The 144179-nt window shown below is 45.0% G+C and overlaps 2 protein-coding genes across 7 annotated transcripts in view; one reads left to right on the top strand and one right to left on the bottom strand.

The window, feature by feature from the left end:
* The first annotated feature begins 36480 nt into the window (after window positions 1-36480).
* zfhx4 (zinc finger homeobox 4) lies at window positions 36481-127187 on the top strand. Of its 5 annotated transcripts, none has more exons than XM_037456115.2 (12): window positions 36481-36533; window positions 70759-73306; window positions 73545-73763; window positions 74220-74514; window positions 76202-76743; window positions 89617-89851; window positions 108565-108663; window positions 114846-114979; window positions 116100-116300; window positions 116621-116747; window positions 116904-122291; window positions 122819-127187. In XM_037456115.2, the coding sequence occupies exons 2-12, from the start codon at window positions 70805-70807 to the stop codon at window positions 124381-124383; spliced, it is 11307 nt and encodes a 3768-aa protein (XP_037312012.2). In that variant the 5' UTR covers window positions 36481-36533; window positions 70759-70804; the 3' UTR covers window positions 124384-127187. The 5 variants fall into 5 exon arrangements, with proteins under 5 accessions (XP_037312012.2, XP_037312009.2, XP_037312011.2 ...); XM_037456112.2 differs by lacking the exon at window positions 36481-36533 and adding an exon at window positions 45287-45432; XM_037456114.2 differs by lacking the exon at window positions 36481-36533 and adding an exon at window positions 45455-45514.
* A 14252-nt stretch (window positions 127188-141439) lies between these two features.
* The window catches only part of pex2 (peroxisomal biogenesis factor 2), a 7192-nt gene continuing 4452 nt past the window's right edge, over window positions 141440-144179 (bottom strand). For both annotated transcript variants that reach the window (XM_037456422.2, XM_062559326.1), the window contains exon 2: window positions 141440-142967. In XM_037456422.2, coding sequence (XP_037312319.2) covers window positions 141997-142967 — 971 coding nt within the window. In that variant the 3' untranslated portion in view covers window positions 141440-141996. The remainder of the gene's footprint in view (window positions 142968-144179) is intronic.

The raw sequence follows: 144179 nt of genomic DNA, 5'->3' as shown, positions 1-144179 counted from the left end.
ATTATTGCACATGAAGGTCCATTCTGATTTTGATTATTTTTATTCCAGGGGGCTCACAAAAGGCCGTTGGTGAATATTCTAAAAGGGCACAAGGCTGAGATGGGCTTGATGGCGGGCTTTGATTTCTGGCTAATAGCCACTTCAAAAAGGCCTGGACGGCCTAGAGACAGGGAGGAAGATGACGCTGGGGCTAAAGGACAGAGGGACACGGGACGCACACACACAGCGGGACGCCTCACGCATCTCACACAAACGGAAGGCGTTCAAATGTACTGCTAAAGCATTTAGCTGACCCTCAGAGACCAATCTGCACAGTCCAAGTTCAACTAGACTAATATCAACTAATCACATATGGCACATACAGTACATGTAAATACATGTATATGTCTGACTAAAGGTCTGCACACTGTGCTGCCTGCTGCCAGCTAGTGTCATTTAATGCTTAGACGTTAGTGCACAGAGCTCTTCAGGCATCGGCAAACCAGAACAAGCAATTCATAGACACACACGATTCATCAATTCATCGAGTTGCATTATTCAAATTGCAACAATCGCCCACATCCTAAGGAGAGAGAGATTTTATATATTTACCATCGACACCTAAGAGCTTGAACTTAGAATTGGTTCTTGAAGGAGCAATGTGAAAGATGTGGTCATGCTTTGTCAAAAGAAGAGCAGCGACTGTAGCGCCGCCTGTCTCGTTGTCACTGAGATCTGAGTCCATGACATCACGCTGTACATGTAGATGCCTCCCGGACCAGACATATTGTTTTCTAATAAGTTGCTTTCTGCGAACCAAGTGTTGCTCACGCAGGTCAAACAGGTCCAGGTTTACATCCACCACTCATAATGGTGTTGATCGTGGTGCACGTTTACTCATGCCTCTTGTGACACTCATAAACATGTTACTTTGTGCAGACTATAAGTAGACAAAGTCTGGATCACAGGCTGAATTTAGTAGAGCAAAATGATTCCCTCCGCCTACAGCACACAGGAACACAAATAACCAACACAGTATAAATCTTCCTTAAGATCCATCTCCACCCCCTCTTCATCATAACGGCCTCTCATTCATTAGGCGCACACCAACATATACACTTGCACACACACATACACACCAACAGGGATTGGCACACAATCTGCGGTAGCCCCAAAGCCACAGTCCCACTCTCTCTCTCTTTTAATTACAAAGAATGGGCCTTGGTAGGTCACACAAAACAAATCAATACCTCTAAAAGAAATATTCAAATATGACCTAGAAAACCGGGCTTATCATTGATTTTCGACGCAAGGCGTTTTAGTCTTTGAGAGATTTTTTTTTTGTTTTGTTTTTGTTGCGTGCCAAACAGCACATAAATATTTACTCCAAAGATGAAGCACAAGTGCGAGAGAATGAATATTGAATTCGGAGGTAAGCATGTGTGTATGATCCAATATCCATCCAAAGAGAGGCTGCACATTTTCTCAGTCAGCAGGGCAATATAAATATAAGCATATTCGTTAGAGGCAGGGTCAATATCTTAAGGTGGATATGGCTTGCGCCTCTGAGGCTGCTTAGAGAGATAGTTTGAAATCGATGGTGTGTCTGGCACAGAGCTCATTGTCTGATTACTCTTTTGTTTCTTACAGCTTACAGTTTATTTCGTCGTTCAGATTCAATCAGGGTGGAAGATTCTCTCGCTCTGTTTTAGTTACACTATTCATTCAAAAGACACATGATGGAAGCTATGTTTACCTTTTTCAACCAAACCTGTGGACGTGCCAACACAGATACACCTAGGGGCCCGCTTTCCTTTGTCATGCCTACTTCTTTAACCTTTAAACTGCTGTCCTCGATAAAACAATTTCTTTTAGATAGTTGAAAATGCTTCAGTCAGGAGGGGTGAGATTCTTACAAATTCACAACCTCTTCTGGATACTACCTGGTAGGTTTTAAATAATGATCCGCAAGCTCCACTTCGGGAATAAGTTGAAACATTTGTGATCCAAACACATGAAATGAAATCCAAACAATTAATAGAATTCCGCTAATAAGGTTGTACGGCCCTTCAGTGCAGAATCAGCCATGATGGATGATGGTTTAAGGAATGTTTTGGATTGAGAACACACGGATTACTTTCTATATGCGCGTGAAGCTGCAGAGTCAGCTGTTTGTGATGAGTTGTTCTGGGCTTGTCTACTTGTCGGGTTATGTATTAGTACGTGTGTGTGTGTGTGTGTGTCAACGTGCATTTTTTTGTGAGTGAGAATGAAGGAGAGGATTTAAGCCTGGATTAAGTTCAGAGGATGATTTCATCCTTGTGGGGGGTCCCTAAACGGTAAGAGATGGATGCAAGGTGACCCTATCTGGACGCACACACACATGAAGATGGACTCAAAAAGAAACATGCAATCATCGCGCACTCTGCAACAAACACACACATACAAACACAAGGGCAAGGACTCACAGGAAGAAAGGCTCTCCAAGAAACATGTAATCATCTCTCTCTTCCACACACACACACACACATACAGGTGTGTGGTGATCCACAAATAGGGATTATATAGTGCTGATGTTAGAAGAAAAAGAAAGAAAATACTGCTTTAGCAAAGCTTCCTCTTTATTGTCACGGTGATAACACTAACAGTATTGACAGTGGAGAGAATCACACCTTCAATAACTTTTATTTCATCCATCTTCTTTTTTTCCAGGGGCCCCTTTCACTGTATCTAAGTTGTGTGAATGATATACTATGCACTCGACGCAGAGCTAAGAATAAACATGGCAGCTCAATTAATTGAGAGGTCTTTCAGCAGTGCATGATTTTTTTTTCCTTGACTTCTTTACCCTAATGTTCAGGAAACCAGTGCAATCATATAGCAGGCCAGCATTGTGCGGTTAAAGCGCAAAGGAGCAGGTGAACAAGAGAGAGAATAAGAGAGAGGCGGAAAGGGTGGGGGTGCCCTCTGTCAATTTCATCTTTTCATTTTCCATACAAGTGACGGCAGTGTTTGATGGAGAAGCCGATTATTGCGGTATTGCTCTTTGTTCTCGACCATTAGAGCTCAAGATAAGAGGCGAACAAGCAAATGGAATTTTCTCATTCAAATCCTCCTCGGCCATCTCTTTTTCCACTCCTTCCTCCTTTATCCTCTTCTCCTTCTGCTCATTTTGCTTCCTCCTCGTCCTCGCTTCGCGGCTCCGTGTCCACGTCTTGAGTCGCGGTTCAGATTTAGCCCTTGAAAATGAGATTTCAAGGGACTCAGTTCATCACACAATGCTGAGCGTGACCTTTGCGTTGTTTCTGTCTCTGTGTCTGTCTTCCAACATTTCTACAGTATGCACACGCGGGGGAGGGCACACACACACACACACATTCACACAAGCACACAAAGGCACATATTACTGCATTTGGGCATATGACACACACTCAACACAACCTATTGGGGGTTAGAACAGTGTGAGAAAAGAACAATAACAGATACAAAGAACACAATGTGGAGAGAACAGGGAGCACGTTTTAAACTGGCCGTTTGCCCTTTGGGTCTCGACTTGGTCTTTGAGGCAGAAGTGTGGGTGTTAGGTCTGATCAAAAGAGCAGGTACAAACTGGGGTTCCCTAACATGCTCGCACAAGTTGTTAAATAAGGTGCTCTAAGGGAAGAACTCGCATCTTGGTAACTTCTCGTTAAAATGAAGAACGCATGAGGTGGAGGTTGATAATAATTGAACTGGTTTCTATGGTCACCTGTCCCTTTTAAGTCTATTTAAGATAGTCTTTAACTTTCTTGGGTCCCTGTTCTGTATCCCTCCTCAGCTGCTAATATGAGAAATAAAAAGGGCTGTATCCCACTTTGGCTCAGCTGCTTCACCTTGAAGAGCATCCCCCCCCCCCTCCCCCCTCCCCCCACACTTTAAAGAATCATTCCAAACAACTATTTCATTCAGGGATGGTAATCAGACAGACAGTCACACACATTCGCACACACATAATACACACGGTAATGGCAGTAAGTGATTAGGTTCACAGATGAGGGATCATTTTTGCCCATTTTCTGGGAATCGGTGATTGCTCACCGCATTCATTAGGAAATCGCAGAGGTCAAATGATTCAGAGGCAGAACTCGCTCTTTTAAATCCCCCAAGCACAATCCAAGAGGAATAAAATGAGACCGCAAATTAATAGACTTACATCTAAACTAGTTCTACAGATGAAAAGGACACACTGTTAGGATGTCCTTGATGTCTCTGGAAGGTTTGGTAAAAAATATAAAAGCACCAAAACAGCATTTTTCATCTGGAGTATGAGTGTTAATTACAGGAACCTATTTGAACGGCTCCGTGTGTGAATGCACCGCTGAAACGTGTGCAAGCCTCCAGCAGCCGGGGGAGCTGTGCGCGATGGAGCTTCATCACGGCCTCGGCAGGAGACACGGGACGAGTCCAGAGTGAGAGAGACGGACAGAGACGTAGAGACCGGGAGAGAGAGAGAGAGGGGGGAGGAGGAGAGACACCATACTGACAGTATGAATGATACATCGTATGATTGTCTCGGACAGAGCTGTTCTCTCTGACTGCCTGTACTGCACTCTCCAACGGTCCTCCATTCCACAAGCCCTGGTGGACTGATTTATTACTCTCAACAGAAACGCTATAGAGCAGACGCGGCGTTGCTGCCCATAAGTTTTCAAACTTTTTCCCAGGGGGGGGGAGGGGAGGGAATTTCCAGAATAAGTGAACTTATCATCATTCTTGTTTTCCCTCAAATATTTCCCCAACAGCAAATAATAAGTACATACGGTTGGTTGTTCTTTTGTCCTAAGCGGTGTAAAAGTTCACTGCCGTTACTCAAGTCCTTCTGAGGTTTGGAAAGGATTTGTTGGGGGGGGTTTTGTCTTTTTTTGCCTACCGCTAACAATAATAAGATGAAGGTGGCATATCAGGAGAGGAGATACCATAAATGCACTTTTGTTTCATCTACTATCAACTTGTCAATAACGATCAATAATCTTTCCCGTTCCTTCCTTCTCTGCCTCCGCTCGACAAGCAAAGGGCCAGAATAAACACGTGTCATCAGTTGGATAACAAGAATGGTGTGTTTGCGGGATGTAGGTTACATTTCAAAGGTTTGAAAGGCCAGAGAAAGCTACTGTCTGTGAATTATTGAAGAGGTAAGGGATAGGATGGATGAAATGAGTGAGTAGCATTTAGAGTTCAGAAGAGAGAGACGGCCGGCTCTCAGTGAAGTTCCGTGTGCGCGAGTGCGAAGGGAAATCCATACACGCTAACCTTTCTTTGTCTGAAGTTTTATTGAAATTGACCGGTCCGAGGGACGGTATTTCATCAAAATGGTACGAAGTGGAATTCAGTCCCTCCCGATTCCAGGCCTCTTTCACTCCTCAATTTACAAACTGTGTTTGCACTGTATGCGGATGATGAAATTGTGTAATATGTGAGTTACTACTTCACAATTCTTATTGGAACTCCTTTTTTCTGCTTGATAGAAACTCACTCTCCCCATCATAAAAGTGTTACACTCAGATGTCTTTTTTTCAGTTTTTGGTTCAAAACCACTTATTTTTGTTTTTCTAAGGATGTACAGTACTATTCAAAAGTTTCACCTTCTCATTCTACTTAATGTGAACATGTGTCCAACTTTTCTGTATGCCTCACAATCAAGATATTCAAATATCACACAATATGGCCATAGGTTTGCCAAACACCTTTGGAACAACATTTGTTTCAGACCAAAATATTCAATTTTTCCCCGGCACTTTTTGCTTATTTTCTAAATGGGACAATTTGCCGTAAATAGAGACAATCATCAGAACTGACAACATATGGAATGCAAAGAGGATTAGGCATAAACATCGCCCATATCTCCTCCAGCCGCCCCGCTGAGGGAGGGCAGGTCGGCAAATAGGCTTTTCACATTTTAGACACCCCAATGTCTCTCCATCTCATTGCAGCATCCATTACGTGCTACCTTGGGAATGAAAGAGAGGTCCATGCTAAGAAGCAGGGCAGAAAATGGCCGCCCGAGAGGAGGGGTAAAATGGCCAGCGTTATTATTCCGGCTCCCCCCAGGGGGAATTGGCCTGAATATAGATATGCAACATTATAAAAAAACAGGTTATTATCAGGGTGCAGGGTAACGGCCTCTTGCCTCTCTCTCCCCTATGACACCTACGCACTGATAAACACACGTGCGCACACACGCGCGCATAGCCTTCACACATTATAAAATCTGTGTGCAGTATGTGGGGGGTGTAGCATACTGTGATGATTGCAGCTCTTCTGGTGATTGAGAGATGTTTACCGCCCTTATTGTTGCCATTTGTCTGTTTCCAACTTGCGTCTTTGTTTTTTGTTGGTTTTTTTGAGCATTTTTTGTGCTTCTTTTATTTACAGAAAATTTACATCAAGCCTCCCTCGGCTCTCCCCTCTGCCTCGGCTCTCCCAGTGAACATAATGTAATTTTATGGTGCAATGATATTTCCGATTCCAGTAATGTAGACGGCAGCTTCATATCAGTGAGCATTATTCACTTATGGGCTGCTTGCTTTAAAACATACTATTGCTTTGGTAATAAATGTGTTATTTGAGTCGATATCTCTCTGTTATTTGTTTGTGTGTGTGTGTGTGTGTGTGAGGGCGCGTGTGTGTGTAAGGGTTGCAGAGGTTTTACAGGATACACCTGCCATGTTTAGCCATGTGTAGATATTCACCCTCACAATGAATTAGCTCTTTTCACAAATGCACACACGGACAAATGGACATTTGCTGCTATCTCTGCATGCAGCATAGGATTGACACTGGCAATTTAAATTAGGAGCAAAGCTACTGCCACCCCTCTCTACCTCTGTCTCTCATTCATTTTATGTCTTCCTCTTTCTATTTATGTTCTTATCTTCCGCTCCTTCCCGGTATCTTCCTCTCTCAGACCGATGTTCCTCTTTTCCTCCTTCCTCTCTTGTTCTAAATTTCCCTTTTTCGGTTGATCTTTACTGATTATGGCCGCCTTCTGTAGATTTGCTCCTTCTTCCCAATGCTTTTCATACAATTTAATAGCTCTCTCTTTTCTCTTCCTCCACCTCTCCCTATCTGTCTATCTGGCTCCTCCAGGTCCACGTTAATTCCCTCCTTTATTCATGAACCTAACCCTGCTGTGTATATACGTGTGTGTGTGTGTGTGTGTGTGTGTGTGTGTGTGTGTGTGTGTGTGTGTGTGTGTGTGTTTGTGTGTGTACGGGAGGAGAGGCTGACAGTAAATAGGAATATGAATCTTTAAGGGCTTGCTGCTACTGTGGCTGAAATGACTTTTCAGAGCCGCAGTGATTTTCCAAGAAGGATGTTGATGAGAGCTGGATTGCAGGAGATGTGTATACGTGTGTGTATTTTGGTTACTCTGTGGTGTTTTTGTCTCCCTGTGAATGAATATATAAATATAATAAGGTTTTCTAACATTCTCCACAGTCTTTTGAACTTCATTTGTCACCAAAAAACAACATTCCCAAATATGGATTGGGGAATAAAATGGCTCCTACGTCCAATTATGAAGCAGGTTTCGAATCATTTGTGTTCACCTTCCCGCCCGACAAAACAGTATACACTTGCAAAACGTAGATTAACATGTCTAAACTTCAAAACTCATAAACTCATGTTTTTCAAATTATTTTTCATTCAGATTTTCTAAACCCGAGCTCACAATTCCCCCGGCTCCCCGTGGATGTAGCAGCCAGAGTGTGGGAGCTAAATAGCTGTTTGAGCACCACAGCCATGTGTCCTGTGCCCAACGTGTCAGGCTGATTACTCACTGCTGACCATGATGAGTCAGCAATAATTCATTAGCGGCCCGAGAGCGCTGTTGGAGGAGCAGAATGGGGTCAGGGCTGGGGTTGGAGGTCATTTGGGGAGGCACTGCTCACTGAATTAAAATAGGCGCTAGCCTTGGTACGTATACTATGAAAATATTTGACATTTCGTGGAATTCCATTGGGACACAAGAGTGCTGAATGTTGAAGAAATAGAAAACATTTAATTAAAAGGCATAGATAACAGTGCTTTTATATAAAGTTGCTGTATGTGATATGATGTAAATTTCAGCAACATTTTGCCAATAAGGAATGTTCTGCAAAGATCAAGAGAGCCCCATCTGATATATGAGTTACGGGTGATTTTCTCAGATTGATGTGTGATTTGTGTGTCTTTATACTACACCTTCTCTTTATTGGTTTGTGGACACTTGATTATATACTGTATTTCAGTAAGGGAGACATGCATTTAAATCAAGTGAAGCAAATATTGTGGTCATAATGCACATTTTTTTCTCTTTGCAAGAAAAACGAACGATCCCTTATTTTACTTTTTAAATGAACATGTTTACTGGCCTCCAAAAGAGGCTCAACATGCCTCACGTTGGCTCATAAGCTACAACTGTTTTTACATTAAATTAGATTTGGCTCTAGATGGAAAGCTTAGAAAGGTCAGTGGTTGAGATACTCCTGTTTTATAAACTAATCAAACTTGACAACCCCATCACACAGGTCCGGGCAACTGCTGTCAAATTTCAAAAGAAAATTTGAGTGTGTGTGTGTGTGAGTCTGAATGTGTACATTTACGTCTTTGGTTTTGTGTGTCCCCGGCTGTGTGGATTTGTACCTGCTAGAGTGTGCTTGCCACTCTGGAGTTTCTGTCACTAGCCTCCATCACATTACCATGCAGCCGTGACATCTCTGGCAGCCTTCTGAAGCCCTTAAATCTGATAAAAACAAAGATAAATCTGATCTCTGATCTTCCTGATGAATATGATAAGACCTGCTCCGGGTTAATAGACCTTGACACCCATCAGGGCCCCGGGAACCACTGATCCTGGATCAGAGGTGGAAGAGACTGTGGAGGTGGAGTGAGTGGGGGGTGAGGCGATGTGGGGTGGGGTGGGAGTGGGGGGGGGGGGGGTTAGCAGAAGCTGCCCTGGAGAGGTGCTCGCAGGCTAGGCTTGGCTGACAGCCATGGCTGGGTGACGGTCCAAAGCTCCATGCAAAGCCCCTCTCTCTTGTCTGTAGGAGAGGCGAGGGGCTCATTCACACACACACACACACACACACACACACACACACACACACACACACACACACACACACACACACACACACACACACACACACACACAACTTTCTCCCTCTCTTTTCCTGTATTTAATTCTCACATCCCTCTCTTCTCTTGACTCTCTGCCGTAGTATTCTTGTAGAGTCTAACTCTCTCTATTTCTGTTTTCTCTCTCCCGCACACGCTCACACGGAGGAGGGATCTGGGGGATACATAGGGGTGTGCTAGAGCTGGTGATGGGGCTCTGCTTTGATGCCCGGTGGGAGATTACGGGGCCAAGAAGCAGAGATAAAAGTACAACCCGAAACACAGGTATCTGCTCTTGCTTACGCCGTACAAACGCATTTGCAACGTTCGCTTACACACATCCATAACACATGTTCCAAGTCGACCGAGGACTCAGGCGCATACCTACATACACACTAACATCTAATGGCTAGTCAGTGACACTGAGGTCTTAGACCCTGTCTGCCAGTCCTCATTTGTTTCCCCTGCCCCGCCTCTGTGTGTGTAGCAGTAGCACTTGCTACCGGGTGTCTTGTTACTCCTGTGAAGGTCTATTGATTTAACTCTTGCCACAATCTATAACACTATTGTCTTGCCTTAAGTGTCTCATCTGTACAATTCACTGGCAGGAGTCTATACATCAAAAACCCTGCCTGCTTAAGGATATTGGTATTCTGCAACATGCTGGGAATTCTTTTTTTTGTTTTTTTATTTCTCTCTCTCTCTGTGAATTTCACATTTCTTGCCCACTCTACCTCCCTTTTCTAAAGCAAAGATGCTCGCAGCTAATCATAAAAATGGCTGGTATGGGTTTATTTTTACATCCGTTGTGTTTGTGAAGTCAATATTTGATTTCACAACATCATATAGCAGTGGAGTAGAGCAGGATTTGTCAAGAGCGGGACATAGATGAGGTATTTGGCGTTGTTGTGGGATTTTGACTTATTGAAGAATAATGACATCCTCTGGTTGAAATATAGCGGCCTGCAGTTGAGGAAATGAAAGAATAAAAAGGCTTAACTTTGGGCCTCAAAAGTTCTTCAGGTATTTTTGTAGGTATTTTAGGTTTAAATCCTAAATACACTCACTTTGAAGTGCCATTCTGAGAATATGTATCCTATATGCATGCATCTGAACACAGTTTGATCATTTTTGTCTACCTAAAAGCAACCCCCCCCCCCCCCCTCTAATGGCAGAAGTCAATGCACTGATATGTTTGGTCTACCCTGGAAACAGTCTGAAGTGCTTTACAATACTTGTAAGCCCTGTATGGATATTGCTTCATACTGAAGCAACAGTAATTGAAACTATTCAGAATGTCAGTGCATTACAGTCATTCAGTTGATACACAATTTCTTACAATCTGTAGCCCACATGCACGTGCGCACATTTCAAGGTTACCTTTCAGAACCTGGCAAGATCTTACAATGGATTCCCTTCAAGTAGCAACTCCCTCCGAATTGTTGACAATGGTATGTGGCCTCTTCTGAGCGGTTTTAATTGATCTGGTAAGAATGTCTAAAGAAGCAAGGACGGGTGGCCTCTGCAGGTGAATGGCACAGATGTTGAATAGCAACATTAAAAATAATGCACTTTATCTTTTCAATTGTGCAAGCTTTATGAAGGGCTTTACTTCGAGGACAAATGTTACAGTGTTGTGTGGTCCATCATCTAAAGCTGTACTGCCTGCAACATTGTAAGCCGCTAATTGGTATCATAGCAGTGGTTTTATCCCACAAGAGTAACTGTACCATACTCAAAACAACTGTTATATATTTATATGTATTGTAAATGTGAACATTTACAAGTCTGATAGTACATCTCACAATGAATCTATTTATTGCATTGAGATCTTCGAGCTCCAAACAATTGATTAATGGAACTTTTCACCATATCAAGGCAACTTATTACAGTCAAGGTGTATGATGAATAATTCTAAATGTCAAAAACAAAATGTTATAAATGAGAGTTGCACGCCTACACCATAACAGCGTTGTATAGAGTATTTTTTTCTCATGTCTCTACCCTTCTGCAGTCTGCTTCCTCTGTCCATACTGAATTAGCAGCTTCAGCTTTATGATCTGAAGCTGATCTCCATCAGCCACTACCTCTATCTCACCATCTCTTTAGGAACCTAAAGTCTCACAGAGATCTGGTTGTCACGGTGAGGGCCTCTGTCACCCTGGAGACATCAGTGCTGTAATCCACGGGAGGTACATGGACCTCATTCTGGATACCGTCGTCAGGCCCAGCAGGATATGACACAGGCCCAGCAGGACGTGGTAGTGATTAGAGAGCGACATGGTTATGGAGATGCCATTTTACTGTGAAATGAGCAAATGTGTTTCATTGGCAGCCACAACACTATCTATTCATCTATCCATGTCATTTTATCACTCTATACATCGTTCTATCCATTCATCCATCTTTGTTCTATCCATATATCTATCTATCCATCTATCTAATGACAAATAGTGATGCACATGTTATCACAAATAATTCATTCTAACCGGTCCAGAATAATTACACTGGAAATCAAATTCTGTTGTTTTTTCTGCTGCAGGCATGAATAAAAACATGAGGGTGATTTTTTTCCAAGGCAGAATAATGTGCTGTTGGTGCCTTCTCCTCCGGAGTTCCATTGCCCTAAAATGAGGCTGGTCAGAAGGGGAGTTATGGCGTTCCATGAAGGTATTATACGATCACCACCTACCGGCGCGCCTCCTTCACCCTCTCCCGGCGCTCCCTCTCTATCGCTGTAGCCCTCCCGCCTCCTTTCAGCCTCACCCCGGTGTCCAAATTTTAAAACCACCCATTTCGGATCCGCATCACGGTCACTCCATTATGATGGGGAGCATGCAAGCGCGCACGCACATGTGCAGAGATCACGAATATGTTGGCGGTAATGCACACACAGCCACACACTGACACTGTTTCACAATGGTTAGATCCCCAGCAAAAAAAAAACATTGTAAAATCCACTGTAATAGAAAGTTATTGTAGCTACTCAGCGTTTTAGCAGTTTTAAATGTCAGTATACAGCACAGCTGGAGTTGAACATGCTATACTTTGACTCCTCAGGACTGTTGCAGTAGGGGCCTAATTGGACCGGTAGTCCAAATAGAGGAAATTCATATGTGTGCACTATCAATATATCAATATATCTCTATATAGACTACTGGCACCATAAATATGATAAAATATTTAACGTATTTTCACCTTACAAATGATGTGTTGCACTCCCTGTGCATATGGTTGGTCCTGTTGTCCTTGACATCTTTTTTTTTTATGTCTTTAAGCCATCCATATGTCTCACTGCACATTCAACATTCCTGCTTTATATGGATCTTATGAATTCTAATTCAGAGTCTGTATTGAGTAGGCAGTACATACAAGCCTGACTGTTCATTTATCCAAGCTGAAGGATTTCTTTCTTTTTTTTAATGTTTCAACGGGCTTTTGCAAAGTAACAGTGGAAGCAGGAACTTGATCCTTGGATGATGGCTGTGTTAAGATGGCAGATAGGGAACAAAACCCTCCCCAGCAGGGCCTTCATCTTTGATATGCAGGCCCTGCTCACATATCGATTCCTCTGCGAATATTTCACACTTTTGTTTATATATGTTTATACACACATTTTTATTAAGGGGTGTTATGGCTCTGAAATGTCATGGTTAATTTCCTGGTAAGGAGAACTAGTGAGACAAGAGGGCAAGGCCTGCAAGAAGGAGAGGAACGTTGTTTTCAACATTGTGTGTGTGTGTGTGTGCCACACATGTCTGTGTTGAACAATCCTACAAGAGAGGACAGTAATCTATGTAGGAAGAATTTTAAAAACTTTATTTTTCACAAGGCCGTGTTGCAGTTGTTGAGATTTCAGAGGAGAGAGGGAAGGGATTTGCACGCACTATATTTTTTCTACATTTCTCCTGGTAGAAAAAAAAAGAGAGAAGGCAAAATTTTTGTTTCTTTATTTATCCAACAATTCCAGTCAAGCATACAATCAGGAATCGATTACCAAGTAACACTAATACAGTCAATCAACAAACAAATATTCATATGAATGCAGTCACCATAGTAACACATTAATTAGACAGCTTTTACAAGATAGTGAAGGTTTAGACACTTTAGCAAGAAAAAAACGAAGAAAAGAAATTGAGCTAAAGATAAGCTGGATAAAACATGTGCCATTCAGCTAAAAACTGTACCTTGACGTGCACAAACAAAGAATAAAGTGCATGTTGTTGTTTCATTTTGTGCCCCTGCCTTTTCTGTCTTTCTTCCATCCAATTTACCCTCTTTCTTTCTGTTTTGCAAGACATTTCCTCCTCCACCTCAAAGCCAACGTCATGTTCAGAGCTTTTCTACATAAGTGTTTCATGTCACTCCTTTTTGCCTAAAATACGTCTATTCCGTGTGCTGGTCTTATATTTGGGTTCGAGAGTGGATAGGTAACATTAAAGAGCCATCACCTTCTCTGTCTGTCATTCCCCTTCTTCATACACCATTTGATCTGAAGCCAGATATGGCTTTTAGGTGTGTGGATGCGGACACACACACACACACACACACACACACACACACACACACACACACACACAAACACAAACACTTGGATGGAATAACTGCATGCACACGTGCACGAGCGCTAAGAAATGTGCACATACTGTCTGACTGACGGATAAACTGTTTGAGGTAACAACAGTACATGCACACTCAAACATGTGCAACAAACACACCTTCATCTCTCATTTCACTTTGTGTATTTCCTCCTTACGAAATATCAAAAGGCGAATAGCATCTCACATCACACAGACAAACAACAATATTACAATCCTCAGTACTCGACAATGCGTTTTTCAACCCCCCCCCCCCCCCCCCCCCCCCTCCACCACCTCCACCGTTGACAACTTGTGGAATGTTGAAGAAACGAAAACAGATATGAATACACAACAAATACCACCTCTAGCCAATAAAATATGCATGGCAGAGGACGAGTGCCTTTGAACTGACTACTGTCAGAATTAGTAACATGCACGCTGACGGTCTTCCACAGGTGTTTGTCTGCTTGTCTTCACACTCCATCCTTTCCGTGTTCTATTTTTGCACCTACCTCTGTGTGCATTTTAGTGCTCACGGATACAGCTCAATAGTGTGATGTCAAAATGCGTGAGGAGCTCACATTGTTAGACAAGTTGCACCCGAAAACATGCGGCATGCATTTTTCATACTTCTCACACTTCTTCTGCTTCGTACAAATCTTCATGACACGCGACATGAATAATTATAACAGCTGAACAGAATGATGGACTCGAGTACAAAATGTTCTGAAAGTCAAAATAAAGATCAGATTGTAAGAATGTGCCTGTCTGAAAAAACCTTGATGTGTGAGAACCCAATAACTCATCTTTTCTTTCACTCCCGCCTTTGTTCTCTCTCTTTCTGATCTGTAATGGAAAAAGCATTCCTTTTCCTTTTACTTTTCACCGCTATCCAAAGTCCTGTCCTGAATCCAAAACACCAGCCAAGGGGTTAGCCTGGTCACCTGGCACCCACAGGCTCTCTCTCTCTCTCTCTCTCACACACACACACACTCGCACAAACAAACAAATGAACACGCATCTACAAACCTGGCTTCCGTGCTTCAATAAACTGTAAATTCTACCTCTGTGCCCACCATAGCCAAGCTAACCCTTTAAAAGTCACCCGCCTCCACCTTGTAATGCATGAACACACAGACACACACACACACACATACCAGCCCACAGTTGCATCCAACAGACGAGCCCAAACACACATAAAAGACAACGCGGCTTAGTGGATGGTATCAAATTCAGTGGCTACAGGGATCTGGCCAGGGTCGTAAATCTATATCTAACATGTGAGAAAATCTCTACATGAATATCTGGAGACGGAAAGAGACAGGGAAAGGAGAGACAGACAGCAAGATACAGAGCGATAGGAGGGGGGGGGACAAAGGGAAAGAAGCAGAAAGCAAAGTAAGAGAGCCGCGGACAAACGGCATTAGTGGGAAACGGGAGGCTGAGGGAGGAACGGAATGAAATAAACAAATGCAAGACGGTCGAAGAAGCTGAGTGGGGGACAGACGGAATAAGTAAGAGAGATAACCCGACAGAGGGAGGGGCAGGTAGATAGACGCAGCGAGAGACTCACAGACGGAGACAGTGAGAGAGATATGTGCGGGAGAGAGAGAGACACATGACCCGTCTCTCTCTAACAATGGCTCTTCATGTGGTGCCCAGCTTAGCAGGCGAGCCGCTGGAATCAGGAATGTGGAATGTGGGATTTCAGGCTTGGAAGTGATAGCTACTGTCTGTGTGTAATATTTAGGGCCGACGCAGGGAGCCCCTGGCACGCCATGAAACACACGGACGCCGCTGCTTTGTTTCTGCCGCATGTCTTTTGGATGTGTGTGTGTGTGTGTGTGTGTGCGTACGTGTGTACGAAAGTGTATAATCGTTTGTGCACATTGCCGGATACATGGACAACATTGTGGATTTTTTTTTTATTACACGTCTCAGAAAAACCTTTTTTTCTTTTCGCGGATTGCACAATTTAGTGAGTTTGTATGACATCTGGTAGAAATGTCTAGAACTTTTACTCAAGTAAAAGTTGCAATACGTTGAATAAGGATAAATTAAACAAAGGTATAAAAAATACAAATGAAGCCAAATCGTCCCCTTTTCAAGTCTAATATTGGTATACATATTTTTGTTATTGGATCAAGATTATTGATGCATTGTTACGTGTGTGTTGATGAGGTTGACTGACATCACATAATGTTAATAATTAAAAATATAGTAATGCATCATGCTATGGGTCAGTCTACAAAGTATCAATAGCTGTGAAATGTGTGTGGAGGAGTTCTTTTTTGCCTCTAAAGCGTGGCGGACTCCCGGTGTAGCAGGAGGAATGCTACACGCGGTGCCGTGCTTTGGTAACATACCGGACTAAAGGTCCAAGTGGTCGCACGCTGTGTGTTGTCACTCTTTGTCTCTCACTCGCCGTCTCCCTCTCACACTCTCGCCCCGCTAACAGGGGAGACAGTTGCTGCTGGCCCGCCCCGATGCCTGTCATGGCTGTTAGGCCAAATCCCATGAATTATGGCTCTTCCAGATGTAAGAGATTTCTAAGCTGCCTCCGACGGCCTGCGGTCTGTGGTGAGAGGTAGAGGGAGAGAGAGAGAAAGAGAGAGAGAGATTTGGGTTCATGAGAGTCATCCAAAAATCCATCTTCTGTCTCCATCCTTCATCTTTATTATCTTGCTGTATTCTATCAGTAGAAAAACTGTCATTACCTTTGGACAAAAATATTATTTCACTCATCGCACATTTTAAATTTCTTCGGAGTTTGTGACTTATGTCCGTGAGAAAGAGTGAACACCTTGCCCCCTTTTTTAATTTATTTTTTAAAGTGGGCTGGAAATTGGATATTTTCGGGGGAATATATTTTTCCAGCTGAATGATGGTGTTTGTGCGATATAAATTCACGACACATTAAATATTTCAGATAAATTCCCAATACATGTTGGGGCTTTGGAGGGTTTTGGATGGTAAAGGACAACGTTTCATTATCCTTTTACGATCCCTGTGAAACAAACAAAGAAAAACGCCATGGTTAATTATCACACTGGTTATCAAAAAGAAAAAGTAAAACTACCAGTTGCTGCAGGATCGTTGACACATTGATCATTTTGTCCGACCACTGCAATTATCTTAAACTCCCCGAATGCACGTCAACACTTAAAATTCAACCCCCATCGCTCTCTTATTTAGTTTGGTCTGCTCTCACTCTTTCTCTCATTAGTACTTCGTAACCAGACAGTTTATTTGAAATTATGAAAGCATTACACTCTCTGATGTAGCAGTTTAAAAATCAATAGCTGAAACCCTAGCCGCCTCACTTAAGCCCTCTCCTATGGCAAAGGGGATGTCTCTTTCTCCCTCTCTCTTAAATGGTAATTTCATTTGCAGTCACTAAGACCTCACCGATAATTACCAGTGCCCTGAGAGAGAAAGGCGAGTGAAAGAAAGAAGGGGAGAGATGAGAGACAGGAGGAGGAAAGAGGAGCGATGGATTAAGAAAGGAGAGTGAATGCCAGTCATTAGAAAAGCTTTCCTTTCTCCCTCCTTTGATCAGAGTTAAGAACACATTGCCTTCGCTCTATCGCTCCCTGACACCAACCTCTGAAAAGAAAAGATGGAGCACAGGAGGGGTAAAAAAAAGGTGAGCGAGGAGGAGACGGACGAAGAAAAAAAAAAAGGATCCCTGAAGTCTTAAATAGCAGGCCTTAATTTCTGACATTGAACCCTCTCTGTTCTTGGGTTTCACCGGGCCATCCATTTTCGGAGAGCCTCGCCATCCATCCCCCACCCCCCCCCCCCCTCATCTCTCAAATGAACTAATCAGAAAGAGGAATATGAAGTGTCCTGCAGGATCCATTTCTCTAGAAGCATATGGCAATGATTGATGGGGGACAACTTTGACTTTCTCAGGTCATCCTCCTTGCACACATCTGGGAACATGCAATAATTCTCTTAATTTTAGACCCAGTTTCTTCTTTCCCCTTCCTCTTTTCCTGTCCTTTTTCAAGTAACTTCAATTTCACTTCTGCAAAAAAAAATAAAAAAGCCTCCACTCAGCCGATCCCGACGCTTTCTCAAGGCTAAAACGGCCAGTCGCTTGGGCTGAAATAAAGGTACCGTAGTGGTTGCCAGATGTTTATAAGGACGGTTGGGGGCGATCCCCATGTTTTGTTTTTTTATGGCTCCCATGAATTTTCTTGCTTGCTTAAAGAAACCTTAAGAACCACTTATGTCATTTAGCCATGGTAACTGGATATACCGTATGTGTAATGTTAGTTGCAATTTCATTATGACAAATACTGCCAAAGAGCCACAAGGAATATGAGTTACCTGCGTGTATTGTTTTTGACTCGATTTCAGTGTGACAGCAGCTTCTTTTAGTAAAAGTCACGCTTCCAGAGATTTATTCACATCCAGTACAAAGCAGGGGAAAAGAAAACTGAAGATGAAGATGAACAACATTATCTGGATTGTTATTCAAACACATTTAAACTCCCAACACGCTTAAAGTTGTCTGTGTGTGTGTTTGCGTGTCTGTGTGTGAGTGTGTGTGTGTGTGTGAGAGAGAGAGAGAGAGGGGGGGGGGGGGGGTCGAGACAACTATCCCGTTCCTCGCCGACAGCAACTGGGCCTTGTTAGCCGCGCATTGGAATCATCTTGGACTTCGGCTGCACGATAACAGGGAGGAACTTCTGACCACTAAATGCTTTTGGGAAACCCGCCCGTCCTCCTTCTGCCACGTAATGATCCCACCTCTGAAATATTCGGCACCATTAACATTCCGATGGGTATCATCCCCTTTCAGACACAATTCGCTCTGCTTTTCAGACCTGTTGGCGAAGGGAGAGGCGTGGAGCAGATGCTATCTTTTCCCATTCTTCACTAGATCTCTTTTCCTCACAACACAGTCTTATGGGCGTTATATTTGGTGCAGAGGAAAACAATACACTGACAAATAATACAATAATATCATTTCAAAGTTGTGGTTTTCCTTAAATGTTGGGGCTTCCATTAATCAAGGAGTTTTACAATGCAAGTGGTGTCCTTCTAGTAGGATGTCTCTACTTCCCCTTGTTTCAGGAAACTTAATTTTGTTCCTTAGATAGCGTTCAGTTATCTTTAAATACTTGAGTGTTATTGCCCGATAAAGCTGAGTGTTGCTCTTAATTGCCAATGATGTGACTATGCGGGTAAATTGTTTTGCCAATCAAACCCCCCTCGAGTTACAGCTGCTTTTATGTTGTCAAGCATCACAGTTGAGCTGCCCATATTAGCTTGTGAGTGTGTACGTGTGTGTGTGTGTGTGTGTGTGTGTGTGTGTGTGCACATCTATAATCATGTCTGCTTATGTAAGAGAGAGAGCACCACACTTTAAGCACAATTAGCCAGGCATTTAGGCATCTTAATTGGTGACATTCGATCTCAAGCTCTTGCTGATGAACCACTTAGCAGCAGACTTATGGATCGGCACCCGGCGGGGCTCTCCATTCTCAGATGTAGCAAACAGGTCCGGAATTAGTGCTCTTAACCCCCGCCTCACAGATGAAGACAGCCGTATTGACAGGCGGGCAAAGCTACCGAACCTTCCAGTTTGCTTTTTAATCCCGTCCTCTCCTCTTATCATCTTCCCGCGCCAAGTGTTCCCTCGTCTTATCAACCCGAAGCAAGCGTTTGTTTAAATTTGGATTTTCAAAGCGCCACGTTGGCAGGGGGCCACTCACATTTGGCCGTGACAGTATTTGGCGTATTGTTGTCATGGCGCTGAAGCTGTCTCAGTTGTCTGGGCAACATGCGCCGGGGCTCATGGGAGCCTCATAAATGTCATGTATCGACGGAACCGCTTGGGAAAGCAGGAAGTCCTTTGCCAAAAAGAAGACAGATAGTGCGCCACTGGTGTTTTGGATGCCATGTTGCATTAAATCCTTTTTTCACATGTTAAAGCAGACGTACACGTGCCCACTATTTCAGATGTGCATGCAACAAGGCATACGAACACACTGACATTTGCCAACATCTGTGCGTGCAACCGGGCAGATATGCATGCAGTGGTCAGCAACAATAGACCCATTTCTTTTCACAAACTCTCCCTCCTCCCTCTACTCCTGCCGTCCCTTTTTAAAGTAACCCGTGTTCAAGGAGCCCATTCGGTCGCCCCCCCCGCCCTCTGTAGGTGTTTCACATTTTTGCCACACTTTCCCGTCCCCAGGTCATTGTCATGTGCCTGGGCCGACCGAGCAGAGAGGCTTTAAACAGGAGAGACAGCACTTGTCTGTTAGATTAGCCAGTCCTTGACGTCACATGCCTCGGCCTGCACACGCACCACTTGTCTGGAGGTGCCTGTCGAGGTTCATTAGAAAATGCCGAGATTCTTTGTCAAAGTTGGACAAAAATCTCTGAGATGCATGTAATGTTTTTTTTTCCCCCTGAATGTGGGACGGTAGATTTGATTTTTATGTTTTGTGAATCTTGGTATGAAAATACATTTTTTTTGTGTTTTATTAATAAAAATGCCTTTTGAAAATGTTCTTAGATTAGAAATAGATATTTCTGAGCCGACGTCATTATTATTCAACGCAAAAGCCATATTCCAACCAACAAAGCAAATCCAGACCGAGGCGAAGGCCAGCCGGCATTTCAAACGCCCCTGAGATTCCTGATATTCTAATACCGTGGGACCTCCTCTCATATTTATTGTGGGAATCAGAATTTATGATGAGTAAATTGGGCTTCTTCATCTGTGTGCCGGGGGGGTTGCAACATGCGGCCGAGATGGCTTGACTTATTGATTACAGGGAGCAGTATGCCCCATTTCAAAGGGAAGGAGAGCCCCCGCCACGCAACTTCTGAGAATTAATTTGCCCGGCATGGGCCTTCATGAGAAACACATGTCCGTACATACACACAGAAACGCGAGCACAGACACAGACAGGCACACAAAAAAACCAAAGCCTGCAGGTAAAAACACACACACACACACTTAAAAAAGAAAAAACGCTGCACATGCATGCTCCCCTCTTACCTCCCAACACACATGCATGAGACCAATTTTTGCAAAGCTCCAGGTGACAAGACAAGGCCATTCTGTTGTAACTGAAGATTGTGATCATACTTGCTGGCGGAGGAACAAACACACGCTCAGGCATCTCAAACATTCTCCCACTATCTGGTCAAAAAAAAAAAAAGAAACCTAGAAAGATTTTTTGGAAACATTATTTTTATTTTTACACAAAAAGGAGTAGTTAATGTGTAGCGTTTTCATGGTGTTCGCTTTAGCTGTTAAATCTTTACAGTTATTCCCTATTTTTGAAATTCCGGCAAGGAAAAGCTATCGAGAAAGGAAAATAGAAGAAATACAAACCCTGTTAGTGAAACGTGTTTTAAAAATATTTTGCGATCTTTTCAACCTTTCACATAAAGTACCATCCTGTGACACTGTAACTGTACTGAAAGCAAATACGACTCCGACACGGTTCCCTCCAAAGCGTTTCTCCAGATCGAGCCACAGCTGAACTATCAGCGGTTCATCCCTGGCATTGTCCACTGGATCGCCCTCTGCACTCAGACACCAGCTCCTATTTCACCAGCAGCACCCGCGCTAATTTATCACCATGGTCCTGACAGACAACACATCTGTGTGTGAATGGATTGAGTGAGGACAGAAGGAAGTGAAGGAGGGACAGCAGTGAGAGTGAGGGGCGGGCGGCGAGGGAAGAGTGGGAGGAAATGTGGCAGCGCCGAGGATTCCGACCGCGCATTCGCCCTTTTTTTTTTTTTTTTTTAAGGGTCGTATTTTGTTTGAAGGGCCCCGTCCTACCCTTCGCTCGACCTCTCTCTGCGCCTCCCGCCTCTTCCCTCATAGCCGTCAGCCGTGCCCCTCGGCGACTGGACAACTCGTTGTCTTGGGCTATCTTATATTGCAGGCCATATACTGCAGGTGTGATTTTGGAGCAGCATTAAAGAGCTTACGGAATGAATTGAGAATGTAGGTTTACGGCGCCTTATAAATATGTGGCTTCGCGGGCTACGAAAGGTCAAATCCATGACGACCGCCTCCTCGGCCCTGGTCCGGTATGGAAGGCTCTAAATACATTCAGAATGTATTTATATTTTATATATTACACGGTGGGCTGCCACAGCATGGCCGAGCTGAGCGGACGTTCTAGTGATGGACAGATAGTAAAGGAAATATGGATGGACAACAGATGGGAAAGAGAGGTGGAGGGGGGGGCACACACCCGGACACACACGTGTCTCGTGTTCACATGTGCAAGCTCATATTCATATACGGAATTTGTGTGTGGTTGTGCGTACATGCATGCATACATGTCGAAACAGCAGGTGCGCGCATACATGTGCTCTCATGTGTGTGTTCAAGCAAGCATATCTGTTTACTTTTGCTCCCAAAAACCCACTCACATTTGAATGCAGGAGACAGAACACATCTCCCTGCTCTGTGAGCCGCTAGACAGCTCAGTCAGAATATTTTAGAGTACACTCACATGCCGCATACACACGCGCACACACACACACATACGCCTCCCTGGGGTACTCCATATGCGGCGCCTGGGGAGTGCAAAATGGAACTTTTTAAAAGCCAAAAACACTTCTCCTGAACAAAGTAGTCTCGCTTAATAATACCACACCCGTGTTTCACTCTCCCCGCTCACGACAGCCAGTCATTATCTACAATGGGCGGGCGTTTCAGCTGCTTTTTAGGGAAGGTCCTGGTTGTTGTTTTGGTGTGTGAAAGGATTGCTACATGACATGGAAAATAGAACATAAACTATTTGAAATCCATGCATCAACAAATACATTTTGGTATGGAAATGGAAAAGGAAAGAGTTTGTGGATTTAGCTTGAAGCTACTGCAGCTCTGCAAACTCCAGAGACTTTTGATTCGACTGGATTGCTTATTTTGGACTTTCACTACATGTACATACGTATATATTTGATGTGCATTATATTTAGGAATCAAGAAAATCTATAGTGTTGAGCTTTTTTACAGACAGCACAGGAGGAGCAAGGTTCTTTTTACTTGTGTTGAAGTAAATGAACTCATGTACACACAGACTCACAAAAACACACACGGACTCCAGGCGCACAACCAGTACGTATACGGACAAACACACATGAACCTTCTGCTCTTATGAAGATAAATATGGCAAGGGGTAGATTTTCAACCGCCCCGACGGAACGGGACACACACATTCATCTTTGCTGTATTTGGTGTTTTGGGGTATGTGCATGGTTGTGTGATTGTGTGTGTGTGTCTGTGCCTGCAACGGGAGGGGGGGCACACGTTGGGGCAGCAAGGATGTGTAAACCTCACTGCTGCTTCAATGTATGGAAATGTATGTGCATTTTTAAAGTGAGGGAGGGGGGATGGAGGGGCGCTAAATTCATTTCTCTTCCCCACATGTACCCTTCGCCCCTTCCCCTCTCTCCACACCTCATTCCCGCAGCTGATAGAACTATGGAGGCATGATAGATGGAGAGAGAAGGAGAGCGAGGGAGATGGAGGGGGGTCTCCGCATGGATGCATACATGCGTGCATGCATGGATGTATATACACCCCCACGCCACCTTTTCCTCTCAAACCCATGCCATAAAGCCACTAACACACACACACACACACACACAAATACACCCCCCCGAATGCAGGATCCACGCGCATCCCAAACATAATCCATAGTTTTACATAATGGGGAGGAGGAAAGAGGAGAGCCGAGCTGGCTCCTGTAGCTGGGTGATAAAGATAATATGAATCATGACTCCTTTTTTTCTCTGTGTATGTATACACATTCACCTAGGGAGATGCTGATATGCTATAGGGGAATATAATGAGATGTGGAGAAGGTCCCCCCCTGATCGTCAAGAACACATGTGGGTCATATGTGTGCTTTGTGCAATTTTCACAATGTCTAAGGATTATGCTTCACGGTATGCAGAGATTTAAGGAAATTACTCCAAGTGCAAGTCACATGTGTGTGAAATGGCTATTGCACCATTCGCAGGGATTGCATGAAAGCAATCGCTTTGGGAATGCACAATTGAGTGCATTGTTTTGATATAAAAAATGCTGGATTTTCTGCAAGTTTGTATAATAGTATGTATATACTGGGAGTTTGTTTGTCGCTGGAATTAATTAAGCAAAAAGTACGCAACACAATCTACATACAAACAAAAAGAAAAGTCACTGTTAATTATTCAGAGAAAGTTAATTTTTCTGAATATAATTAAAGGCATTTAACCATCAGGGACAGTGTGAGATCAAAGATGTATATTTGATGTCATGCAGATAGCATTTTTAAATTAGCAAACCCTCTTAACTTTATAATTATCTGGGAGAACTGAGGCAAGAAGTTCTTTTGTGTTCATTCCGGGTCTGAAATAGTCTCCTAAGAATTAGATGAAAATTAATTAGAAATAATTGCAGATAGACATGCAGATTGCATTTACTATGCAAATAAATCTTAGCAGAGCAGGACTAAAGTTTATTTTTTGCCAGTGTAATTCTGAAAAAACAAAAAATATATAAGGTGACTATTTTTATTCAAATACATTTAAATAACATACCATTTTAAGTGGTTTTTTTTAGAATTTAAACATGGATTCCAACTATAAAGTAGTTAACTAAGGGTCTGTTTTAATTAAATAATTTATTTTCTAACTATATTTACCTTTCTTATTTCTAGGAAAGGTTCCATGTTTTTGTATTTGTGTGTCACAACTGCTCCCTTCCATGTTTAAGCCAAAGCTGACACACACAGATGTCCATCCATCAGGAAAGAGAAATCAAAATACGGAGGGAAATGGGGTGCGGTGTGTGTGTCTTTGTGTGTCCGTTGTTTATTTTTTGCGAATGTGTGTGTACGTGTGAATGTGTGTGTGTGTGTGTGTGTATGAGAGAGACAGAAACAGAAATCAGTTGATTTCTATCTCCGAGTATCAGTGGCCCCACAGAAAAATAGAATTGTTTCCTCCATATTAGGAATGAAAGCTAAGCCCGGTGTTAGTGTGTCCACCATTTTGACTGCAGCCGACAGACCTTGAGGAAGCAGGTGCACTGGGATGAGTGTGTAGGTGTCAGTGCATTTTATTTAGTCATTTTCTATTTGCGATATTTGCAGCTCAAAACGCACACGTCTGTGAATGCAATTTTTATGTGTGTGTCTTTGTGCTACTCTCACATGCGATGATGTGGTGAATACGGGCGAGCGCGACCACGTCTCCCGCTGCAGGTGTCTGTGCCGCATGCATTTATTGTCCCGGGGAACGGTTGACCTCACGAGCCCCCCCTGCACAACCACACTGTGTTTCTAGAGGACCCTTGAACTTGACCGTGGAAGGAGAGGGGCGAGGCTTAAAACAAACCCCTCTGATGGACAACAAAGACAAGGGGGCGGGAGGTGTTGGCTTGGGTTGGGCGGGGGGCGCCTAAAGGTTGAGATACAAGCGGGAAGGTCCCCAGGGTGCATGCGTGTTTGCTTGGTGTGTCCATATGTACTTTATTGTGTTTTAGAAATCTGTTGCGGCCATCCATTTATTTTCTTATTTGTTGCTTTTTAGACAAATGCATACAAAATGTGTTCAGTATTAAATGTTTTTTTTTATGATAACCAAGAATTTTTTTGTACCGGTTAACATGGAACTACAACAAAACCTTATGGTGAGGTCAAGAAGCTAGTTCATATCAGCAACATGTGTGTGACATGCACTCTGTATGTGCTGTGTGTCCACGCGTATAAAACATGTTAAATATGCGCGCACAGTGATGCTCATGTTTATGTTATTTTTTGTGTGTCCCAGCGTGGTCATCCATGTATGGCGATGATGGTGTTTTTACGATCGGATTTGATGTAGAGAAAACATTAAAAAAATTTGATTATTTCTGGTTTCATGAACTACTAAAATATGAGCAAAACACTACTAAACTAAATAATTAAAGCGTCACAAGATGTGTGACACATTAGGAATCCAGTGTTTATGTGTGTGTTTGTGTGTGTGTGTGTGTGTGTGTGAGACCATTATTCCAAATAGATGTGCGGGAGATGAGTTTGAAAAAGAAGCCGCAGGAGAAGATGAAAGGAGTCAGACAAATGGGACGGAGAGAGATTGAGAGGAGGAGGGTAAACATGGAGGAGGAGGAGGAGGAGAAGGAGGATGAAGAACAGGTGGGGCTGGGAGGAGGTTGAAAGAGGTCAGGGAGCATAGCATCTCTTGGTGAGGAAAATAAGGAGCGTATGTGCATGTCTGTGTCTGTGTGTGTGTGTGTGTGTGTGTGTGTGTGTGTGTGTGTGTGTGTGTGTTTGTGTGTCTCTCCCTAATTGTGAGTAGAAGGTGAGGGGTGAGGTCTTGGCACGCTTCTCGCAAAAACAGCAGAAAGAGATGGACAGTCGGCAGCACTGCATTGTGTGAGTGTGCGTATGTGAGCACATGTGTATGCATGGATGTCTGCGTACTATGTCTGTGTGTGTGTGTGTGTGTGTGTGTGTGTCTGCGAGTGTGATTTTTAATAGCCACAGTCAGAGAGCCTCTGTCAGACGGTCAGCTAATTGGCCATCTTACAAGTACAGAGGAGGCTGCTCGCAAATTGGCAAAAAGGGCAACCGGCTTCAATCTGATACCAAACTCCTTTGTGTCACGATTCTGTCCATTAGACAACAGCTTAAGTCAGGGAAATGGAACAAAAATAAAGAAAACAGAATACAAAACAGGGGGAAAATAGTGGTGTAATTGTGCTTTGGAGACTTGCGTTGCTGTGCTTGACCCGAGTGTAGCGAGACAACGCGGATCATGCCAGATTTAGCTTAAATAAAAAAATTGGGGGGGAACGTTGTCAACGCTGTGCGTGTTTTTCGAGTTGTGTTTGGGTGCGTGTACGCGTGTGTGTTTCCCTGCTGCAGAAGCCTCATGTATTTAAATCCATGTAAAACTCCCAACTGGGTTCCAATTAGGAATAGGTTCCCTAACACCCTGAGGGGGAATTGATAATTATGCTGTTGACTGTGGTAGTGACTCAGTGTGTTTGTGAGTTGCTATGTGTGTGTGTGTGTGTTTTCAGAAGGACACAGTGTAGGGTTTTATTTTTTATTTTTCTGCACTGTTTACAATGCTCAAGTTGTTAGTTGTCTCAAATGATTCTTCATAATTAGACACAATACGGAGATTCAAATCCTCTTATGTAAGTTGTTTATCATGAGAGCTAAGCCTAACACACACACACACACACACACTTGTGTCATGTTGTGCCTCGAATCTAAGATGAAAGGACACTGGCAAATGTGTTGGAGTGTATTTGTTTCTGGACATGTAATCACACGTGTTGTGTGTGTGGTTTAGTAGTAACAGTAACTTATTGTATTCATCTCTCTGTAACATTTACCCTGCTGATGGTGCTAAATAAACTGAACAATTCATCCTAATTGGGTACGAAGAAGAATCCTCTTAGTTCAGCTGTTTACACACGGCTTTAGGAATGACATTTGGAGGAACAGCAGCCATATTCATTTAGTATATAGAAATAGATTTGTATATCATCTTGGAGTCTGTCCGTTAATACAAGTGCATGATGTATTGTGCGCGCGCGCGTGTGTGTGTGTGTGTGCGTGGCACTGTGAGTGGGAAAGGTAGCCGTGCCCCAATACTCCTCAACTCCTCGTTCGACGTCTAACCTTGAAAGGAGGGAGTGACGCTGATGTAGTGGACAGCAACACCTTTCACATCTAAACCTAAATGTTGAAAAATGTCCCCTCAGATAAAATGGATGACCCAACTGTTAAAACCCATCTGTATAAATACATTGTTTTGCGAAGCTGAGCTGAAAGCCCCAAAAAAAACATTCTGTGGATGGTTTTCTGCTGTTTTTATTTCCAGCACGGCAGTGTTTTCAGGGATGGTGGGGCCATCCTTACTGTATTCATGAACTCCTATTGTGGTTGCCACAATTTCCATATCGTGTCGGCGCAAAAAAAACGCCTCACAGAGAGGAATTGAATGCGAGATATTTACAGTGTTTCTCTTAATCCGTACAGATAGACGTGCTGGGGGATGTACATGTCGCTATAAACTGTTGTAGACTTATTCACATCACACGAGATTCTGGGAGGGGGGGGGTGGGTATGGGGGTTCGAATCCAGCTCCAATTTACAAATCTGAGATAATTTTCTGCACTCCCCTCTGAAGATTTCTTTACGGGGGACTGCAGGGAGCGGAGGGTTGAGGGGGCACAAGGAATCTTTTGAGACTGCAAAACAGCATAATTGTTTTTGCTATCCAGTCGGGTGTTATACTACACATAATATATGGTTATTTCATACAGCCCCCAGACTGCCAAGATGTTTTCAATTTGGCACAGCCCTGCGATCATGATATCACAGAGAAGAGAGAGAGAGAGAGAGAGAGAGAGCTTCCAGTCTGGGATGGCCAGAGCAGTGAGAGGGGGGATCATTTTGCCAAACTCAAAGGCCCCCCTCGGCCTCCCCCTCCCGTCTCTCTCCCTCTCCCTCTCTCTCTCTCTCTCTCTCTCTCTCTCCCTGGGACGAATAATTCCACAGTTGCTGAGGCACTGAAAAAGCAATCTGCGGAATACCCCAGGGTCATGTCTGTGGCCGGATGATTTGTGTGAAATGTCATACATTAAATATAAGTTTAACATTCAGCCCGGTGCACTGTAAAACTGCCCCGTCGTTGCCACAGTCCGCCATTTCCCTCTGCGCAGGAAGGGTTCGGGTTCAGGAAAGCGGTCACAAAGGAGTCGGACACACACGCAAAATGCACACGCACACGCGCACACGCACACCGCCCCCTGTGTCCGCCCAATCTTGCAGGGAGCGGGAGCGAACAGGGTTGTGGACAACGGGGAGTTGTGAGACCATTCGATCCACAGCTGCATTTCATTTACCAATGCGAGAGCCTCAACTTTCTTCTTGAAAAATATATCTATATATAATTTCTTTTTTTTCCTTCTTTTTTTTCAATTTCCTCTTGTATTTTTCCCAAGGAGGTTTTAGGGCGCAGACATAGAGTAAAAAAGTGTGAGGAGGGAGGGGGGGGGGGGCAGACAGACGCACAGATGGACGGACAGTTTGTCTAGAGGCAGGTGTTGAATTCGCGTTGGGGCTGAGATGAGAAAGTAAGAGGAGGAGGTGAGGAAGGAAAAAAAAGGGTTGTAACTAATTCATAAAGTTTCAGGAAAAACAGCAGCTACACAGTGGAAGGGAGAGAGGAGTGAAGGAGAAAAAGGTGTCTCCAGGGGCTTCATTGAGGCAGTCATCCCAGAGAGAAGGAGAGACGGGAGATTCTGTCCATCCTAGCAGATGAGAAAGAAATGACAGAGAGGGTACAAAGGATGTCATCCGCCAGATGGACAACTGATGAGTTTTCTCCTCTTTTTTGTTTTTTTTTCAAGGCTTGTTTGTTTGGGCTCTGGCTGAGCCTCTGGAAAGTTTCTGTCTGAGTGACTACAATATGATCATGTGTTTGATATGTAAAGGGGAAACGTTGTGGAAATCTCTGAAATGGGAAATTCATTGAAGATCGCCAAGTTTGGTGATGATCAAAAGGGCAAACAATGGATGTTGCGAGCTCAGGAAGTATAAAACACTATATCTGCCCTGATTAGGGACTGACAGACCCATTTGATATTGTTCATGAATGTAATTATGTACCTCTGCGCTTTTTCAAAAATATTCTTATCTTCTTAGCACAGTTCAATTTACTTTTTGCCTGGTGATGTTTGACAACATTTGCATGTAAAAAAAAAAAAATCCATGCACCCCTTCTACAAATTCTGCTTATTATTGCCATGAAAGAGCTTACTACCAGATTTATCAATTTCACCTTGAAGGTGTTGTACTCGCCGGTGCATTTGTAAGCAAGTCGGTACACTTTGAAGACGAACGCGGTATCCTACAATCTGCAGCACCCCCCCCCCACCCTTTGCCCACCCTTCTCCTCCTTTTCCACTCTCTACTTCAAAGCAAAAAGGCTTAGATGAAGGTTTGGAAAGAAATGGAAAACAAATTGTTCATTTGTATCTGGGAGGAGACTAGACACTTGAGTAAATTCTCTCTGCATTCTGTCTTTACGCTGTAAAGTTGTCCTAAGGTAAGCGCGCAGGAGAGCCGGTAAGAGGCAGGAGTGGAACGATCGCTCTTTTAAAGTCTCAGGCAGCCGATCAAATGTGTAAATCGGAGAGAAGATGGTCGATGAACACCTTCAGGAAACATCCCTACAGAGATATTAGATGCAAAAACACTCAAAAGAGAATCACGCACGTGTTGCATGTTTTATTTCCACTGCAGTAGGAAAGAACTGTCTAACAAAGGCTACTGCAAGAGCAACTATTTAAATGTATATCAATATGTGTTGAATTAGTTAATTAAATGCTCCACTTATAAAAATGACTGCACTAGTGAAGGTTCAACAGTAAACTCGCAAATAACTTTAAGTCATGATAGTTGATTGATGTTTTTTTACTGTTAGTTTGAGTCTATCAACATAAAATAATTCACAGAATTTTACAACAATGATCAGTGAAGCGTTGCATATTTGGCTCTGCTATAATTTCATAGAACAACAAATAATGTGCACTATTTGTGCACTTGTGAGTGACCCATCTGTACGCTTTGACTTAAATAGACCAAATGTAGTGAAATAGATACTCCACGCATCTTACTCTGCTTTACTCTTAGAGATGATGCTGGAAGCCCAAATTCAAACCATCTCAAAGATTGAGAAGAAACTGCTGCACACCTAAAGTCACCTCTGCATCAATTCACCGTGTCAGCGTTTGAGTGATGAGATGAGGGACGATGACGCCCAACTAAATTGCAAAGGCCTTGTCTCAGAGTTAACGGCTTCCTTTTTTAAGCACCAGTACGGGGTATCTAGGGAATTTACACCCTTGTGTTTAGTGGAAGTTCACTGGGATTGAAAACCTGAGTGAGTGCTGTACTTTAGTCCAGTTGATAATACAATATTCATACATACAGTGCATCCCAGTCCACACCTCCTAGGGCTGAGGACAAGAGACTCATACCATAAAGGTATATCTCAGTAATTCATATATGTTTTGAGCTTGAGGCCTATGATAAGGAGAAACGGGTTGATGGGAGAAGGCCAGACTGCGGCTCCTTGGCCATTATCCACAGGCAGGCAAATCAAGCCAGCAAATCAGGAACAATGGAGCCCTCAAAGAGCAGAGTGGGGATCAAAGCAGCACTAACTGGCCATTGCAATCCAATTGAAATGTTCACTTTGCATCTCTCCAAAGGTAATGGATGTGGAGAGTGGGAGGTGAAAAGAAAGAGCTGCCCGCTCGCATTTGACGTAAAATTATGGAAGGTAAAAAGAGAAAAAAGGAGGGGAAAAATGCACACGACAGCCCTGGCCTTCTCAAGTCATCTACTGTAGAAGCTTCATAATGTCCCTTGGTTATTTTGACTTTGAATTTGCGACGACCCGTTTTTTCTCTTTGCTTTTTTCCTTCCTTTGAACCTTGCAATTGTAACATTATGATGATATATGAGATGCCACACTAAGGCCCCTGTGCATATGGAGTAGGATTGTGTCGGGCTATTCCTTAAAGTGTCTTCCTCTCACTCATTCCCCATGTCTCCCTCTCCCCCAAGTCCTCCCATCTCTCCATTTGCCTGTGTTGATCACCTGGGGAGATGCTGCCTTAATGCTGACGCCCAGTAAAAAGCAGAATCTCCTCTTTATTTATCTGCACTAAAATTCCTCCCAATTTTTCCAGCACATTTCACTCAATCACGCAACTCAGGCCATTCCATTAGCCACACAGGGGCGTTTTACCTCATTGAGCACAACACGCCCCGCGCTTCTATGAATATAGATTCCCCTAAATTATGTATAATGCGAGTGCTCAAATTTTAGCATTTTTAGTAAGAGGGTTTGAGGGTGTATGAGTTGTTTCTGCGGATTTTTAAGTGCATCCTGAAATGCAGCATGTCTGCAAGAGACTGGGGATGGTGTATTTGCTTCCTATGAGTGTGTGGATTGTGAATGGAGTAATGTCAGTGTGTGTGTGTGTGTGTGTGTGTGTGTGTGTGTGTGTGTGTGTGTGTGTGTGTGTGTGTGTGTGTGTGTGTGTGTGTGTGTGTGTGTATGTGAACATCCAAAGTTGCCAATAGGTCAAAGCAGAGTTCCCTGTGTGTTTGACGATGGAAGTAAGGTTAAACATAATTGTCCAGGTTTTAGATGCCATTCCTTGGTTCCAAACTACCATTGTGGTGCGACTAGGCCTTTTACTGTTATTAATATCTCAGAAGTTGGACTTATCTCACAAAGCAACTGCCAGGTCAGGACCTAGGGACTCTGAATTTGATCTCTTGTTAGGCTGAATATTTTCTGCTCCGAGGGCGAGCAGTGTGCCTAATTGGATGGTAAGTAATTTTAATTCACATGTTGGCAGTTGGTGTCCATGTTGCTCAGCGGGAGGGAGGGACACAGCTGAGCAATATCAACAAACAGGCCAGCGGTTCTCTAATCAGAACAAAATCAACATCCTCATTACCGACGCGGAGCTGCTGCCTACATCAAAACGGGCATCAAAACTCTTTCGCCTTGTTTTCGGGGAGTGATTATGTTCGGTGTCAGGCCAGACATATCAACCTCTGGTTTGCACCGAGAGACGCTCCCCAGAATACTAACAACCTACCGGGGAGATAAAGTTGGACGTATTTTAATGTGGTCCATATTTTGGCTGTTCATTTTGTGCAGTGCTGTACTAACATGCCAAGTGAAACACATCGTAATTGTTTCATGTGTAGAATGTGAAAGTGAGTGATGGATGTGCTGGACACTGGCTTTTTTTTTTTGGTTTGTGTTCTTCTTAGCCATGACTGTTTGAAATTGAGCAAGCAGTTCGAGGGAATGAACCTTCAACCTCAGTCACATACAGTTTAAAATAGATGCATTTCCTCATATTCAAAAATAACCAGAGGGCTAACTATCTTTCTGTTGTCCACGCAATTTTTCCACTTCTTGGAAAACTGTGGTTGAATGGCTGAGCAGCAATAGCAATTATGTACGCTCGATGTCCCCCTTGACCTTTTTGCTGTCAGAGTGACCTTCAGGTACCTGTGGTTTTTGATGGAGCAAGGCATCTTTTATAGTTCCACCACTGTATTTAAATCGATTGCCTCATTCGCGATGTCAAAAATATCAATTAAAAAAAGCTGTCGGCCCAAGACACAGAGGTTCTATTCTTTATGTGTTGCACGAATCCACCTCCTCTGCTGCAAATGCAGCCAAGCTGCCAGATACATTGATTAGTTTGAGTACCGATCAAGTCCGACCCAACAAGATGAATCAGAGCCAGACCTCATGAAGCTTGGCTTCACTAACAGAACTCTCTGTGCTGTCGCACTATAATAAATCCTCTAATATTACACCACCGTGCATATTTGCCTTCGAAAGTTAAGGCCAAAAGGGCCTCCTGCATGTTTCATGAACATTGCACCCGTGACACCTATCAGATTCATGCTGTGGAAATCAGACACAGGTTTGAATCTTTTTCGGAAGGACCCTTTGCCGATACGCGGTACGCCGGCGCTATGCAGACGAGAGCCAGAAAAGGCTGTCAAAGCGTTTTCCTCCTGCGGCTGCACCGGCCCTCTGACGCTGGCTGTCCCTGTCGTTAGAGCGTAATGGACGTGTCAGCCCCAAGGAAAGGCTGCTGGCATCTTGGGTCGCCATGCCCTTCAGCGCTTGACACCCCCCGGTCGCCGATGTGACAGGAACATGCAAAAAGCATGCAGACACCATGGCTAATACATCTGGGTGTGTGCGTGTGGGTGCATATGCGCACAGCTGCGTGTTTATTGATCTGTTATGTTTTCTAAAACTGTATTACGGCCCTAAATGTTGTTTTCCAACGTCTAATGTGTTCAAGCTAAGATGTAATTTCATAAAGAATTTAGAAACACTTGCGTGTTTCGCTTAAGAAACGGCCGGCTGATGGAAATGTATCAACGCGATTCAGATGGATCGCTTTCATAAAGCCTGATGTTGCTTTGGAGGGAGCCAAATATAGTAAGTGTTCCAGTAACTGTATGATGCCTCAGCACACACATATGCACACCCACACCCACACCTACACACACACACGTGCGCACTCATACTCATATAACCATACGACAAACACCTTCTCGTATACAGACGCATACGCACCAACACTTGTTATCGATCCCACAGCTTAGCTCATGCCAGCAGGTAGTCCAACTCACCGCTTTATTCTGAGGAATTGCTTTCAGCAGCTCTAACAACACGCACACCCACACACACACACACACACACGTACACGCACACACTACATGATTGTTTCCAGTGGTTAAATCTACACAATTTGTGCACGACCAACTCTTAAGACACCATCACCTCCTCTTCACAGATCATGGGTTGCGTTTGTCGATAGCACGCGCAAACACAATTGCACCCTTATAACGGACACAAGTTTAATGCACTTTAATACTGTTGCATAGTTAGAACAAAATCCTTTATCTAGTCCTCCCATTCTTCCCCCGTCTTCTCTAAATATTGCTTTTCCTCGATCTCTTGTCATAGTCAAGCTTTTCGAATTCTCTTTACGGCCGATAACACAGTTTGGAGTTTAAAGCGTAAGGGATTACAGCGTTTTGTGTGAGTATATGTGAATGGCGTGGGCGTACTCGTGTGCGTGTGTGCATGTCAGGTTTGTTGCTGGGCTCTGGCCACTACCAACGTGTCCCCTTTTGGAATCTAATTTGAAAGCAAGAAAGAGGAACACGAAACAAGCGTTTGGTACAATGGAATGTTTCTCATTAAAGTCAATTAGCCAGTAGACAACAAAAGGACCTTTCATTGAAGAATATGAAGTGAAAATGAAAAACAGGGCACCGCTTTAGCCGGCACCCTTCTCCATGTAATATGTTATGTGTGCCGCCTCCTCCTCCTCCTCCTCCTCGCCCCAAAACCGTCCGTTCTTTCTTGAAACGGATCAAATTAAGATGTTCAAGGATCTTTTTTTTTTTGCCCCTTCTTGCTCCTCTGAAAGGTCATGAGTCTAATGTAATTATAGCACATAGCGGCAGTAAGGGGAAAACACATGCCAGGAGATGATATGAACAGAGCAGTTGTAAAGCGTAACTTTCTCCTCACCAAGCGCAATGTTGTTGTTTTTTATGGCTGAATCAATATCCTTAACTAAGGCTTGTAAAGCAGCCCTGTTAGAGACTTTATTTAGGCTTACCTCTGCCTGACCTCCTCTTACTATGCCTTGACTTTCCCTGCACAAGAGCAGCAGGAAGCCTTGCGTAAAAACCAGGAGGCATTACGTACTGTATATAGGAAGTTGCCTTGATGTGGTTCATTTTCAGACAGACGTTTATTCAATTTATCGTGATGTATGTACTGTTTCTGTGTATGATTGTGCTCAAAATGACTCTGCATGCATTCTCTTTGCCACGTTTGCATTTTCAAAGTGTATGCAATGTATCATTTAGAATATTAAAGTCAGGCCTTTAAGGTTCACTAAATGTTCACAATAAATGTTAAATAGTATTAAAAAATGTTTTGCACTCAAGATTTCATTTTAAAATGTTCTGTCTGTTTGCAACGCAATTTTTCCGTCCTTTATTCCATGAGTATTAGAAAATGAAATAATTAATGGAATAATTAGTGATTTTATAAAAAAATATACTAACAGTGTACTCAGTCTCAGAAAGCCAAAGTAAATACAGAATGTAAAGGGAAGTAGTATACATGTGGTGCTGCATATAGAATAAATTGTTTTTCTTAATCTAGTATATCCATTTCACGAGGCTTGAACCTCTGCGTCTGTGCACTCTCCACTGACCACTGCAACATACAAGGTGAGTGAAATGTGACTAGTGGGGGGGGGGGGGGGGCGATAATATTACCACTGTCGAGTTAATCTGCTAGCTTGTCCACGGCACCTGACCGCTACTGACTGAGCTAATGTTACCTATTGTTGCTTAAGAATTAATACAACGGACACATTTGAGTTGAAAAATGATGTTTGCCCACTTGATCATCTCATCATTTATGAGCACACTGCTCTGAAACCAGACTGTATTACAGACACTGTGGCAGTAGTTCATTTATTTAGCTGTTTGCATGAATATTCAAAATGCATGTAATATGATTGGAGGGAGGTCGGCATGCTTCAAGTCTTTATTTTGATCATCCCATAAAGTTACAACTAAATTCTTATTAAAATTAGTTTTGCAATATTTTAATCACAGTATGTGAATAATAAATTGAGACAGACCTCAAGCAGTTAAATGATCTTTTCCTCATTTATCCCCGCCCCAGTGTATCCTCACCCTTCAAGTTTAACAGCAATGATAAAGGGAGCATATGTTTTTATTTCGTTTATTATTAATTTTTTTTAGTAGTCCGATATTAATTCAGGTAATTTATTTCATCAAGACATAGTATTTTGTAAGAACACCACTTTCATTGTTTCCCATCACTTTGCCTCAGTCTCTCCTGTCTAACGGACTAACACCGTGTCTTGAGATCCCCGTTTGGATGCTTTGTGCCCGGCTGTAATTCTTTTCCCAGGCAAGACAGAAATAGAGAACAAAATCAAGAGGAAAAAAAGGAACACTTTTAATAATCATAATAATCAGCGCATTGACTAACCAACAGAGAAACAGGTGTGTGTGTGTGAGAGAGAGAGAGAGTAGGAGGATGGAGGTGGCAATGCGAACATGTTCTCTCTGTTATTTACTCGGTAATCAGCCAAACACGCTACAAGTCTCCTGCTATGATTTGCCCCCCGTGGTGTCTCCAGTCTGAACGCCTGTGAGTAAGTCTGCGTTTGTCTGAGCCGACGTGTGCTTGTATTCATATTTCATGGACATTGTGTATATCTGCTCATGTCGGGGTCTGTGTGTGCCGTATGTCCTTGTCTGTGTGTTTGTGCATCTCAGGATTTATATTTAGTTTCCTGTGCCTTCCTCCCTGCTGTGGGGTATACCTTGACTGAGGTGTACAGCTGGCGTGCGTGCGTGCGTGCGTGCGTGCGTGCTTGCATGTGTGTGCAGCCTTACTTTGCCGGATGGGAATACAACTCCTAGGACATTTAATCTAGGGTGAATTTCACGCTAGTTACTGCTTGTCATCAAACGTTTCTTGCGTAAAATACTGCAGCGATCTTTTATTGCTGGATGTTCGGGACGAATTCACTGTCAGACCCCTGAGTGCCCTGCTGCCCTCCAGATAGACTCAAAGTGTGTGTGTATAAGTGTGATTAAGAGACAGAGGGAGGAAAAAGGAGGAAAGGACTAATCGTAGGCAAAAGTTTGGTGCTTCCAATGTGCTGCTTTCTAGTTGACACTAATTAGTGCTGTAAGTATGTATGTAAGAGTTTCATGGTGCAAATGAAAAACTTTGTACCGCAGAGATATGAAGACATAACGGGTTTTTTTCTTCCTGCATATATACACACACACAGTCACTCACAGATGTGGTGCCAAGCTTAGGGGAGGAAGGATCCAGTGTAGCTACAGTCGTATGTGTTCACTTAGCAAGGCCCAGCTGCTAGTGCCATTACTACGATTTCCTGTGTGTGTGTATGTCTCTCTGTCGATCTGCTCCCTCAACACACACATCTAAGGGCCCTATCCAAATGGGTTTTAGCGGAACACATATTTTACACCCGCCTGAGTCGCTCTGATGTTCAGGTGCTTCACTGTAAAATGTGACCCGGGTTGTCTTCTAATGCATATCCCAGCCTGAACAAAAAAGACGTATTCCCACGAAAAACCCTTTCTAAAAAACAAAGGAAGGAGCTCAGAACCTTAACTTTGCGGCAGAACAAAGGAAGGAGCAATAGCTCTTTTTTGTGCCTCAGTATTAAAAGCTCTCGTATTTAAACGGGCAATGGAAAACAAAGGACACATTTGTTTAATAGAATAATCCTTCCTGTGTTCAAGATGACTTCAAAGCATTCAAATTTGAGTATTAATGTTTCGACAAGCTGTTCAATCAGTTGTTTTTTAAGGACATCGCAAATGGCAGGCTGTCTCTGAAATACGTTTGCTTGTTTTACCTGACCCACTTTTCCTTCGCTTCGCTGTGTGTGTGTGTGTGTTTGTGTGTGCGCGCGCGGTCCCTCTTTGCTCAGAAGGTTGTAAATGTAATCTTAGACACATGTTACTTGGGCTGATGTTTTTCAGATTGATGTCAGTTGCGATTAGCATATCTCCTGCCAAGACACAGGAGTGCTCTTTAGAGCCTGGCCTCATACACACTCGCTCTCTCGCGCGCACACACACACACACACACACACACACACACACACACGTACACAAACCGTTGGGTAAACATAGCTCAGCTGCCATTTTGAATGATTGCACGATAATTATTTGATGCAGTGATTTATTTTGAACGCAGCCCGTAAGTAAACTGAGGCGGGAAAGGATGAGAAATCTGACTGACAAGCTCCAAAACAGAATTCTACCCCGGGACAGTGTCTCGACACTCCTTTCTCAGCAACATATTATTACATCTTGGCCACAAAAAAAAAAAAAACACATTTTAACTCTCCCCGGCCTCCAACTCCAACTTTAATTTCACCCTGTCTGTTCCTTAAAATGCCGTCAGCCCGAGTGCAGACATGTAAATGCGGCTGTGACCATATCACTCCGGAGCCGAAACTGTTTCATTTACATTCATCTTGTACCAGGGAATGGAGAATTCCTCCTTCCATGTAAGACGGCGGGGGAACTGTGCAAAACGAATTTTTCTCACCATCTCCGGAGAGCCGGACGATATATAGGGATTCAGAACACACCCTTCAGACAATGGAAGAAGACATGGGGGGGCTTTTTTTTCTCCCCCCCCTCTTTCCAGTGTCTTTCCACACCTCCCTGACCCTGCCTTCCCTCAACCTGGCCAGCAGAGTGAGAGAATAAGTGTAGCACCAACAGGAGGAGGAGGAGGGGGAGGGCGGGAGGGAGGGAGGGAGGGGGCAGAAAAAAAGTCAGATGAAAGTAGTTAAAAGAGGGTTGAGGGAGGTGGGGGGGGGGAAGAAATAACAGAAGAGTGACTGACCAAATACCCAGCGACAGAACTAGAGGGGAAGACAGATGCAGAGAGGGAAGGAGAGAGGGGGAGAGAAGATGAGAATATATATGCGGTGGCCAGTGTTGTGAGACAAGGCAGGTTGCTGTCACTTTAAAAATGACTGTAATAAAAGTGACCGTCGGAAGATGGATCTGGTGATTTTGGCTTGCTAATCAGTCATCTGTGAAGAGGACCACAGCCCAGATTCAGCGGCCGCCTGACACCTCTTGATTGATGCCTGTGCCCGATAAAAAAAGGCCCATTAACTGTCCTCCTATTAAAGTGGGTGAAATGGCAGAAAAAAAATGTTCCTCTCTCCCATTCTCCTCTTCCAATCTCTCTTTCATTTAAAACCTTCATCCTTTTATGTACCCCCCCCCCCTTATCAGCTCTCTGTGCGCTCTCTCTACACAAGGTATTTTTTTCTTGTTACAGTTATTATTGAGATAGTGAGAGAGATGTTAATCAGCGAGGCCTGCTTGTGTTTGCGCGTACTTGTTCGTGTGTGCACAGGATGTCACATACTGTACTTCAGTACAGTCCTCACTCCTGAAAAGTCAATAAATCAATAGGTGTCCAAAAAGCACACCAGTCAACGCTTCAGCTGGTACCCGCGTCACTAATTCTTATTAAGTATGCAAATGAGGCCGCATAATGAGTGACTTCCGGCCACCTTTTAACCTCGTGACATGCGTCAAAAAATAAATAATAATAATGACCCCTGCAGCTGAATCTCATATCTCCTCATCTCGCCATCTCTCTCTCAGACATGTACACAAACACAAACACACACACACACACACAAAGATTGCCTGCAATAATAATAACCCCACAGACGACAGCTTCAGCCCCCTCCCTCCCATCCCCTCACCCCCACCTCCCACATACAATCAAACAAAGCCTCTCTCTTACCTTGCGCATGACCAATCCTTCCATCTCTCCCTCTTTTTTTTTTTTTTTTTTTTTCCTCCACCATTCCATCTATGCATGCTCTTCCATTTCTGGAAAACCTCACCACACCTAACAGCAACACCTTACACTCCCCCTACCATCCCACAGCCTACAGCGCGGCACTCACACCCCCAATAAATACAGCCCTGGTCTGCTGTTTTCCCATCTATCCCTTTTTTATCTGCCCCAGTCTCTTTACCCTCTCTCTCTCTATCTCTCTCTCTCCCTTCCTCTCTCCCTCTGTCTTTCCCTCTCCCCTCGCTCCTGGCTGGTGCTGGTGAAATATCAGGGCAAACGGATTCCAGCTTTTTTCTCTGGCTCAGAGGGGTTGTTCTGTGCGATTTGGCCCTGGGGTGCATTTCAGCGCTTCTGATGTGAGGGAGAGGGCGAGAGAGTCAGAGAGAGAGAGAGAGAGAGAGAGAGACAGAGAGACAGAGTGAGAGAGAGGGGGCAATGGAGAGATAGAGAATGGAAGTGTAAGAGGGAGAGGGAGAGAGAAAAGAGACATGGCCAGGGTTTATCCTTTCTGTCTATGGGGCAGTCAGGTTTCAAAATGACGGTCTTTTGAGCGGCGTTGCACCAGCAACTCAAGGTGTGCATGCTCCTCCTAGCTTACAGGGGCCTCGAGGTGATCTCCATACAGAATCAGGACAGTCCACCTCCATGACAGGTGCACGGCCATCTTGGAATCTCTCTGACTAAGGCGACTGGGGCAGAGTGTCCGTGTTCACGGACAAGATGAACGACTGCAGCACCCAGTGGTTAAATTAAAAGAAAGAAAGTTGAATTTTTCACTAGGTACTTTGTCATTAACACTGCGCCTGGGATTTGATTTAATTAGATATTTCCCACTAAGCTGCTTCAAGACACACATAATATCAAATACTTAAAAAAATCCACCTGTTTTACTGATTGAACTAAACTAACTAATTAATTAATTATTATAAATGAAAAAAATATATTCATCTGAACAAATCGGAAGAATATTTTAGTTTACTTTGAATTAACAATAGGAGTTTGCGGTATTTTTAATTTTTCAGGCCCGTTGTGTTTTCTAGAAACGTTTTTCAAGGCACATCATTTTGTGGTAAAATTTACTTGAAATTCTCTACAGCTGATTGTGTTTTACCTTCTTTTTTGTGTGTCCATGCGCATGCACTTTGCACAATTTCCAACGTGCGTGCACATGTGTGTGTGTTTATGTTTCCTAATCTCAGATCTCAATGTGGGGCGTTCTAAAAGGATTTGTCATTCTCAGCTCAGTTGGGCTGATTGTGAATTAAATTTATTTTTAGCCACCTTTTTTCCATCCTTTTGTGAACCCAGTTAGAATTGAGGTCAGGACACACAAACAGACATACATGCAAGCACACGCACAAATGCACACACCATCTCAGAGAAGGACACATAGCTTTCAGAACAAATCACTGTTGAACTAGCCTGTGTGGAATGATTCTGACATTTTGTTTGGGAGAAATAGCATTTAATTGAAGGGAGGGGCGATACGGATGGCAGTTATGCAACCAAGGGAAAATGTCTACATTTCAACCCAAATTGAAAACATAACAGAGTTTGTCTGTGCGTGTGTGTCTGTGCATGTGTGTCTCTCTATGTTACATTGCCACGTAATCATTTTGCTGTTTAATTATTTTGTCCTATTTTTTTTTCTTTCTCTTTTTTTAATGAGCTGTTAATATGTTGGAATTGTCTTAATTATTGAATTTTCAATATCCCAAAACAGAAAAGATTTCTTCATTGTCCTCGTTAACTTTCACACACATTTGAAATCTGTTTGGGCCTCTGCTGTTTCTTAATGTGGCTCTGTTAACATTAATTACATTGTTAAATGTCCAAAGGGGGGGGGGAAACGCATGCCTTTTGCCCCGAACACAGTAAGGTCAGAGGTCAGACTCATCCGCAGAACAAGCGTCGGGGAGCAGGGACTGACTCAGTCTTTCTCTCAATGGCACTTCCGCACGGTGGATGCTTGCAGAAATGGCTGCTTGAACTCAGGTCATCCGGTTTAATGACGGTCACAAGGAAAGGAGGTTGAAGAGGCCCCATAAGGACTCTTCCACTGTAGTGATGAAGCCAACAAGCAAATGTAGGGGTCACTGCACAACTCCAAAATGACGCCTCTCTATCTCCCTTTCTTTCTCTCTCTTTATTCTCTCTTTCGCTCCAAGTGTTGCCAATTTGTCCGAGCCGCATCCGCTAATCCGTGCGCATTTACGCATTGGTCATTGCGCCTCCGGTTGACTTGGCTGGCTTGATATATGATGGCGTCCGGGCAGGAGACTGACTGACTGTACAAGCACAGCGCTTGTGTTGGGTGGTAACTCCTTTCTTTTCTGCCAGGATATAATGCCAAGTTACAAGGCGTGGTGAAAAGAATGTCTACAAACAACACGTTCAAATCATTTTATTATTTTCTGTTATAATAAAATGTGGTCAAAATTACAGCCCAGCCTCAATATAAATTGAGCATTTTTTAAATAAGAATAATACTAATAATTTTATTTTTTTAAATACACATTTTGTTAAATTATAAATATTTTCAATAGTTAAATAAAAATAATTTGGCAGCTGCGGTGCCACTGTCTGCTATTCAGGAAACGTAGACCACAGTGTACTGCTTTTATTTCATAATATATTGGTTTCTGAGCACTGGATACGAGACATTTCTGACATGGATGTCGAGATGTCAATCTGTTGCCATAGAACTCCCTTCTCGGTACTTCCCGGGTTATTTGCCGTGTTGGGATGGCCCACTGAGCGTCAGAGGAAAAGAGAGGGGGTGTAGGGGCCTTGGCTCCATGATGGGGTGGGAAGGTGGAGGGGTGACAGTCCCCAGGAGAGAGGGAGAGTATAGGGGATCCTGGAATGGACCTCTCGGACCACTAAATTGACATGTTGAAGCTCCTGGGCTGAAAAAGAGAGCACTCTAATAAGCCATGTGACAACATGCAGCTGAGCAGTCTTACTTTCATGAGGCCATTAAACAGCAGGCCTTCTGCTAGATTTCGAATCATGTTATTATTGCTGGAATTTATTCTAAGTCAGGTTTTATTGTACAGGTTTAGGCCAACAACTATGTTCATATTATTACTTCATCATTGTTATTGCTATTTATTCCCTGATATGTGGTATTTTACCTAAATCTCACAATAGTGGGCTAATGTGGGATTTGAATAAGGCTGCATCTTCAGTTTATTTTTCACGATTTGATGCAGCAGTTCTCAATATTGTGTTATGCAAATTGCGGTTTAATTAATAATTGAGAGTCACTCAAGTGATTTGGATCAGCATTTCTGATACGGTCAAAAAATGTCCTTTTATTTGATACGCAGCACACACAGGTGCTATTGTTCCCAACCAAGGCGGCTTTACGGGTCTGTGAGAGTATGTGGATCTGAGTGATAATCAATAGAATTTGGCGTTGAACGGGACTGAGGCAGGTGGCTGTGTTTTGTGTGATGGGGCAACAGAGGAGGCCGTTTCGGGGAGGGGGACTTTTTTTATTCTTCTGTCCATATATGGAGGACACTCACTTGACGCGTGTCTATTAAAGAGGGATCAACAATGAGAAATATCGGAGGACTAAAAGGGCCAAGTGGGAGGAGGGCAGCCTGAATGGAAACAGCAGTAGGGGTTCGCGTTGCAATGTGAGAGGGACGCATATAGGGGGTGCGGGGGGGGGGGGGGCGGCGTGTTCCCGAGAGTGTGCGCGCACTTGTACCGAGTAGATTTCCTCACGCGTACGCGGCCGAAACGCGGTGCCACGACGTCTGCCAAGTAACCCACCTCCTCCAGTCCCGTTTCTGTTGTTCCAGTCCTCCTCCTCCTCCTCCTCCTCCTCCTCCTCTTCCTCCTCCTCGTTTGCTCACCACAACAGTTGGTCCTCTTCGGGAGCGATATCACGGCCGCAGCTGCCCCGCCTGCGTCTGGGTAAAGACTTTACAGTCAGGGCCGATCGATGGCTCTTATCAAATAAACAGAGTGGCACCGGCCGGCCGCACGGACCCCCAAAACCTCCACCCCCACCCCCACCTCCACCCTCATGCTCCTGTCTCCAAATCTCAAATCCCCCCGCCCAGCCGCACCTCCTCCCTGCTCGAGAGCCCTAGCAGCTGTGGCCCCATGTAAATTTTACATGATTGGCACCTCTTTATTTTACCTCGCCCCCCGCCCCACAAACCCTCCACCTGTCTCCATTCCCCTGTTCCCTACCCCTCTCCATATCGTATCATGTTGCATATTAATGCGCAGTTTATGCACCATCTCATCCGACAGGGAGCACCGCTATCCCGTCCGTGGCTTTTCTGGAGAATCTGCATACCTGATTGCCTCAAAGTGCTTGATTGTTGTGATGTGCTGCTGAAATGGGATATTTTGGTGTGTGTGTGGGGGGGGGGGGGGCGCTTCCCCTTGACCCCTTGAAATGTAACGTATTCCCGTGCGGCCCCGTTTGATTGGGGCTATTTTCTGTCTAATTGTTGTCATCAGGACTCGCGCTATCACTCTGCATCTGGAAGCACTTTGACATCCGAGTCAGTGGTTCTCAACAGTGCGCGGTTCAAGAATCGTCGGGGAAATGAAGAACTGTTTAATTTCACCGTGATTTCATTAACATCAAATTATTCCAATTAGAAACACGTGTGTCTGAATGCACGTTTGAGACACGCGTCACGCGCGCGTAAAGCAGGTTTACAATGCCGTTCTAAATTGATAATAACACTTTAAAAAAACATTTTGGGGGTCCTGGTGATAGAATCTAATTAAATGGGGACCCTTGGCTTAAGGTGTGTCCATTTGGGGGTCCTTGACATGAACATGGAGGAGAAGCCCTGATCTAAGTGACTGAGGCAAAGGGTTGAATTGACAGTCTTTGTTTCTTTTTTTCCCCTTCTCTGCCCCCCCCCTCTCTCTCTCCCTCTCTCTCAATCTCTCTCTATTTCTGCGTAACCCCCCCCCCCTTCCTCTCTCCTTTAAAGGGAACGGAAGAGTGGGCTGATACTGGTCTCATGTTGCGTATAGATTTTCGTTTATATAATCGATCGAAATGTCCCAATACATTGATTTCGGGTTCAGTGTTTTACAAACAAGCGTTTATGGGTCTCGATTTTATGTTAGGGATGATTCCAGTGTGACACCGATGCGCAAAGAAGCTGGATTTGTTGGTTTTTAAATACATTATGAATATACATACAAATACATATATTTATATATATACATTATTTAATGTATAAAAAAAATTACAAAAACTGAATCGGGGTGGGGGAGAGCAAATAAGAAGGAAAACGGGGTGTGTGTGTGTTGGGGGGGGGGGGGCACAATATTGTGCTGTCTCTCCCCTTAATCAAATAAAGTGGTGTAAAAAACACACACACACACACAAAAGCATTTCCTTCCCTCTGAATTTCTCCTTGAATTATATGCCATCACTAGTGTGTGTGATTGCGGAATATTAAATTAAAGTGGGATAAGTCCGCACCGAGGCGGGCTGCGTCCAATCCGCAACTCATTTCCCCTGTTGTAGCACCGCATCACTGCGCTCCTCTCTTTTCAATGACAATGTGCCAAATCTGGGCATTTTGAAAACACTTTCCATATGCTATTATCGGATCGCTACTGAGCAAGAGAAAGACAGAAAAGAAGGAAAACGGAATGTTTTATACCAAAGGTACCGAGAATCTACGTTTTTATGTATCATCTTTTTCAATGGCTTATTGTACTTTATGCTTTTTTGGGGAGATTTGAAAGAGGTAAGAGGAGGGAAATGGGAAGTTTTTACAACGATTGCATATTTATGGGGCGCTGTTGTTTGGCTTTAGGGCTGAAAGTGAAAACGTCGATAGAGTTTATGTGGAGCATATGAGCAAAAACTTGATTTTGATTCATTGTTTTTTTACCATGTTTTCCTCTTTTCTTGCTAAAGAGGGAATCGTCTTTGCTTGAATCTCTGTGGAGTGTTTGTCAGCAAACAAGTATGTGGTTTTTCTAAGACGTTAATTTCGTTGAAATCACAGAATTTATTTGCAATTTCTTGATTTTGCGAGTCTTCGCCTTAATTTAACACAGATGTCAACTTACAAGGGACATTACATTCCGACAATTTTGTCTCTATTATTTATTTGATCGCGGTGAAAATATAATTGTTGTTATTGACTTTTTGGAAATACCTATTTTTAAGTCCATTCTTTTATGGATAAATTATCCTGACGTGAGTGGTAACGTCTTTTGTGGGTGGCATTCGTTCAAAGAGTTACACGCAACTTCTTATTGACCGTTTTGTGGGATTCTTTTGTGAAGCTTTATTTGTGCATGTGTTTGCTGGACGAGAGTGGGCCAGTGGGTCACTGTGGCAGGTCGCGGGTCAGAGCTGGGGGGTTTTGCGTGTTTTTGTGTGTGTCCTGAGGAGGCAGAGGGGTCAGCCAATGCAGCCCCATGAGGGCGCCGACGCACAGGACAAACAAGGTATTGGGTCTGTATGCAGAGACCGACAACTCCGACCAGGTGAACGTTTCTAGTAAATATCACCAAGAGCAAAATCATTTACTAAATTATTCCTATTTGTTTAAATTATAACAGAATCTGACGTCGAATTAATTTGGATTTTCGGGTTAATTTCCGAGAGTATTGATGGATCCTCAATGGTTGCATCCCATGTGTGCCAAGGTAAATTCTCCGGACGATTCAAAGTTATTGATCTACTCAAGTGGCATCGGATCATTGTGGGTTCGATGCTACCTTTCATATGTCTGCATGCATTATACAATAAAACAAAATGTCTTTAAACCACACGAACATTTCAAAAGATGCCACTTCGACATTTATTTGCTTAACACAAATTACGCGCAAGCTCGCGAGCACTCGCAGACACACATATACACACGCAAGCAGTCACACGCGGACACCAGACCGGAGTTTAGAGATACACATCTATAATTAACTGAGGATGCGGCTGATATGGAAATGGGGCGAAATATTAGTTAACGCGGTCTTTTGTCAAGCGGTCCTGCGGAGAAAGAGCATCGTCTGCTGGGAGAGAGGGAGGGTGGAGACCCGGGGGGGGGGGGGGGGGGGGGGGGCGAGGGTGTGGGTGGGGGGGGGGGGGGATTTACAACATACAGGAGGTTAAGATAAGCGGCAGCCGATATCAGTTCGCCAAATCCGCTTTGTACTTTCTATTTTTCGCATTCACAACAAATTAAATAGCAAACGCAACTCCGTTGAAAATTTTAGCAGCGCGCACAAATTTAACCCGAGAGAGAGAGAGGGAGGGAGAGAGATGGTAATTAGTATCCTTTCACAGAAATGGTACAACAAAACACCAAAATCTCGTTGAATTTGATGCACAGCAGTGCTCCGGTAAAGATGCATGAAGTCGCAAATGACAAATCCACTCCAGTCCACTCCCGTGCGCAACGCACGGACCCGGTGGACTTTTTTTGTTGTCGTTGCGCGTCCGCGGCAGCAGCGGGTTGACTCGACTCTCCAAGCCGTCTGTGAGCGACGCCTCCCATGGCTGACAGGCTAGAAAACCCCCCTGGAGGACAGGCAGGCAGCTGCAGCAGCAGCAGCGGCAGCAGCAGCAGCAGGAGCCTTGGATCCGGGTGAAAAGTGACGCCTCTGTTCCTCACCTCGACCCACCCACCCCCTTTTTTGTCAGTAACCTCTATAAACTCCGCATAAACAGCCCCGGGTCGGGTCGGACTCGGATCTCTTGGCTTCTTAAGGATCCAGTTGGATGTGGGTGCAGTCCAGTCAATGTGGCTGTAAAGTAGACCTAGTAGTTCACTTGCCAGCAGCAGCAGCCTTATCATCACATCCCAAGCCCCGGCTCATGCAGTTCAATTCACCCACAGCTTCGATTTTTTTTTCTTCCCATGAAGGCGAACACGATCTCTTGATTTCCTCCCCGATTGAGAATGTGTAAAGTCGTCTTCTTGCCCAAAAGCCACTATTAAGAAACCTTAGGGGAAACACACAGTAAACGGTTTGCATTGAAAGGATATAGGGCAAACAGAGCGATGCACTTTGTAAGGACACTAAATGTAAACGCCAGTGAATGGAGCTTTGAATACAGAGGTTTTTTTTGTGTGACCCTATATTGGATTTTGCAGTTTGGCTCTATTGAACCCACTCGGGGCCTCAGCAGTCCCGAAAGGGCAGCGATGACTGTACAATATGCGGTGGATTACAGTGATGCTTTGTGGCTTTGATTTTTTTTTAAGCTCGGACGTTTCTACGTGACATAGATGCAACAGATCGAATGCAGCATACTCAATCCAAGAAAAATACAACGACCATATTTTTTTTTAGAGAATACAATACAAAGCCCAAACTTCCCACCCACGTGTAAATGAGTTACGTGAACACATTATGCTACTTATGAAATGCACTCTATCCCATGCAAAGGCCCGTTGTGATGCGCAACAATACGTTTGTGTGATTTTTATTCCCTCCCAACGGTGATTTTTTTTTTTAATCTTTTGAGACATATTGCTGATAAAACGTTTTACTCTTTCATCTATCTGAATAAAATGTTACAAACTTCACGGAAAGTCAATTTTTAATATCCTCGGAATATTGTATGTTTCTCCGAATACACAAAGAGGTTATTCTTTGAATCTTAGTAAAAGTAATGCACCTGTGGTGTCGTAATCAATGCAATCAATGCGATACACAACTGAGCATCACGGGCGGAACTAAATACTAATCATGTATTTGCTGAATCTAGAATCGAGTAAACTGCTCGTGCGCCTCCGCCCAGAAATATCCATCTGCAAAACTTGCCTTTGCAGAAAAAGCTGAATTCTGGGTAGCACTTTTAAGTATTTCTGAGTCCAACCGGTTTGGTGTGCAGGAAGCGGTTGTCCATTGTTCTACATGTGATTTGGCCCCTAGAGAGAAACCATACAAAAGGTTTTTTTTTTTTTTGGGTTGTGCGCGCATAGACCTATACGGCCGCCAGGGCTCCGTGTGCGCGTCGTTTGCAATGTGGAGACTGTTGATCAACTCACTAATTACACTTCTCTCCTCTCTCTCCCTCCCTCTCCGTCTCTCTTTTGCTCCCTCCCTCTCTCTCGCTCTACCCCCCTCTCTCTCTCTCTCTCTCTCTCTCCCTCTCTCTCTCTCTCTCTCTCTCTCTCATTCGCCCCCTCTCTCTCTCTCTGTCTCTCTACCCATTCCCAGAGTGCATATCGGGAAATAGACACACAAAGACATGCGCACTCAACTTAATCAGCCATTTTTTTAAACAGGGCTAAAACGATAATAATTAGCAGAATAAAGACATATCGGATTTTCATTTCCTTTCCTCCGTTTCCCGATCCCGTCCACAAGAGAAACTGCGAGGCAGCCCGTCGACACGTCGTTTCACCACCGCCACCGGAACCAAAATAAGGGATAGCTCTCTAAACGCTTGACATTTGTGGTTTTACCCCCTTTTCCCAATATAAAGTTGGAGGATTATTGTAATTTTCCCCTTTTTTCCACCTTTTGATTGTCCTATAACGCAAGCCGCTGGATGTGACCGTTTTAAAAAACCCAGAGCAGTGAGAGAAGCGGAGGTGACGGCTTTGGAGGGGGAAGAAAGTAAGTTTTTTTTTCTCTCTCTCTTCCTTTCCACCTCTCCCTTTAACTTTTATTGAGTAGTTTCGGGTGTGTGTTAAATTTAGGGGTCGGCTATCGATTATATCTCGCCGGTGGATCTTTGACATCGGGGCTGTTTGGATAACAGGTGTTGTGTGTTTTTTTTAAGTCCACAATAAAGGCGGATAGCGTGATGTTCGTGGTGCGACTCCGGCGCTTCTTGCCCGTGAAACAAGCGGCTGACAGGGTCGGGGTGCGTCCTCACGCATGTGTCCGCGGCATCGCACTGGCACATCACGTCCATTCCTGTCTTTTAGCAAAGTTTTCTACCATTGTTGCGGAGATTGCGTGGCAGACCGATGCATTGAACGCTCCGCGGTAGCGACACGGAGCGAGCGTTTCACCCCCCGTTTTGGTGGCCGTGCGGTGCGGACGTGTTATTTTTTCTCCAGGAGTGCGAACCTCCGGACATGTCCGCTTTGGAGCTTGTTTCCAGTCGAAGACTCCGGCTTGATCCCCCCCCCCCCACACACTCTTCCAACACACATAGAGATTCCCAACTCCCCGTTTTACCCCCTTATTCCCCAACCATTACACGTTTCATTTGAAGAGACAATGCGGATGCACCGTCCGTCAGTTTTGAGGCACCTCGGGATTCGTGCACCTCCCAGGCGTTCGCGGACGAAGTGACGATCCGTCTCCCCCCCCCCCTCCACCCACCCACCCCACCTACCCCACCCGGCGCGATCTCCCTCCTTTCGCGTGTGTATATAGTTCAATACTCGAGGTATTGCGTTTTTATTTCGCCGTCGTTGGCGCCTTTACCTGCTGCGCTCCACGAGAAGTCTCACTTTAGCGGGGCGTGGGTGGCTGCGTCGCCCGCGGAGGGAGAGCGGTCGCCGAGCTGCTGATAGCACGGCGAGTCCCTTTTCCTGTATTTTTTTTTCTTCTTCTCCCTTAAGCACCGACATGTGACCAACTAGAACGTGTCGTGTTATTTTGGCATGGAAACACATTTTTAATTTTCCAACCTTTAGTCCATAAGTTCAGTTTTCCCCCCTCGGTCCCAAATTGGCGTCGGTGGCTTTGCGATTCGCTTAAATGAATCTTTCTATCTTTGGTACCAGAGACGCGGGTTACAACGTTTTCTCCAAGTTGCCGATCGGTGTTTGTGTGCATTTAGTAGAAACACAGAGGTAGGAGTTGTCACGTATTTTTGCGCTCTGGTGGCAGTGTTTTTGTGTGTGTGTGTGTGTGTGTTTTTAAGGTAGGTAGACTTGGCTTAGATTGGGACGCGACAGTGACAGGGGGGGTGGGGGGGACATCGATCGCACAGGAGGAAAAAAAAAACCAAACATCAGGGCCAAGGGGCCAGTCAGTCTCCAACCCGGGGATGTAACGGTGTAGTGAGTGTGTGCGCGTGGAGAGACTGTCCACGCTCCAAATGAACGGTGTACAAGGTAGACGAGCTTCTCACAGGACGGTGTATTCATACACGGCTTTTCTGGCTTTTTGATATGGATGTCAGAGCGCGTTTGTCCCCGAAAAGAAAGGATTTCAAAGCAGTTTTTCCTTAATGTGTTATTCGGTATATTTGTTTGGAATATTGAATGCGTACAGGTTTTTAAAGACACACTTTTTTATCGATTAACGTTTTTTGTTGTTGTAGAATCTCCAACTGCAAATACGCGCCGTTGTCACTGTTTTAATAATGAGAATAATTAATTGTGTTATTAAAGGAATTATAAATATTTTGCAATATTATTAGTGTATTTGTAGCTGATATTTAAATTTTCAAATTAAAATAAATTAATCGTTCCCAATTTCTAACAATTAATTGTAATTAAAATGAGATACATTTTACAGATTGCTAAAATATGAACAATGTTTTTTTTGGGAGGGATTTTTCTGGGTTGATCTTTTTAATCAGTTGAATTAATTGTATCTGAGTAAAATCCCTGATTTCATGATGAAAATGTAGGCCTTATGATAAAAAAAATTCCCCAAATGAAATTATCAGACGAGATGATCCTGTCTAATTGCAGTGAATTTCATCAGTTAATGACGTTATTGTCTCACTCCATAAGAACACGATCTCTGTGTTATCTTTCTTGTCTTGCAAATGAGAGAATTTCTGAGGTTTATGTTTGCATAAGCCCAGGCCCCTTGTTTTTGTTTTTCCGTGTGTGGTGTCCCAGTGCTATCAAAGGCTGGGTGTGTGTATCTCTGCATGTTAGTTAAGCAGCTTGTAACGTCCGTTTTACCCGTAGCGGTAGAAGGGAGGGATACAAAAACATATAGTCTGAAAGATGGGCTGACAGCCCTGGGAGGACAATAGCTGTTGGCTTGAAAATGCTCCTTGATTATTAAAAGCTAATGCATTTTCAGCATTGCAGCCTTCATTAAGGGTGCAGATAGAGGGGGGTGAGAGGGATGAGAGGGTACTGGGAGGAGGAGAGGATGGGAGAGGGGGGAGAGAGAGGGAGACAGGGGCTGAGTCTGTCCTATAACTCCTGGGCCCAAGACACATGCAGCAAGAAGATTGGCTCGGGCCTCTCCTAGGGGTCGACAATGTGTCATTTCCACCCGGCTAGATTGCCCTCTGCCTATCTGATATTAATGTGCAAATCAATATTTCAGGGATTAAATTTCCCTTCTTCATTTTTTATGGTTTCTACCTCAATAAGTCTCCCGTCTAATAGAGGAGGCTGGATGATTTAGAAGCCTTTGCTGCAGAAAGGGAGAGAGAAAGAAATGGAGAGGAGCTTTGCAACAAGGCTATCGCTGCATTTTAATGTTCGTCTCCGTGGATCCCCCATAGGCCCTTAGTAAGGAGGGCTATATCGCTGCTTTACACAGTAAAGACAGCCAATTTGGCTAAAAGGGCAGAAAGGGAAAATATGAGTCCGGTTGAATACTTAAGACGCTGTGGTAATCCGAGTAGCAGGTATTAGTGAAGGAGAGCTCCCCCCCTTAAACGCACACACGCACACACACACACACACACAGTTACATCCAAACCTGCATTACCATCCGTCACGCTTCAGCGAACAGTATAGCTTACCAAAAGCTGGACTGCTGTAACAATATATTTTTTTCTTTCTCCTCCACTCTTTGCCTCTTTTGCATAGAAGCCCGTCGACAGAGATTTACTCTCCTGCGTAATAACATCTGGCGTATGTGTGCGATAGAAATGAATCACTCTGACACAATGACCTGTGTGTGATTATTGGGGAAGGGAGGAGCTTATTACCATAGTCATAATACTGCATCTCATTGATAGTCAACTAAATGAGCTTGGACCCTTTGACTCCCCATAGACATTCATTAAGGGACAGTGCACACAGAGGCGTCTGTCTGCCCATAGGTGTGCGTCTGTGCATGTGTGTTTATTTAATCCTCCTTCCTGTACCATCTGGTGCATGTGTGTATGCATGTATACGTTAGTGTCCAGCAGGACAGAGTGAATTTTCCCCATTCAGCCCCCCAATATGCCGCCCCCCCCACGCCTCCCCGTGCAGCTTTTGCAGCGGAGTAGACTGTTTTAACACACGCTTGATAGGGAGAGTGTCAGCGAGTGAAAACACGAAGAGGGGGGGAGAAAGAGACAGAGGAAGAGGCACAAAAGAGCTCTAATTGTAGCACGACCGCTTGGCTTCCTCCCTGATTCACGGCCATTACGATGTGAAAAGCACAACCGCCTGTCCTCCATTATCAAAACGGCGGGCCTACACACACTTTCACATCCATACACGCATGCTGGGGGGAATCATTTTTGTCTCTTATCTATGGCTCAACTAACTGATATCCTTCTGGTCACCAGCTTTGGGGAGATTCAATATTGAACGTATCCAGCATTTTCCTCTCACTGATGGTGGGCGGTTGACTTTACAAAGTGAAAATGAATTCTTAATTTAAAAGCTTTCCGAGCAGGATCATCATTTTTTGACTCTGATGGTCCAAGTTTTTTCTGCTCTTCTCTTTCACACTTCTTCCTTATGTTTCTAATGGATGGCGTTTCATGCAACATGCATTATGCAACTGTTCAAAGCATGTAGTGTTTGATGCAAAGAGCTATCTAACAGCTGAATATTTTAGATGGATCAAGGTGGGATATTCTCTTTATGGTTATGTGTGTGTGTGTGTGTGTGTGTGTGTGTTTGTGTGAGGGGTTACGGTTTACAGCACAAGTGTCAAGGTCTCCTGGCTCGGCGAGGCCTGTAGGGGGAGAAGCTAAGAAGTCCGCAAAAGCTCAGCATTATGTCTCCGAGAGGGGGGGGGGGGCTTCCTTTGTCAGCCCTGGGGCACCACCGCTAACGCACGCTTTCTCTCCATCACACACACTGAGCGGGAGGCGGAGGAGGGTTAAAGACTTGGAACGAGATCAAGCCACTTCGTAGCTCCCAGGGAGGGTACTTGTGAATATTCGAGTTTTAGTGTAATTAGCACTTAATTATATTAACATATGCAAATTGTCAGGCGGAGAGCTTGTACCGCCGGTGGGTATCGGCTGTGATACAAGTGACTCTATTGTACCACCACGGCAGAAAAAAAGAATAATGGGTGTGTGTAAGGCAACCAGCCAGCAGCCAGCCCCCCGTGCTAGCACATAACCAGCTACGTAGCTCATTTAAATCTCTGGCTGGCCGCTTTGCCAAATTTCATTAGTCGCCATGACGACCTGGCTAATTGTGCTGACTAATGTCCCCTGATCGGTCTTCAGTCAGAATGGGTAGGGGGCATCCTTCCCCCCCCAACCCCCCCCCCAAAAAAACCCAAAAAAACAGGAGAGGGGTAGAGAGGGAGAGAGAGGCCTGACTGTCCAGATTAGACCAGCACACAATGACTCCTATTTACACACGTTCCGCTCGTACCAGCATTTGCATATTCAAAAATACTCTGCCATCTTCCCTCGTCGGCTCAGTGTGCGTGTTTGCATGTGCACTCGTGCGTCGGCGAGGCTGTGCGCATGTGGCAGCAATGTGTCGGACGGGGGACGACGACAGCTCAGCTGTGTGTCGTGTGTGTGACTGGGAGACTGGTATGGCCCCTGTGTAGCGACACAGCGGAATTTGTTTTTGATTATTGTACCAGACAGATATTCTGGCAAAGAACAGCCTGGTCTTAAGTAGCCCGGGACGAGGAGTTCCTGCTTTGAAACTTTCCGGCGTTTTCGTTCCACCCAAATATCTAATTACAACACATCTTCATGGCTACCCCCGACCAAGGAGCAGGACTTTCTTTTTTGAGGGGGGGGGTAAACATTTAATTTTCTGTGCCTCCCGCTGGCCAAAGGTGGATAGAGATTGGGCCTACTTGGTGCTACTAGTACTCGCATGCTAATCCTGTTTTTTGACAGGAATGTAAACTGATATAATTGCTTTTCATAGGCAGGAACGGCGGTTTATACAAGTGTGAAAGCACGGGAAAGGGGATTAGCATTATTTTGCATAATGCTGGGCCGGCGCTGAATGGGGCATTGAACGCTTGACTGGGTGACAGAGATGAAAGAGAGATGAAATGCTCTACCCCTCTCTCCCTCCCTCTCTCCCCTCCGGTCCCCCTCTCTCTGTGGTCGCCGTAGCCGGTAGAGGACTGTGTTCGCCGGAGAGGACCCCGGAAACACCAGGCCGGTTGTTTTGGGGCTGTTTGCTTCGGATTTGCCAGCAGATGGAAGCCGTCATGTGAGGCAATATGTACGATAATAGACTAACTGTGTTAAACTTCTGGCTTCTTAAGCCGCCATGTATGCGCCCGAACTGCATCCCTAAAAGCACCGAAGTGTGCAATTATGTAGTGGATGGATGTGGCTCAGGTAGCATTTACATGGAAGGAAGGGAGCGGCTTTCACGGATCAAATCAAACCACACCGTTCTTACATTTTCCTTTATTGCGATGTTTACCAAGGATTTGGTCGGATATCGTCTGGTTAGAGGGAGCTGTGGAACTGCGAGGCAGGTGTGTTTCATGTGAACGTCTGCGTGTGTGCGCAAGCTCTGCTGGTAGTGGTAGGTGGGGGGCATGGGGGTGGTGACGCAGCTTAAAATTGCCACCGTGACTTCCATATGACCCGACCCGACTTTGGGAGTAATTTATGATCAACCGTCATCATTGCTATTGCATCTGGCGTATGGAAATGATCCCGGGTCGAGGGAGGGGCGCGGGTCGGGCAGTGGAGAACATGAACACCACAAAAGCCGGTGCGGCCTGTTTTTGTTGTCTCTCATTGGACAGGATCCTCTTTCTTTGACCTTTTGCACGCCTTCCCTCGCCTTTCATATGTTAATGCTAGCCAGACCCGAGGAGGAAACGTGCTGGAGCTGAGTGGAGGAGGACAAAGACTCCCTCTCTCTCTTTCTCTGCCTCCCTTCCACGCTATATCTCCTCTTTTCTTGCCTCTTCCCCTCTCAACAACTTGACAGACTTTGACATGAAAGGAAGTGAGCGCTTAGCGGATGGGAGCGGTGGAGACGGCGTTCTCGCTGTGACCTGCACCACCTGTGAGGATCAAGTGCGCTGCAGCGGCCCTTGGTTATGTGTACGTGGAGTGTTATTTTTCGAGTGGCCCTTGTAGTGTGTATTGCAGATCGGTAATCGTTTGAGCCGTGTTATTGAGGAGCGACGTGTTGCTTTTCGAGGGAATCTGGTCCAGTTGTCATCTGTATTTCTCCTGCTTATCCGACTCGATGTTCTTACATCCAGTAAAGTAGTGTCTCTGGCGGGAATAAAATGATACTAATACAGTTACTACAACCCTCCCCTAACATAATACTCCGGTGCACCACTGTTGAGCGTGACGTGGTTTCGGGGCTCTTCTGGCTGGTTATGGGAAGGGGGCATGTTATCTGTAGGAAATGTAATTTTTGTCCTCATTGAAATCGTTCATTATTCAGGGCCGTTATCTAAATGTTTTTGTTGCTGTTGGTCCTGCGCCAGTAAGGATTGCGTTACCCTCTCTCTCTCTCTCTCTCTCTCTCTCTCTGTGTCATGTCTCTATGTATGTCTCTCTCTCATCTCGGCAGGCCTTCATCGGTCTCTTAAGGGAAAAATAGAAAGAGGGGAATTTTTCTCTTCCCCCTGCGCTCCTTCCCGTTCTCAGGCTCCACTGCCTTTTTTTACATCAGCCATCTCATACAGGATATTAGCCATGGAAAAACATTGGTCTGGGTGTTTCATTTAGAATAATATGTTTATTCTTTTCGTTTCAAAGTTGAAAGGGTGGGGTGGGGAAGAACAATTGGGGCCGTGTGTTCGAAGACCCTCTCTGTTTGATCTGAGGTCCTGCGGGCCCTGGGGGTGGCTGGGATTCTCAGGTTTAGGTCAAATAAAATAGGCTGCTGACAAAATGAGGCCTCTTTCTTCCTCTCGTATTGTCTCTGTGATTTGCTTTCTCTGCGGGGTGACTGTTGGTGTCTCTGTCTCATGTTCTCTGTAGCTTTCTGTCTTGTCTTTCATTTGCATGTGTGGTTTTCCTTTATTCCTGTGGCATGGCGGTCAGGTACAGAGGGGAGTTCATCGCACACAGGGATCGGCTTATCCTCAATGATATTTATTTTACTTTATTGTCCGTGCAACATGCAATTAAACTTGTTTTGTATATCAGTGTAGACTTGAAGCTGCAGCTACCTTTCGGGCTGCAACATTACTTGTCCTCTACACTCGTTGATGCATTCACTATGAAGGACACTTCCGCAGCTCCATTGAAGTGCCTCGATGTCCCCAGCTCACTAATTTAACAAAACATTCAGTAGGCAGTAGGTTTTAAGGGGGTTGCCCCTTCTTGTACATACCAACAAAATAATGCACAGTACAAAAAGTCGTATGCCACATTATATTATTGCCTCTCAGAAATTATTTTAGAAGCTGGCAAAGAAAAAAAAAAATCCAGAAAAAAATGTGCAGAGCTACCTCATCCAAAGAGAACTTGAAAAGACATGCCCTGAGTTACGAATGGGGAAAAAGTTGATGAATGACTAAGTTTCTCCAGGTTTTTAGAAAAGATACACCACAATAGCACAAGACGTCTCATGACAAATGATACATTCTCCCTCCTCGTTGGCCAAAGACAAAGGCGTGGATTGAAGAGGCAGAGAGCCCAGTCACAGGACAAATTCACATTAATAGACCGTGAGGGAAAATAGAGCAATAAGGAAAGAGTGATGCTCTATATCTACGGACATAAAAAAAATATATGCACATATCCGATCACCCTTTCATTTTCTTTGGTGCAGGTACATTATTTGTACGTGTGTCGGCATGTGCCCCTGACCATGCATACATTTATTTCTTATCCCCGACATGATTAACACGTAGTATTCCTGAAGGCAATAACATGTGGATATCAAGGCCATTGGCAGGGCTCGTCAGTGAATAAGTGGCAGATTAATTATGCATGACTGGGCTTAAACAAACAGTGTAATGAGACATGAGAAGAATTTACAAAGAATTTAGTATCACGGAGAGCTTCTGAGCTATACTAATGCTATTACTTATAATAACAATGATAATAACAATAACATTTTTTATTATAATAATAGTTAGTATTATCATTATTGTCACGGTTACTATCATAGTAATAAACATTCTGATCTCAATTTCTTTACATCATTAGCCGGGTGGAAATAGAAACATATGATGAAACCTTCATTCTCATGGCCACATGCGATTTTGTACCAGCAGGGATACAGCATTAAAAAACGGAATCTTACCTTTTCCAATTTAGTCTCAGTTTGATCTAAAGCAGGCGAGAGCGAGCATATGTCTCCACATCTCCCGCAAAGAGACTCCAGCCAACATTATTACTCCAAAACTCTGGCTCTTTTTTTCTGGCCTGGCACCAATCGTGGAATAATCTTTAATTATTTACTTTTTAAAGAAAAAAAAAGAATAAGACTCCCCTTTTTTCTGTGACAGTAAAGAAGAAGAGCAGAGCGGTTGCGGGAATGTTCTTGTATATGAAATTGTAGGTATTAACGGGGCCAGTTTTGTCAGCGGTTTAACTGATGTATCAGCTCTCTGCCCCTAGACTAAATAAAGTAGGGAGTAGACTGTTTAATCCCAGTTTAGATGAGAAGATATAGGAAGGCTTTGGAAGAATTGTTAGAAAAGCAAAGTATGGCTGAAGAATGGAACTCTTCTTTAACACAATACTCTAAACAAGTGTCAAGATGTGGGGATGGATGGTCAAGTGTTCCTTTGGGCTTGGAGAAGACACTCATCCTGATACCTTTTTCTAATGTAAAAATAGCAGCAGAGGTTTTGTTACAAAAGACTAGATTGAGCAATGATTACTTGCCCCTTCAGGTTGTGTGTATAGATTGACACTCGAAGGTGCAGTGCCACAAGTATAGTCTGTGAGTCTGTGTGTTTTAGAGTAAGACAAAATAAAAACAAGAAGAGAGATATTGCTGACTCTGTTCCTCTGCTGCCTTGTCACTGACCCCCACAGTCCCTGGTTGTCACAACCATGGCTACGCAATGCATATATAAAGCCAAAAAAAGAATGAGACCTTCATTTAATGTTGGCAATCAAACAGTAAGTACACACACACACATGTATTTTCATTTATTATTTTACAAGTTAGAGCTCAATTTGTTATTTCGTCACTTACATCTAATCATGGTTATTTCCTACAGCGAACGGCAAGGTAATGGGTCCATTTCATCTCGGGCCCCTCTCAGCGGGCTGCCACTGAATTTTTGTGACAGTGTTTATTCGATAAAAGAATATTATGGTGCTAATCTAAAGCCAGGCTAATTACATCCGACAGTTGTTTGTTTGTAGTGAAATCCAATTAAAATGTACACTTTTCAACTCAATAATAGCTCATCCCCCCCTCGTTCTCTTTCTTCCCTGGCACGGTAACTCGTAAAAGAGCCTCTGATGGCATTAAAAAAACAACAACTGCGCTTTCCTCGTGTTTTTTTGTGAGAAGAGGGCAAACTCGCAACAGCTGTCAGAAAAAGGGGGTTTGTTTAAAAGAGCAAATGGCTTTGGTCTAAAGTTCATTTTGGAGACCTCTCTAATTAAATAGAGAGCCAAAAGCTTAAGTTAATTAGTAATTCCCGGGGTCCAGAAATTAGACCCGTCACGAGTATTCGAGCTCTTGGAAAGCTGAAAGGTATGTGTGCGTTTGTGTTTTTGCGGCTTTTTCACAAATCCCTTATGCCTGCAGTCATCTCCGAACACAAGTGTGCCGGATTTTTGTGCGTCCGTCCGTGCCTTTTTGTGATGCAAGTCCCACACGTTTTCCACCGTTGAAATGCTCAAGACATTAATACTCTTGTTTGTGGCGTGTCAGAGAAGCTCTTCGGAGATGTTTAAGTGAGGGGCGCATAGCTTGTGGCGTCAGTCGGGATACCTGCCCTATGATTATGTTTATGAAGATAATAACAGGGCTAGCATTCCGCCGAGCACCGTCTTCAGAAAACAGTGGGGGTTTGAACTTTAAACTTTATTGTTGAACTGGAAGGTTCGGTCGACAAGTCCGAGACATTTCCGCACAGTAGGCAAGTGTCTCTGTAACTGTTATTTGTGGAAGCAGATGTTCTCTTTTCTTCTGTCCTCCTCTCTTGTACTTTACAGTGTAATTGTACAAGATAAGCACAGGTTAAGTAGACATAAATCAGCTGACTTTAACACACCGGAGAGACACGATGTCCCTGCCTGTTTAGACCATAATAGACTAATAGCTAGCGTTTGAGACCGACAGCAACCACACTGCTGTGATGTAATGCACTGACTTCAATGCACTATCCTGCTACGAGCTGTACTTCTGGCATGTTTCTTGGTCACTTGATATAGATAGACATCTTCCACCAAATAGGGTAACATTTGTGACATTTTCTTTCCTTTCCTAAAAAGGAGCGAATGTTAGGCAACAAGTAAACAGGGTTTCTACATTAGCTTGTAATGCTTGATGATAGGTTTCAAAAAATCAGCAGGACTCAGTGCTCTTGCAAAACTGATTTCAGGGCTGGAAAAGCACTACATGCTTTTAATTTCCGACTGCTGTGCTTGTGACAACGCAAGTATTTAAAGAAAATACCACGCTATTTTTGAGGCCCCGGAATGAGCTTCACACACGAGCTGTTTCGCAAGAATCCCAGTTATCATAGCCCAGAAAAAGCAGAGAATCAGAAGCTCGGGGCAGTTGATACAGTATAACCAGCCATTTATATTTGCCAGGTGGATGTGAAATGCCTGCGTCAGAGACTGCTCTCAGTGTCTGTCTGTGAGTGTGTGCTATCCTTGACTGACGTGGACAATGTTTGCCTAACCTCTTCTGCGCTGCACCACCACGGCCTTGTCAATTTAAGTGTGTGTGTGTGTGTGTGTGTGAGAGAGAGAGAGCGAGAGAGAGTCCAGCAATGGCAGCTTTCATTTTTAATGTTCTCAGCAGTGTTTTTCCTAAACAAACCTGCTGAGAGGCGGTCTGAGGAAAAAGAGAGGGGTCTGAATCAACACAGATGAGTGATATTTGCAATTTCTTTTCCTGGGGTGATATAATATAATCCTGTGCATCCCCACACCCCAATAGAAAACACTTTTTTAGAGAGCAGATTTTTTTTTCAGGCTTTGTATTTAGCAGGATTATTAATTTCACTTGTCATATAATCCCACCCTGCCACCCCCTTGGACTTGCTATGTTATTGCAAAGAGGAGGTGTGTATGGGCATGGTCTCATGCTTCGGCCTCATCCAAAGGATAAGGCTGTGATTTATGTAACAGCTAAGCCCTTTCATATTGTGTATGTTGTACCTTACAACAGCACGATGAGCAGGCTAGATTAATATTTATTTAGCACAGGCAAATCATCAAGGATTAAGCAGTCATCATTTTAGCATTAATCCATGTCTCTGGTGAGATGCAGAGACAAAGCGAGGCAGATTAGTAAGCGCACAATCCCACAACACCACAATTAGTCGGCGACTTGCTCCCCTCGACTGTGCAGAGAAGGAGATGGACGGCAGATGTGCAACACGTGCCCTCAAAGTTTGGCTTCGTCGCGTCTTCCTTCGTTAACTATCATCGCCACTGCTTGTGTGCCCTGCCTCTTTCTCAGCGTCATCTCTCTCCTGAAGAAACCCGCGTCGGAATTAGCAGTGGTTTGTCTGATTCACTCATCTGACGTAAATGTGTCTCATGATCTTTCCACTGTCAGAACACACATGCACACTGACGCACACAAAGACACACACACACAGAAACAGGCTGACACACATGCAAGAGCAATGAATACTTCTTTCTTAGCTCCAACCACGTGGGAGAAGGATACTTTGCTTATACTGTGTGAGTCTTTCGGAGTGCGAGTGTGCGTGTATGTGTTTGGAGTTACTTGGGAGTCTGTAAATAAAATGACATTCTTTACTAATTGAGTTAAACTGCTTTTCTGGAGATTTGACAAAAAAAAAAAAAGAAGATGAAAGCTCCCAGTGTATTTTTTGTGTTTGTACTTTGCGGGCTCCGTGTATCTGTGTGTGTGTGTGTGTGTGTATTTGAATGTGTATGGTGTTAATCTAATTAGCTTTTAGCACTCTCAGGTGGTGACCAACAGAGATGCCGTGTGTGTATCACTGTTTGTTAGTTTTATCCTCCAGCTTTAGCTAAAGCATCCAAGTACCCCTGAAAAAAAGCTGTATTAAGAGTAGTGTGTGTGTGTGTGTGTGTGTGTGCGCGCATTTGTCTGCGTGTGGTGTCGGTCAGGGGCAACCCCTCACATACGGGGGCAACAACATGGAACAGGGAAGGGGCCAAAAAGAGCATTGGAGAGCCGGTGTAGTGCAGTGAGAGGTGATTCTGGGAGGTCACGGGGGGGGGGGGGGGGGGGGCTCCAAACCAGATGTGAAGGCGATTGAGAGGAAAATAAAAAGAGGAGAGATAAATAAAAAGAAGGCACAGACAAGTCGTGCTGCGATAGAGAAAGACAGGGTGAGGCATAGAGAGAGAGAGAGAGAATGGCATCCTCAGTTCCCCTTTGCCCTCCTTCCTCTCTCTCACCCGGCCACTGAATGTTAATGGCTTTTCTGCCTCACCCCCCTATACGCACACACACATACCCCCCCTCCCTCCCTGCTATCCCTCCCCATGGACACTGGTGCTTTGTTTGTGGCAGTGCTTCTATTCTTTCAAACTTAATTACCTTCTTGCCTTTTGTGGCGTCAGGGGCTGGAAGTTTTGCTCTGTGGCGGTGGAGGTCGTCACACATTCTTCGGCGGTGCTTTCCCTTAATCTGGGGGCGGGTGGAGGCGGCGGCGGCGGTGGTGGGGGGGGGGGGGGGGTTAAGGAGAACGAAGGGGAAGAGAGCGGAGCTTCCACCAGCATGCACCACCAAAGCGGTCGCAGCGCCCCTCCCGTGGACGCGAGCGTACGCGTGCACGGGCGTAATAGTCCAGGCATAGGCTGCCCTTTGTTTGTGCGGTTCATTTCCAATCAACCCTAATTAACTAGAGAGTGTTTCCAGATTGCCGGCGAAAGAAAAATCCCCATTTTTTTTTCACTCCCCTTGGTCTTTTCTGTTTTGAGTTTGAGGAAGGGGAGAGTAAAAAAAAATGGAGGCATTAGCAATGTAGATTGGCTTTGCCTTTGATGCTTAAAAAAATCTTTAGCAAGGGCAGCAATTGGTGACTGCGACCGACCCAGCAGTGTCTGACTGTTTATTTTCATGTTTCAGTTTGAGTTTAGTTTGAAATATTGCCTCTTCAAAGGCATGAGACTTGTGCATATATTTAGACGGGGCTGTGTAAGCCCAAAGTCCATTTGTAAAAATGTTAAAGCCAGTCAAAGTTCTATTTTATCCATTAAACTTGACAGAGACCTGGGATTCACATACAAAGCATAATGAAAAAACGTTTTCACACAAATACATTTTTACCCGGCTCTAAATTCAATGGGATGTCCTCCAGCAGTGACTGGAGGACATGAAAGATGTTTTCACCTCATTCTGCTTTAAGTTTGGATAGGGGCTGGCGTAATCCGATCCTAAATCAGATTTTGGGACCCATCTGTGGCTTGAGGGATGGGATTCTCTCAATGAGAGAGAAGAAAAAGACAAACATGGCCCCTGGGTTCACTATTTGTTCTTACCTGGTCAACAAGTTTGTTTTTTCATACTTGACCATTTTTTGGATCGGATAACACTCTCATCTCACGTGTTACTGATTATTTCCAAGGTCAGTCTGAAATTTTCTAACAATGTAATATCGGGTAAGCACCTGAGGGCAGTTGAGTGTATGTTACCTGAGCAACCAATGAGACCAATTTACTTGTCATCAACCTGAGGGATAGGACCTGCATACCTAGTCCTGAAAAAAAAGCCCACTTCCGTCCTCTACATCTCTCTTCTTTGCAAAGTGTCCCCCTCTATTCTTTCCTTCTGTAGCCTGAGATCATGGCTGATGATATATGCATAGTTTGGATTTTACCAGCATAGGTCATTTGTCGAACAGGATTCTTGTTCTAAACGGAGTGGCGCTTGCTTTAGGTGTCTGGGGCCGCGCCTTGCAATAATGATAAGGTGTCTTTTGGTAATGAAGGCCTTTGCTTACAAGGGAGACACGGGGTAGAGGACAGACGGACAGGAACTGGTGTGTGTGGGGGTGGGGGGGGGGGTTGGGGTGGTATCAGGAAGATCTAGTGCACCTAAGGTCTAATATTACACCTCCAGGCAACAAACAAGGGTTCCATGAAAACCCTCGGTGAGATTAAGGAGTAAAGAAGACAAAAAACACTCGCTGACGCAAAAGCCCCCCCCCCCTCTCATCCTTTTAAAAATGGTCTTCCTCTGTCCTCCCTTTTAAGACTTTAAACAGAGAGCATTAGGCCCTCCTCTGTGATTGTCTGCATGTGTATGTGTGTGTTTGTGCACGCATGCATCAGCACTCTTTGATGGTAGCCAAAGATCCGCTTGCATTGTGAGGAGGGAGATAATTCCCCTCCTTCATCCATTTTGTTTTTCATCCCTCCATTTCTGCATGGCAACAAATAAACAGGTCTAATTAGACCAGAGTAGGCCTATTCATGCCGCTGACAGTGGGAGATGGATGCAGGGGCTTTCACGGTGCCCTTCGCCTTTGTCTTTGGCTAACACATGGTGACATTTTGATAGAAGATTTGGTGTTAGACCGAGGGGCCACATGCCGAGACGGGGGATGACCTTCTAGGAGACCTCAAGGAATGGACACAGAGCCATAGTCCCACGCTGTCTTCTGACTTTGTTGTTTGACTTTACCGGCTTTCTTGGGCCACCTTAAAGCTTGAGTCTGGCTTTAATTTCATTAGGTTTCGGCTGCCGACACATGTGTATCCAAACATTTTGACAAGTAGAGAGGACAAAAACATTTTAGGCCACATACCCAAATCACAGATCTGCCTTATTCCAGTGTTTACACATCATATAAATATTCGCAGCAGTATTAACAGCGCTGTCTTCTGTTGCATTAGGATATCGGACAGCTAGTGATGAAGAATTTGAACGTAAAAGATCACTGTGTAAACAAAGACGGCAGTGTGGCCACACTGCAATTATGGGTTTTGGCACTTAACAGGTTGCATCTGTGGCCAATGCCTGGTAGACAGACCGGAGGACAAAAGCAGGAGGAGACCCTGACACCACTAGAAGCTCAGTAACTCAGGCCCGCACTGTCAACATGTTGCCGCAACACTTTGCGCATTATCGGAACGTTTATTACAACTCAACATGGGCCCCAGCAAAGGCAGTTTTGACAATTTCATTGTAAGCTTCTGTAAGATCCTATCAACACCTGAAGTGCTTATAACAGAGTGAAAGACAGTAGAAAAGTTGGGGGGGAATCTGGTAAAAAAAAGTGGAGAAATTGTCACGGTTTGGCTTCGCTTCCTGTTTTAGTTTGAAGTTTCATGTCTCTTGTGGTCCTGGGTTAACTTCACTTCCTGCCTTGTCTTGTGATTGCGTGATTGATTCCACCTGTGTCCAATCACCTGCACCTCCCTTGTGTATTTAAGCCCTGTGTGCCAGTTGTCCTTTGTCGCGTCATTGTCCATGTCAGTCCTCGTTGGTGCACGTTCTGCTTGAGTTTTTGTTTGAATAAATAGCACTTTGTCGGAAGACCCTGCGTCTGAGTCCTGCCTGCCTGCCTGCCTTCAACCTGCACCAGCCGATCGTGACAGAATGACGCGACCATGGAAGGACTCAGCAGGGTTCGATTGGGTACACCCAATATTGGGAGCCCGAGTCACCTTTGCGGGTTCCCGCAGGAATCCAAAGGTGGTTCGGCGGGGCGCTTGCCCCCCAGCCACTCACGAGCCCTGGTTCCCGGACCTTGAGACCCGACAGCGGCGGCGCCGTCCAAACCGTCCGTCTCCGCCCGTCCTGGTTCCAAGACCCCCGTTTCAGCCCGAGTGGGCCCCAAGACGCCCGTTTCAGCCCGAGTGGGCCCCAAGACGCCCGTCTCCGCCCGAGTGGGCCCCAAGACGCCCGTCTCCGCCCGAGTGGGCCCCAAGACGCCCGTCTCCGCCCGAGTGGGCCCCAAGACGCCCGTCTCCGCCCGAGTGGGCCCCAAGACGCCCGTCTCCGCCCGAGTGGGCCCCAAGACGCCCGTCTCCGCCCGAGTGGGCCCCAAGACGCCCGTCTCCGCCCGAGGGGGCGCCGAGACGCCCGTCAGCGCCCGTTCCTGCGCCGAGACGCCCGTCAGCGCCCGTTCCTGCGCCGAGACGCCCGTCAGCGCCCGTTCCGGCCCCCAGAGTCCAGTCTCCGCCCGTTCCGGCCCCCAGAGTCCAGTCTCCGCCCGTTCCGGCCCCCAGAGTCCAGTCTCCGCCCGTTCCGGCCCCCAGAGTCCAGTCTCCGCCCGTTCCGGCCCCCAGAGTCCAGTCTCCGCCCGTTCCGGCCCCCAGAGTCCAGTCTCCGCCCGTTCCGGCCCCCAGAGTCCAGTCTCCGCCCGTTCCGGCCCCCAGAGTCCAGTCTCCGCCCGTTCCGGCCCCCAGAGTCCAGTCTCCGCCCGTTCCGGCCCCCAGAGTCCAGTCTCCGCCCGTTCCGGCCCCCAGAGTCCAGTCTCCGCCCGTTCCGGCCCCCAGAGTCCAGTCTCCGCCCGTTCCGGCCCCCAGAGTCCAGTCTCCGCCCGTTCCGGCCCCCAGAGTCCAGTCTCCGCCCGTTCCGGCCCCCAGAGTCCAGTCTCCTGGCCCGTCCCCACGGCCCCTGATCGTGCCCCCTCCCTCCCCTCCCTTGGTCCTCTCCCCCCCACCCCTGGGGGCCGTCTGGGATCCGGCCCTTGAGGGGGGGGTGGGGTCAGGGGTTGGGGAGCCGCACTGCTCGGCGCCCCCCGCCACGACGACGCCGGAGCCGCACTGCTCGGCGCCCCCCGCCACGACGACGCCGGAGCCGCACTGCTCGGCGCCCCCCGCCACGACGACGCCGGAGCCGCACTGCTCGGCGCCCCCCGCCACGACGACGCCGCAGCCGCACTGCTCGGCGCCCCCCGCCACGACGACGCCGCAGCCGCACAGCTCGGCGCCCCACGCCACGACGACGCCGGAGCCGCACAGCTCGGCGCCCCACGCCACGACGCCGGAGCCGCACAGCTCGGCGCCCCACGCCACGACGACGCCGGAGCCGCACAGCTCGGCGCCCCAAGCCACGACGACGCCGGAGCCGCACTGCTCGGCGCCCCCCGCCACGACGCACGGCCGCCGACCCGGCAGACCCCCCGAGACCCAGAGGCCCGGCCGCCGGCCCGGCAGACCCCCCGAGACCCTGAGGCCCGGCCGCCAACCCGGCAGACCCCCCGAGACCCGGAGGCCCGGCCGCCGGCCCGGCAGACCCCCCGAGACCCTGAGGCCCGGCCGCCAACCCGGCAGACCCCCCGAGACCCGGAGGCCCGGCCGCCAACCCGGCAGACCCCCCGAGACCCTGAGGCCCGGCCGCCGACCCGGCAGAACCCCCGAGGCCCGGTCGCCGACCCGGCAGACCCCCCGAGACCCCGAGGCCCGGTCGCCGACCCGGCAGACCCCCTGAGCACCCCACGCCTGGCCGCCGCCCCGGCAGGCCGCCGGACCTTAGCTGTCGGGTCCCCACCCTCCCTCCCCTTGTCTGATTTTTTCCGGTTCTGCTCCCCTTTAGGACCGTCTGGAATTCGGTCCTTGAGGGGGGGGTTCTGTCACGGTTTGGCTTCGCTTCCTGTTTTAGTTTGAAGTTTCATGTCTCTTGTGGTCCTGGGTTAACTTCACTTCCTGCCTTGTCTTGTGATTGCGTGATTGATTCCACCTGTGTCCAATCACCTGCACCTCCCTTGTGTATTTAAGCCCTGTGTGCCAGTTGTCCTTTGTCGCGTCATTGTCCATGTCAGTCCTCGTTGGTGCACGTTCTGCTTGAGTTTTTGTTTGAATAAATAGCACTTTGTCGGAAGACCCTGCGTCTGAGTCCTGCCTGCCTGCCTGCCTTCAACCTGCACCAGCCGATCGTGACAGAAATCCCCTGCTTTAGACGGCCTGCTTCTCTCAAGGCTACTGAAGAGTAGATGGGGGAGAGAGGAGGGGAGGGGGGGGGAAACAATGAGTTTCTTAGCCCCTTTTTTCGCATCAGAACTAGCAGTGTCCAAAACAGGCATTCCTGGGCTATTATTTGCCTTTCACTGGATCTGATCTGCCACTTTAATTACCTCAGTGTATGTGTGTGTGTTTGTGTATGTGTGCGTTCGTATGTGTGAAAGCAAAGGGACATGCTTAATTAAAAAACAGAGGTAGGAGCGGCTCAGGCCATCTTTTGTTCTTCTCTTAAAAGAAGGGAACTGTTTCTGCAGTGTGGAAAAACCTATCTCTTTTCAAATGAAAGGAGTGTGGTTGGTTAGCGGAGCGAATAAACCCAGTGGGGGAGAGAGAGAGAGAGAGAGAGAGGAAGGTTTCCTAGCTAGCAGTAACATGATCTGTCTTAAAAGAAGCAGGACTGCGCTCCGCTACGGGGAAAGGGGCTAAGCCTGGGGAACTGGACAAAGACGAACATTTGAGACAAATGTCAAGTAATAACCCGATTACAAGTTATTCTACTGATATGTACAAGTCTCAAGATTTTGGTTTGGCCTTGGAATGAGTGATAAAAATGAATAATGGACAGTTGTGTTATTGTTAGCAGGCAACCTCCTAGCATTAAAGGCTGGCATCTCGGTGCCAAGTGCTTAACACATTGGATATCCACAAGACATAATTATATACTTACAGTGTTAGGAGATGCATAATTCATAAACCTCAGTGTTTTATGTCCGAGCTACAATTCAAAGGGGGTTCTCCCCAGTGATATAAGCAGTGAAATGACACCACTGACAAGTAGTAAATCCTGTCGTATGTGTCGCATTAGCTCCCGAACCCACTGCTTCTGAGCAGCTTTACCCTCAATCACAATAAAGACAAACCTTGTTAAGAGGGACACTTGTGGACAACTGAAATGTGCATGTTAGACTGCATGTTCGACCTTTTTAGCGCTAGGGTGACCTCATTGAAGGATTTAGGTCAAAAAGCTACCTTAGAAGGAGTTTAAGTGGATGTGGCAGAGCCTTTATCTGCATTATTTTTTCTTTTATACAAAGTTATCTTTTTTTTCTTTTTCTTTCCCGGCCAAACAGAGATATATCCAGAATTGAGAAATTTGTGGTAAAACAGTCTCTGAATGTGCGTGTGTTAGTACCGTGCATTCTTGTGGCATGACTCATATTTGGCCTGTTTCAATTCCTCGCTTGCGTGTAGAACACAAAGCTAAATGCTGCTTATATCTTTGCAATTACAAGTGTGAGTTAACCTGCAGACAGATGTGTTTGTGTATAGGGAGTGTTGGAAACCATAGTTGTTACCTTCAGGATCTGTGCCTTTGACTAGAAATCTCTAGATCAAGAAAACTACAAGCCACTATTGCACCTTATCTGATTTATTTTCTCAAAGTTGGTTAGATTTGACTGTTTACAACACACATTTTCCAGTTAAAAACTTTTGGCGGACATTTCTGCACGCCATTAGTACGTCTACTCTTTATCCCGTCTCAAAGTACATACCTGCCTTACGAGGCAACTTTGCCGTGTTTGTGTCACAGGTCTACCTCCGTGCTTTTGTCACATCCGTGCTGAGCAGATAAGCGTTTCTTTAATCTCACAAATAGAGAGACAGAAACACAGAGTGAGACACAGAAAGAGAAAACATAATTTAGCCCTTTTAATCTATCACTAGTCCCCATGGAATCATCTCTGGGATATGTCAGATTAAACCTGATTAGAGCGCGTGCACACACACACACACACGCATGCCCCCACAAATATACTCACACACATGTTTGATTTCATTCCTCACGCTTTTACTGTCCCATCCACTGGCTTTGTTTGGCCCCGGATTGTTGCAGATTAATCCTCTAATTGCTTTGTAGCTTTGTTGTGAGAGAGAGATGGAGTGTAGAAAAAGAGAGGGAGAATTAAACAGCAGGTGGATTGGGTTAAAGGTTAACATGACTCTTTCAAGCTTTCTTTTAATGCCAGCTCATTTACACGCAAGGATCTAAAAAGGTGCTGGTGCTGTATCAAGTGGAAAGAAACTGGCATGCAGAACAAGTTCGTTTGTTGTATTTAGCTGCAAGAAAGCAGTTTCTTCTAAGTAGCGATGAGGCCTCAGTTCTCAGGCTCCTAGTCAGTTGTTTTTTCTCTTCCTCTTTAGTTGATGAGAAATCATGGTAAATCATGATTATAAAATTAAATCAGTTTGTGGGCTTACGATGCTTTTTGTACATTTCTGGCATCCATTCATGTGCGCCTTTGCATTGCATTTGTGGCTTGTTATGAAAAGCCAAGAGATTGAAGTAGTGAGGGTCTGAAAGATGGGCCGCCACCCAGGATTGATAACATCTCACTGGTATTCCAAACATCATTCTTCATGGAAGCTCATTCTATTTCTCCTTCTCTCTCTGTCTCTCTAATCTCTTAACATGGCATTAGCACACACAGGACAAAACAGAGGTACAGCTGCTCCCAGTGTTGCACAGTGGTATGCCGATCAAAGAGTCTGTTTACTAGACAATTGAGGCATCCCTATAAACTTCCCTCCTGCCGGCTGTTATGGGAGCAAGGCATTCCATTTATTTTCCCCGTTTCCAAGCGCTGGTTCCATCTCCAATAAGGGATGAAACTTTTGTTCAAGGATGTTTTTTTTTCCTTTGGTTGGAGACAGAGATGCAAGCAGGAGCAGTTGATGTTGGTTTTCTAAACTTTTCAAAAGTTGTGTCATGGTGCTAGCTGCGTAACACTTTTTTTCTGGTAGACTATTAGTTCTAGTTCAAGGTTGAATGCGGGGTGGGAGTAACTTGGACATTTTTGGAACAAAGTTAACCCTTTGTATAGATTATGCCAACATTATTGGCTGCAAGACCATTTACTAAACCCCTGTTGTCCTTTTCTTTCATCTCCAACTCAGGTCCCTGTTAGGCTGGATGAGATGAGATCCCTATGTAGTGGTCGTCATGGCAACTTGTGACTCTCCCCCTATGGTGTCATCACGGCAGCAGGAACATGGTGGCCAGAGGCTGGATGCTGCTGCTGAGGACAACTCCGTCATTGCCATGGAGACCAGTGTCGCCAACAGCAACAACGCCAACAACAACAACCAAATGTCGCCTGCTGCCATTGGAAAGCCAGAGAATGGCCTTGGAGAGCCCACTGTGAGCCTGCTGAGGTCATCTTCTACCCCCGCCAATGTCAGTGGAAACACCGACCCTGTACCTGAACAGAGTCGGAGAGAAAGCTTTACTACTGGTAACAAAGGGAGTGTTACCGGGACTTTACCAGGAGGAGGAGTAGGAGGAGGAGGAGGAGGAGGAGCAGCTTTGGGTTCGGACTGTTCTGCCCCTGCCACATCTCCTGTGGCACCGGCAAAGGAGATCCCCTGCAACGAATGTTCTAGTTCCTTCTCCAGTTTACAAAAATACATGGAGCACCACTGCCCCAACGCCCGTCTGCCTACCACTGGAGGTCACGAGGAGGGTGAGGAGGTTGAAGCGATGCTAGGGGAGGAGAGTGGAGATGAAGGAGAGCACGAGGTGGGTTCTGCAGAAGTAGGGGAAATGAACAGTGAGATGGAGATGGAAGACGATAGTGATGTGGAGAACCTGAGCGGCGAGATCATCTACCAGCCCGACGGCTCTGCCTTCATCCTGGAGGACGCCAAAGAGCAGTGTGGCAACCAGGGGGGGCTTTCTGGGCCTCTCCAATTCAGGGGCCTGCTGTCCCCCCAGACCTTCCCCAATGCCCAGGGCAGCAGTGGACAGAGTGGCCTGAGCCCAGGGGGAGAGCGGTTGGAGCAGCCCGCTGCACCCATGTCCTTCTACCCCCAGATCATCAACACCTTCCACATTGCTTCATCCCTGGGGAACAACCCCCTGGTGGCCGACCACCCCTCCTTCCCAAATACCTCAGCTGGAGGGCTGGCGGGCACTGGTCCCGTGTTGCACAGTTTTCGTGTCTATGACCTCCGCCACAAGAACGACAAAGACTATCTGAAGGCGGATGGTGCAGCCAAAAACTCCTGTGTGTCCAAAGATGTCCCCAACAATGTGGACTTGTCCAAGTTTGAGGGCTGTGTGGCCGATGGGCGGCGGAAGCCTGTGCTGATGTGTTTCCTGTGCAAGCTGTCTTTTGGCTACAGCCGTTCCTTTGTGACACATGCTGTCCATGACCACCGTATGACCCTGAATGATCAGGAGCAGAAACTGCTGGGCAACAAGCACGTCTCTGCCATCATCCAGGGCGTCGGTAAGGACAAAGAACCTCTTATAAGCTTTTTGGAACCAAAAACTCCCCCCAACTCCGTGCTACCCCACTTTCCCACTCCTGCCAACTTCCTAGGGCCAGACACGGGGCTCCGCGGTTTGTGGAACGCTTTCCACAATAGTGGCGAGAGTACCGATTCCCTTCAGGCAGGTTTTGCCTTCCTGAAGGGCAGTGCCAGCAGCTCCTCCAATGACCAAATCCCCCGAACCCACACCATGCCAAAGGCTGAGACCAACCCTAACCTCGGGGGAGGGGCTGGCGCCCACAGAACCCCCAGCGGGAGTTCTGCTGCTGCCTCTGTTGGCAACCTGGTAGGTCTGAACTCTGATAGTGACTGCAGGGGCCACGTTAGGGACACATGCACTTTGCAACCCAATGGGCAGGACCTGAGCCAGTACCCGCATGTCAAGCGTGAGCCCAGTGCAGTTGGAGGAGAAAGTCCAGAACAGGATGAAGATGCTTACTCCAATGGGGGAGGAGTAGAAATGGAGGCAGACGAGGAGGACGAACAGACCATGACGATGGAAGGCCAGCGGGCTGACAGCACCAGTAGCAAAGATTTCCTTATCTTAAACCAAAGTATTTCCCCCCTTTCCAACAGTGTGCTAAAGATGAACAGTGACAGCAAAGGCCCTGCGTCCACCTCCTCCCTGTCTGCGTGTGAGAAGATGGATGTGGAGAAGAGCTGCCTGTCCACCGCGCTGGCAGCAGCAAGAGAGCGGGAGAGCAGCAACGACTCAACCAGTGAAGCCCTGGCGGGACAAGATGGGTCGTCGTCATCCTTTCACCCCCTTGACATGATGATGATGCGCAGAGATGACGAGAGTCCCGGACCTCTGCATCAACACACAGGAAATCCCAGTACGCCTGGAACTCCGGGGACGCCCGGCACCCCTGGTCCAGGGGAAGGGTCCCCAGGTAGTGGGGTGGAGTGCCCCAAGTGTGACACCGTCTTGGGATCGTCGCGGTCTCTGGGAGGGCACATGACCATGATGCATTCGCGGAACTCCTGCAAGACGCTGAAGTGTCCCAAGTGCAACTGGCACTACAAGTACCAGCAGACGCTGGACGCCCACATGAAGGAGAAACATCCAGAGTCCGGTGGATCGTGTGTGTACTGCCGCACAGGACAGCCTCACCCTCGTTTAGCCAGAGGAGAAAGCTATACCTGTGGATACAAGCCTTTCCGCTGTGAGGTCTGTATATCTTTTTTTTTCCTCTCTACGGACTTCTTTTTAAATCGTAAAAATGTTTTAAATTATGATAACGTTTTTTTTTTTCCGGATGGTTTTTATTAGCCAACTTTGATCCTTGATTCAACACAGACAAATCTATTGTTTTTATGGAAATAAATGCTAATAGAAACTGTATTCCATGATTTTAATCAATATGCTGTAGATGATGTCATAACCTCTATTAATTCTTCCCTTTTAGGTGTGTAACTATTCCACCACCACAAAAGGCAACCTAAGCATCCACATGCAGTCGGACAAGCATTTGAACAACGTACAAACGCTACAGAACGGTGGCAGCGAGGCACAGTACAACCACAACCATAACCATGCCAGTCCTGTACCCAGTGCCAGCCTCGGTGGAGGCTGCGGTGCACCCTCGCCGTCAAAGCCCAAACAGAAGCCCACTTGGCGCTGTGAGGTAATAAAAACAACAGTGTCATTGTAGCGCTGTGGTAGCTACACGCCAATTTGCTTCTTTTTATGTCTGACCAATAAGCCAGTTCTTTCACTCGGCGTCACTATGTCTATTATTTTCTTTGGCCACATCATCTGATCTCTCATCGTGGTTATTCTGAATTGTACATTCTAGCATTTGCTCCAAAACTTGTTACAAAAAATAACTCATCAGCATTGCACAATTAAAATGCTCGCATCTAATGTTTTTCTGTGTATATTAAAGGATTTCTTAATCATTATCCATTTTCACTATAATATCAATCAATAATCAATAATCGTGCATTTTAGAAACAATTGCATACTGAATTATAATTTAATTTGAAATTGAATTGTAAAACATTGCTTTGACGACGATAAAGAAAACTAGCAAAGTCGGAGACCCTTAAATGTGAAGTATATCCCGCCTTGCTTCCAACAGGTGTGTGACTATGAGACCAATGTTGCACGGAACCTGCGGATCCATATGACTAGCGAGAAGCACATGCACAACATGATGCTGCTGCAGCAGAACATGAAGCAAATCCAACACAGCCTCCACATGGGCCTGGCCCCGGCCGAGGCAGAGCTCTACCAGTACTACCTGGCTCAAAACATGGGCCTGGCAGGTGTGAAGCTGGAGAGTGCAGCAGGCAGCAGTGGCCCAGATGCTCAGATGATGATTAACCCGTTCCAGCTAGATCCTGCAACCGCCGCGGCTCTTGGATCTGGTCTCGGTGAGTGATGCCAGATTTGAAATTCAGTATTAGTTTTACATCATAGCTGATTATTTTTTGGGGGTATTTCCGCTCAGGGTGTGAGAAAGTATTTGGCTTTTTGATTCATGCGCCCCTGAGCTCCTTTTTTTTTATTTCTTCTGCTCATCTTTCATTTTAATTTCTGTGTGTTTTGTCTCATTTATATGATGCCATCTGGGTATTCCTCCTTTCCTTTGTTGCTCTTCATTTTTCTTCGTTCCCTCTAACCTTTTCTTTTCCTGCTCCCATCCCTTTTACCTTGCCACCTCCACCCCCCCCCCTCCCCATCAAGCCTCCCCCCCTCCCCACACACACACACTCATCTTCTCTTTTTCTTCCCCTCATATCTCTGCTCTCACATTGTCCCTCTGTCATTGTCTCCTTTCTTTGACCCCTCTCGCTGATTAAAAAATGATTATGAGACGCCACATGAGAATTATTCTTAATCTTTCATTTGTAATTTTCTTAAGTCAGCTTAATCCCTCCCCCATACACACCCCGCCCCACCTTTGCTCACCCGGGAGAGGACGCACACTCCTACACGCACACATATACACACACTCTCACACAGCAGGAAGCGGATTCCCGCAGGAGTGAGAGAGATTTAACAGTGACCCTGTAGTGTTACACCCCCAATCCCTCTTCTAGTGTGGAGGTCACAGCCCAGCCAGCAGATGTACTCTCAGTGAATTACACTGATAACACACAGCTCCCCATAGTGCGCACAGCTGTACACAGGTTAGATGGTGTGAGCGGGTTGTTTCTGAAAGTCACACAAACATGCACGCGTACTGTACATGACGGATTAATTAACACGGTTACGTGTTTTTTCTTAAAACCAGCACACACCGCCACACAAACACTCCTTTAGTCATCTGCTAATTGGGAAATGTACTTGAACTGGGCGATGATTCAGACGATTTGTAATCGTCAGATCCTCTGTGCTCCCAAATAAAGTGTTGAGATATTATCTGAAAAATGACACGTTTAGCTTTGGTAACATGCATGGAGAGACAATGAAGGGATCAAACGAGAGAGTTAATTACATTTCTATGAATGGCAGATATATTTTTTTTTCCCTTGGTGGCCCGGCAGAAGAAAGAGGAAACTTGTACAATGCATTGATCAGCTTTTCAGATCCCTGCGTGGATGTGAGAAAAGCCCGGAGCCATGAAAACCGTTGTCCCACCATTGCCTCGAGTAGTAATTAAAGCTACCTGATGAGCGAGTTAGCAAGTTGAAAAGGATGATTGTAATTGATCCTGATTCAATCCTATTAGGGTTTTTTTTATAGACTAGACTTTGTAAGGAGCCCTAGCCCTCTGTGAGGCTTTATTTTATCAAATCCTTTTGTGTGAGAGAGGCCTGCATGGAGGACTCACTTTTCTCTCCACACTTTAATTTCATTAAACAAGCTTTTTCTCCTTTATCCGTTCCCCATGTGTGTCAGCCTTTCATATTCATCCGCGCTTTGTCTTTCCGTCACACCTCTTCTTCTTTTTATGTATCCCCCTTTTTTATCTGCATACTACCTGCCTTCTATCTCACATATCATACTCCTATGCGAGTATGTATGTAGGCCTCATGAAAGCCATAGGTTTTAAACACCTTCTTGTCGTTTCCTCTTCCTTGTCTAACCTGCTTGTGTCCCTCATTCCCTCCACAGTGAATAGTGACCTATCAGCGGAGTTGCGTCTTGCCAGTGGTCAACTCATGGCAGACGATCTGTCCCTGGTGTCCTCCGGTGGAATGGGGGGGATGTCCTCATCCGACCCCTCCCTCGCCTCCTTGTCTCCACCGATCAACGACCCCTCCCTGCGCCTGTACCAGTGCGCTGTGTGCAACTGCTACAGCACGGACAGCCTGGAGGCCCTCAGCGCCCACGTCAACGCCGAGCGCGCTCTGCCCGAGGAGGAGTGGCGCTGCGTGGTCGGCGACGTCTACCAGTGCAAGCTCTGCAGCTACAACACCCAGCTTAAGGCAAACTTTCAGCTGCACTGCAAGACTGACAAGCACATGCAGAAGCACCAGCTGGTGGCCCACATCAAGGAGGGAGGCAAAGCCAACCAGTGGAGATTAAAGTGTGTGGCCATTGGCAACCCCGTGCACCTCAAGTGCAACGCCTGTGACTACTACAGCAACAGCGTGGATAAACTGAGACTGCATGCCACCAACCAGAGGCATGAGGCCGCCATCCGCCTCTACAAGGTAAAAGTCACAGTTTTTTTTGTTTATGTTGTGCAACAAATGGCTGTAGTAGCATTCTCACTTGTATGCAACTCAGGGGAACATCATTTATTTTAAGGTCAGATTTGAAAAAAATAGTAATTGGATCCCATCTTCTAAAGTGATCCCGTGTTGCCATGAGGATGGAATGGCCGCGGTGAAGGAGGTCACTCACAGCATGATAACCGTTGGATATGGGTATATGTTTTGCTTTTGACCAGCTGGCACTAAACAAGTGTCAACCAGTTCAAAAATTCAACAATGAGTTATAGCATCTTAAATCTGAACATTTTAAGTAGACCAGATTATGTTAACAACTTAAAGAAACAAACATTTCAAAACATGTTTCCATAACCCAACTTCAGTAAAAAAAAAGTCTATAATTTCTTTGTTGAAGATGTTTGTGCATAACGCAGTGATCTTGAAGCAATTGAATTCATTCCAAAACCTGTGTTTTGTCTTACTTACAGTTCCAAGCTTTGAGTGGATTAAGCACACTGGCATTCTCACTGTTATTTAAAACAGTCGTAGTAGACTTAAACAGGATGTACGTGTTGACACGGGCTGAACTTGGCATGGGATGAGTTGGAGATGTCTATCCTCAGGGACTGTTCACTAATTGCATTGAAATATTTACAATGTAAATTCTGAACTAAAGTGGTGCCAGCACATTGGCACACATAGAGTTAACCTATAGGATCAGCTTGATCAGCCCACACTAATCAGATTCACCTGACTGTCATAAGAAGACTTTAGCATCAGCGTGTGTGTGTGTGTGTGAGTGTGTGTGTGTGTGCGCGTGTGTTTGTGTGTGTCTACATTTTAGAGTGTTGAGCAACTCTTGGCAGCTGTTGATGTTAAAGTTGATTTAAAATGAGGCAATAACCAAATAGTTGAACACTAGCTGCTATGTAATCTTGCAAAGAAAACTATTTATATCAGTTGTGATTAAATGTACAAACCCAACAAGTACAATCAACAGTTCAGAAAATAAAACCAAAAGGCTTTTGTAATTTTCAATCTTATTTTGCTTTCCAAGAAAAGTAAGTGAAGTAGCAGAGTAATGTTTTAGGCACACAAACAACAGTGTGTGCAGGCAAGAGAGAGCCATCCGAATGCCCCCTCGGTGCACCCGTACACCCCGGTACCTCATCTACCCACCCACCCACCCACCCACCACACGGGCCTCAAATAATCTGTTCCACAGATGACGCTTTTAATGCCTCTGGCAGAAAACCCTCTATTTTACCCTTGGACATGTGGTATTAGAGCAGAGAGAGAGAGGCCGAAAGTAAGCATAAAGCAGCAGTGGAGACCGGGGGGAAAAAAAATCATTTCTTTATTTGACCAGAAAAAACACCTCTCCTTTTATGTATTGGCAGAGGTGAAAAGCACATGGGGATGGAGGTAGCTTGGCCGGGCACATAAAAGATCCTAGTGTTGACGACATTACCATCTGTTTTTTTGGAAACGCTGAATATCTTTATGGCATGGGAAACCATTTGAAGATACAAACAAAAAGCATATTCAGGAGATTTTATGGCAGCTTTGTAGTAGCAATGGAGTACTTCTAAGGGGAATTGAGAGTTTAAAAGTTTTTTTTTTTCCCCCACACTTTGAAACTGCAAAGAGGCAAATGACATTAACAGCACATTGACATCCAGTCATCTGGTGTCCAGGGCACAGCAGGTGGTGCAGGAAGTGATACACACAAAGCGGATGTCCACGCCTGGCTTCTTATTGGAGACGAAATGTAGGAAATCCAACTGGTGTAATGAGGGTCTAGCGCACACAGTGTTTTTTGTCACATTATCTTTCATGGCACAAAGTTATTAAGTTAGTATGTAAAAGCGGACACATAGAACCTTACCCCAGTGTTATCACAGCTGCCAAGTGCAAGTCTTTATACCCTGGAAACACTTTAACTGGTGAAATGGAAGATGTTTTAATGTAGCGTTTGCCGTAGCATTGCGAGTCCGTCGCTGGCCTAGCGCATGTTTACCTTTAGCGCCGAGGATGATGATGCGTGGCTTCGTTATGATTTTTAATAACAAACACAGGCCTTAAATGCACATGGAGGCAAGAGTAAATCTGTCATTGCCATTCCCAAGTGCTGGGGGGTTAAGTGGGGGGTTTAGTTCGTAGTGAGCATGTGTGTCTGCGTGTGCGTGTCCCCACAGAGCTTTGAGGTCTAGAACTGGGCTGCGCTCGCCCTTGGGTCATTAGAAGTTGAGAATGTTCATGGTCAGTGTGGCGTGGTCAAGGACCGCCCGCACACACGCCGTGGGTCTCGTAGGCCACGGCACCTGTTTCTCAGATGGCTATCCGGGTGAATCTTTTAACCGGGGTCCACTGATCTGTTTTTCTTTTCCGTATTTTTTTTCCCCTTGAACTTGGGCTTTTTTCAGATGGCGCTTTGTAAGCGGGACATACAACAGAAGAAGAACAGAGATAGAAGGTGTCTCCTTTCTGACGCCCTCTCCCACTTTTTTACTCCCTGTGTCTCACTCTCTTTGTTTTGTCTCTGACTGTCTCTTTCTCCCATTGTCTCTCTCTTCTTCTATCGCTCCCTTGGGGTGCCGCAGATAGGCCATCTCATTACCCATGATCCTCTTGGCAGCACCATGGCCAGGAAACGAGGGGTTGGGGGAATTAAATGAGGGTGGTGATGGAAGGTGGGAGGGATTAAAGGAAAAGAAGGAGAAGAGGGAAGGGGGCGGGACTTAGGTGCATCAAAGGGAGTGACCTTTTCTCATTTTTATTATTATCTCCTTTGTATTTTTCTTCATACTTCTTTTTGACTTTTTTCATCAACCATTTTTTCCTTTCAACCTCACCCATCACCATCCCTCCTACCTCCCATTTTATTCCTACTCCATCTCCTTCAAATGGAGATGCATGTGCTTATACGTCTGTGATATCAAGCCAACTGCTCTGCCGTGGCCATTAGCAAGGGTCAACCCGGCCTACTCTCATTTGAAAATCAAATGGCCCTATATATATGCAACCCAAATTATTGGACTGTCATTTGGACTGGGGAACTGGACAGGAGATTGACTCTCGTAGATTTGCATAAAAAGCCATTGCGCCTTAATATAAAATTAAAATGGCTCTACTTAAAATGCATGGCATCATTGATGGCACACTAAAAACACACGAGAGCATATGTGCATCCATCCAGAGGTTTGGTATTACACACATTCGTGGAGAGACACACTCACACATACAGTTTCTGCAATCCAATATTATATCTTTGTTATCAAGTTACCATTTTCCACTTGAGCCCATGTCTGCCTGCTGCAGACGCTGTCTCTCGATCACTGCGTCCTTGTCTCGCAGACAGACCTCAAGACTTTATCTTCGAAATGGAATATTTGCCGACACTTCACACAAGATGCTACTTGACTGCGAGACAAAGATTTTCATGTTCTTCATGTCACTGAGACTGATGATGCAGCCAGCCGCTGAGAGTTTGACGCTGTGAACCCGACCTGACGAATGAATTCACTTCAGGGTTTTTGCCAGAAAGGTTGTCTCTCTGTCTGTCTGCATGTCTCTTCATTCTTTACTTCTACTTATTTTTTTCACCCGGTCTCTCTCCCTCGCTCTCTTTCTCTCTCTCTCTCCCTCGCTCTCTCTCTCTCCCTCTCTCTCTCTCTCTCTCTCTCACTGCGAGGCAGAGAGACGCCGGTTAGTAGATTATTCAAATCGTCTCCTCTTTCACCTGCGTGGAGATTACAATGGAAATCTCTCAGAGGTCTGTGCCTGAAGTGGGGGATGGAGGGAGGTGGCTAATTAAAACCTAAAAGCAGGTGTGTTTGTGTGACGATGCTCTTGCTTTGTGCGTTTGACAGGTTTGAATGGATGGACTTACCCACCCTTCCCCCCCTTTTTCCCAATAATCCTCATAGATATTAATAAGAGTTTCGCCCATTCCCTCTCCAACGCCTCAAACAGATGGTCGACAGAGCATTAGTGTGTGTGTGTGTGTGTGTTTGCCATGTCCAGCCTCGGTCCAGCTCCTGATTGACACTTATTCGTAATGTGTAATTACCCTAGCCAGCCTACCCCTCCTCTCCCTTCTACTTCTTGACCCTCCGGTGAATTAGTCAAGGTTTGCGGACTGCGTTGGAAGGAACCTTTTTTTCTTACTTTTGCAAGGTGTGTTTCTAGAGTAAGACAAAGAAAAAAAAAGCCTGGGTCTGGTTTTCTCATATTAATAGCCAGATGTGATCCTCCTCATAATCATCCCCACTCTTCTCTAAGCTGCGGGTCATTTGGGCCGGGCCCTGGCCAAGCCATTTGTCCATGTGTAGGGGACTGTGAAGCAGATCGGGGCTGACAGGTATGGGAACGATAGCAGAGAGTGGAGGGGGGGCTGGGGGGGGCTCAGGGTCTTCCAGACCACCAGAAGGAAGGGAACATTGCAGGGATACAGGAACAAAAGAAGCTAGCAGGAGTTTGTCTTTTTTCTTTTTTTTCCCCCCCCTCGGCTCATTTGAAGCCTCCCACCCAACACCCACCCAAATACACACTTCCCTCCTCCTCCTCTTTCCAGCTCCACACCCCCCACTCACACACTTGTCTTCCTCCTCCTTTTCTTCCGTCCTCAACTCCTCCCTATTGCTTTTTTTCTCTGGGGTCTTGATCATGCTGTTGGGACAAAGATAACAAGTATTTTTGAAAAAAGGCTCATCAAAGCATGCGCATGTGATCTCTCAGGGCACGTTGCCTTTGCTTTTGATACCTTGATTTGATCAGAGCTGACATGGCAGAGAGATCAGATGAATATTTTTTGTAAGTTCATTAGCGTTACTTTTGAGATCACCTGACACTAAAATTTAATTTTGGTTTGAAAATGTTCATATGAATCTCGACTCATAATACTTTTCATGCCAATTAGTCACCAAGGTGTTCTATTCTTGAAAAAGTCTCAAATCATCTGTAGAATGGTATTTAGATAGAACAATAACTACTTTCCCCTGTTATGAAGCTATCAGAATATTGATATGGACAAAGTTGAACCGAAATACTCCTCAGCGCCTTTCCAAATCAATAATCAATCGATTGGAGGTAATTGTGCCTCTCTTGGAATGGTCCCAAGTCTCTCTCTCTCTCTCCTTCACACACTCTCTGTTATTATCAGCATGTCGCCCAGTATTCGGACTTTCAGCATTCCAGCCGTAATTGATTTTAACCATTAGGTGCTCAGTGAATAGATGAGTGGTGGGAGATGTCCCATTAATACGGTGCAAAAAAGAGAGAGACAGGGATGAAAAGAGAGCGAGAACTAGGGAAGAGAGAAGGATTGAGGCATGTTGTGGAGAAAGAGGAACTGACCCGTCCTGCTGTCTGTCTGTCTGTCTCTACCAATAGCGTTCTATCCCTGCAGAAGCACAATACCGATGACCTCCTGTGAGTTCAAGCAGCTTAGTTTCTGCGAGTAATCCTTGATGCTTTGAAATAGACCTGATAGAAAGCCCACTTGCTTGTTCGGAATTAATGTGGGTTGGGTGAGGGAGTTGCGGGTACCGTTTTTTTTAAACATTTAGTTAAATTTAGTTAAATTAACCCACTGGAATTACCATATTTAATTGTAACTGTGACTTATATACAGGGAATCGTCAGGAATGGACCGTTTTTAAAAGCATGTTGCATGGCAGATGGGGGACTTCCATTTAACACTGTTGTATATTATCAGCCTCGTGCATTAAAACGTCCCCCTTATCTATTGTTTATCTTCAGTTTTACTACTGTAGCTTATTATTCCTTTCTGTAGTTGCCCATCCCCTACAGTGGCCATTTTGAATCTTGAGTGCAGCTGAGAGTTGCCTTTCCAATGATTCCTGAAGATATAATTTTTTTTTTTTTTTTTTTACTCTGTTCTTCCTCCTCCTTTTCCTCATTCTAGCAGGAGTGTAGGTTAGGACTAGGGGTAGAGGCGGATGGCGTGGAGAGGGGGGAGGCGGGGGGGGGGGGGGGGGGGGAACAAAGGCAAACATTTGAGTAATCTTCAAAGAGCCCATTGGTATGTTGAGTGGACGCTGGTATGTGGACTGCGGCTGAGGCTTTTTCAGGGGAAAACAATATCCTTCCTTTAGACGGCCTGGTCAAACACTACCAGCCAGGCGACTGCCCAGTGCTGCCACCGCTATCAGCTTAAATCACCCCCCTCCCCCACCACCCTCAACCCCCCCCCCCCCCCCCTTTTCCCGGGCTCAAGCAGAAAATGGTAGGGTCCTCTACAACGCCGGAACAGCACAGAGCTCATCATTATAGGTTTACGGGGGGGGGATAGACAGGACATCATCGCGTCGGAGGCTATGGCAGAAAATTGTTATCTCTGTCAGTAGAGACAGAGTCGCCATTTAAATGTCTTGAGTTTTGATCAAGAGGGATGAAGCAGACAGAAAGAGAGCGACGCTCCTCCGCCTCGCGTCGTCGGGAGAGATCAAGTGTGCCATCTTGTAGGTCAACTGCAAGACGTTTGATTTCCTGTGGAAATATGCAAAACTGGGCTTCTGAAGAGGTGCTTTGTTTGTGCGCCGCCTGGCAGAGGTGCCACTCCAGAGTGTGTGTGTGTGTGTGTGTGTGTGTGTGTGAAAATACTTGGAAACAGGTTTCGGATATGACAAGTCCAATTGTTTCCAAGGAAATAAGGCCTAGATATTACATTTACTTTTAGGAAGTTGGACATTCTGTGAATTCATACGTCGTATTTAAACTTAGTTAGATTAAGAAGGGCGCATTTGTAGTGATTGGTTTCACTGGGTTTGATGAATGCAGCTCTAAAAAAGAAAAGAAGCTGCCAGTCTGCCATTTTGTGACAGTTTCAAAATGAATTCCCTTTGTCCAGTAATCACTAGCCATTTTCTCACGAGGATCCACCCCGGGGATAATTTCTCCCATTTCTCTGTCATTAGCAGGATCTGGTATTAGGCTTGTGTTTTGTTCCCTGTACCTTTTGTTTCGTGCTAAGTGAAACCATGCGACAGGGTAGGGGCTAACTGAAAAACAATACTCCCCTTCACAGGCTCAGGAATGTGTAATTAGTGATTTGAACCCGACTACACTCGTCTAGATTCTTCCCTATCATTCTCTCTCTCTCTCTCTCTCTCTCCTTTTCTTTTGTTCTCTCGGTTATACATTGTCAGCCTCTTTGCTTCTCAATCTACCGGTTAGTTTCCATCACTGGATGTTTCTGTCATTCACGTTGTCTAACTGTCTTTAATAGCCTCCCTTAGAAACATTGCTGCTCCTCTCGGCACCCAAAAGTATTTTCCCTTCTTTTCCTCTTCAGTTTTAGTTAAACGTAACAAAGTCAGTGCAGTACAAACCTCTTTGATGGTACCAGCCAATAAACCGGAGCCCTCTTTATTTTTGTTTTTCTACCGTCAATTAGGCCTTGCCTTGATTTCCCAAAAGCATCTCTGCATGTCTGGAAAAATGGGAAATTATGAAGCCTGCCCAAACCCAGCAGTATTTGCACAGCACTGGAAAAAGATCATCCCACAAGCATGTTATCATTCCGATGATCTTGATTGCAGCATTTTATGATCTCTGTCCGATGCGAGTTGATGGAAGAGATCATCTGAGCTGCAGTACGGTTTAGGGAAATGGGGAGGCCTGGTCAGTCTCACCTGACTGTGATGGAGACAAGCGGGGGCTTTTAGACCCTAATGGGATAAGGTCAGGATGGCTAATAGGGAGTAAGTGGCTGAGGCATGCTGTCTAAATCTAATGCTAATGTAAATACTGATCCATTTTCATGGGGGGGCGGAGGTGAGCTGGCTTTCAAGACACCTAACACACATACATGCACTGGTGCGTAAGTAAGAGTCGTCTGCTAGAATCTGTTATTCCCAACTGCTGGGTCAGTACTTTACAAAACATGTGGTTACTGCGTTAGAGACAAAAGGTATTTCCTCCACGTTCATTGACCGAGACCAAAATAAATGGATAATGTTGTAAATCCACAAGCGGATTTGCATTTTTCTGGGCATGGGCAATAGAGAGAGTAAGAGATAGAGTCAGGAGGGATTTTTTTCCAAACAAGGGACCACAGGTCAGGAAGCTGTAACCTTCAGATTGACCTTTGCTCCATATGTCAGACACACTTACGTCACTGCTATAAGTGTGTGTGTGTGGGGGGGGGGGGACAGTCAACTGGACTTGCCTTATTCTCCAAGCTCTGTGCAAAGTCAAAGGAAGCAAAATGCGTCGGCACAGGAGCGGGGAAGAGTGGCAGGAACGCTAGTGTGGCTCAAGACTCACGGTGATAACTCATTTATTTGTCCTGCTGGCATCATGCGCTGGACGCTGATTATTATTATTATTATTGGTCGACCTAAGCTAAGCTCGCCCACAGGCCCCGCACGTCATGGACAGCCCCCACAGCCCCGATCGCTTGTGATTGCCCAACAGGCGCAGCCGAGAGAAACAAGGAGAGGCTCTTCAGCCCCATGGGTTTTCTTTAGTAGGGGTAGTGCAGAAGGTGAAGATGGCCAATCCGGAAAGAGAAGGAGGGTCATGTCGGTCGGAGGGGCTGTTTTGTCTGCTTCCCCCACTATGAGAGCGAGCGGCAGAAAGCAGGAGACGTGCCTGCGGATGTGCGCGTATCCGACGTGCACTCAGCACTTTTTGGGTTTGTGCCCCTCATTTGCATATCCGTGCGTGCGCAGCACTACATCCGCTGCAAAGCGCATGGGCCCATACCTGGGCCCTCAGTGTATCTTTTCAGCAGTGCACATCCACTGGCGGTGATCTCGCGTTGCATCTATGTCTTGGGGGCTGAGCGGCGGGTTTGCCAGTAACATGTGTTAGCGAGGCGGTAGCGCCGATGGAATTCTAAACTTGGCAGCCTTCCAGGCAGCGCTGGTATGTGTTTAAAATACTTTCAAGGAACAAAACATGCTTTTGTTGTTTGCCGGGCCAAGTGGGGCTGTTTTTGTCTCCGATGGCCCCCCCGGGGGCCCTGGGGATAGCACCGGAAATCTGGTGACGTTCCAAAAAAGAGGGTATACCCAACAATAAGCTTACTGCTCCCCCTTAAAAAGAAAAGAAAAGAGAAACACTGATGAAAGGAGATGAAGAGTTTTTTTCTGCATGCACATACTCTCAGCGGACACAAATAGAAAAACAGGATGTATGTGCTGATTCTTTACACATAAGTATCTCACACTCTGACACACACACACAGACTGGTTGTTAAGACCTATCCCCGGTAGCAGAGGGTTCTTATTTTCCGTATGCATTCATTAACTGACTAGTCCTACACTTAACGACAGGAAAGAGTCATGTTTGTACCGAATACCCTAATTTGTCATTTGGTAAACGGAGGAAAATACACCCCCACTGCTTTGCACTGCTCTCAAAACATTTTTCTCCTAGTAGCACGGCACACGCACAATCACAGGCAAAGACAAAGAGACAGCAAATCCACTTTTGAGTTAAAATGTAGTGTTGGAATTATTGATTCATAAAGAATCCTTCACACACACACACACACAGACAGATGCAGTAGAAGAAAAGAAGCACAAGAATTATACCCCCACGCAACCGGATGCACACACACACACACTTACTTGCGCATGCACAGTGAGATAAAACAAGTTGTGAGAAGATGTCTTTTGCCGTGGCTTATTAAGAATTCAGCTAATGAGGCAGCTTTGTCACCACACATAGAACAAATGAATATGAGACAGCAGTGCTGCTTCCCTCCCCCCCAAACCCAGGGAGCGAGCGGGCGTTTCTGTTTATGTGTGTGTGAGAAAGGTGTTTTGTAAACATCTCATTCTGCATAATGAATGCAGTCCTCTGTCATCCTCACACACACACACACACACACACACACACACACACACACACACACACACACACACACACATACATATGCAGCAAACCACTACACAAGGGAGCATCCCTTACCTGTCAAATAGACTGTCTTCCCCTCTCCTTATACAAGTCCCAGTGTGTGTCTGTGTGTGTGTGTGTGTGTGTGTGTCATCGACAGGGCTGACAATGTTTTGTTTTTGACAGGTAAACAGGAAGTCCCGAGTGTCATCATTTGCATTATGTGTATGGGGAGGTATGTCCTCCACCATCCAGAGATGTCAGTGCCATGTTTGGGTCCACCCAGGGAGCGCTGCTTAGCTGTTTTTGATTGGCCCACAGGGAGTGTATGCTTATTTGTTTGTTTGCCAAACACTAATCCCCAACAATTAACCGCCCGGGCACTCTAGAGAGGTGCCATATTGACAGGGACCAAACCCTTTTTCGGCATCCCGCGCACATACACACACACATACCCAAGCGTATGACGCAAATGTGTGTACAGCACATATACACACACGCACAAATCAACGGCAGCCCGAATAACATACAGCAGACTCACACACAGGCACCGACCCAGGAGCAGGAACAGTGTGTTTGTGTGTTTGAATATGCATTACACAGCCCACGCCTGGCAGGAGTCAAAGCGCTGCTTTAGAAGTTCATAAATCATGGATGTTCTGGCCTGTGATCACCAGACCGCCTGCGTTTCAGGCCTGCAGAGTGCCAGAGAGCGACAGACAGCCCTCTAGTTTAGGTCTTAAACAAACCCTCTGGAATGTGCTGATGGGGAGAGAATTAATATTAGGTCTTAACCTATCCGGCAGCCCGGATCAACCCCAAGTATATCATCCAGCTATCTCCGCCTACGCCTCAGATCCTAAAAACAAACCAATATTATAACTTTGGACATGGTTGGATGTGACGCGTCCTATGCCACCATTTGATTTATACGGATATTTGCAATTGCCTTAACGGCCATGTCATTAGGAACATCCTGATACGACTCTCAACTATCATTCCTGTTTCCTCTGCAAAGCAAATGTGTCACTTAACACAGCACCGTTCCAATGAGCTTTTCTGCTTTAGCAGTCATTGAGGGAAAGAAAGGCCCCTGTTTGATTACTACTTTTTCATTTGATTCTAAATACCGACTTTTCTAGCGGAGTGGTTATGAAAGGTTTATTGCTGTGGAGTCCAGACACGATTTAATCGAGAAAGAACAAATATCACACTGGACAAATATCACAAATGATGTTTTTATAATGTTGTAATAATAGAGTATAGGAGCTTTTGTGCGTGGTGTCTAGCATGTGGCATGCAAGGACATTATGAGGGTCTAGAACAAGGTGAGTGGTCCATCCAGCCGGTTTTTGCCACATATCCTGCGCTGCGGTCTTAATACTTTAACTCCTTCACTTTGGGGCATTAATTCACTCCCGACCACGGGGGAGCGAAGCCACCGCAGCGAGCAGCAGGACATGATTGGTAGCATTTAAAAAGAATTTGAAAAAAATGATATTGCAATGAAAATAGATAAGGCGATGATATGTTGCGTTTGCTTGCATGAGCACACGTGTTTGTGTGTGTGTGTGTGTGTGTGTGTGTGTGTGTGTGTGTGTGTGTGTGTGTGGTTTCCACGGTAAGGCTCAGCAGCCCAGTTCTCCTGCGGGGGAGTGAGGGGAAGAAAGAAAAGAAGCAGAGAGAAGGAGTAAGGGAGGCCTCCTTTCACAGAGAAACAAAGATAGCTGTAATTAATGGCCCTGAGCTCTGGACTAGGGGAGCTTTCTTCTGACAACTCCGACTTAATTAAAACTTAAGACTTCTGAAAGGGCCTCTGACTGCGAGGGGACGTCCCACCGTCTCGTGAGAAAAACCTTGTAAGATTTTCTACAAAAGAAAGAAAGAGGTAGAGACAGAGAGAAAAGATGTGTTAGCGGCTGTAGCTATGTTGCTAATCCCTGTTTGTCAAAGGAGGAAGAGGAAAGGAGGGGTCGAGGGGGGTGTTATAGGAACTCACACACCTGCAGCTAACTGCTCCCCCATCATTCCTACCCCTCCCACCACACATACATTTATTCCCCCGGTCCCTCTATTCTTGCTCCATATGCAACAATGCTCAGGAGGAAGTATTTTATTTCACTTTTCACGTGCTCCGAGAACAAAAACGCCTTCTCCTATAGGAGCCATGAGTTGCAGAGTGAGGTTGATACTCGCACGCACGCCATTATGTCTAATAATTCATGCATAGAACCCTGCACCTGTGTCTCACATGGCTGTATGAATAAATCTTAACAAAGCATAAACCAACCTTCGTGAACCACCTCTGTGTCTGTGTCTGTTTTCCTGGCTCTCTTTTCCTCTGCGGGTCTCTCTCTCTCTCCCCCTCTCTGTGTCCCTCCTCCTTCCCCTCCCTCCAACAGAGGATCAGATAATAAAAGCCTGGCCTGGTCTTTTGTTTTTGTGCATTGTTCATTAGCCCGGCAGCAACAACAGAGGCACACTTGATATGCTTGGCTTGACTGGGTGTATGGGAGCAGGGCAAGGTGGGATGGGGGGCTGTGCGTGCATGTGCTTATGCGTGTGTGTGTGTGTGTGTGTGTCTGTGCACACGCACAAATCGAGGTAGGGGGTAGCTTTGCAAGGCTGCAATGCCATTAAAGAGGCAACTGGAAATTAAGGGCTTGCAACTGACAGCACACGTTGAATGAGAAGCCCCTGCAGCTGCCAACAATGAGCGGAGCTGCACAATGTGCATGTTGAAGACAAAAACAGTGTTCTGAACTCAACATTTTTATCTGACTTTTTGGGTGTGGGTGTTAATCTGTGTCCAGTTCATTTGGAATGCGTAGTGCCTGAGTATAAACACAACAACTCCAAACTCTCATCCGTTTATAATGCTCCCTCCTCATTCGGGGTGAGAAGATTAAATCGAGTGTCGAAAGATGCAGCCACTGCTCCCCGGATTGAGTGAAACGAAAAGGAGCGAAGTCATCTCACACCCTCCTCCCTTCTGTCCCGCAGCACCTGCAGAAGCAGGACAGCGCGTACACCCTGGAGTCGTGTGTCTACTACTGCACGCTGTGCGACTACTCCACCAAGGCCCGCCTCAACCTGGTGCAGCACAGCCGCTCGGCGCGCCACCAGCAGAACGAGGGGCTGAGGAAGCTCCAGCTGCACCAGCAAGGCCTGGGGGGGGACGAGGACGGACTGAGCTTCAACGAGCTGTTCTACGTCAAGGAATGCCGCTCCAGCCAAGGTCTGTGCTTCCTTATCCCGCTTTGTCTGTTTGCTCCAGTGAGTGTTTTAATGTTTTTTTAGGGCTATTTCAGTGCAGTTCTCAGGGGGTCATGCGTCATTTCCTTTTTAGGGTTTTATCGCTTTTCATTTTTTTGTCTTCGGTAAACACATGCCGTTCAGGTTTTAGTTAAAGGCTTAATCTAGTTTGTGGCGGTCAAGTTGTCTTTCTTTGAGTTCTGTTCCATCTTTCTTTACTTTTATGCCCCTCATCTTTTTTCCCCTTTTCTTGCACTGCCCCTTTATTCTGTCAAACCTCTCACCCACCCTCCCTCCCCCATTGGCCTCGCTATCCAGATCACGTCTCTCGATACAGACCCGTCCATTCCTCCTAATCTCTCCAAAATGAGCATACTGTTCCTATTAGGCTGCCGCGCTTATTTGTGCAACACACACACACACACACGCAGTGTCCTGTGCACAGGGACATCCCAGGCAGGCAAGCAGTCAGCTTATGAAATTTCACCTTGGGAGTATCTCACAGTAAAACAGCCTGTACACACGTACGTTAGTCACACACACATACATTACTCAAACACACGCACACACACACACACGGTCTCTCCCTGGAGTGAGCTTTCATTTCCTTTCTCATGACCAAAGCAATTTGGCTTTCATTTAAGACTCTCCGTCCTGCCAGCAGCTAATAAGTGTAACAGAACTGTAAAACATTCAGAGAGACAAAGAAAAAAGAAAAAGATTAATCGTTTTTCTATGAGTGGGGGCTGGATGGTTGGTGAGGGGTTTCAGGGTGTAACAGGAGGGGGCTACGCTGTAATTTAAACCAGAAGACCAAGAGTCAGGGTCCATTATTTAGTCATCCCTATGTTAATGCTGCTGGGAGAAAATAAGCGCTTAACTTGTTTTTACTTTGCTTGACCTGAAGGAGCGGGTGGGATATATTGGAGGGGGGGGGGTGGTAACACATTTTGAATAGCATTCCAGAATAGCATTAGTCCATACATCCATCTGTGTGTGTGTATGTGTGTGTGTCTGTGTGTCTGTGTGTCTGTGCTCCCCAAAGTGTCCTGTTTATATTGTACATGTACTCCCGAGACAGATGGGGGTCCAGCACTTAGAAACATATGTGAATCCCAACACACACACACACACACACACACACACACACACACACACACACACACACACACACACACGCAAACAGGAGATCTCCCAATCCTGAAATGGAGACTGTGGCTGCCATACGGTTGGCTTTAATTACACATGAATCAAAGTTTCGGTGAAATTTGGGGTACAGCAGAAAAGCATGCCTAGATAAATCATTAACGTATATTTTAACATGCCCCCTCCCCCTCCCTCCCATCCACCCCCCCTCCTCCCTCTGTCTTCCTATTGCCCTCTTTTTGTATCTCTCCTTTTTTTTGTCCCGCTCGTTCCATCTAAAATTCTCTCCTGTTCCTGTTTTTATTATCCAGAACAAAAGCCCAACTGCAAATCCTTTCTTCTTCTTTTTACATCTCACACCAGCACACATTCAGGTTTAAAAACCTGTCAAACGCAATATCCGCCTGGCGCACTTATTTCAAATGTTCCACTCTTAAAACGCACCCCATTTGTAGCCAGGGCCTTTGTTTTATACTTTGGCTTTGATGCCACATCGTGAATTTCCATGAGGAAGCGAGTGCAAAGCTTAAGCGGACGCTGGCAGCGTCAAAAATGCTATGCCACGTTTTCGGATGCCCTCTATTATTTTTAGTGAACAGTTTTCTTTCACTTTCAAGGTACGAGGTAAATATTTTCAACGGTATTTCCTTGTAGACTTTACCATTTTGGCTGGTTTCTGCCGGGATTGGTGTTTCAACCAGAGCTCAAACACTGATATTTAATTGAATAAATCAGAGCTGGATTCTTGTTCAATAGTTCTGTCAAATTCAGTTCTTTCTTAAGCTGAGCCTTTGTGCTTTTCACAAACATTACATGCTATATTATATAGGGGAGATAATGTTATAGCTGCTTTGGGCTGCTATAGTGATAGATCATGTGACTGTTTTCACCAATGGAAAAGGCTCTATGGACGGCAACATTTCCAGCCAGTGTCGTATTTAAGGACCCTCTATTTGTGTGTACGTGCGTGTGTATGCGTGCTGTTAGTTTTCTGGGGCAACAACTCCTGACTCGAGCACTTTCTGTTCATTAGAGGCTGGTATGAAAAAGATTAATTTAAGTGCTGACCGGTATCTTTCTCTTAAAGCCTGGGACCTGGCACTGAGCCAGATAATTATAGGCCCATTTGGGAATAAGAGTTCTAATGCTTTGGACTTTATGTACATGTGAATGGCTTTCATTAAACAATTGTGATGCTGATTTTATGGCCTAATTAAGGATACAGTGCTGCACAGACGCACCGCAAGGGCATAGGTGTTTTGAACACTTGTGCCGGGCTGCATTGCGTGCAGGTCAATACGCGTGTTTTCTCATGCAGGTTTATGTGAAAAACCCTTCACTCGTTGTCATCCCCGTCGAGTCTGATGAGATCTCATCCTTTTTACACTTGGAAAAGAGAAACGTTCAGCTGTGTCCAGCCCAATGTGACCCAACTGCTGAGATAAATCACTCTTCTCTGTGTACAATTAGAAGTGTTTGAGAAAATTGAGTTTATGAAAATATGCCAGTTTGCATCAGAGGAGCGGCCATGAATGAATTGCCTACTCGACATGGAGGACTTGGAGGCCATTTTGCTTTGAGTTTTGTCCAAAAGTTGATTAAAAAATCAGATGTTTTTGTGCCCTTCTCTTAATTAAGTTAAGTCCTTAATAGAGCTGTTTAGTCAAAATGAAGCTGATTAAGAAAATTTGACAGATTGCTAGTCACGGGTATTCCATCATTGATTATATCATTCCAACAATTAGTTTTTTTTGAGACAATGTCTCAAGGGAAGTTGTTCCAGGGATTTCTCTCCCTCTGTCTTAACATTTGACCATTTGTTCAGCCATAAAGAACACTGAGCAGGCGTGTGTGTTTGTGTGTGTGTGTGTGTGCTCATAAGTGTGTTTTTCTACAGGTGTCCTCCCTGCTCCATCATGTGTAAGCTCCTCATAAGCCATACCAAGCAGAAACACAAGGGCCTTTTATACATACTTTAGTTTCCCTCAATTGTTTCCCCTTTTGCTCCCTCTGTCCCTCACAAAGAGGGAAGGGAGATGGGATCTTATGGAGGTAATTATTCCTGAGAGCCCGGCCCTGTCATCCATCCGTCCACCACAACATCACCCGCATATCTCCATCCCTCTATAACCCCCAGCCCCATCCAACATGCATTAAAGAGGGAGGGAGAGGACCCTCTTTGTTTGAGGCCCCCTTTTAAACAAAAGACCTTTTCTGACTTAGAGAGAGCGAAAACACTTCTACCACTGGTGTACTCGTTTGTATATGAGTGTGTGTGTGTGTGTGTCCAGGACCTTCTGTTTTCCCTGAGTGATAAGGCTCACGGTTATTTTTGTTTCCAGTCAAATTAGTGTAGCTGTGCTAACCATTTAGATGGCAGCTGTAGGCTAAAAGCGGAGCCTAATGGACACTCATTGTCCCCGTATGTACTTGTGCTTCCAGCATACAAGATCAAGGGGCGCTTCTTGCAGGACTAAATGTGCGCTGCGTGGCCTGTTTTCAATATTATCGAACCCAAACTTCAGTCTGAGTCTGAACTCGGGCAAAGCACTGAACACAATCCTTTTCAATGTGGGAGAGGGCTTCACTATTTCCCCAAAAGCATTCTGACGCGATGACACCGAGGCATCTTTCGAGGTTTCAGGTTTTCCCTTCTGCCTCACTTTCACTTCTTCATCTCTACCCCCCCCCCTCTCCCTCTGGGTAGTGGGGGCTGCCATTCCAGCGGTTGTCTTCTCTTTTATTTGAATTTTTTTTAAGAAGGTCTCTCCTCAGACAGAAGTCTATTTGCAGGGTTTGTCTCAGTAATTTGTGGCCATTACATAAACATTCAGGGATAGCCGGAGGAGTGAGAGAAAGGATGCCACACACACACACACACACACACAGATCTAGCTAACCGCTAGAGTTAGTGCAGGGGTGGCCATTTTCCTTTTCAAGTTTTAACTGCAGTAGGTAAGACCAGCTGACCGAAAGATATCTATGTTTAGATTAGAAGTTCAATAGGTTATGGCAGCCAATTATATTTTTATATTGATTTACTTACTGATTGCCTACAGATAATACATTATTCATGACCTTTTCTTTCTCATTCACTGTGACGCAGGAAGTTACTTACACAAAGGGTAATGTCCACAGTTTTCAGTCGGGCTGGATCCATTTCTCGCATAATAAAAACTTGGAATGTTATTTTATGTGCCCAACATGTGCAAAATGCAGGACCCGGGGAGAGCTATTCTGATGAGTGATGTGATCGGAGCCAAGAAGAGTTTTGTGAAATATGTCGTTTTTTATTGCTGTACATTTATCTGGAGACAATACGCTGCATTTTAAATCATTTGTCAAATCAAAATAAGACACATTTATATATGTATATTATTATATTTTCGGCAAGTAGCAATTTACCCCAAATTTCCCAAAACCATATTCTCTATGGCTGAGGGAGCAAAAGATGTGGTCATTTTTTGAATAATTCCATCCAAGTAAATTATAATTACTTTGCGGTTTGTGTGTGCACATAGGAAAAAAAAGAAAAGGCAGAAGGCTGACTTGAGTCTGAGAAAAAAAATGAGCCCCGTTCACCATAAACTATTTTTGAAATGGTGTGTCGGGGCGGTATGGGCTCAGGCCGATTGTTTTTCTTTGAGTTGAGCAGCTCTTTGGTGGAGGGGTATTACCCCAGTTAAATCGTTCCCTCATGTTTTCCGCCAAGGTTCTGTATGCCCACCACACTGACAGTTATAATTTGCAGAAATTGCACTGATTATCTGAATTAGCATACCTGACCAATGCCACATTAGTCGTATTTACAATACAAAGCCGTGGGGCTATGAGGACGCATACTAAATATGACTTAACCCTTTGAAGAGGGGACTGGCGTCACAGGGCCAGGACGTCTTTCACGTCAGTGATATCACAAAGAGCCACAGGCCCCGCGCCATATGGGAGCGTAAGCCCCTGGAAGGTCCTGGAAAAAGGAAGTGGTGAATGTGAAGTCTGAGCACCGGACTGAAAGCAAAAGGGTTATTGCATGTTTTCCCTTTCCGTCAGCCTCTTTCAATCTTTTTTTTCACCTCTCAGCTCTTGTCCCCATCTTGTCTTTCCTTTTTTTGTGTTTTTTTTGTTTCTGCCTTCAGCGCACCCTCCCCTCCCCCTATTTTCACCCCTGTTCTTCTTGATTTTCTTCTCCCCCGATCCCCTCATAGACCCTCTGTCCATTGACTCTTAACCACAGATGGACAAAACAATGGGCCGTGTCACACAGCATTAAGACAAACAATCCGCTGATGGAAGGAGGGCTGTGTGGAGCCGGAGCCGCGGTAACCAGGCAATACACTCGCTCGGTCCAAGCAGCCACTAATCCTAGACCGCGATGATACAATTCACAGATGGACATTAAAGGCAGCCTTTATGCACACACACACACACACACACACACACACACAAAGCAGAGAGCAGGAACTTCACTTTAGGAACTATTCTCAGGTAGGATTTCTGTCATTCTTTGCAGAAGCGGCGACAACAAATGATTTCCGTCTACCGATCCCCTTTTCACTCTCCTCTCTCCTACATTCTACCTCATCCATCAGTGGGAGGTATGGAATTGATAGCAGCTATTGATTACCTTTAGCAAAGGCTAATCGCCGCTAACCGGAGGAAGCTTTGCAGCTATAGCAGCTGTCAGTGGCTTGTCGTGTGTGTGTGTGTGTGTCTGCACGTCTGTATGACCCTTCAGCTGTTCAGTAGCGAGAGCTTTTCTTCTCCAGCGGTTACTTGCAGCACGCTAAAGGCCTTAAAGCAACGAACCCATGCAAAGGAAACGCAGATCATGGCCATAGCTTGTCTTTTGAGAATAAGAGAAATAATGGTATGTTATGTCTGCCCAAAGAAGCGCTGAGAGACACGCCGCGTTTCACCTCCCCACCTATGTGAACAAGGGCCATCTCTCTCCCTCTCCCTTTCTTCATTTCCCTAATAGGAAATTTGAGCACACTGTGTGAGATTAAAGCAGAGAATCAATGCCTTGTGAGCAATAATTTCCAGACAAATCTCTTTCATCTTTTTCTCTACCCGTTTTCCCCCCACCGTTCTCTCGTTTATTTTTTTTCTCCAACCTAATGCTAACAGGGGGTCTCATGTCATGACATCTCTTTTGCTTTTATCCTGTCCTAATAGCACTGGAAATGAAGAGAGAAAAAGGAATGTGGAGAAAAAGGATGCTGTAGACTGATAAGAATCCATTGAATGAGCCTTGGTCTTGATTTGTGCTTTGATGTGGATGTCTTTGTGCAAATTAGACAAATATGCCCGCCTCCTTAGCCATCTCTGGGCTCTTCATAAGATGCCATCTCAACATTGTAGGGAGGGTGGAGGAAAATAAGGACAAATTTGAAATATACGTTTGTGACTGAATAGAGCGACAAAAACTGGGTAAATGTTAAAGTGCATTGTGCAAAAAAATGTAGGCGGTTAAATTAAAATAGAAAGACAAAGAGAAAGCATCGCGCATGCGGAAAAGACACAAGGGCTTTTGCTTGGTCGGGCCCACAAGGCGCTTTACCCATGATAGCACATAAGAAAAAATACACACACCACACGCACACACACCTTGGTCAGGCTTTTGTTTCAAAAGAAGGTTAATGGGGAGTGAGGAAGAGGAGCGTTGCAATTTTCTGCTCTTTAGGCGCCAGAGAATTCTCTCCAATGTAAGAGAGACCAGACTCTCAGCGTAATAGGCATTTTACACCCTCATCACCTCTTCACACACACACACACACACACACCGCACCACAAACATGAACACGCATTCACCAGAACCGTGTGGGAGTGTAATAGGCATTCTATGGTGTGTATTGCCGGTCCCCAGAGTGCCAGTAAGTGTTAGACATGCATAGAGTCGGCAATGAGACAATCAGCATGCTGAAATTGAAACCTTGTCTGGAGTCACACTGGTGGGGAGGAAGAAGAGCAGAGGGAGAGGAGTTAGGAGTAGATAATAAAAAAATAAAAAAAAGAGTTGAGTAGAGGAGACTCAATGGGAGCACAGGGGAGAAGGAGATAAGGAAGCAGAATGAGAGGAGGAGAGAGGAAATAGGAAGTGATGTTTGTTTAATTGCCTCATAAGTGATGACACAGATAATTATGTCGAAAAAAGAGATCCTTCTCCTGGGCAGGGCCGATGAGCAGCTGTTTTTCTGCGTGAGTGTGTGTCTCCCTGTCTCTCCCTATTGCCCCATCAACTGTCGGCCCCTCCAGCCACATCAAGTCCGGGACACCATTAAAGCATTACGGTTTGTGTCACTTCAAATCATTCAGCTTAATTAACAGAAAACACACACATCCAAAACACACGCGCACACAGCCATCATTTGGAATCATTTTAATTACTCTGTAACATCCTGATTATTAATATCCCCGCTTCATGTACCTGGGGATACGACGTCGAGTTCACCTATTTTTCCTGCGCTGTGTCTTCGCAGGCGTGTGTGTCCGTGTGTGTGTAAGTGATGCTCCCTTGACTTTATATCTAATTGTCTTTTTTAATGACAATATTCCTCCGTGTGCTGGCTGTATGTAATGAGTCAGGGTGTGTCAAAGTGCAGGCCTGAGCTGTCTGCTTCAGTTAAGCTCTTTCTGTCTATTGTGGAAGCCTCCAGCGTACACACACACACACACACACACACACACTCAAAGAGACAGTATCAATGTGGGAGTTCCTGTATCTGACATGAGATTAAGAGGGCCAAGTGGAGGAACGTCGAAGAACTGCCCTGTTGCATTTGCAAGAAGGAAAAAGGACCACGCTGTTACACACACACACACACACACACACACAAGCATCTTGTGCTGTAAGTGAGCAGTAGCCTCCCTTGCATTATTCACAGTGGCCGAGTGATCGAAGCCCGGTTCAATAGCACTAAAGCGGCGCACGCTGGAGAGATTTGTCTTACAAAACCTTCACACACTCTCACACACACACTCACACACACACACACAGACAGACAGGCGCACATTCTATGCTCTCACACACATTGATTTTTGGTGGTGGGAATCTCCCAGGCTTTGGTCGAAAGGCAGGGACATGAGAGGGGCTTCCCCCGTCGGAGCACATTCACACGGACGCTATCACACACACACACACACACACACGGGCGCGATGCACACGCAACTACTGGAAGAACATCTTAAGTTCTCTCAAAATTACATTCGATGAAGATGATGATGAGATGCAGCGATAGCATGAATGTGAAAATTAAAGAAAGAATTGGAGACGGGGGACGAAAAGATCTACCGCTTAGATTTGATGGGGATTCATTTAAAGTGAGATGAGCTGATGGTAAAATCAAAAGGCAAGAAAAAAAAGTCTCCCTGATCATATTTCCTTTTGCTGACTCTCTTGTTTTGCATTTCACCATCAGGGTTTGTTTTTTTGCAAGCGAGGCAAAAAAAAGAAAAGAGAGAAATCACGCATCGCCTGATGTGTCGTGTCTTTCCACTGCAGTGTGTACGCGCTGTCTCACAGACGCACAACTTGAAGCCTTCACTTGAATGGCGATTTTCTTCTAACGCATCAGTCACTTCATTCAGTTTTTCTAATTTGTTCAGAGCAGCGCGGGCCGCGCGCAGCACACGCCGCCCCCTCTGGCGTTTTTAAACGTATTAACATGTATCGACAAGCCAGCACTTGCACGCCTGTAAACACCGACGTACCGACTCACACACGCTCACACCCCTGTCCCCTGAAGACATGTGATCAACCAGTACCAATCCCTTGTAATCATCTGGAACCCTGCACGCACACGCGCACACACACACACACACACACACACACACACACACATATTTCCCATTCAATCCTGGGTAATGGTTTGGGGCAGGGGGCTGAAGCGGTGGGCTTCTTTCCCTTAGCCCCAGTGTCTTAAGCTGCCATTGATTAAATGTTAACTGATATACTCGGCCCTGGCAATCTTGTTAGAGCTGGAGCAGGCAGCCAGCTAGACAGACAGTTTAGGACCCGCGCCCTCCTGATCAATAGCACAGATAAAGATTTCATCCATCAATGAGCTCCCAAAACAAAAGGTATCTGATACCTGATTAGGCCCGTGGGGACAAATACACGCACAGATTTGAACATGAACACACACTCGCACGTTGCCACATGTCTTAAAGCAGGACAATTATACACACTGGGACCCCAGATGAATGGATGTAGCAGTCTGCACGTACGCTTAAGTAAGCATGCATTTCATACTCGCACGCATTCCGTTCACTCACTATTTGTCCGGAATAATACCTGCACCAACTACATCTGAAGTCAATTAGCTCCACACCTAATAAGCTGTAACTACAACATGTACATACAAACACAACCACACACGCACACACACACACATGCAGCGTCAAGTTTGCAGATAAGGCAGCCCTGACTGCTCCCGGATGAAGTTAAATAATGCTGTGTTCTTTCACTTAGATGTGTGTATTTGTCTGTGCATGCAGGTGTGCGTGCATCTTTCCCCAGTGCTGTGTGTGTGTGTGTGTGTGTGGGGGGGGGTGCTTCCTCAAATGCACAAGCATTTAGATCCTCGGAGCATGCCAAAGGCGCTGCAGAGCGGCTGAATCAATGTCTGGGCGACCACCAATGTTAAAGTGTATCAATAATGTTTCGCTATCTTCTTTCCCGGCAAACGTCACCCGGCATTTTGAAAGTCCAAGCCTTCGCCACAATTAAGACCTAATTATAAATCAATACGAGAAGTTATTTGAATATTGATTTTTCCTTTCTCTACAAATTGTTAACATATTCTTCACCCTGTCGAAGCTTTTTTTTTTTTTTTTTGGCCTAACTTTAATCAATACTTCCCTTTACAGTTGTCAAAGGCTGGCTCCATAATTGGAGCCAAAAACACAACGGGATATCTTTATGGGGTTTGATACCCAGAAGGTGGTCAGCGGGTACAAAATGTCACAGCCCCTCAAACTCGGATAGATTTTCAAGTACAGTTAATGACGCTTTGTGGTCGTCAAAGAGGGATCTCATTCTAGGGGATAATGGATGACATTTGTTGTCACAATGCCAAAATGAATTTCCATAATTTTCACGGCTGACATTTACTTTGATATGACACCGTATCAGAGCGCACTTCAAAAAAAATGATATCCATGCTAGACGGCAACCTGTATTTCATTTGATTAAAATATATCTTTGCTTTTTCTTATTTTCCTGCTCAGCCATTCTTGAGGGGCTGTGAGATTTTCAAGTGGCGTGTCACGGGCCCGGGAGTCTAATGCATGGAAACATGGAGCTCTCTGTTTTCTGACGGCTTGCAGAGATAAGAAAGAGATATGGCTCTACCACTGGCTCAAATCTAAAACAGATCCCGCTTGGGGAGAGGGTGAGGGGAGCCGGGGGTGAGGGGGGAGGGTCGGGGAGTCAAGAAAGTGAAGGAGAGGAGAAAGGGAGGGGTGGAGGTAGCAGGAAAAGGGAATATTGTCTATCCTCTAAGTGTCTGGCGGTGTCTCTCTTTCTTCCCCTCTTTCTCTCACTCTTTCTCCCCCCCCCCCCCCCCCCACACACACACTCTCCCTCAGTAATCTGATTTATTCGAAGCACATGTGTGCTGCTCTGTCTTTGTCTGCTTCTATTAGGGCCAGTGGGGGCCCATATGACATTGTTTAGCCAGTAATGAAATGGACATTTTTTGCATGTTTTTTGAGAAAGTCAGAGGAAAGTCAACACTCCTTATTTGTAACCGTCTGCGAATACCATCTCGGGGCCAGTTGCCCCGGGTCTCTGTATTTCCTTGTGTGTGTGTTAGTGCTGCATGCGAGCGAGATGTGCCCCTGTATTACAGGTTCCATGTGGTTCTTTTTGGGGATGATTCTGAGCAACCGAATAATACTATAATATTTGCGCTTGAAGATATTTTTCTTTTTCTTCCATTCTTCTCATGCTGAAGAGTCCTATTCATGCTCCTCAACCTCAGCTCATAATAAGGCCCCCGGTGACACACACATTTTTGTTTAGCACACTCTTCCACTCAAAGACGAGTCACTTGGACTTATTGCCAGTGTGTGATGTTGTTATGGGTTAATGCTCCGACTCAACTTTACCCCCCTGCAATTAGGCATATTGTCATAAAAAAGTGTTTTCTACATTCTGATATTAATGCTAATAATTATACATTGGGAGCAGCATGGATACAGCATCTTACGAAATAATATATATGTACGGTCCTTAAAAATGAGGATTCCCATTTCTTTTGGGCTGAATCACATTTTTATGTTATGAACTTATAAAAGTACAGCCATAAATAATACATATTTTCATGATCATTTAACTGTATTTCTATCTGTCCTTTCTATCTACTTAAATATTTTTGAATGATTTCCATCAGGCTTACAGTCTCTCGTTTGGTGACTCTGAAAGCAGATGTTTTTCATGCAGCTAAAAGCGGGACACAAGCCCAATAGGATAAAGATCTGTTTTAGGCATTATCCATTTGGCCACTGCCCGTCACAGACCTATTTTAAGCATAGGCACAAAAACACACACTGCCATTCTCTGAATCCACGGCAGCCATTTTATTAGATTCCCCAATTCTCTGCCTCGTATTAGTTCTCGGAAAATAAATAAACCTTGAATACGCGACATGGACCAGTCCGGTCAATTGGAAGCCATATCTATACCGCTGGTATCTTTGTTTACGAGCGTTGTGATGGATGGATAGATTGATGGAGGCAGCGAGGAACAAATAGGATAGGTATATGGATGGATAGCTGTGTGAAAACGTATAAAAATAGATGGACAGATGGATAGATCGCCGGATAGATAAATGGATGGATGGAGAGACGGATGAATACGGCAAGGAGATCTTGTTGGGCTGATAGAGTTGAGAAGGTATGCCGAGAAACAGCTGCTTTCTTCATTAGGTCCATCTATCGATCTCGGCCCCTCGCTGTGCATGTGTGTGTGTGTGTGTTTTAAGGGAGAGAGCGGGGAAAGACAGCAGCCTCTGTAGATAAGTGCTGGTAATAGAACAGAATGAATTCTTATCACAGAGATGGGAAGGCCATTAACCCTCGGCTTCTAGTTCTGTCTCTCTGTCTCTGGCCCGACTTTCTCTTTCTCTCTCTCCGTCATTCTGTTTCTCCCTTCCGTCCTCCGGCCCGGACCTGGCAGGGTCACGTTGGTGCGCGTGTGTGATATTTTCACCATGTGTGTGACTCTACGAGCGAGAGTGTGTGTGTGTGTGTGTGTGTGTGTTAGCGTGTGTGCTCTTTTCGGCTGCCGCTGTGCTGTCTGCCCCGTCGGCCAGATGTTTATAATCAGGGCTAGATAAATATTGGGCCAAGGAATCATAAAAGACCAGAAAATAGAGAAAGAGACAAGGGGGAGATGAAACAGAGGAGAGGAATCTTCTTTTCAAATTATTCCTAAATCCCTCAGTAAGCTTGCCATGCCGCCTCTTCAATTCACCTCCTCAGCCTAAGGTGATTCAAACAGCCGAAATGCAATATGGCTGTTGTGTAAGATGCAGGTGTGTGTGTGTGTGGAGGTGAACAGTAGGTGTGCTAGCCTATTGTATAAGTCCAGGTGTTGCGGCATTCTTTTTTTTTTTGTTCACCACTGAACCTTTTTGAAGAAATATTTTTGTCCTGTGAAAACCTTTTGTATTTGCTATTAAAGACTCATAATTAATATCATATCCCCCTCTGCCACCCGGTGCTCACAGCACTGGAAATGGAGCCCTTCTCAACATGAAACAACAGTTTTTGTCTGCGCAGCAAGCAGGGCCCAGCAAGCTTTTAATCTTGGCTATGTTTATTCATATGATTTTTTTTTTTTTTGGAGTAATAGGTGTTGTAAGTAAGTCGCCTGCCAGACAGCGGTGCGGGCAATTTGAGCAAAAGAAAATTCAACAACGTGTCTCGGGGAAGTCGTAATTGACAACAACAAAGCAAATTTGGAAGTGCTGATGCCAGCGTTTATTTCACACGAAAGTCATTTTTTTCAGCTTATTCCGTCAGTTCAACTTATTGACATTCACACCAGGAGCGTATTAAATGTGACAATCTTATTGTCTGGCTTTCAGAGTCGACCCACCACGATAGATCTTTTTTTGTCGTTGCAATAAGTTGCAATGTGTTTTAAGCAATATGAGGGTGTGTGTGTGTGTGTGTGTGTGGGTGGATTTGAGTGTGTGCATGGAAACACGTGTGTTTGCTTGTCCTGGTGTGTGTGTCGGTGTGTGTGTGTTTACATGTTAGCATGTGGGCTGTGGGCCTCTGTGCATGAAATACATTGAGCGCCGTGTGGGAGTTAATGTGTGTTATGTGCTGAGGGATTTGTGTGTAGGTGTGTGTGAGCGAGTGCAGGTGTGTGTGTGTGTGTGTGTGTGTGTGTGTCAGTTACTCCCAGGCCCTGTGCAGGAGCTGTAGCCCCTCTCCGCTGGGTTGATGTTTAGTATTTTAGACATGCTACATTAACAACATCTGGTTAAGATCTAAATGCTTGTTAAACGCGCTGAAATTTGTGGGGGAAAAGTACAGGGAGAACGAGGGGAGAGAGAGAGAGAGGGGATGAAGAGGGAGAGTAGGGTAAATAAAGATTTGAGGGTGAGAGAACGGGAGGGAGGGAGATCGGTAAGTCTGTAAGGTTATTACCCTAGCAGTATTACCACTGGCCCTTGACTGTGTGTGTGTGTGTGTGTGTGCATGGCTGTGTGGGAGGGTGTAATGTTTCAAAGCTTTCCCCTTTTAAAACCTAGAAGCTAAACTAGAGCCACGCGCGGCGCAGGAATGTGACATCACAGGGCCCCTATTCCTTGTGCAAAGACACACACACACACACACACACACACACACACACACGGTCTCACAGGGGACATGACCAGAGTTGTAAGAAGAAATCAGCATCAACATCGTGGCTAAGTGGGGGAGACATGGCAGTCATGGGTGTTACGCAAAACGTTAAGACTGCACTACTACCACTGATAGATCACACATATACCTATCTAGCCTTTATGAGAACACACACCATTGTGGCACTGGGAGCCCAAACAGCTGTACAGTAATGGCCTTCAGTCTAGTAGTTAAAGCATTGCATATATATATTTCTCGTAATATTCTCTTTGGCAACAATGACTTGATGCTCTGCTTCATAGCGTCCGTGATTTAAGGCAAACACTAATGTAAAAAGATATATGTATATATACATATATTTTACTCTTTTACCCCTTTAACGAGCACTATCCAAGGCCTAAGGAAGCAAATTAGAGGCAGCTCAGCCCAGCTAATGAATTGGGCCATCTCGGTGCCTCCGTGTCCAGTGCCTCGTCGTGGCATCGCTCTGCGCTCGTGTGCCGTACGGCTGAGTCCTCCACCGGGCACATAATGACCCGGCATGGCCGTTATGGGCCCTTGGGGGGAGATGGGAAAGGGAGCGAGTGGTCTCAGAGCAGGTCATTATACAGCTAGAGGGCACACACACACACACACACACACACTTTCAATAGATCCTCCATTGCCTCCATCTCCCATATGTCTACTCTTCCATTCTTTCTTTCCAAACATCTCTTTCTATAAATCTGTCTTCACATCCTTCTGTGCCTGTCTGTCAAGACTTGTTTTGCTATTTTATTTTCGACTGTGATATTTGTAGTCAATGTGAGTTTTTATAGAAAATGTACAGATTGTACTGAAATTATTGAGAACATAATTTGCTCAGAGGTCGTGTGAACAAAATATGTTGCGTTTGGGGATCTTTGGCTTTATTTATATTTTATTGAGCAAAACAAGTGAGTTATCCATCGGCCACACTGGCTTGCAATTAATAGGTCAATCTAAAACCAGGCATTTTTGGCCGTATCCTTGATCAAGAGTCACTTAATTATTCTCCCTCTCTAACGGTTAAATATAGGCTGCTGCAGGGTAATCGGACCCAGGGTCTGCGGTTAACTCGAGCTCACCGGCCGGCTTTAATGTTCCGACCGACCCACATCAAAGGGAGTCCCACCAGGCTGCAAAAATCACACACCCTACACAGCCTGACCAAAGTGTGTGTGTGTGCGTGTGTGTGTGTGCGCGCACACACAAGGCAGTGGAAGGTGACTGCAAAAGTTTTTCGCTCTGCGCGTCCTCTGGTAACAATTAAGTTGATGGTTAAGAGTCCAGGCTGCAGAACCTTCTCCTAAGCTCTCTCTCACACACACACACACACACACACACACACTGGCACATGACAACTCACATGCAAACACATGCAGTTGCTGTCTCACCCGCTTGATCAATGGCACGCATCCACACAAACACACTCAAACCTGCGCACGCACACACGCTCACTAACGTACACATTGGGTTGGTGTGTGACTGTCAGGGTCAGTCAGAGGGCAGACGCTGTGCTGATGTATTGAGAGAGCTCGTCTGGGAATGTCCTCAGTGTGGAAACACATTCCCCTTATGCACGCACACACACACACACACACGCACTCAAACACTCACCGCAGATCTAACCGGCAAGAAGGGGAGAGGAGTGAAAAAAAAACACACACTGATGAGGCCCAGATGATCACCCCTCCTTTCCGCTTTCTTTTTCTCTTTCTTTACCCACTCTTCACCCTCATTCCTCCCTCTCTTCCCCTCTCTCTGTTCATTGTCTTTTTTTTCTCTCGTGTCCTATCTAGCTACAGGTAGACTGCCCCCTAGAGGTTAGTGAGGACGGTGGTTTAGTAACGTCATGATCAAATACTGGCTTCATCTGTGACCACCTTCTCTGTAGTGCCGACATGAAATGTGCCATCTTCGCTTCCAAACATCGTATCAATCAGGATCACTCAAGTATACGCATGTACATTTAACCTGTGATAAAAATATATCTACTTTTACAAACATTTGGTGCAGTGAAGGACTGAAAGCAGACAATGACTAAAGATTTTTTTTAGATTGTCTTTATAGTCTCTTTTGACACATTGTCTTGACCTTGCAGTATGTGGGATCTTCGAGAGCTTATTTTTTTCTCATTCTGTATTCCTGTTTTGACCCCTACGCCTTCCCATTCTTTTCTTTCTCTTTCACTCTGTGAAACATGCTGTTTGATTTGGGCCATTTGCTTTGGCATTGAACAAAAGTCAAGTATAGAGAAAAGATAAACCAACGATGAAAGGCTTTCAAAAGCACTACACACAGCAATATTTACACACACATACACACTCTCGTGATTCCTCTTACCCTCTAAATGAAGGTGGGGCTGAATTAAAATACAAAGATGGACGCTGCTGCACCGGCAGTGAAAATTGCAATTTCTGCAGCCAGGGCTCTCCTGGCTGACAGGAGATATTTCATCCCCGTTGTCACCAACGTATTAATAAAACATCAGGAGCAGAGTGCAGTCCCAGTCTCTCACACACACACACACACACATGCACCTTGAGATAGACCCTGTGTATGTAAAATGTGCACAACACTCACACATGTGCGAATGCAAAAATACAACAGCATTCATGTATATAAACACAAACACACAGACACACACACACACACACACAACCGCAGTTCTCGCCTTCAATTTCATGCAAGCATCTGCCATGAAAATTTCATGCTGTATATAATGTCCACTAAATGTGTTGGCGCTTAAAGCAACGGCGCCAGGCCTTAGTCTATGTGTCTGTGTGTGTGTATTTTGCTGTCAATGTGTGTGTGTGTGTGCACCCCGCTGTAGGAGAAAGGGTTAATCATATCATGTTTCCGAGGGGGGTTTCGCAGAGCCCTCGTGCTCGTCATACAATGCCCAAAGTGATTGTATGTAAATGCAAGCTGACCTCAATGCACCCTTTGCCTGATTTCTATGAATATGACTCCATGCAAGGTGCGTGTGTGTGTGTGTGTGTTGCACACACACTTATTAAGGCAGTCCAGGATTGATGAGTCCAGCTCTTTTACACACTCTCACAGACACCCGTTTCATTCTCTGGCAGAGTGAGGGGTTTGTGGTGAAATAGACCCCCCCCCCCCTCTCTTCCCTTGCTTAGAAGACCTGACATTTTTAACGGTTTGCTCGGTGTGTGTGTGTGTGTGTGTGAGAATATGATACCGTGTGTGTATGATTTGACGCCTGTGTGCAAGTGTTTCTGTTTGATTTTGCATTCGGGTGTGCTACCCTGAGATGGAGGAGGGTTCTATGTGTGTGTATTTGTGTTTTGTATGTGTGTGTGTGCTGAATGTGCGCATGCCTGGTTATCTGGCCTCTCTCAGACTGCTCAAAATTCATTACAAAGTGACATCAGCCCAGCCGGAGACAAATGATGGCTGGATGAAAGGGAGCGCTGGGGCTCGGCTAGGATTAGTGTTAGCCTGCGCTGGCGACACATATACACACATACACACAAAGCGCACGTGCATGTGCACGCACTCACACACACACAGGCGCACACACACTTTAATCCACTGGCAGAACACTGCAGATATACAGAATTATCAAACAAGAGGCTGAACTCTCAGAGATGGGCAGGCTAATCTGCTAATAGTACAGAGCTGCACGAGTGTGTGTGTGTGTGTTTTTGTGGGTCTGTGCGTGTATGCATGCACAAATATTTACAGAGGTAACAGAAATACATTGAGACAATGTCTTCACACGGCACAGTAGTAAACATCTACACAATCACTTGCTTTTCTAATTTGTATTTGACTTCATGGAATAGTGTGGGCGAAATTAATATTAGAATCTTCTTTTTCAGGGTTTTTAAGTAGAAAATATAGCTTCCATACAATTGCAGTTTTTTTTTGTTTTGGTTGTAAAATTATTCTATTTCTAATCTGAAATAGTTTTTTAGAGTAAATGGAACAACGGAGAAAATATTTCACTGTAAGGTGGGTGCGTCGTGCGGACAAAGGGGCTCGGAGCCAGGATCGAGTATCACAATAGGTTTTTATTGTTTCTTCCGGGAAACCGTGCCGGCGTCTGCCCCCTCGTTGTCTCCGCTCTCTCCTTAAATGCAAGAGAGCACCCACACACACGCACACACACACACAATCACCCACAGCTGATAAATATTATTTCCACCTGGCCCTGTTCCCCGAGCCACTCCCCCTCTCTCCCCCCTGCAGCCGCGCTGAAACCACGCCCGCCACCACATTCACATACATTTGAAAAGGAGTAGATCTACAATTAAACGTTAGGTGTTGAAGTCTTACATTTAAATACTGTTATGTATTATTCTTTAGAAAGGGACCCAGATGACTGAAACTGTTTCCCTGTCAGAGATATAATGTTGTCACACAACTTCCCTGCTTGAGTGTATTAGGTTTCACCCACAAAAAGTGGCGTCACAGGGCTATTTTCAACAGGACATGTGTCACAGTCACTAGAAGTATTCCTTGCTGGTGGATTCATAAAACCAACCCCTTTTTTTTAGAAAAAGAGGTGATTGTGAGGATTAACTGAACATGTCCAAGAGGAAGAGATTGATTGTTACATGATGTGTTGATATCTGATATCTCAGTGTTTGTTTAGAGAGCATCATGGGTAATGTAGTGGTTTTCTCTGTGCATTTCCAGAAGAGAATGCTGAGGACGGTGAGAGACCTCCTCGCTCATCCTCCCGGCCTGGACCCAACCTCACGGACCGAGACTCGACGGACAGCAGGAGAACTGACCGTAAGTCTACGTACACACACACACATGTAAAAAGACACATGAACTGTACGCTTATCTTTGTCATTCATCTCTCTCTGGCCTTCAGATAAGGTTCTAACACGTGTGTGTGTGTGTGTGTGTGTGTGTGCCATGTGAATGCTGCTGACTAGCCTCCATGTGACCTGCTTTAATCGTTTCCATCTGACAGAAAGAGAAAAAGAGAGAGTGAGACAGGGAGAGGGAGAGAGTGGGAAAGAGAAAACGAGAGCGGGATAAGTTGAGTGTTGGGGATATTACAAGGCAATGTCCAGGCCCCAGATTATTTTTTAATCAAATCAGTTTGCGTGCTTGTAATTTATAAGCGCCTTGCATTAATCTTTTTTCGTTCTTGTGCCCTCTCAGATGACATATTAATTTTTCATAAGCGCAGGATTAGATGGGGGGGAAGTAGGGGGGGCTGTGTATATGTTTTTCTAATATTGCACTGCAACCTTGCAACCCTTAAATTTGTTTTTTCCTGCACCCACGCTTTATTTCTCTTTCCCTCCTATTTTCCCCTGTCTCAATCCATCCCTTTAATTGTTGCCCAATCTGTGTCCCTTTCACCAGGCCTTACCTTACCTACGATAAAAAAAGAGCACTCGCTCGGGGGGGGGGGGGGGGGGGGGACTTACCGTTCATCCGATTGTGAGAACAGCAATGTTGTAAGCAGGGAGGGGCAACAATCTGTACAAGACGGCTTGGTGTTTTTTGTTATTTTGGGCGAGGTAGGGAGCACATAATGCCTGCGCTGCGAGGCAGTGGTTCGGGATAGCCCCGGCTTTGTTAGATTTGATTTACCCAAATAAGAATTCATATGGTCTTTTTATGTATGAGATGGAAATCCTTGGCTGGGGATGAATATTGCATGGGGTCCCACTCTTCTTTTCCCTGTCATTGCACGGGGGTTCTCTCTTTTTTCATTCTTTCTCCCTCACTCCTATCCCACTCACCCCACCCCACACCCCCCTCCCACTCAGACGCACACACCTTCCAACTTCCGCCCCTCTATCCATCTCAAACTCCCCACCTCGTCTCCCTAACACGCCATACCTAGCTCCATAATGTGAGGCTCAATGAGGCAGAAGGAGAGCTGAGTGAGGCTGGGGCCTATTAGTTTAGCTAGTCATCTATCTTTCAGCTCTATCTCTGGGACAGGCCCGTCTGACGGGCTGGCGGGGAACCACCATCCATGCATTTCCCCGCCGCATATTACCGCCGGCGTCATTTAACACCACCGCACACATGCAAAAAAAGTGTCCAGGTCCCTCCCTCTTTAATGTGTACGTATGTGTGGGTCCCCAAGTGTAGTTTATTAGATGTCAGGAATCTATTTAATAAAACAGAACTGTATTTCCTTTTTTTGCGGGTGGGGGGGGATTTGTTCTAGGAATTGCTGTGGGGTCGGCTGCAAGTTTGGCGGCCAGATGTAATATTGCTAGTGGGTTTGGGGTGTTTCATTTTGCATTTGGATTAAAGGAGGTTCAACCAAGTAAAATGTCCGAAAACGCAAAAAGGAGCGTGTTGTTATGCCGGGGTGATTATCGGAGACCGGGCCTTGTTTTTCTCTCTTTTCAGCTTAAAGTAGTAAGATTTCGCATCTCCATCCTCAGCCCCAAATCTCTGGCGAGCTTGAAACGTTCAGATCAGTGCACGTGTGTGTGTGTGTGTGTGTGTGTGTGTGTGTGTGTGTGTGTGTGTGTGTGTGTGTGTGTGTGTCCGTATGGAGATCTCCAGGGAAGGGATTACAGTGTGACCAAGTGAGCAGTGTGTTTGCGCACTTCATCTCCAAGACCAAGATCCTTTAAACAAAGAGGGGCAGATACGGCGAGGGGAAGGGAGAGACAGAGATATAGGGGGGAGGGGCAAGGAAAGACAGAAAGTGCTTTTTCCCTCTTGCTTCATTTACATTGTATTTTATAATCCCATGTCACTTTAGATTAATTGTAATCCGTGGTACATTTTCCATGCAAATGCCCCGATGTGGATTACTTCCAGATAGCTTTGTGCTGTACGTGTAGATTGTGCATGTCGCAAACCATGGCTCAGGGGCCCACTTCTTATAAATAACCAACTAAACAAAGGCCCTGGCATGGAAATGAGCCTGTCAGGCAGCCTAAGGAAATTACAGATCTCTACCTTCCTCAAATTAGCAAAGAAATTACCCATTGTTCCTAAAGTCAAATGTTATGTATTAATTTCGTGTACAATTTGGAATTGTGCAGATAAAGGGGGAGACGAAATGGAATCTCATGCAAACAAGATTAGATGTAAAATATTCCAATATTAGCTTCTTCAAATTCAGAATATTTTCCGTCTTTTTTTCTAATTTGCATGTATCTTGCAAATTTGCCCAACTTGTGTTGGGAGCTGTGCTGGTTTTCTGTCCCTCTAAAATGAGATTAAAATATATGAAAGATATTAGCATGTTTAATTACAAGCCTGCAGCATTTCCTTTGTGCATGTACGGTTTGTGTGTTTTCTGTGTAATGACAGCTTGTTGAATGTCTCAGAATATTTGTCAAATGTGACGAGGCAACGCTCATATTTATCTGTCAGTTGGAACGCAAGCCTGGGATGGACGAAGGGTTAGTCATTAAAAATCCCAAACTACAAGACAGCTGCTGTTTAACGGTCTTTGTCTGACTATGTCGCTCCATCCCTACATCTCTCTCCTTCCCGGTCTCCCCCTCTCTCTCTCTCTCGACCTCCCTCCGGCTGGATCTGAGCCTGCTGAGTGCTTCAGTGGGAGTCTGGGGTTCAGAGTGTGTTGCTGTAATGTTATCAGGTGACCGGGGGTCAGCCTAATGCGTAACCTCAGAGCAGTAGGCCAGTAAATCATGCTGGCCGTCCCTCCCTGGCCTGTTTTGGCCAACTCTCCCTCCCAGATTTACTACTCCGTAACCTTAGCCAGTCTGCCAAGGCTCAGGACAGCTAAATTGAATACTAAATTCAAGCTGCCGCCACCCAGCCTGCTGCTTCTTAATTGACAGCCTCCCCCCCTCATCTCTGTGCTGTTTGTGGGCCTTTTTTATTTTCTTGAAACGAAATGTCAGGAGTGGAATCTAATTGTTGCGCGGCTTGTAAAAGAAAGAAAACAGATTTTTTTTAAATGGCAATTGGTAAGGTTTGATTGTTTTGGAAGCACGCTCCAAAATGTAGTTTATCTCCCGTAAATTTCTAGTGGGAGAGATAAAAATGATTCTGTGCTGCACTTGTTTGTGCGAGAATCTCATTTGCTTGGTTCAGTTTGCACAAAATGTCTCACCCCTTCCGACACAAAAGGGGAGACCCTAAAATAGGTCCATGTGAAAAGCATTCGCTGGGATGGAACTGCCTTTTGAGAAATAATTTGGGATAGAAATATCCTGGGGTATTTACAGCTCTGGGCTTTGCTTCATTTTTCTTGTTCTTTCCTTCTTTTTCTCTACATCTATCTGGCTCTCCCTCCCTCGCTCTGTACCACTCTCCGTTTCAGCGAGCACTCGCGTGTATAGAAGTGTATGTATACGCGGCTCCCTAAACACCATTTGACAGTTGCAAATAAAGATGGGTGGTGAGTGTGCTGCTCTCTCCTCCTGCGATGCAAAAGGGGGTGAAGTGTCATGAATCACCCTTTTGATTTATCTAATCAAGCAAGATCCTGCTGCATACAGACGTTTGTCATTGGCGGAGGTGGAAAGGATGTCAGGTTTATTCTGCCCCTCCGCTTCACTGGGCTGCAGCTGTTGGAGCCCACCTAAAGATGAAGGGATGCAGGGAAGGTGGGAAGGGAGGGTGAAAGAACAGGGAGGGGGGGAAGGACAGTCATTAAGTGTGGGGTGCAGACTCGGAGACAAAGGAAAATGAGAGGAGAGTCTCCCATTCCTGTCTTGTACTCAATCCTCCTCCCTCCCATTATTACTCTGTAAATGTTTTAGCAGCACTGAGGGCAAAAATATGAAGCTGCAATATCTTTAGGCGGAGGGATACTTTCCTTATGTCATCAATTTATAGATAGTGTTTGCATTGGGCTAGCTGTTTATTTGGTCCGTCATTATTTGTGTACAGGTAATTATATCCTTGGAGGACACTGGAAAAAAAAAAAACTTTATTATTCACATTAGCCGGGCTTGCAATTTGCAGCTCCTAAGTGGCCACAGAGAGAACAGCTCTCTCCGCATTCAAGGTTAAACAACTGATTTTCTCTCCGTGAGTGTCACAAGTGTTGATGAAAGCACAAGGTCGAAGACAAATCTAAACGAGAAGGACAGATGTTCATGTTGCAAATGCGCGTACGCACACACACACACACCAACACTCACACGCACGCCACACAAACATACATTCACATTCAATATGACAGTAATCAATGGTGATGTGTGGGCTCTTTCCCCTGCCGTTTGGTAGATGTGTTTGCAGCTCCTTGTCTGACAATCGCCTCATCTCCTTTTGCAGGGATGTAATTTAGTTTGTAATTTAGTCAAATTGACTGGAAGAAGGAGGCCAAAATTGAAAGTTGAAATTAGAAATGGTCATAATAAATAGGGGTGGTGTGGCGGAAGCTTCGGAACGGTCAGATGAAATGACGGGTGCTTCCAGAATGGACCAATCTGACCAATCACGTGTCAGAGGCCTGTCATGGAGCACATAATACACACACACACACATGCATGCATGTAGGAACAAACACAAGCCCCGCAGGGACCATCACAAACAGTGGAAGACAAGATTACCTCGCCATTCTGAGCTGCAGAGCAATTCTGTTCTTGGAAATTCACATTGTGCCCTTGTGTTTTCTTTCTCTCTCTCTCTCTCTCTCGTTCACCCTTTCTTCCTCCCTCCCTCTCTTGTCAGTTTCCTTGACAGGCCAATATTTCAGGCTTCAGATATAGGGGATTACAAATAAAATAAGTGGAACGCCTACTTAATGCAACAGAATTAAAATGCATGAACGGACCAGAGGAATTGATATGCGCCCAATACAAACACGAGCCACGGAATAATATGAAATACAATTTTCTTTTTTTTTTCAACCCCCATCTCTATGTATCAGTGCTTTGATTTCCTTTTTTTTCCCATTTGTGCATCTAGCGTGAAGCGTTGATTCGCAAGAGTGAGGCTCACATATTGCCTTGAGTGACCAGACGCGGAAGTGTGTGTGTGTGGGGGGGGGTGGTTGATGGCTTAGCGAGAGAGGGGGGAGAGAAAGAGAGCAGCGGATTGAAGAGGGGGGGGCTGTTGCTGTGTCTTTATGTTGTGCCGAGTGGGTAAATTGCACTGGCAGAGTATAGCAGGGCCTGCATGGCTTGTATCTCAGGATGAGGCTAATGAAAGATTTATCAGTGGCCGCAGCATTTGCTAAATACAACCAGGGGCCGATCTCTGCACATTGAGCCCCGCTGTTAACGTCACACACGCTTACACGCACGCGTGCAAATGGACACACGCAAGTAGCGCCGCTACTGTACCACCAGCCGTGACCAAGCCCCAAAGATGTAGCATCTTTTACGGACAGAGAAGTTGTTGGGGAAATGTATATGAACTAATGAAGTGTATAATATTACCATAACATTTGATGTATTGCGTGCTGTGATAATGAGCCTGCCGATTTCCCTCCATTTCACGTGTCCTCGGGGCAGAAACACATCAGTGAATATGAATGGGAATAATACAGTCCATGATTGTATCCATGCTTATGTTGTCTTGGTGTCAAATGTTATTATTTTTAAATCATCACCCATGTAATGTAATATATGTAATGCATATTAATTTGGTATTTGTGTTTATCTTATTCAACATTATGTTTATTAATAATTATTTGACAACTTTGTGATCCAACCCAGCCACAAAACCACCGTCATTTCAATTTATTCAATCAATTGTATCAGTTTTATATTATTTTAGTTGTTTAATATCGTAGTATATTACTTGTAAATGTTGGAGATTAATAATCAGATTTCTCATAAAGTATGTATGTTTGATCTAAGGAATACTATCCATAAATAGCACCGGATTGTCATTCTGCTCCAGAACTTATTCTTATTAGCTCCATTTGAGAAATAAATGTGCTGTTAAGCTAACAATTATTTTATCATTTTGCTGCTTTGTTGTATTTCTAAGATTAAAATTGTTATTTTTAGCACTTTATATTCTGACTGTTTCTCCCTCTCTCTGTGTGCCAGGTGTGAATTCCGCATGCAAAGAGGCTACCGGAACAAATTCTATGGTTAAACATTCCCTCCTGCCGGATCGACAAAACGAAAGTCCGCCCAAAAGGCCAAAGTCTGCTGAGGGGAAGACCTCTGCCAGTGAGCAGGTAAAGGTTTGTAGACAATAAAAGGGAAACCTTGAGTACTAGAATAACTAACCTTTTGAAAATACTCCTGGTAAAGTTCCTAGCAGGAAGGCTGACACTGGACCTTAAACTCTTCTTCAGCATTACAAAGAAAGTACATCTGAAAGAGCTTAGTGTGCATTTAAATTGCATATCTAGCAATTCATTTTCCAAATAAATTGTTACATTTGAGGTACAGACAGGTAATTCGTGGATGAGGCTGTTTCTCCTTCATAAGCACCAGTGAAATCTAACCTTTGCTGTCAATGTGGGATGAGCTAATGGGAGGATGCTGGGGAACTGTAAGAAGCAGAAATGCTAAGCTAAGCATTTAGCAGCTGTTGGCGCCAGCTTTCTATCAAAGGGTCAAACGCAGCCCAACGTTCCCTCCCTATGCAGTAGGCGAGTCTTTGTGTTCTTAAGTGGACTACCTGCACTAGCCTTACCCCCCCCCACCCACCTTTTTGCATCTCTTTAAATTATATGTGTTTTTAAATTAGATTATGAAGTATTAGCTTGTCTGGTTCTGGGCCCTGCAAGAAGGGAGGACTTAGTCATTTCAGAAATGGATTCTATTAAGACAGGTGGTGGGGAGGCTGCTACGTTCAGAGTACTCCCTGTAATGAGGCCAAGGCGTAGCTTGGGAGAGTACACACCTTTGTCGTCTGTAATACTGATTAGAAATTCTGGCCAATCTTGGTCTGGGCTAATAACATTTCCTGAGTTGAGAAACTTAAGTGAATTAAATGTAACATGGTTGATCTACAATTTGTCTTTTATGGTGGGCATGAGGGTTGGTTGGAAGAGGTGTGTTGGGGTGAGGCTAATGGGCAGTGAAGAAGGGAAAAGCCCCGTAATAATTAAACAGTGCAGCAAACATGTGTCTTCTGTTTCTCAATCCTTGTTTGTTTTGATAAACTCATGCCTGATGTCTTCCGTGAGGCACACAATGAAAGGCCAGCGATGGTAATGACTTTGTTTTGTAGGAAAAAAGGCACATCTCGTCCAAAAAGTAATTTCTGCAGATGTATTTCACATTGTTTAGAAAGTGTATTTTCTCCAGGCCCAATCAGTTACTTATTATACCATTTTGCTTTTATAGGTTCAACAGTGTCCATATTGCAACTACAGCAGTAAAGATGCGAACCGCATGCAGCTCCATGTGATGTCCCAGCATTCCATGCAGCCAGTGATTCGCTGCCCACTGTGCCAAGACGTGCTGAGCAACAAGATCCACCTGCAGCTGCATCTCACCCACCTTCACAGCGTGGCTCCCGACTGCGTGGAAAAGCTGATTATGACTGTAAGTAGAAATAATGATTAAAAAATAGTATTTCAAAATCACTTAAAATGTCACCTAATCAGTTTGTGAAGTGTTTGTAGACATAAACAGGCAGAAAGACAGAAAATGTGTCCTTTTCTTTTGTAATACACATATTGAGAAGTGAAAATGTCTTCATGTTCAATCAATAATTAAATATATTGTCAACTGTCAGTTTTTTTAAATAAGACACTTCCTCAACACTAACAAATATTGGAGATTTGATTTGATATATCCTGACATACTCGTATCATAATTTCCAAATGTATGTAATACTGAAGAAATGTCTTTGGTCTTGATAGGTTGTTGGACCCGAAACAGCAACTCCAAATAATATAATGCACCCCCAAACTGGACAAGACAAAAGTATTTCTTTGATGGATTCCTCCTCCTCCTCCTCTCTTACTGATGGGTCAGGGAAATCTCAAGGTGAGCAGCATTTGGTTCTTAGATACAACAATTTAACTTCTATCTACAAATGTATGCATGCATAATTATCAGGTTTACTTGTTTGTCACTTCAGAAAAATACAATAGGTAGATGATGCAATATAATGTACTTCAAATTGAATTTTTATACTTTTAGGAAACATCTCAAAGGATGAGCTAACCAGTCAGGACAAGAATGAATTGGACCTTCAGGCTGAGGAACTCAAGCCCTCCAAGGAGGCCACAGAGGCCCCAGGCTGGAAGAGAGCCAGTGGATTAGGACATGATAGCAAGTCTCCTGATACCATACAGGACCATCTCAGTGAGCTCCAAAGGCTCCAGCAGCAACAACAACAGCTTTCAGTATCTGATCGTCATGTCTACAAATATCGTTGCAACCACTGCAGCCTGGCCTTCAAGACGATGCAGAAGCTTCAGATACATTCCCAGTACCATGCCATCAGAGCAGCCACTATGTGCAGCCTGTGCCAGCGCAGCTTCAGGACATTCCTGGCCCTCAGGAAGCATTTGGAAAATGGACACCCTGAGCTTAGTGAAGCTGAGGTGCAGCAACTCATAGGAAATCTGCCACTGAATGGAGATATTACCGAGAGTGAAGCCAGGGCCTTAGAGGAAGCTCAGTCCTTTGAACATGACTTGGACAAAGATGATGAAATGGACCAGGAAGAGAAGCCCAGTCCTACCGGAAGTGACAGTAGCTCTCTGCTAGATGATATGGGAGCAGAACCGAAGCGGACCCTACCATTCAGAAAAGGGCCCAACTTTACGATGGAGAAATTTTTGGATCCTTCTCGGCCTTACAAGTGCACAGTATGTAAGGAGTCCTTCACTCAGAAGAACATCCTACTAGTCCACTACAATTCAGTCTCCCACCTGCATAAGTTGAAGAAGGTTCTCCAAGAGGCGTCCAGTCCGGTTCCTCAAGAGACAAGCAACAGCGTTGATAACAAGCCATTCAAATGTAATATTTGTAATGTTGCCTATAGTCAAAGCTCAACTCTTGAAATTCATATGAGGTCCGTGCTCCACCAGACCAAAGCCAGAACAGCCAAAACTGAAATGAGCAGCAGCAGCATCACAAGCACCAGTGGTCCAGTGCCTGCAAAAAGCCCTGCCCCGAGTGCACAAGGGAACAGCAGCAACTCAGAGACCGCCAGAAGTGGAACACCCTCTGCCAACAAAGAAAATATTGTGGAACCCAAAGAAACTAACAGCAGCAACAACACAAAGCTGACCACGACTACTGACCAGGTGTCAGTGCAGGCAAGCAGCCACCAGTCAGCGCAGTCCTCTGCCCAGCTGCAAATGCAGCTTCAACACGAGCTCCAGCAACAGGCTGCCTTCTTCCAGCCTCAGTTTCTAAATCCGGCTTTCTTCCCCCATTTCCCAATGACACCAGAATCCCTGCTGCAATTTCAACAGCCGCAGTTCCTTTTCCCCTTCTACATCCCCGGAGCCGAGTTCAATCTGAGTCCAGAACTTGCGCTGCACTCGGCAGCAGCTTTTGGGATGCCCGGCCTTACTGGATCATTCCTAGAGGACTTGAAGCAGCAGATGCAACAGCAACACCAGCTGCAGCAGGCTCAGGCCCAGCAGCAGGCGCAGCAGCAGCAACAACAGCAGCAGCAAGCCTCTCAGACACAGTTTCAAATTCAGCAACAGAAACACCAGCAGTTGCAGAATCACAAATCCAAAATGGAGTCCAGCAATGTGTCTGTTTCAGAAATTCAGATGACAAGAGAGGCAGAAGACCAATTAGAAAAACAAGAAAACAGAGCAAGGATGGAAAATGCAGGTGATGCAACAAGTGATGGGGGTAAAGACAATAAAGACCCTAGAAAATCTAGGTTCCCAGAGCCGTTGGTTCCCCCTCCACGCATTGTGTCAGGAGCGAGGGGCAATGCAGCCAAAGCGCTACTAGAGAACTTTGGATTTGAACTGGTCATTCAATACAATGAAAACAGACAGAAAAACCAAAAGAAGAACAAAGACGGAATTGAACATGTGGGAATGACCACTGATAAGCTCGAGTGTGGGATGTGTGGTAAACTCTTCTCCAATATGCTTATTCTCAAAAGCCACCAGGAACATGTGCACAGTCACTTTTTCCCATACGTGGAGCTGGAAAAGTTTGCCCAGCAGTACAGAGAGGCCTATGACAAACTATATCCCATAAACCCTGCTTCACCCGAGACTCCACCACCACCGCCACCCCCTCCGCCACCTCCTACTCCATCTCCCGGGACAGCGACTCAGCCTCCGTCTACATCTATGACTAAGCCCCAAACCCCAGTACCCTCACCCGTTTCCGGCCCCACTATGGCCACACACCAACCGTCTCGACAGACACCCCCGCCCCAACCTCCACCCCCTCCTCCACAACCCGCTACCCCTTCTTCAACAACACAAGTGCAGCTCCCTGTTCCCATGGATTTGCCCATGTTTTCCCCTCTAATGATGCAATCTGTCCAGCACCCAGGTCTGTCCCATCAGCTTGCCCTCCAGCTGCCCACTATGGACTCTCTTTCATCAGACCTTACACAGCTCTGTCAGCAGCAGTTAGGTCTTGATCCAAACTTCCTGCGCCAATCCCAGTTTAAGCGGCCCCGCACCCGCATCACAGATGACCAGCTTAAGATCCTGCGGGCCAACTTTGATATCAATAATTCCCCCAATGAAGAGCAAATTCAGGAGATGTCAGATAAGTCTGGCTTGCCCCAAAAAGTCATAAAGCACTGGTTCCGTAACACTCTCTTCAAAGAAAGACAGCGGAGTAAAGACTCTCCCTACAATTTCAATATTCCTCCAATTACTACATTGGAAGATATTCGAATTGAGCCCCAGCTCAATGCACATGAATACTACAGAACTGAATCAAGTTTCAACAAGAGGTCGTCCAGGACCAGATTCACTGATTACCAGTTGAGGGTGCTTCAAGATTTCTTTGACACTAATGCCTATCCAAAGGATGATGAGATCGAGCAACTTTCCACTGTGCTCAATCTACCTTCGCGGGTGATTGTGGTGTGGTTCCAGAATGCCCGGCAGAAAGCTCGTAAGACCTATGAAAACCAGGCTGATTGTAAAGATAATGAGAAAAAAGAGCTGACCAATGAACGATACATCAGAACAGCCAACATGCAGTACCAGTGTAAGAAGTGCAACATTGTGTTCCCACGCATTTTTGACCTTATCACCCACCAGAAAAAACTGTGCTATAAGGATGAAGATGAGGAAGGTAGTGAGGAAACCTATGAAGACTACATAGATAGCGGTGAGCCTGGTCCAGCTAAGACTAGCCAAATACTCTTTGAGCCACCCAAACAGTCCCACAGAACTGCCAGCAGTTCTGGCTCCAGCTCCCCTGTGATGGCCTCTCCGCACGCCAGTATGGGAAAATCGTCCCCCAAACCAGACGTTTACCCTGAAACTGAACCCAAACAAACTGAGACTGCATCATCACCTGTGGTAAAGTCACTACCAGAACCAAGACCATCAAAGGCTTCCACACCTCAGCCGCCTCCTCAGAAGGCTCCTCAGCCACAAATGTCAAGACCCCATTCCCAGCCGCAGGCAGCGGCGGTGCCCTCGAGTGCGCTCTCCCTGGCCATTTCCTCACTGACAAACAGCCTCCCTCACCAGATGCTTCAGTACCAGTGTGACCAGTGTAAGATTGCATTCCCCACCGTCGAGCTGTGGCAGGAGCATCAGCACATGCATTTTTTGGCTGCGCAAAACCAATTCCTCCACTCTCAGTTCCTCGAAAGACCCATTGATATGCCCTATATGATATTTGACCCAAATAACCCACTAATGGCAAGCCAGCTGTTGTCTGGAGGCCTCTCCCAGATCCCTTCTCAGGGTAGTTCTGGTTTGACCTCTGCTGCAGGCTCTGGGGCAATGAAGAGAAAACTGGACGACAAGGACGAAAGTGCTAACGATAAAGACGGTGGAAACAGTAGCGAAGAGCAGCACAGAGATAAACGTCTGAGAACCACCATCACACCAGAACAGCTGGAGATTCTCTATGACAAATACCTGCTTGACTCTAACCCAACGAGGAAGATGCTGGACCACATTGCTAGAGAGGTTGGCTTGAAAAAGAGAGTTGTGCAAGTTTGGTTCCAAAACACTCGTGCAAGAGAGAGAAAGGGTCAGTTCAGAGCTATCGGGCCCTCGCAGTCCCACAAGAAATGTCCCTTTTGCAGAGCACTGTTCAAGGCTAAATCCGCTCTAGATAGCCACATACGATCTAGACACTGGCACGACGCTAAGCAGGCAGGCTTTAGTTTGCCACCAAGCCCAATGATGAATCAAGACAATGAAAGGGGTGAAAGCCCAAATAAGTATAATTTCTTTGACTACCCACAGCTGCCTACAAAGACTGAGCCAAATGAGTATGAGCTGCCTACAGCATCCTCAACTCCAGTCAAACCATCTGAGGTAAAAGTAAAAAACTTCTTAAGCCCTTCATCCTTAAAAGCTGAAAACTGTGATGAAACTGAAGGGCCAAATGTTAATTCAGCAGAAGTCTCATCTTATGATTGCAATAGGATGGACTTTGATGAGACATCGTCTATTAATACAGCCATTAGTGATGCTACAACTGGAGACGAGGGCAACAACAACGAGGTTGAGAGCCTCACAGTCAACGGAGGAGATAAGCTGAGTGACAAGAGTGGCCTGGCATCAAATTCTGACGGTGGCAACGAAAGGTTCCAATACAGCATGGTGAGCCCTGCCCTCAGCTTCTCTGGAAAGGACTATGACTCTTACTTTAGCTCCAGAGATGAGGATTTGGACGACTTCTATGACATGAGCGAAACATCAAGTCTAGCTGATCCCAGTTCTCCGAGTCCCTTTGGGGCGGGTAACCCTTTCAACAAGTCCGGGAAAGGCAGCAACGGCGGAGATAGGCCAGGACACAAGCGATTCCGGACACAGATGAGTAACCTTCAACTCAAAGTGCTCAAAGCCTGTTTTAGTGACTACCGCACTCCTACAATGCAAGAGTGTGAGATGCTGGGCAATGAGATTGGACTCCCCAAGCGCGTTGTCCAGGTGTGGTTCCAGAATGCCCGCGCTAAAGAAAAGAAATTCAAGATTAACATTGGAAAGCCATTCATGATAAGTCATGGCTCACCGGACGGACCCAGGCCTCAGTGTACTTTGTGTGGTGTAAAGTACACCGCCCGGATGTCCGTACGAGACCACATCTTCTCCAAACAGCACATCGCTAAGGTGCAAGAAACCCTGGGAAACCAGGTGGATCGGGAAAAGGATTACCTGGCACCAACCACTGTCCGTCAACTGATGGCCCAGCAGGAGCTTGACCGGATGAAGAAAGTTGGTGAGGGACTCAGCCTGCCTGGCCAGCAGCAACAGACTGCAGTGGACAACAATAATGCACTTCACGGCCTCAGTCTACCCTCAGGCTACCCGGGGTTGTCTGGCCTTCCGCCAGTGTTACTTCCCGGGGTCAATGGGCCATCATCGCTTCCGGTTTTCCCACCCAACACACCTGGTGAGTTAGTATGACGAACAGTAAAAAAAAAAGAGAAAAAAAGAAAAAAAAAGAAAAGAGTTTAAAATACTAGAAGCTTTATGAAGTGAGCTTCGACATGCACTATTTTACTATATTGTTCTGCTGTTTATTCTGTATCACAGTGGTGTTGTTTAAAACGTGTTATTTTTAAAAACTGCTTTAAAATCCAAAATGATGGGAGTTAGTGCATGCATTACGTCATCATCAGAGTTGAACTGCTAATTGATAATTCAAAGACCAATGCATCCATATCATGGCTTTTGTTTGTGTTGTTTGTTTTCCCCCTTATTGTAGGTTTGGTATATTTATAATATATATTGGCAGATTGAAATTATCATAAAGCGCATGCGACAGTTTTGATCCATAACAAAATCTTAACAAGAGCGATTAAATCTCAGCCAGGGACAATAATCTATGCCTTGTCATACAAACAAATTTCCATAGTGATTTGGGTTTGAATATTTAAATATTGAATATTTCCATATTTATATACCACTGTATTTCAGCTTTAGCGTCTCCCGGTGCTGGCATGCTTGGGTTCCCTACACCAGCCACCCCCTCTCCTGCCATGTCTCTCAGCACTACCCCAACCAAGACTCTTCTGCAGACTCCTCCTCCTCCTCCTCCACCTCCTCTTCCTCCTCCTGTTCCTTCCACACCTTTGGCAGCAGAAAATCATACAGAGCAGCAAGGTAAAGATTCAGTGAGCGACAGCAGCAAGAAACCAGGAGACAAGCCCCCGCAGATGAAGGTAAAGGACAGAGAGAACATGAGCGGCACACGGCCTGAGAACTACAGCGCGGCCAAGAAAAGGGAGAAACCAACGCCAGTGAAGCCAGGAAGTGAGACCCAACTAGACGCCTCCCAACTCCAGGCACTTCAGAATGCTCTCGCTTCAAGTGATCCCAGCTCTTTCTTCGGGGGGCAGTTTCTGCCCTACTTTCTACCTGGATTTCCCAACTGCTTCTCGCCCCAGCTCTCTAGAGGGGTCCAAAGTGGGGGCTACTTCCCGCCAATGTGTGGAATGGAGAACCTGTTTCCATATGGCCCAGCAGCAGTCCCGCAAGCTGCCATGGCCGCTGGTCTCTCCCAGACAGCCCTCCTGCAGCAGTACCAGCAGTACCAGCAGTCCCTGCAGGATTCCCTGCAGAAGCAGCAACAACAACAGCAGAAACAAATCGAGCAACAGCAGAAGCAACAGCAGAAGCAGCAGCAGCAGCAGCAGAAAGCAGCCCCCGTGAAGGCACCCCAGAGCACCACCACTAACTCTTTCAAACCAAAAGAAGCTATAAACGCTAAGGATAATACCAACAAAGGCTCTTCAAAAGAAAGCACAAAAGAAGAACCGAAAAAAGATACCAAAAGTACCATGGATTTTCCAGACGCTTTTATTGTGCCGTCCGTCAAGCACGAGTTTATATGTAGGAAGTGCCAGATGATTTTTGCTGACAAAGATTCTGTGGTACGTCATCAGAAGTCCTTCTGTTACTTAGGACATCCTTTTACTGACCCGCAAGAGACAGTGCTTCGAAAGGCAGTGAGCAACTACACTTGTGTTGCCTGCAATGTGGTTGTTAACGGGAATGAAGCACTTGGCCAACACCTTCAGTCGAGCTTGCACAAAGAGAAAACAATCAAACAAGCAATGAGAAATGCCAAAGAGCATACTAGATTATTACCTCACTCTGTCTGCTCCCCTACTCCTAACACCACATCTACCTCGCAGTCTGCAGCTTCTTCTAATAACACCTTTCCTCATCTCTCTCACTTGTCCATGAAGTCCTGGCCAAATGTCCTGTTCCAGGCCGCCACAGCCCGGAAAGCTGCTTCCTCCTCCCCGTCTGCCTCCCCTCCCCCCCCCCTCTCCTCACCTTCAACGGTTACCTCAACTTCCTGCAGCACCTCAGGGGTTCCAACCTCACTACCCATCGAGAGTTGTTCAGATGAGTCTGACAATGAGCTAAGCCAGAAGCTGGAGGACTTAGATAACGCGTTGGAAGTCAAGGCTAAGTCGGCCTCCGGCCTAGACGCGAGCTTCAGTAGTATCCGAATGGATATGTTCAGTGTGTAGGAGTGGAAAAAAGGATCCCTTGCTTAAAGAAAAAAAAAATAAGACTTTTTAAACTGCAGTTCCAAAGTTTCTCTTAACCCAAAAAAAATTACAGTACCAAATGATTGACTCAGGATTGTTTTTCCCATATTGATATGCTGGCAAGATATTGATTGATTTTTGTTATGGACAGAACTGTTGCAGATGCTTGACTGAGCTTATATTGTATACAAAAACATGGAGTAGGAAAAAAATCCCACAGGCTCCCTTGGGGGGGCTTGTTTCAAGCCAAAAACTCTCACGATAGCAAATTGCACCTCAGCTGGATTGTTTTCCAAATGCTAGCATGTACTGTATGGGATGACGATCCAGAACCCTCAAAGAGAATCTCTCTTAGTTTAGATAGGTGTAATTCAGTAGCTTTAAATTCTCAGGTCAGAACATAACATTTCTCATTTGTTAAAGCAGCAACAAGCCTGGGTACACTTGGCTTATAACCAAAACATGTCAAGCTTTATCGGACGCATTTCCTTGATGTGTATAGAGTACCAAGAGACAATATTACTGTTACAGTGGACGATGTGCATATCCTTTTAGTTTTGCCCTACAAAGACAGTATGGTTTTGCCACTGAGGGAATTTAGAATGGTGAAGTAAATGTGTATGATGCCCCTGTGTTTGCCAGTTTGTATTACAACAAGCTGTATCTATTTCCCACCCCCCCCCCCCCCCTTTTTTCTTGTAGTATATACTAATCTGTGCCAACTCTTACCTTCTCACTTTTACCTCTGCTCACACCCTTTTCTGAAGAGGTAATAACTCTAGTTTTGATAGACTCTCTCTCGGATTATGTGAATATAACATTTTTCATTTGTGAATTGCTGTACTGTTACGGTACTTGCTTGTGTCTGGACTATAGTGCACTTATTTTGTTTTTATTTGTCTTTTTATTATTTGAGTAGGCCATTTGTTAATTTAATAGATTTTTTTTCTGTTTGTATGTATGTTTGTGTTTTAATTATTGTTTTGTGTCTATTGCAGCAGCATATTGGTCCATATTTGTTACAGGATTGATGTCTAACAATCTAGAGACCTATTTAACAATTGGTGCAACCATGAAAGCAGTACTGTATACTTGAAACTGTTAAGGTACAAGTTGGTCACAATGTTAATAAAAAGAAGTTATGATCATTTGCTATACGTTTGCAAATATGCTGCTTTAAAAGGGGGACAACAGCATTTTTGTTGTATATTAAAAACATGTTCATGTACTTGTAGGACTAAAAACAGTGTTACACCTATACGCAGCCATTTAGTGCATAGGTTGACGTCCTCCCAACAATTATTTGGGCACTTCTGATGATCTACAGTTAAAGTCAACATTTTCATTTTTCCACATTTAGTGATATCAACATTGCAAAGTATTACCTTACAAAGTTTTGCTGCTACTGTGTAACGTTATTTTGCTTGCCATCAATTCTCTCAAGTTCCTACCAGACAAAATACTGGTCCATTAATTGCTTTGCTTTGCTATTTTTATTTTATATCATTTTCTTATTTTGCTGTGGAACTAAGAATGTGAAAGCTGTCAAAGGGTGTTCAATTTTTTACGAATCACTTTCTAGTTTGGTCATTGAAACCAATGTGATTCATTCCAAAGTAACAGAAGGCTATTTGTATGAAAGATAAAGGCTTGTGAACAAAGAAAGCTAAGCTGTTGTACATATTCGTAGTTGGCTGTGCATGGTACAAATTTATTAATATGAAGAAATGCAAAAATGTATTGCTTTTGGTATTTCCTATTCTGAGATGAGCAAGTAGCATGTAATGCAACTGTTTGACAGGTTAAATCAAATCATGCTTAGTTATTGTTTCAAACAATGAAATCAAGTAACATTTCCTCCTGTTTTAATATTGTAAAGGTGTTTTTTTTTAAGTTTCAAAGCAAACTTTCAGTTTTTCATTTTCTGCGTGAGCTTTTTAATTGTCATTATTTGGATTTTTAGTACTTCAACATTTACTTTAATCCTTAAGACACTTTTCGATTGTGTTTCACAAGAGACATCCTGGCCTCCCAAGGTGCAATTCTGCCATTGTACAAACATGAGCGACTGTCCTGATTCCAAAGGCTTTCTCAACTCTGGCTTTTTGCCTTTCCCCACTCTGTGGCTCAGCATTATAAGACTGAACTGTGAGCTAGCATCATGTGCTAAGATGTTAGCATCAGACAGGACGCTTTCCACACCAAGGACTGGTAAAAGCTGACAAACCAACAAAAAGGATGGTCCAACAATATAACTGTACATAGATATTGCAACTGCACAGCAGCCAAAAAGAAAAAAAAAGAACTTTAAAAAAAAAAAAAAAAATGGATGGATTGTGTCATGTTTATGGGGACAGCCTTCAAAAGGTTGAAATTGGAATTGTTCTTCTGGATGTCAAAGGGATTTTCATGGCGCAATCATATCCTACACAATATGTACTCTTCAACATCTGGGTTACATAGGAAATGCACCCTGAGGTTTTAATAAGAAGAAGCCCCTATGGCTAAAACTTTAAATAAACTAAACCAAAAATGTTATTGATGTTTTATATATAGAGAGTAGTCGCATTAGTTTTTTGTTACTGTACTGTTTGAGGTCTCAACTGTACCGTATCACGGTAATAACATGGTTTTGAAACCTTTTTTTTATTTTGTCACAGACCTGTTGTCATAGTTGAAATGACGTTTATTGTAGATGGTATTTGAACAACTTCTGGAAATAGTTCATCAAGTATGTTTGTTGCTCATTGTTGTGATACATTAAAAACTGTATCTGCAAACCAGTTTGTTGTCATTAAATAATCTATTTCATTTTCACCTTTACACGTTCTTATTATGAAGTTGATTCATTGGCAAATGCTTTTTAAATTGACAGAAATTAAATCTACACAAGTGTTTTAACTAGCACAATTAAAGTGCTTTATTAGTGTGACGCATTTTAAATGTCTCCATTTTCCAAAAAATTCACAAGGTCATCATTTTGACAAAATATGTATATATGTGTGTATATTATATATATATATATATATATATATATATATATATATATATATATATATATATATATATATATATATATATATATATATATATATATATATATATATATGTATATGTAACATAATACTTGTCATTCCAGTCACTGAAAGAGAAAAAATGTGAAATTATGCGGTGGTAATCTGATTCTAAACAGATGCGAGGGATTATGTTTGGAAGTGTCTGCTAATCTGGATCTGATCAGGTGCTACTCTAGAACCCGTCCATTAAAAGGGAAAAGTCCACAGTGATAAATCAACACCACACATAAACAGATGTGCAGCCAGATAGCAAACATATATATATTTTTTTTTTTCTTATCTTAGATTATGCATAAATATATATTCGGATGGATGGAAGGAAAGACCATTTACTCCCCTTAAAATTCTATTAAGAAGCAAAATGTACGTCAGTATGAGACAGTGGGGGACATTTTACCTTTGAGGTCTACAGATGCTGCCACATAAAAAATTGCACCTGAGCAAAACCTTCGACACAATACATCACACCCTGCCAGCGAGTCGTGTCCGCCACCAGTGTCATGGTCACGGAGAAAGCCGACATTCACAAGTCGTTAAATCCACCTAATGAAATTTCACAAGGGCAGCAAAAAATGAAGGGGAAGATGAGAATCTTTTCACTCTTGGCAGAATCGGTTGTGGCCTTTATTGTTTCGCTTTATAAACTTCAGTGTGCAGTGAAACCGCCACCACATGTAAAAGCCTCAAAAACAGCCTCCCCCCCCCCCCCCCCCCCCCTTTCTGACTTCACCCCTCGCCCTTGACGAATGTGCTCGGCTCACAGGGTGCAACTGTTCTGCTGAATGGTCCTTTCCTGTTGCCCAGCCTTTAAGCGAAGGCGGTTTGCCGAGGTAGGGCTCCCCCCGCCGTATTATGGGATTGAATTGCGTTTGACCTTTGTGGAGAACAATGGCTGAAGGCCTTTCATTTTTCCTGGCCTTCACAGCTTCTTGAAGAAGGACCTCTTTAGCCTGCGATTTTACTGTGGTTTGCCAGTAATTCCCAAGCAGGATGACAGGGTGATCTATGCACAGTAAGTGCGTGCGTGTGTGTTGGCGTACACCCGAGGTTATACACAAGTGTATTGTTTGCTATTTTTGACTTGTAGCTTGAGAGTTGATGTTAATTAAAAACAACAAACAAACGAAGCATAATACTTACTAAAAAAAACATTTTGCCGTGGCTGTATTTTTGGGGCCACCCAATCTTGAGACCTAACTACACTGTCCTAGAATAAAAAAGACCTTCTGAAGAGGGTAGTCCATAGTAGTTCAGACACAGCTTTGCTAAAGAGGCCACAACAGTGAGCGGTCTCGCCCTGAATACACGATAAAAGGTTTACTGGAAATTTTAAATGGCGTTTTCTGCAACCCATACATCACTCGTGACCATCGGGTTCCACCCTCAGTGCACAGTGCACCCTTCTAGCCACAGCTTTCCAGATGATACAGTACAGAGGCTGCGGTTCAGGCAGATCTGCCTTTGAATAGCCTGCAGCCAATGGATTTTCTCTGGATAATACAATGTTTGGGACAGAGAGGCAGGGATTAGTCCAGACGGATACATCCACCACCCCCCACATGCCCAATCTAATTAGACTGGAATCAGTTTAAGATGAAAGCAAGCCCTAGCCTCACCGCACTAAATACTGGAATTAGTATTCCCCGCATGGGAATTTAATGACGGAGACTGAAAATCCAATCACATTCACTCCCAGTTTAGCCCCTCATGCATTGGGCCTGGACAATGACGAAACAAAAGAACAACAACAGTGATTTGTCTGTCAATATATATTGACCAGCATCACATCTGAGGCCACTTGTGTATTGGCGTTACTATGTTGTCATCATTTAACAAAGATAAACAGCTTATAATCAGATATTTAGTCTGTTTCTGATACAAACCTTTGTCACATTCTGACTCTTCTTGGGGCAATAACAGAAATAAACCAAAGCAGAAACGGAGAAAGACATGGCATGTGTGTCTGTGTGTGTGTGTGTGTGTGTGTGTGTGACGCACTCATCTGTTGCATTGTTTATGTTTATCATCTTTTTTCAATTCATCAGGTAATCTATAGCATCAGATCCTTTTTAGTTTCTATTATCTTCCAGACTAGAGTCCATATTTGTTGATAACGCAGAGCAAATTCTAAAAACACGTCTCTTGATTTCATCTTGTCCTTATTATTATTATTATTATTTACCAACCTGGGTTTATGCCATCAAGGGAACTCTATTTTAAAACCACTAAAACACAAGCCATATTTCAGCTTCAGGTTGGTGATTAACGGCACAGACCTGAAATAACTCCGGCACCTGTGTTCCATCCAGCCCCACAATACCTCCTGCACCTGCGATTCATCCGCCGACGCATTACACCTGAGAAATCAGGACCCCATTGTCCCCCGTGCACAAATACTCAACATGAAATCTTATTATTTATTGCTGGCTGTTTGGGGGGGGGGGGTATGCACCAAAGCTGAACCTGTGTTTTTTTCTGTTAACAGGTGTAATGCAACTTTTGGACTAATCCAACAACTGATTCTGCAAAACCTTTCTGATTTTAGCCTGCAGGAGGAAATTATTTGTGCTTTTTTTTTTTTTTAGTAAATGAGGACGTAGAGTCGGCTGCATCGCATTAGTGGGGAAGAGGACACGGGCAATAGGCAACAAAAAGCAACAATTGTTGTAGTGAAGCATCCTTTCAGATGGGAAATGTTTTCTGTGGCAATCATCAATACACGAGGCAACAAAGAGGAATGAAACGGCAATCAAATCTTTATTTTTATTTTTTATAAATTCTTTGGGCTTGCTTTTAGGGTTTGTCTACTTTTTGCGGTACGGAGGATGGAAGCAGGAGGCTGCCTCTGTTCTCGGTGCATCGTTGATAAAGGATACAGTCACTGCCGGCATTTCTACGAGACACACAGCCAACTAACACGTTTTTTTTAAAGTGAAAAAGAAGGCGGTGGAGGTGTTGGGGAGAACGAAAGGCAGGCCCTGGAGGAAAAGACAAGAAGTCGGAGCCAGGCGGGCCAACAGGCTGACGGAGAACGAGTGTCACGGACACACACAGAGAGAGGAACTGGGAAAGGAAGAGAGTAAGCAGGTGACACAGACAGCGAAATGAGCAAGTGATATAAGTGAAGTGAGAGTGAGAGCAGGAAGAGAAAGCAAAAGGAGGGGCGACCTGAGAGAAATCAAACATGGGCCCCGTGCAACAGAGGTGCGTCGGCAAACGAGCATGTTATGGCAGCCCGCTGGGACTTCCCCGGCAGATCGTTTGTGCTGTTTCCCAATCTGTTCTGAGGAGCGCCGCAGCCCCACATGGGGACGTGTGAAGGCGTCAAGATGGGATTGCTTAAGACAGATGAAACAAGGTGTTTTTTGATGCCATCTGGAGCGGACAAAAGCCTGATTTCCTGTTTTGCCTGTGACACAAAGGGTGCTGTGTAGTTTGCAGAACAGTTTCAAGGCTTTTTGTTGTCAGGGGCTGTAAATAACTAAACAAATGAGAGGTGAAGTTACAGAGGTTTTGGATCCACATGCCAAAAAAGTGAAAAATACGTTCTCTCTTGTTTTTTGGCGTGTCTCTAACAAACAATCGATATTACAGTTCTCTCATCCCGCGCTCACATTTTCTTTCCTTCAGCGTGAAAACGGCACACAACCATTCAACTGGACGCTTTCTTTACATTCTCTGTTACGTTGAAACAATTCTCAACGTAACAGAGATCAAAGTGTCAGGCGTCGTAATATTGCTTTGCATTTTAAAGGGCGCTGAGCAGCCGGGGCCAAGGTTTTTACAAGGCACGCTGAGTCGTTGGGGAAATAAGGGAGCAATGGAGGAGGGAATGAAGGAATTTTGGGGGGTGATGGGATACATCTCACTCTTTGTTAACGTATGCACACACACACACACTTCCAAACTGAAATCATACCATGTGCAGCGGAAGAGCAGGCGGTGAGGAAATAGAAGCTAAATATAAAGTGACACGCCGCATTCCCCGGGTCATTCACAGGCCCTGCACCAAATCACAGCGCTCCGCAACTCGTCGTTTATCACACACACACACACAAGCCAGAGTCTCACAAAGAAAATGATAAAAGCAGCCAAATAAGTATGCCTCTTAAGTTAGAGAAGCACTGATGAAGGGGAGAGGGGATGCATTCAGTCTTGCGGCCCTCTTTGTGTATCAACTCAGCATCCTGGCAGGAACATTTGTAACAAAAAGCTTTTTTAATGTTTAAATGAAAATTTTAATGAGGCGCTGTATTGCTTTTCCTTTTCGAGTCTTTAAGAGCCCTCTTAATCATTAAAACTTGCTCCGTCTTTGATTTCAAGGTCATTTGAAGAAATAAGGCAGCCGTAAGTGGCCCTCGGACCAAAAGTGGCCTACATGCCAAAGACCGCAAATGAATGTGGCCTAATGCTTTTTAATTTGCATTCATCTTTAAGAACACAGAAGAGCCATCTCTAAGTTATAATAGGCTGAGATTGCAGTTGGAGCTCCTCTAGTCATTAGTAGCAATGCAGCTCCTCCAAAATGAAGGCCTTTCCCATCTTGTTTTAACTTAAGCCCATTACCACAAATATACATTTTCTTGCTGTCCTGTCGCCTGTTTGTCTGCATGAAATATTTCCGTCTCTGCGCGCCCACATATGTTCACAAGAATTTGCATGAAGTCACCTCCTTTTTTCCCCGTCCACGAGCGTGGACACATGCAACGCGGCTACTCGGCGCGCACACGCATGAAGACAAAAGATGCTAGAAACGACGTGCATTGTTTGTGTAATCACGTGTTATGAGATGACTCTGTAATTATGTTGTCATCTGCCCGCTTCAACATGCCAAAACCGGGCCGCCACAGCATGCCTCGCTCCTCGCTCATAATTCCATACTTTAATGGGCAAACGCGAAAGAAGAAAAAGGAGTTTACATAAAGCCTGTTTGTCAGGCACTATGCGTCAACTCTTAGTGCATATAGGGCAACGCAGCAACCTTTTTCTTTATGCACCGTATTGAAGTGATGAGACAGCAAATAACAGTGTGTCCCATCAAACACTGCACCGTGGGTCTCTTTTTAAAAAATGTATTTGCCCCCCCCCCACCCTTCCTTTTCAATTTTGCCTCGTGTTTCCTTCTCTTCTCTGTTCAATTTCCTCACCATTCTTTTGCCACTGTCTTTATCTTCCCTTATTCTGTGTATGTGTCTGTCTTTTTCTCTTTTCCTCATCTCGCTCTCTCTCTCTCTTGCTCTCTCTCTCTCTCTCTCTCTCGCTCTCTCTCTGCGAGGATAGGTGGTGTGTGTCTGTGAAAAAAACTGAACATCTCCAGTGAAATTGGTTTTCTGTGGAGAAACTGATGGATCACTCTGTGTTCCTGACAGGACTAGGGGATTGTTTATGCCATACGGGGCCAATACATGTTTACACACATACATACGCAGGGGTGGGAGGACAAGCGTGTTGTTTATGCTGAAGCGGAATTAATTTTTTTTGAGCTGTAGATTGCTATTTATGGGGAAATACACTTTTAAGCTGCAAGAGATGTAATCTAGATTGTAGCATTCCCAACAATGAATTATGGTTTTGAGGGCAACAGCTGCAGCAGCCTTCCTTTCAGCCGTCATTTCCTCCACACACACACACACACACACACACAGATTAGTACAAAATGTTACTGATTTTAAAAAAGCAAATGACTTCACATGCCCAGAAAATCTAACTGTAAACTAGTTAAAACAAAAGAATGACTCCCATTTTCTGCCTGTAGTGTTAGTATTCTTTTTTCTTTAACACTAGCAACCTCTATTAGAAGAGGTGAGAAATGATTCCATTACCAGCAATCTCTCCTCCTCCTCTTCTCCCACACACATACACACACACACACGCACACACTCGTGTAGTACTACACACACCCCCTGAATGATGGGGGAGAAGCTTGCTTTCATTATTATTCCGGCATCCGAGGTAGCGCTGGCTAACACACGCACGCCAAAGCTTTAAATTTCACACAACAGCGCGTCAGATGCTTGCTTGTTTGCAGCGCACACACACACACACACACACACACACACACACAGTCGCGTGAGCCACAAGACGTCCTCCCCACTCATTTGCAAGCATTTACAAGAGAAGGCTTGCTGGAATTTCAAACAGGCCTCTCTTTTTCTGTAATGTTCAATCTCTATCAGCGGACCTCTTCGCCAGTCTGCAGATCCCCAAAATGTTTTTTTCACATGTGGCTCCGGTGCAGAGCCTTCAGCAACAATACACACTCCAAATCAAACAAAGTATTGATTTCTTATAAATGTCACCTGAATGTCTTAATAAAGATATGCATAGAGGGAATTACAAAACAAATCTCAAAAGCAGAAGAAACACTTATTGGGTACATTTTCAAATCAACTAGTGTGGCCACACATGACAAACAGGTTGTACTCTCATGATCAAAGAACAGATTAACTACTCGTACTTTTTGTTTTTTATTATTTTACGATGTCCTTTGGAATACCGTCCTGTTCCGTTAGCGACATTCAAATATGTTCGCTCCGTTTAGTCTCAAGCAAAAGACGTCCTTGATTTCACCTCAGGTGTCATGCCCGAATATGGGTTGAATGAGAGACTCCAATGACTCCAATTAGTAATGCTTAACATATAACTTCTCATGCAGTCCACTTTATTAATGTGTGTTGGAAATGGGAAAAAAAGGCTTTTATTCGCAGATTAAATTCATTCCCTTTCTTATTTTCCCTCAGTTTTTATCAGCACTCGTGCAATAACTCGAGCGGAGATGGAGCAAATGTATTCCACCCATATGTATGAATGAATGAATGAATATGATTACCAAGTCTCGGACCCTCTCAAGGACAAAGTGCTGTGTTCTCCCTGCGTGTGCCGCTCACTGCCTTGTGTGTGTGTCTGTGTCTGTGTGTGTGTGTGTGCCTTTGTTTTTGCTTTGATGCATTTTAAAACAAAGGCTCACCTTTGTCCATGTCTCACTTTGGGGCGTACACACGCAGCTTTGAAAGGCTCTATTTTTCTCTTCCATCTGTGTGTGTGTGTGTGTGTATGTGTGTGTGTGTGCGTGTGTGGGCTGTGTCTTCATGAGCAATTAAAGGTTCACATAGTTTATGTATGGGCAGGATCTGTCCTCTTGGACTCTGTGTGCTTGTTGTGGCGTGATAACAATCCACTTCCTCCCTGACTGCACACACACACACACACACAAACACACACATTTCCCATCGTTCCCTGGTCTCCCCCCTCAACTCCTCAGTGACGGTCACATTCAAATGCGGCTGTTTGCCCAGGAAGTGCTGTTCTGTAACCGGGTCGCTGTGTCTTCCTGTGGTGAGGTAGCTCGCCTGCCTGCAACACACCAGAATTACCAACCGAGGGGGGGTGAAGGGGTGAAGGGAAGAGAGGAGGGGTACCATTAAAATGCAAAATCACCACTGCGGTGCAGTGCGGCGCCTAGCCTTTTTTTTCCGAGGCAGCCATCTTATGATGGAAGGAGTACGCGTTTGATGGTGTGTGGATATGTGTCCGTTTGGCTGTGAGTGTGTGCGCGCGCGTGTGCATCTACGGTATATGTGTGTGTTTTTTGATAGAGTGTGGAGTCAAGCTGCGGCGTGGGGTTGGCAGGCGGGTTTGTGTGCGTGCGTGATTGTATGTGTGTGTGTGTGTGTGTGTGTGTGAGAGAGGCAGAGGTGATAAATCAGAACTAGGTAAAGGCTTTTTAATGCAGCGGACCCCTCTCCCAGCCTCCATCTTCTGTCAGGGCTCAGTAAAAGATGAGAGCCCCCTGGGGAACAGCACTAGCCCCGCAGCATAGCAGGACTACGCCGCAGGTCACACACACACACACACACACACAGGGAGGGGGGGGGGGGGCATAGCCACTGACTAGGCCTTGTGAATGAGTGAATACATGAATAACTGAATCTATTGAATGCATGAATATATAAATAAAACTTTCTACAGAAGCCACTTTTATTGATGAACACCCCACAAATAAATGTGTTTTTCAAATGATTTCCAAATGAATTCCTAAATGATTTATGGCTGGTGATATTGCATTTATATCAGAGAAAATATTTTCGTAGAAAACAGAATGGATATTTGGTTCATTCCTGCCGATGCTCCTAAGGTCAAACAGAGTCTTTGTCGATGATGCGCCTTGAATATTGAAGCGGCCCCAAGTTAAAGGGGGCCGGATATGAAAAATATGTGGAATTTGCCAACATCTGACAATACTTAGTCGGCAATATATCTCCTGTCTAATAGAAAAATGTGCTCTGAATTGCAGATACGCTCACTTTTCTGGCATACCTTTTTAATTTGACTTTAAGGCAAACACGCCAAGGCCCCAGATAGACAAGCAGAGTGCCTGTGTGGATTGGACCGCGAGGACTCGGGCACAAACACTTGAGAACATACAGTAATACTTGACAATGAGTCCACAGTGTGAGTTAGGGGTCCTGCAGAGAAAAGTGTGGCGTGTTTGTGAGGAGGATGAAAACAGAGAGTATGAAAATGCCAGAGAACTGATTACTGATTCTGTGTTCAAATTTCAGAAAGTTTGGGGACTCAATATATGTATTTTTTAATATAAATTTGTCATATTAAATAACCCGGCATTCCTCCCCAGACGAGGGAGTGCACCACAAAGGCCTTAATCTTGAAGAATGGATTATTTTGAGAATCGGTTTCATTTCAAGGGTTTAGCTGAAAAAAGAAACCACATAATGTCAAAAACAGGCTGCACTTCATGCCACACTGAGATTGACCCGGCTCTAATACAGTCAGTTAAAGTATGCATCTATATTAGGGTTGGTGGTGGCGAGAGTAATATGAATGAATCCTTCTACAATTCCACTGTTTTGGGCTTGTTTCCTTGCGGTGGGCGTGGCATCCCCTCATTAGTAAAATGGCAACACCTGCTGAGCTCATCAGCAACCCTGGTAAGACATTTTTGTTTTTTAAAAACCTCTGTGGGAACAGTCGCCGGCTTGCTCTCTGAGACGCCCCGTTTCGTTTGGTTTCAAGTTAATATTTGTGCTGCCGCACCTCTTGGGCATGCAATTATTGCGGGACTTTCTCATTCCACATGCTGCCATTGGTTTTTGTAGTGGATAAATGAATTGCAAATTGTCCCGGGCCTTGCTGGCTGGTCTGTGAGGCCGCACACAGGGGGGGTGGGGGGGGGGAACGGGAGGAAGGCACCGACTCCACAGTGGAGGTTTAGACCTTGTGTAGTACAACACAACAACGTCGTAATCAAAGTTTTTCCTTCAGGGTACATCTCTGTGTTCACCCGAGAGTATGTGCGCTCCGACAATGCGTAACTGCACTCGCGACTGCGTGTTTGTGTGTTTTGGAGACTGCAGTGTGTGCTGCACCGTGTGTCGAGATGAGAAGCTTTTTGATGCGCGAGTTTGTGCGTGTTTATTATTCTTTCTTGTGCTTGTGTGTCTCCGTGCATCTGTTGGACTGAGTAGGTTAATGCTGGTTGACACATGCGGTTCACTGATCTCCTGGAGGAGTCGAGGCTCGCAGCGAAACCTTCACGCACACACACAGGTATCCATGGCAACCACAAAAATTATATTTCTTCCTTTACCCGGCAAGCCGGAGATTCCAAGATGCTGAAATGCACAAATACATTGTCATTCCCCGTCAGCCTGATACTTAACAGGGTTAGGCTTTTTTTCTGCCTGCTGTTCTCATTGTTCAGTGGGTTGCCTACACATGTAATTTAGAAATTCCTGTTACCTTTTCCTGACAGAAACTCCATATTACCTTTTACATGCACAGTGGAAGCTTCTCTCTATGGCAACATGAGGCTGTGTTATTGGAATTATTTCCATCCACTGCCATGATTGTGTTGGTTTTACATCGTTTCAAATTTTTGTTCTCAACTTGGTTATGGGATTTGGAATATTTGATTTAGTCAATGAGTTGAAGTCATGGCAGTCAGATTGGCAAGACATTATCAAATATTCATGTCACTTTACATGTGCTCCTTCTTGTATTTGCCTGCTTCTGATGATTGAGGGCCTTATATTAGCATTGATTGGCAGGCGTTGGCGAATAAAGCTTTGTTCCACTTCGCTGTCTTCCTTTGTTGCTGACAACTTTGGTTGATTGCACAATGATCAAAGCCTATGTATAGAAATAAATTAATTGCCTGAGATCTTTTAATTTTTATATATATATATATATATATATATATATATATATATATATATATATATATATATATATATATATATTGTAGGTACAAAAATAGCGACAAAATGAATGACATTTATTACAGTGAAGATGATATATAGAACGATGCAACTTCAGAAAAGTTTGTAATAATAATGCTTTTGAACCTTATTTTCTCAGCTGGAACACAACATTTCCCTTTGTATAGCCTGTACAACTATATTGTACTAAAAGGTGCACTAGTCCCGGATCCAAGCGCATGCCTCCTTTTTTTTTCTCTCCGAGGGCAAACAGGAATAAGCACATTGTGTCCTGCAACACATTCCTGTACAAGCAGAGGTTCAATCACATTTGCAGAAGTTATCAAAACTTTCAAAGAGCTCAGCTGGCGCCTTAAGCCACAGGAAATTCACTGGGACATCTGGAGGGATGTGTGCAGATTATTGCTCATTTAGTCTGTTCTAGACATCAGTAGGAAGAGAACTGAGATGGCTAAACACACACACACACACACACACACTTGGCTTTGGCAGATCTAACCCCCGGCCCACTGCAACACACCTGTGTATAATCCCCGTGATACCCTCTGGTCGTTTGCCCAATCCCCTTGCTACTGCTGTCCTGGCTCATCCAATCAGAGGACAGGTCAGGTGAAGTTTCATTCCATCTCTTTAGCCCTGTGTTAGTGTGAAATATGAAATTCACTGCTGGTGCCTTTTAGGTGTTTTTATTACATACGGCCTCAAAATACTCACTCGTCCAGTAATTTTACTACACTTTAAAAAAAAAAAAAAAAAAGAAACAAGGAAAAATATGTAATGCTAATGTCATGTAATGTTAAACATGTTTAAAAGTAGATTAGCAATATTTGTATAAACAGTAATTACACTATGAAGAAAGCTGTTGAAAATAATAAACAGAAACAGGTTATAGGTGTGAATGGACAAAGCACAAGTGTCTGCATGTGTGCTGTCAGGGTTATCTTTGTTTTGGATATAGCCTACATTTCAACTTTTTCATAATTCATAATAATACTAACCTTTATTGACGTGTATCACAAGATGCAGGACTTTTTCACTCTTTTCTTTATCTTTCTCTTCCACACTGCACATATTGAGTTGAACATATAGATCCTATATAGACCCCAAATTTCCCAGAATCTCGAGAGCAAGGACCAAAAGGCCAAATTCAGTATATTCCCAACCCTTTGCCGCTCCGTTTTCTCTCAAGGTATAAAATGCAACCAGACAATACCTCAACACCACGATAAAAGCTCAGGAAATTACCTCCTTATTTTAGGAGTGATTGATTGTCCCCCTGACCTGTTAGACTGAAGAGGTGGTTAAGAAGAAGAGGCAGGCTAAGATAATTGGGCCCGGTGGTATCCAAAGCCCGGCAGGTGTTGAAAGAACTCTCATAACGCCGGTACCTGCAGCGGCTGCAGCCCTGAACTTGAGCACACCTAGGATTTCACTACCTTGGAGGAATTTTGGTGTTTTATGTTTGGCATGTCTTCTATTAAGTAGCTGAAAGACGAGTGGACGTGCCACAGGAAAAACATACGCAGGTGTCAAAAATCCTCCGAGGTGTTGTTTTCATCCTTTTTTTTTGGCATGGAAATAATGTCATTTGCTCTCTGAAAGGGATGTCAGTATTTGGAAATATCTACCCACTAGAAGAGGGTGTAATTCCCTTACCTGTTGAGAAGTAGGTAAAAGCTTTCACCGTGAGCAAAAGGATCAGAGATGGACTTTTGTCAAAGTGGAAAAGCGCAGGTGTTTTTACTCTTTAATTTCATTAGTGATGCATAGCGGCTTTCTAAGTCCTTCTAGCCATTTCAAATGAAGAGGTAAAAGCCAGGCATAAGCTTAAACGATAACATTATTTCTCAGTGAAAAATATGCATGTACAAATCAAAGCTATTGTACTATCCTTATTATCTGCAACCCAAGGGCTCTGTTCCAATTAAAGAACACCACAGATGGACCCTTCGGAAAGCATGCACACAAACGGACCTACAATAGGTAAAGTAAAGTACCCGGTATTACAGGCACGAGAGAAGAGCTTTTTACTTTAAAAACTATTTAATCAGGAAAATCAACGCCTCACATCAAAGAAATGGAGATGAGGGACAGGCGGATAAAGAGGCTCATCAAAGAAGGAGATCTAGTTAGGGATTCAACGACCTAATTCCCTTTCTCTTAAAACCTTCGTCAGAGGGGGCACAGGGCCAATTTGCTCCCTAAATGGATGTGTGTGAACGGGCAGATTGCTTTGCATAGCCGCTGGGAATCTGGGCTTCTTCCTCTTTTCCTTCTCCACACGGAGCCTGTGAATTAGAAAAGATCCAAAGACAGATAGGCTTAACGGAGCCCGAGCTACCTTCCTCAACTCCAGAGCCCTGTTCCAACTTCCAACTAATTCAATCTATAGGACTAACTCAATTAATGGACTTTAATGCACTGTTTCTTCTTTATCTTTTCTCTTTCTGGGGGATTGGGGACTTCAGTTGGAGTTGTAGAGGTAATATCTGCAAAAAGGTTTGGATTGTAAGTCTGCCTGAATGTTAAGACAATGACAATGTCCCAGGAGCATTACGGTTGATCATATATGCATCTCCTTATCCTTAAGTTGCCCTTCGGGGACTCGCTTTACTTTAATGCAACGTAGTGCATGAAATATTGACAAACCGTCTCTTGCTCCACACTATGCGCATCGCTATAGGATTCATTAGTCGGAATGTCCTTGATGGGAGAGGACCTCCGAGTATCCATTTGATGAGCCCCTATGTTTTGTACATGTCAAATCAATCATCATGTAGGATTGTAACCCCGACCTCAAGGTGAACATTTTCCCTTGAATCAATCGAGAGGCTCTTTCAAAACTTTGTGCGCATTAAACCGTACTATTCATTGCTTTTGGCTTTGCACCACCAAGTATACAGTACATAGAAATAAAGATCACATGGTAAGTAGGATAAATAATTTAAGGCACCTGCCCAGTAGTCTTCAGGGCATGGCCTGCACCTCACGAGGACACATATTTCATGCTATCCTCTCCCGCTCCACAGAAACATTAACCTCATCGGAGTATTTCTCTCTCTGAGCCGCTAGAGCCGAGTCCAGCTCGCTGCAATAGGCTTTCCATCACGCCTGCAGTTCCGATTGATCGTCTCGGCAATCAGCAATTAAGCCCTAGTGATCAGAGCGGGAGAGGGGAGGCAGGGGGGAGGCGAGGAAGAGGTGGGAGGTAGCCCCCAGCCCAACCCCTCGCTTCTCTCGTCAGCCCAGGAAAGGCTTCGCTCAGCTGGGGCGCGTTTGGCCCGGGGCTGGGCTCACTGGTGGAGGTTAACTCCAGCATAAATAAGCATCTTTGGACTCATTACAGGGATTAGAGAGTAATTCGCCTGCGAGGAAGGAGACGACTGCCAGGGTTTTGGTACAGTTTACTACAGTCTTATAGGGGCGAGGGCCCTGGAGATTACAGAGGGAGAGAGAGAGAGAGAGAGAGCGAGAGAGGCAGCAAAAGAGAGAAAGGCCAAGGGAAAAGAGAGGCTAGCTGTCAAGTGTGCGTGTGCGTGCGTGCACGTGAGTCAATCCAAGCCCACGGCTGCCCCCTTGATCTTCAGCATGTTGGGGTGCTGTGAAAACGGATAATGGGAGTTAGAACGACCGGGCCTGTCTAGAGAGAGAAGTGTGCTGATTGTTATAACTTTCCCCTCATCTCTCTCTCCCCACTTAACTAAATAAACACCCAAGAGGTAGCACTCTATCAATTTTAATGATGTTGAAATACAATTTAGGCACAAAATACACAACAAATGCTAATTTGGCCATGATGAGCGGCATCAGAAATTCCTCCCATTATTAATTCAGCTGACTTTCTGCATTTTTCATCAGAACAAATATTCCCATTTCAACACACACACACAAACACACACACACACACATTGGAGCATAAATCAACACGTTCACTCATCAAATATATGCTGTGTGGTTCTCTGTAGTCGGTCCAGTGCACCAAAGACAAATAATTCTGTCCAAAGTCCAGTTGGAGAAAGGGAAGGGGCAGAGCATTGTCAATATATGCACACATATATTAAACATAGCAGGTCTATGTGTGATCAGGAAAGACAGACATCATAAAGACTGAAGTCCAGTCATAAACTCACACACACGACTACCTTCGCGAATATATGACTATCAATCCCCATTTATTTTCATGTTCTGATATACTCCTGTCTCTACAAAATATTCTTACGTGAGAATTTTAATTAATTCTAAAATGACTAAATAAACTCATGACAGCTTCTTTTAAATCATCTTCTGCCAAGCATCTCCACCTCCACCTTGACCGGCTCCGGCCGCCCTGCCTTCGCACCACACCTGGGGCATGCGAGGCAAGCGTCTGCAATGCTGTGGCTTTTGATGCAGTAGTAGCAGAACACGTGTTGGCAGCCCACTGCGTGCGGCATGGTGGGCCACTCTCCGCACAGTCCGCACTCCCTCCAAACGCCCGGCCCGTCGGTCGCCCCGCCGCCGTCGCCGCCCCCCTTCCCCACAACGACCGAGAACACGGCTGCCTTCAGCCTCCTTGTGTCGATCAGCGGCAACAGGAAGATGAGGAACTCGGCGAAGCCGTGCCACAGCAGCTCGCGGTTCATGTACTGGTAGGTCACGTCCCGCGCCACGTCGGGCTTGCTGAAGACCGCCCGGGCTCCCGCGATCCTCTCGGCCAGCGCGGGGTGCCGACCTTTTCTCAGGAACGCCAGGAAGTTGACGAGAGTCGCGAGCTGCGCGGCGCCAGAAACAAGGGCCAGGCAACTGCGCAGTAAACCGCCGTCTGTTTCGGACGCGGGCCCTCCGGAGCTCAGGCACCGCAGCAGGCTGTGGGAGCGCTCCCCGAGCCAGCGGGGCCCCGCGGTGAGCAAGGCCAGACCCAGCTTCTGCCCGCGGGACAGGGGTCTGTAGCTGGGGGACGGGGGACGGGTGCTGTGGTAGCGGAGACTCAGTAGAGACTGGCCCACAGTGGCACTGCTGGAATAAAGTGTGAACCTCCACAGGAGCAAATGGAGCAGAGCCTTCAGCTCGGGCTCCAGCGGCGTGAGCAGGCCCGGGCGGCAGTAGTGGAAGCACTGGGAGAACTGGGTCCAGACCAGCTGCTCTAGGGACGAGTCCAGCTCGAGGGCATCCAGCTGGCTGATGCGCAGTGCTGGGGTCCGCGCGTCAACACCGACCGCCGGGGCGGAGCTCCCTGGCGAGCTCGCCGGGTCGTCCTCGCTTTCCAAACCTGCAGGAAAAAGAAGTATAAATATGATCATCAATTTCGCTAACTTTAGCCCTTGTTTAGCCCTTTTTAAATTACATATGTCATAATACATGAACATTAGTAATCAGGTTTGTCATTTACCAATTGAACAGGAGAGTAAAAAAAGTATCTGCAATATCAGCTAAAACTACAAAAATTTTGAAAGATGAAAGGAAATCCTGGTAATAGCCAATAATCAAGTATTAATAGGAATAATGGCGTCTGGTGATTATATTATTAAATACCCTATAAACCTACTGGCAACTCCATACTGATCTTTTAAAAGGCAACTACATGAACAAAAGGGACAACTATTAAAAGGAAAACCAGGTTATGGGGAGGAAGGAGGCCCTGGAGGTGAGGCCCATCCTGTTAGGAAGGTTATTTCTTCTTCATACATAGGAACGGAAATCACTTTTCACATGTAAAACCCATCCTTAATGCAACCTTTAGAGCTGCCCAATGCAAAGGAGCAGGGGGTCTTAGACTCCTCTCTCCAGTGTATAAACTCACACAATCCAACACACACACACACACACACACGATACACAAGAGGCGAAGCTCGGGGGCTCTCGGTGCCGGCTCCCTCTGGAGATAGGGGTGTGTGTACAAATCACATCACTAGGGATTAGGCTAACGGCACAGTCTCTGGTACACCGTAAACATCTGCCAAATGTGGAACTATTTTTCCTCCCTCTAGAGTCGACTCCATATGGGATTCCGCCATTGTGCAGTCTGGGCTGCATGCGTTTCCAAACTGCTCACAGTTCCCCCTAGTTTTATCTGCCCTTTCCTCAAATGAAACGCTTAAGAAGTGGGAGACTAACTAAGGCAAGTGGAGACAGAGCAAGAGGCCCGCAGAGAGAGAGAGAGAGAGAGAGACACACACAGCGAGGCCTTTTTCTGACAGTGGCTTTTGTGTCTCTCTGAACAGGATTTGTCACGAGGCTTTAAAAGAGATTTCAGCCGGCTAAATATGGCAGTTTTGACAGAAAGGGAGAGAGATGATGGTCACTTTAGACGTTTCTCGAGAAGGTGGAAAAGAAGAAGAAAAAAAAAATCATTTAAATATGCGATGGCAATGCTCGGGTTTATTGTGGCGCACAGGACCATCTGTGTATTCATGATGTTTCAATAGAGCCAGGATACACCGTCCAAATAAGTTAGAATTAGCAAATGAATGAAAAAAAAGAG

Source organism: Pungitius pungitius, chromosome 19, assembly GCF_949316345.1.
Source record: "Pungitius pungitius chromosome 19, fPunPun2.1, whole genome shotgun sequence".
NCBI classification, from domain to species: domain Eukaryota; kingdom Metazoa; phylum Chordata; class Actinopteri; order Perciformes; family Gasterosteidae; genus Pungitius; species Pungitius pungitius.
Note: the sequence above shows the minus strand (reverse complement) of the source record. Positions and strands in the feature narration are given on the sequence as shown.

Bases quoted from the DNA above. Each gene is read 5' to 3' on its own strand.
- zfhx4 (XM_037456115.2), top strand. From the start codon at position 70,805: ATGGCAACTTGTGACTCTCCCCCTATGGTGTCATCACGGCAGCAGGAA. The intron at 73,307-73,544 runs GTCTGTATATCT...CTTCCCTTTTAG, and splicing joins ACAAGCCTTTCCGCTGTGAG to GTGTGTAACTATTCCACCAC. The intron at 122,292-122,818 runs GTGAGTTAGTAT...ACTGTATTTCAG, and splicing joins TTTCCCACCCAACACACCTG to CTTTAGCGTCTCCCGGTGCT.